The sequence below is a fragment of the Zootermopsis nevadensis genome, unplaced genomic scaffold, assembly GCF_977971745.1.
Source record: "Zootermopsis nevadensis isolate Lab colony 2312 unplaced genomic scaffold, Znev_1.0 Znev_ptg000021l, whole genome shotgun sequence".
Lineage (NCBI taxonomy): Eukaryota > Metazoa > Arthropoda > Insecta > Blattodea > Termopsidae > Zootermopsis > Zootermopsis nevadensis.
In genome coordinates, this window is record NW_028259153.1 from 6,420,993 (window position 1) to 6,539,193 (window position 118,201).

Genomic DNA, 118,201 nt, shown 5'->3' on the forward strand with positions numbered 1-118,201 from the left:
TCCTGCTTTCCCTTACTGAAAATAACTTGTGTGTAGCTTATTTTGAAATAGCTTAGGGAGAGTACCGATTACACAAATAGTTACAATTTGCAGCTTTGTATCTAAGGATATTGGATATACTAATTAACGCATTTTCTATAATTGGCCCGTATATAACAGGAGGTCATCCCGTCCAAAGAATATGGTTGGTTGGTTCTCTGAGGTTTGAACCCAGAGGGGGTGGGACGCTTCGTCAAACACTCAGTCTGCAAATATGGACCGACAATGGTCAGCTTTTATGTGAACACCTGCGTGGATAACAAAGCAAGAAAAATTGTCAGTGGAACCACGGTTCCGGAGAATTAGACGTAAATACGTCATAACTGCTTTACAATTGAGTAAAGTTTGATTAAGACATTGCTTATTTAACTTGAATTAGTTACGCTTAAGATGGGTCTGTGGTAGATGAATGTAATGTAATGTAATGTTTTATAGGTAACAACAATGCCGAGTAAACAGATGACGTTTCCTAGGTAACCATTGTTATCAGATGTTACACATTTTCCTGTCACTTTTTCGTTACACTTTTTTGCGGAATGACCCTTCCGTATAGACGTATTTACGTCAAAATCAGTGGAATTTCTAACCCACGCCTGCAACAATCTTGGCTGAGCATGCCATAAAGCTCTTTTCTCGTTTCCTATGCATGCAGTATAATTGAATGAATGAACCGTATTGCACTCCATTCCTTTACCCAAGAAACTAATTGTTAAGTCATCTGTTTACTCGGCATTGTTGTGTTTCATTATCGCCGTCAACAATCCATTCGTTATTGCGGAAAGAGTTGAGCTGTGAATCGCTTGTAGAAGAAGTGCGTCGTAGAGTAGATAATTTTGTGCTGTTAAAATCCTCTTAGAATATCACAATTACTTATCTTATATAAGAATTATTAAGAAGTCTGTGAAACTCCATTTTAGTTTTGATTAAATCGATCATTGACGGTGGACGTCGTGGTCTCGTACAACTGAACAAAGTTTGAGGTAATGGATTCCTATTTATTATTATTGTTCTTCACATTTAATGTTTTTATGTGCATTATTTATCTCGTGTAAGGGAATTAGGCTTGTCTTCTTTTTAACATAATTTAAAGTAATGTTGCATTGACTTCTGTTTGTTCACGGCATCATTGATAATAAAAGAATATTCCAGTAGGCAATTAACTTCTTAAAGGGATAAAACGTGTTTAGTAGCCCAGAATCTTAATAAAAATATGTCGATACTAAGAAGTGGGGTTTATATTCTGAACAATAATTCTAACACTTTACAATTCCTGATACATCGACATTATTAAAGCGTTTTAGGGAACTCGGAAGAATTTTTATTTCGGTTTTACAAGCCTAATTATCGACGAATCTCCCTCTCATTATCTCCCTGCAACAGCAGATTAAATCCGGGGAATGTTTGCTATTATTGAGTGCAAAGAATTTATGGGTGCAAAACGTGGTCTTTCACTTTGAGGGAGGAACATAGACTGAGGGCCTCTGAGAACTTGGTGTTGAGGAAGATGTCTGGACCCAAAACGAGAGTGGGACAGATAATTGAGAAAAGTGAATGACGAGCTCCTCACCCAATGTTGTTAGGGGGAGTTGAGTGTTTACAAGGCCTGAAGGGAGGAGACCTCTGAGAAGACCTCGGCGTCAGTGGCAGGATAACATTAAGATGGATCTTAGGGAGATGGGACTCGATGTAGCGAATTGGCTTTCCGAACACGATAATGAATCTTCTGGTTCAGCAAAGGAAGTGGGCTGTTCTTTGACGAGATGAGTACCAATAGACTTTTCACAGAATATCTTGCTCATTGCAGTGTTTGAGTGGCGTGATCTACGCATGCGTTAGAACAACTTAGAGCCTTTTTTACTGTTCCCAACTGTAATTCTCGCGTTAATTGATAAATTTAAATTACATCTTGTGCTTGTAGTGTATATAAATTTGTAATTTAGGCAGAAAGGTCCTTAATTATGTAAACTGTTAAGCACTTTTAGTTCTACAGAGAGAGAAGAACTCGAAAATTTTATGCTTATGAAAAGGCGTAAACTTCTTTTTCCAAAATTTATTTAACTGCCTGGTTCTGCATCAAAGGTCACGCAATTTCTATGGCATATTTTTGTCGTAATTTTTTAAAATTGGTTCACCAGAATAGAAGCATCTAAGACTTTATGGATTACATTGATGTTTTTATACGTAATCTCTACGTAGTTTACATATAAGGAGATTTAAATTATGCGAGTAATGACAAACACGCGGCATGACTTAATATTGCCTGAATCAGTCACATCTTCGGAGTGATTTAGCCAAGAAGAGTGAGATTGGCGGGGCATGTTTTAATGCATGGATGGGGCAAGAGGTGTGCACCTGGTATTGGTCGGGAAGCCTGAGGGTAAGAGAACGCTGGCGAGACCTAGACGTAGATGGGAGGATAATCTCAGGCGGGATTAATGGGAGATAGAAGTCGAAGGAGACTGGATTTTGTTGGCCCAGGGCAGTGTCCGGTGGAGGTCTTTGGTTAATTCGGTGATGAACCTTCGGGTTCGGTAAGCCGTCTATGAAGTTACTTAGATCAGTCACATTTAGAGCTTTGTCGTTTTGTATTGAATCTCAACAGGCATTTCTATAACAAAGAAACAAACTGAGTCCATGGAGCGGAAGCCCTGCTTGAGAATCTAACAGTAGCCCAGGTAATCAAATGTCTCGCATTTTATGAAACAAGAAGTTTCATGTTCGTGTTTACAAGACTTCGCCTCTAAGCCACATCCACTAGCCACACTTTCATACCACATGTCTCTAAGATCGATTTTAATATTATCCCAGCAACGTATAGGACTTTAAAGTGACCTTTTCCTTTCAGGTCTACCGATTAAAAAGTTGCATTTCTTGTCTCTGCCATGTGTTCTACAAGCCCAGCCCATCTAATCACCCTCGATCAGACAGCCTACAATTTATTAATTAGTGAAGAGACCTATAAAGCTCCATATTATGCAATTTTCGCCATTCTGCTCTCCGGACCAGATATTCTTCTCAGTATCTTGTTCCCTCTCAGTCACTCCCAGTTGATGTGCACACGCATCAGTGTGAAGAAAAACTTGTAACAGCGATCGACTGTCTTTTCAGGAGATGGAGGTTAAGCGAGAAAGCGGCTGTCCTGAGCAAGATGGCGGCAGGTGCACGTGCACCAAAGCATTGGTCCGTCTGAACGAGCTGAGAGAGAGGAACTTCTTGTGTGACGCGGTGTTGAGGTCGGAGGACGGCGGCGTCTTTCGAGTCCACAGAGTGATTCTGTCGATGCACAGCGAATATTTCAGGTTTGTTCATTTACTGACGTGGTTTATTAACACGTGAATTAAGGACACAAGAGACGTCGATTCGTATGTGAAATGTTTTATCCCTTTGATGCAGAAACCTGTATTTTTATATGGCTGAATGTCTTTTGTTATTTGAACATTGTCATGAAATCTCACGGCGCCGTAGAAACTGAGTGGCACATCAGACGTACTTACTGCCTTCTTTCCTTGATGATGGAGGCAGTAAGCGCCTCTGAAACGTCCGATAATTTCTACGAGACAACACGAAGCAACATCGCAGAAGACGTACGTGGTCTTTTGTACTAACTTTTAAGTGCGGTTGTACCAAGGTGACAGTCAATCGATCTGGAGGGAGAAATAGAAACAATCCATTTCCAAATCGTCTTGGATTTAATTCATAAAGACGACCGACAAAGTCCAGAAGAAAGTTGGTAATGCCCGGAACATTGAAAGTTGCTGTGTGTTGCTCTGACTGAAATATAACAAACTGTAACAAAGATCTTCGCGAGAAATGTTTCATTGGTAGGAGAATCTCGATCGAGAATTTGTGCAAACGTTATTTTGCTTGTGTTTTAAATAAAGACGTTTCTCACGTCTTGTTACGAGCTGTGCCCCTTTTCCAGTTTTCCAACACCGAAATCTTTCCGTTTGTCTTGCACTGAAAATCCCTTAATTTGTAATAGGAAATTGTTTGTTTCTTAAAGGCCTCGTAGAAACATCGGCTTTTCTTTTCAGTTGTTTATTGTCGGGAAAATGTTTTTACAGAACAAATAGATTTCATATTACGAACTGATCAATCAGTGGAATGTACAGCCCGCGATGTATGTTGAAATATTATTTGGCTTTAAAATTTCTGTAGTTGTTATAACCTAAGACATCTCTTAAAGGAGTCAAGGTTATGTAAGAAACGAGGGTGGCCATTCTATAGTTCAAATGTTCGCTGCTTGCTTTCCGATTTGTAAATTATATTCTGTTAGGCCTACGCAGGCCCTTCACCCAATCGCAGTTAATCCGGTCCCATTCGTACTTATTCTTAGTGTTTTTTAATTATTCAGGTAACAAAAATTCATCCACCACATTGACGAAAGGATACTTTTATTTGGCTACGTGAGTCATAAAAACTTAAACTTTGTGAGCATGACTTGTAATTTTCTGCTCGCCGTTTCTCCAAATCGACGTTTCAGGACCCTCTTCACGACATCACTGCACACCAGTGAGGAGATTGATGTTTTCCTCCTCGGAGTCAGCTCAGACGTGATGACCCAGATACTGGATTATGTTTATTCTCGCGAAGTGGACATCCGCTCCGACAACGCGCGTCAGCTGCTCGAGACGGCTGACTACTTGTGGGTACCAGGCGTTACTGAACTCTGCTGCGACTTCCTCACGGACGCGATGGACGCCGACAACTGTATCGGCATCTTAAGTGTCGCAAGGTAATTGATGTTAATTTGTCATTTGCTGTGACGCCAGCCTTCGTCACTGGAGCGAATGACCTTTACTCAAGACAGCAGCCGGGTTGGAGATTAAATTCTCTGACTGAGGACTGAGCAAATAATTATGTTTGACGGGTTATTATTAACGTCCCTGTAATTTAAGTTTTCTGATTAACTGCATATGTTTTGATAGTCATTATGATCAGCAGATGAATAATTTCACCATATGGAACGTTAATCGCGATCTATTGCAGGGTCATAATTAAATATGTCTTCCTCTCGAAATCCTTATCTTCGTTCTTCTCTCTATGCAGCATTCCTTGCTTCTTGCACAATCCTCTCAACACCAAAATCAACATTCAGCCCGAAATACTTCTGCATACAGCAAAACCTCTGTAAACCGAGATTCGATTATCCGATTCCCGCATTAAGCGACCGAATTTCAACCAGATCGGTTGTGATTGGATTCCACCGGCGAAAGTGCATAAAGCGATGTCCACGCGGTACAGTTCATTGGTCTAACCTCACCCCAGATTTGCTGATTATTATGAACACTTCAAGATATTTAGAGAATTGGTTATTGTCGAGCAAAGACAAAGACCAACCCACTGGGTCCCGTAGAAGCTGAACTCTTACTCCTTCTTGTTCAGGACAACATAGCAAGCAAATCAACTGATATCGGCAGAATCACACCAGAATCTCCAGTTCATGCGATGGACAGAGTGACTGATAAATTCACTCTTTTAGTACAGGGACTCCCTCGAACAGCGCTCACGAGTGACTTTTGCCGTCGGCTTGTGCGTGCGACACGTCCGCATCATTCGCTGGCGACTAAAATCTGTATTGAGTCTCTACTTATTTGTTCAATTCCATGACCACGTTCCCCTTTCCCTCGTACATTTGACCCGCGGTTCCCCTCATATAGTCCGATTACACAAGGTTTCACAACACACGCAGTTACCAAAACGTCGTTTCGCTACGGTTAAAGACAGAATTCAAAATTCTACACCGTGCCCTTATTTCAACTTATAACCTTATCTCGAGGACGAGCGGGCATTGCCTGGGAACCTTCAGAGCCGAAAACTTTCTGTTTTGTCACGGTTAAACGGAGCGTATCTCAGCGTTGCCTCTCCACGTGTCTGCGCTCAGCTTCGCTCATTCGGGCTCCAAAAGGCTAAGGTAAAAACTTCAGGCGAAATACTGTGGTCTGCAAGTGAATGAGAATCCAGTTCTTCCTGCGGTGGTTCAATGTGTCAGAGTTCGAAGAAGAACGATTCTGAGTCGGTTCTTACCCTCGCTGTCGCAGGTCTCACTTCTGCGCCGACCTCGAGACTCCCGCTCGTCGCTTCGTTCTGCGCCAATTCGTGGAATTGTCTCAGAAGAACGAAGAACTGCTGGAACTGCCTGTAGAGGAGCTGCAGGCGATAATCGAGGCCGATGAACTGAACGTGAAGGACGAGACATTTGTGTGGGAGTGCATTCTCCGGTGGATCAACCACGACCCGGACAACAGGAAAGGTCACATCGCGGACCTTTTGAAGGGCGTCAGACTGGGACGACTTGACGCAAAATTTTTCAAGAAGAAGGTCAGTATGCCCCTGAAATCGTGGATGTTTATGGAAACTGAAACCCGCATTTTTAATTCCATATTCGCACTTGTTCGTAACTAATTAATGCAAATTGTGAGCCTTTTTCTTCGTCACGTGTAAACCCGTCTGTCTGTCTGTCCGCAGTTCCAGCTCGTTCATTAGATTTAATACTGATACGTTTTAACAGAATCTGTTGACACATTCCAATTCTGTTTACAATCTTACGACAACATCGTGAAATTTACACAATGATTTGAATGCCTTTTTCCGATCAAAATTTGCTGCGTAAGAAATTCCCAAATTGCTTTAGATTCCATTGCCACAATAACTACCTGTCGTATGCCGCTGGTAACACGCTCGCATACGCGTGTGTATGTGCAAAACAAATATTCGATTCGTCCTTTTATGCAGAAATGTGGTTGGAGATAATGATCGTCCTTTATTCATCGTCTTTAAGTTTGACAGTCCGTCGGCGTTACAATCTTTTATTGTAGTCTCAGCGTTTATTGAGATCCATTACGCGTTTCAGTTCAACTACGGCATTCCACCGTTAACTGCATTCAAACGTCCCCTTAGCTCGAACAGGAAAATACTCGAACTGATAAATCACTTTTTTGGTTCAGCGTTCAACTAAACTGAAGATCCTACGCCATAAGAAGCGGGTCTTAGCTGCTATAAAAATTTCACGCATCTCCGACGGTATATATATATAGTCAACCAGAGATCACATCAGCGTGATAATCTTCAGCTGATTGACCACATAGGGACAACAGATATCGGAAAAGTTCAGCAAGGTAGATTCGTTCTACATCCAGAAGTAAATTACCCCAGGGGCTTCAAACTCATAGACAGATTTAACATTCAAATATGGTAACCGTCATCTTACGAAGCAGCCATATTCCTTCTTCCATTCCGCCATACGCTTTAACCCGAGAGAAAAAAATGTTTCTACCCTAAGTCAAATGCCCTGTAATTTCAGCCACTCACATTTTACGAATACGTGCGATACAATCGCACGGATTCATGAAAATGTTGTCTTTAAAATTTATCATTCGTATCTACTAATTTCCAACACGTAAAGAGAACCACCTGATGATGACCAATTAAGGTCGAAACACGCAATGCCTCATAATAGACATCGAGCACAATCACACGGTTTTGTGTTGACGGGCATTCCACCCAACCATCAACATGCAGAAGGTTGCCTCCCTTGAAACTCGAAGCAACTAATTGTCATAATTTTCTTTTGATGCTACGTAATTTTGACAATTAATTAAAGTTATCGAATCAAAAAGAATGTGCATCTCGCACGGGAGAGACGAGAAATAAATTACATTTTTTAATGTAACTCAAAATGCAACACTTACTGAAGTATTTAACTTTCGGTTGAAACACATTTCAATAGTTTTCTCTAAGATCGATTTAATTTGTTTTCGCTTCTCTCCTCAAACTGTGCATTTTTTAAGAGCGTCGTTGCATAAACCAAAAAACACATTTTCCTGTATATATACCACAGTGTATTTCGGTGATTTCCCAACCAAATTATGTGTGAATTTCTTGTCTCCTCTGCAATGGAACATGGAATCCCTTCCTAAAAGTTCATAAGTTCCACAATGAACTGTTCAACAGGTAATAAAACACCGGTACGTGAGGAAGAATAAGGCGTGCAGACCCGTGATCTCGGAGACGCTCAAATTCCTGGACGACTCGAAAAGGTTGTCGAAGGACGACAAAGACTTCATGACACCAAGGATTGCCCGCCCGCGAATTCCACAGGACATTCTATTTGCTGTTGGTGGGTATCGTGACGGAGTGCCTTCAGATGTGATTGAAGCCTATGACGCACGAGCAGACCGGTGGACTGTGGTGAGTTGCACGTATTTCTACTGTTACCGCGCCTTGTTAAATGACGCCTATGAGAGAAACTACTTTTCCTTAGTGTTACTAAGTAATTGTTTATTTAAGCTTAATCACAAGGACCTCTTAGCCTCTTTATTTCGTGTTCGTTTATTTCCATTGCACTGAACCCTTTTTTAAGAGAAGCTCCAAACACATGAATTAAAAAGAATAAATAAATAAATAAATTACTCAAATGCTGAGTCTCTTGTACAAAGTAAGTTCTAATGGGAATCGACGACGGATCTGAAGTTTGCCTTAAATATCGTTTACAATAAGCGTCCTACTTCAACTGTCATGGCAACCTGTCTGCTGATTTTAAACATCGTTGATCGTCAGTGGATTTCAACGTAATAAATGAAGCACTGATCAGCGTCGATGTCGGCCATCTGCGTGGTAACGCCTCGTGAATTAGAAGGCTTTGGGGTGGGGTGGGGGACGTACTGCCTCCATCTCTGCGTCGATAAAACCCAAAACACTAACATCTGTCCTTTCCAAAGTACGAACCTGAAATGTCAGCTGTTGATCAGAAATTAATTCTACGTTTGTCTGTCGAACTTGACGAGAGCTTCTCCTCGGGTCTTCCTGTTTCCACCTTCGCTCCAAGTTAATTTCTCGCGGTCTTTGTCGAGTGCCTCCCTCCACGGTGTAGCAATTTCGGTCCACTGTTGGGGGGTTGCACCTCTGCTCTGGTGGTTGGTCGCTTGGACTCTATTGTAAGGACTTCACTTCAATAGACCGAATGACCCAAAGAAACATAAAGCCATAACCTGTCGTTCCTGCAGGTGGAAGGGGTCGACTCGATCGGTCGTCGAATGGACCATGGCACGGCAGTGGTCGGTTTCGACATTTACGTCATCGGTGGTTACCGCGGCATAGAATACTTATGCTCATGCTGCTGCTTCAACGCTGTTACGAAGACATGCCGCGAGGTGGCGCCTATGCATGAACGCAGGTAAGATGCAGCTTGGTAACTAAGGAACTCCTTGGAGCAGAGTCCTTCTTCAAAAGCTGATAGTCGCTCTCTTAGTCAAGATACAAATCTGGGCAGGGGATGTAAAATTGTACCACTCACACACAGGAGCATCGTGCAAAGTGCGAATAGGTCGGAGGACTTTTGCGACAATTTTGTTTTTAAGAATGCGATTTGCTTGTTAATTCATTTGAATTATGATTCAACAATGACGAGCGAACAATTGCGTTCTACGAGAGGAAATGCATCTCCATCAGAAATAAATGAGCATAGCAGAGCTTGTACTTTTATCGTTTCAGATGGGGTTTTAGTGTGGCAGTTCTGCGAGGTTCAGTGTACGCCATGGGCGGTTGTGTTTATGACAGAACGGCGGAAAGATATGACCCCAAGACGAACGAGTGGTCTTTGATCGCTCCCATGAACACAGAGCGAAGCTATGCAAGTGCGGCTGTACTGAATGGTACGTAAATCCTGTGAAACAGAAATTTGTGAGTTAGTGCTGAACGCGAGGCGTCTGTCTGTCTGTCCGCGTGTAAGAACGCAAGAACGGTTGAAGGAATCGCAGGATTTGAGGTTCTCACGGCGGCGAGTACGAAGATGGCTGTCGTTTGGCTTCTGCCGACGTTTCAGACGAACATTATGCCTTCATCTTCAAGGCATTCCTCCTCGCTCTTGAACTTAGTTTCCCTCCCTCCATTATCCAATATTCTTTCATTAACTCTTCTTTTATCCGTGCTACGGACTTCGTTATTTCACAGACTGCAACGGCTTGAAGTTCTGAGTGCGTGATGGTTTCTCCTGCTCTCGTCAGCTGTCCCTTGCGTCGCCTTCTGCCTTTTTAGTGTGCACTAGGAGTGAATGCAAATAACCATCAAACTATCAAACTGGCTCTCAAATAATACGGATTTAATATGTTTTTGAGACAGTTAATGATCTCACGTAAACAGCACTTTGTATTATAAATGTATTGCACCGCTTGGCAGCTCGTTCCGTACATATCTGATACCAAATTTAATAAAATTCCTTTCACAGGAGATGTATTAATAAATTACCATCATTTCCATTATGCATTAATTTAAGCACTTTATGCTGTTTATATTAAATTTTATCAGTTAAATTCGTTTCCTTTGACACGCCGATGGTGTGCATTCGAAACAAAGAAACAGATGAACAGAGACAGCCGTGTCTGTGCAGTTTCTGTGACTCGAAGGGGGACTTAATAGATTTACAAATTTAAGTACGAATTGTCCCATGTCTGTGCTCTGCACGGACCAGTTTTAACGCCTCTCCCTACACCAAATGTGTGTACAGTTCGTGTCATATGGCTAATTTCTTTTTACAGACAAAATATACGTCGCTGGTGGATATGACGGAAACAATCGTCTAAACTCGGTGGAAGTTTATGACCCGGACACCGACGAATGGACGTTCGTTGCACCAATGCATTCTGAACGTTGGTTTCTTTCTTGCGTCGCGTTCCATGGCTTCCTGTACGCCCTGGGTGAGAACTCCGGACATTCTGAGTGATGCTCCTCTAACCTTCTTACAGAAATCGCTATTGTGAAATGTTTTCTTGGTTTCTTTGAGTGACTGAGATTTTATGAACAGAATTTTTCTCCCGTCATTACAGAGTTAGTTTGTCACTAATGTTAACCCCGATTCGTGGTTTCGATTACATTCTCCACAAAGAACACTTAACTAACTAACTAACAATCTCTTGTGGTATCTCAAGTAAATTATGCCCCATTTTTCACACAGTCGCAGTTTTAAAGGTCAATATTTTGTTCTTGTAGCAAGGAAATTCCAGTTTGCCGCGCTGTTATCTCCAAAACTCCGATGGTATAAAGCAGTCCCTTCGCTATCTTTGCTTTTCGTCACTTGTTTTCTAACGCCGTTTGGAACAGTGCATCTTGTGTTGATATTTATGTCTACTTTCGCACGCATTTTCATGAAGAAGACAACAGATGTCAGGCGCAATTTCCTGATGCTACAAGTACGAAAATGAAATTGTAGCTGTTCCTGGTACTAAAGCTGACAATGCAAGAGGGAATGAATTTTCTTTGTTGTATTTCATTCATTCGTTCCTTATACGGAATTACCAATTTTAAGAGCGTAAATCCGTTTGTAAGAAACATTGAAGTTTCGGGAAATACAAACATCTAGAAATTTGTAATTGGTAATCTTGAAGATAAGATACCACTTGTAATACATTGGCGTAAAAGGAAGGATAATATTAAAATGTTTTTAAGGAACTAGATTGTGTGAGATGAGGCCAACTACCGACTTTTGTGAATAAGGTAATGAATCTTGTGGCTCCATAAAGGCCAAACATTTCGTGGCCATTTGACAGAGTAATGAATATCAAGAAGGGTCTCGCTGAATGGGGTTAGGATAAGTTCCCTTTGGCAGCTTTTCTTTATATGCTGTGACCTGTTACTGAATCTGTGTGCGTGTGTGCAGGAGGACAGAACGAGATATCATCCGAGCTCAGTACCGAAAAGTACGACCCTGCAGAAGAGACGTGGACCGAGATCCCTGCCATGAACTTCAATGATTATGAATTAAACGCAGAAGTGATGGACGATATGATCTTCGTCATCTGTAATTATTATAACGGGAGCGACTTCTTCAAACGTGTTGCATATTTCAATGACAAGGAAAATCGATGGTTTGTTTCTTTGTTTGTCTGTTTCTTTGTATGATTTTTCAGGGCTGTATAATCACAAAATCTTACTTTCGAAAAGCACTAGGAAGTGAATCATTTCCAGTCAAGATATCCACGATCTTGCAGATGCTGCGCCGTGTAGTGACGTAGAAACTGACCGACGTTTCGGAGGTTCGTACTGATTACTCAGAGCCTCGAATAAGAGTGCGAAAAATGGATGGAATGAAAAGCGGCAGGGCGACGTTGCGGTCAAGCTGATTGGTTAAAGCAGACGGCGAATGACTAGGAAATGCTAATCAGACGTAAGCCGTGACTGCATTAATAAGAAGTTCTTTGACTAAGTTTCTTTGATCAGTGGCACTCTCTTGGGCAGGAATCTTCTGGCGTTCAGCACATCAGCATCGCCATAAACTTCGGCTTTCATCAAAGTGTTAGGCCAGTTTCAGGTTTAACGACGCCTACCGTCTCATGTTCTCATTTCTGATGGAAATTTATTTTAAAATGGCTGTCTCTTGGCGTGTTTGACCACGCAGTCTCCTGCCATCTGTTGACGGAGTGAGTAAGGAGCTCCAAAAACATCCCAGAAGACAAATTTCTTCATACTTGTTTGTGCAAAAGCCAGAATTCCCACAGACTATTTTGCTAAGAGAAGGAAATATTGTCATGGGCGCGTGTCTCAAACAAGACGTGCTTATCTCTCCAAAGAAAGCGTGTGATTAAATTTATTATTCAGACCGAAGGTAATGGTTTAATGAAGTTTACCAAACGCAGTTAGCTCAGAACACAAGTCATTTGACAGCGTTTTAAAATAGTGGTAACCTCTTCCTCCATTTTGATGTAATAAAATGTGTTACGTTATAATAGCAAGCTGGCCCATGTTCTATGTGCATCTGAGTAAAAGAGAAATCACGTGGGAACTGTTCTGAAATATGGTGTGGGAATGAATTCCGATTGGAGGAACTTTTGTTAAGGTTGTCAGGAAACAAAATACAAGCAACGACATTTCGGTGGAAGCTTTGCCCTTAGCTTCAAGCAGTTTCCCATTCAACCCAAAGACAGAGCCAGCCCATCAGACAAGGATATTTTTAGGTCAACACATTTTACGACTCGCAAAGATAATTCTTTTTACTACACCGAAATCTCTGATATTTTAGAACCCCAAAAGTAAAAGTATATATATATACATATTTTCTGTAACTGTGTCCGCGAAATGTGATAAAAATTGTCTTGAGTGTAGATTATACTAATGGACGATGAAAGAGGGTTTGTTTTCACTTTTAATTATTTCAAATTGCAGGAGCCAGGCGGCAGACATGAATGTTAGTAGAAGAAAGATGTCGACTTGTGTCATCAAGAACCTACCGAATGCAAGCGACTACGCCTACAAACACAGAGACAAATCGATGGAGGCGAAATGCAAAGAAATGTTGGATTCGGAATGTAACCGTCCATCTGCTGATGTAGCCACGGGTTCGAACCCAGTAGAGAAATGCAAAGAAATGTTGGATTCGGAATGTAACCGTCCATCTGCTGATGTAGCCACGGGTTCGAACCCAGTAGAGAAATGCAAAGAAATGTTGGATTCGGAATGTAACCGTCCATCTGCTGATGTAGCCACGGGTTCGAACCCAGTAGAGAAATGCAAAGAAATGTTGGATTCGGAATGTAACCGTCCATCTGCTGATGTAGCCACGGGTTCGAACCCAGTAGAGAAATGCAAAGAAATGTTGGATTCGGAATGTAACCGTCCATCTGCTGATGTAGCCACGGGTTCGAACCCAATAGCTAGGCCGGCGCTGGTGCGGTTAAAACGTTTGTTACTTCGGTGCGCGGAGAGGGTTAAAGGTTTTCTCAGGATACCTTGACATAAGGTCAGTCGGTGGGCGAGGATCTCGGACTCTCAGGGAAAATACGAAGAGGCCTTAATTGGAGCGACGCTCGCGGGAGGGCAGCGAAGTCGCTGAGCTGGTGCAATTCTTCACGACACAGTTGTTGTTGTTGTTGTTGTTGAAATCACTCAATTTATTCACGAATTGAGACACGCTGATGCAAAGACACAATTATGTTGATATTCAGAGAGTGCAATGAATCGGCTGTTTATTTACTGAAACTTTGCGAACAGAACACGTCTGCACGACTTGAAGATCAAAACTTGAGAGCCCCGTCACAACACAATCACGATATAAATACCCCCGCAACTCGTAACCGTTCTTAAATTTTGAATTGAATGCGGCGATCCGATTCGTCCCCCAAAATCACAGGATAACGTCGCAAACGCTCCGAAATGCACATTCGAATTTCATTGGTCCCAGTCGCAGTGAGGCGTCTGTTCTAGGGCAACCGTCATTCTATATCTGGAAAGGCTTAAGTTTTCGCCTCGTAAACAAATTTACGAGGCGAAAGCTTTGTGAGTGTCACGGAAGGTCTCGAGGAAAGACGTTGAAGCGACTGACTGTCGCCACTCTCTTCAAATTTAATACATTAATCAATGCCAAAATTCATAAAATCGTTCACATTTGGATGACGTAAGGCATTCAAAATATAATCTCATCCTTCGTTTGTATAAACCGGATTAATACGCCAAAGCCTGGTTTACCCTTTTCATCTCAAGTTTCAGCCCGTTCGGGACTCGAACTACGAAACTGGACTGGCACAGAAAAATAAGTATTTTCCAGTTGATTACAACCACGATGAACACATTAGTTTTAATTACTTTCCTTACGGAAATAAAGTAGAAAACTAGGAATTGATGTAGTAGCTACAAAAAATAAAGAGAAATATTGATTGCAGCAAAGAAGGAAAAAATATTTCTTCTCCTTATTCTCTGCACAAGAAATCTTATTGAAATGAATTATTTTACAGACGTTTAATTTTATCTAAAATATTACCATTCATCAACACACAGCAGTTTCACCTTTCGTCTTGTATTAAATGAATCCACTTGTGGCGACATGTTTCGAATTATGAAACCGTCATTATGAAGGCAACAGACTGTGAATTTTTTATCGATTTCTGAACTACGTCTGATATTTAAAAAAATTGCAAAATTACATTTGGCTGATTTGCTCCAATATACCGGATAATTGTGCCATGTGCCTGAGGAAGAACCAACTGTAATCGTCTAGCCATGAGGTCGAGCTCGAACTATGACCACCCATCAAGGATGAAGCAATGTTTCCGTTTTCAATACATTCACTCCCGCACATGTCGCGAAGGGTCAGCGGAACATTTGTCATTGTCCTTTCGAAAAATCCACATCCAAGGAGTTCGAAACTTCTTGTAACTGGCCATTGTAGTATTTCACCCCTGGGAGGTCGGACCCCTATTAATTGGGTTTATGCAAAAGTAGGCATAAGTGACCTAGCGTCACCACGCGATGTAAACTGTCAGAGTTGACCTCGGGAATCGAACCGACCAATCAGAGACTTGAATTTAAAATATTGCACCAATCACAAAACTAAGGGAAGTCGAACCAATGATGTTACAAAATTTGAGATTTCTGAATGAGTGGGAGAAATTAATATATTTGAGACGCAGACTTCTTTTGAGAGGAGTCGGCAGTTATCAGCTATCAGTTGTTGCAAGTTGAAACGGAATCACGGACTCGTCGGTGTATTACATTAACTTTGACCAATATTGCGCGGAGAATTTAAATCAGCAATCACCTGAAAATAAATAACTAAAGCCTCAGCTGAGGCGATCTTTAATTAAACCCCGTAAACCCAGCAAAAGATTCTCATGAATCCGTTCATCGAACCCAATCCCACCTTGGCAACAAAGCAAAGAAGAAGGGAACGGTTTCACAACCTCTTCAAATGCCGTGAAGAAACAGACGATGGTTTCAGTTAACAGATGTATTTCTTTATTCGCGGTATTTTGTAAGGTACTTTTAAGTACTTTAATGAATAAGTACGAATATTACCACAAAACACACAAAACCAAGAACTTGAATTTCGTTAAGGCACATACGGAGTAATAGAAAAATGTGACAGCTCTAATCAAATGGGGAACTCAATTCATGTTTCCGAGATAAAATCAAATACAGAATCAGCTTAACAGATCATAAGCGAGGCCTCAAAGAAGACTTCACGCACCAATCCTGCTTCTTAAATGCTTTGGTTATGAAATGACAAAGTCACAAGAGAGATGTGAAACTTCTATAGGACAGACAGTCCTAATTGTAATGTAAGAATGTTGCCACCTGATGTCGAGACCTTTTTATTTTCAAAAGGTTAAGTCTTTGGGTAAGAAATGCCAAAGCATTTCACAAGAGAGATGTGAAACTTTCCTATGCCAGACATTGCTAATTGTAATGTAAATATGTTGTCACCTGATATCGAGGCTTTTTATTTTCACAGATTGACGTGCTTTGGTTACGAAATGGCAAAGCATTTCAGAAGAGAGATGTGAAACCTCTCTAGGCCAGACTTTGCTGATTGTAATGGAAGAATGTTGCCACCAGATCTCGAGGCCTTTTTATTTTCACAGGTTTAAGTTCTTTGGGTACGAAATGGCAAATATTTCACAAGAGAGATATGAAACTTCTCAAGGCTACGGTACCTGGAGGACTTTTTATTTTCATTTCTTTGAATCATTTGCTTTGCAGACCGATGTAGAACATCAAAAGCATTCACTCCAAACAATACATTCGCTCCAATATGTGAAAATAATATGGATATGAACATCACAAAAAGCTACACAACAGAAATTATAGTTGAGTTTTAAGTTATTGATATAATTTTACACCTGAAGATGGTTCGATGAAACCGAAACATGTTGTAAAAATGTTCCAAATGTAAATCGATTATTCGATGTGGAACATAAAATGATAATTTAATTATCTTATTTGTAAATTTTAAATTTTAAATAAATTTTAAATATATTGTGATTAGACGGACAAAACCGAATAATTAATTTAATATTTGATTCACAATATGACGCAATTATACTATTTTAAAAATAAATAAAGCATAAGATCAAGATTTTGAACATCACAGATTTATGTTCAACAGAATATAATGCTGCGCAAAAGATGCAGAAACTCCCCGAAGGATAAATATTTTGCAGATGTGATGTGTCATGACCTTTCTTCTACATGTGATACTGCATTGGCCACTGACACTAATGCCATGTTAGCAGTGAAAAAGGAAAAAGTGGTATTATACTTCTTTGCAATATTCATGTGTGACTCACTGCTGGATGCAGAAAAGCTTAAACAATAGCACAAAGTGTGACAGAAAAATCGTAAGAACAGTCTTTGGTGTTCAAGTTCCCCCGCTGAAACAGTGTGACTACACAGAATCTTACTAAACAAGAGCTGACATTAGGACAACAAAATGTCAGTATCAAGTATTAACAGAAGAAAAGAATGGCATTACCATTCACCTTGCAAAGCTCAAATGGGTTTTGCACAATAAAACAGGTGTATCAAAAGGGACCATGAAAACTGCTACAAGATCACTGAAACTATTTAGGGTTTGAGGTTTTCATGGCAGTGGGTCTGAAGATGACTGTCTTCTGTGTTATGTAGTCTGGTAGAAGTTTGCCAAAATTTCAGAGGTCCTTGCTGCTTCCATCATCGTCGCCCGGATGACGTAAGACATCCATCTTCATCGCTGAAACCATCCGTGTCTAATACAGAATGAAGTATTACACTGCACCATACTCGAGTACTGCAAGGGAGCGAGCAACTCCTTCCTCATTTGACTCAAAGTATTTTGTGACGAGACACAGCTATCACTTACAGTGGAAAGATAATGCAATGGCACTTAAAAAATATCCATACAGCAGAAATACTTATGATCATAAACCACCAAAAACCAATTGTTACAATACAATGGAATGTACTAACCAGTTGCTTAAAATTATTTTCCAGATTTAGTTCCAAAAGAAGCATATTTCAGGGAATTCCATTTAAAACGAAGCCCCAGCTTCTATACATGAAACCCTTTTACAAACAAAATTATGAAACAAATGGCGATATTAAAGCTGCATTCTGCTACTACAAATGATGAACTATTTTAAATTCGTACAGCCATAATTTGAGGCATATTGTCACTCGATTAATAATTGTCACAGACAAACACTTTCGCTGTCCCAAAACTTTGTTAGCTTTCTGTGTATTGTCTTATTTTGCACTTCCTTCGGAGGATATGCATTGCTAAATGCCTAACAAACAGCTGAAAATTATTCTGGTGCAAAGAAATGCTTGAGAATAAACATCTTCTGCTCATGATATACCTTGTTTGCACACGCACAGCCCAACAGCTGTGAGCAAGGGCAATGGAATGTCATGGGGAAGGTTGAGAGAGTTCATTACGCTGGGAGGAACATGCTTCTGATTCCATTTTTGTACCATGGTACATGATACTAGGTTGCATATTCAATGGTATACCCTACATATAATAAATTTTACAAGAAAACTTTCTGCGTTATCTTAAGTTATCTCACGAGCTACCTCACAACTTATAGCATGTTGTGTTGCTTACCACCATTTCAAAGGTACATACTGCCTCCATCTTCACATTCCTAGAAAACAATGGCAATGTGACTGCATAGTGTCATAATCCAGAAGACCACAATCTGTACATATAAATCTGTCTCCCAACGTTATCACATTTTCTCAAATACCCCATGCATTTCCTTCCAAGAGAGGGAAAATGAAACCAAACTTTGGATATAAGGTTTATTTGTAAGAAATTTGGCAACAGAATTCATTAATGTACCCAGAAACCAAGCCAAGCACAACTTCAGTGTACACGGGTACTTTTTGCATATGACGGAAGAATCAGAAATATAAATCAAGTTGTCATCCCTGGAGAAATGGACATGCATGCTGCATCTATACATAAGCCATTTGAAGCTGCAATGAAAGACAAAACAAGTGATGGTTGAATTTTTGAAAGCATTCATTCACACCAACAACGAAAATCAAGTGGCTCGACACTTAACAGTTTTGCACGTTGATAAAAAGTGAATTGGCATTCATGCTGCCTGTGTTAACTTGAAAAAGAGTTTTAAGAAGTTGATGGCACAGAGGATGACCACTCATGTGACAGCAATCCTGACCATGTCAAATCAGCTGATGATGGCAGCAGTGGAGAACAGTAATTATAAGTATACTTCTTAAGGACTGTTTGAGTAGCAAAACATTAACATACACCACTTTCTTCTTTCAGGATAAATGCAGGTACGTGAAATGGATTGGGATATTGTCCTCAGTGGTCTGCCTAGTAGTTGTGCCACCAGTCTACTAAAACTGGAGGAATATGAGATGTTTTCTCTTCTCCATTCCGCACAAGCTTTACTGTTTGCTTGGATGTGGCTTTATGAAGTATGCAACTTAACTGCTACATCATTTGATCACGTTTTCATGCACTAGAGGATCAGAGTTTCCAGGCTTCGCATTCATTTGTGCCTCACAATCAAGGAAACTTAGAGAATTTGCCCTTTAAACATGGGTAGACTGTGTGGTCCCCACCAAAAAATATCTCAGTTGAGCTGTGTACTGTGCAAGTACTTTTCCTTTCTTGTAATGACAGTAAATTAGTCCCTTTGTTTTAAGAATATTATTTTTGGCATCCTAAAACCCTTTGTTACTAAACAGTCAGTTTTTGGAAACTAGATAGAAATGCTATTCCATGTTTTTTAGAAAAACTATTGTCAAGAAGAACATTCTTGGAGAAACTAAAAACATTAAAATATGGGAGACACTGCCAACCTACATACAACCCTAAGAGTGAATATAAGGAAAACAAAATGTACACTGGGAACCTTTGTTTTGCAATATTATTTTTACCAATGGTTAACAGCTTGCAACAATCTGAGAAAAACTGATTTGCTGGCAAATGCTTGATGTTTCAAAAAAGTTGAAATGTTTTGAATTTCAGGGGCCTTTAACAACCATATGACTTACGTGCTTCACGAAAAGAAAAGAAAAACATGAATCTTCGGCAAAAACATTTACAGTACATGCTGGTCATTCTTTATTTAAGCCACCAAAGAAATTATGAGCTTCTGGAGATCCAACTTACATTTAGTAGTTCAGAATATAATAAAAGAGTTTGTAGAAACTGAGAAATATTGAAATGGGTGACACGACTTGCCAGATCAAGAACTGCCATTGAGAGGTCAAGAATAATCTGAGTTGCCCCTTGACAGAAGTAATTGTACAGAATCTTTCCAACTGCTAGATCATTATGATCCTCTGCTGAATGAGCAGTTTCCAAAGGCCATTCAAACGGATTTGTTAAAAGCCCTCCATGAAGTGAGCTAGGTGACATCTCAAGACAAATTCAAGAACCACCTACGATTGGCTGAAACTTCTGACCTTCATTTTGTCATGAGGTACATTCATGATAGTAACAGGTCTTATTGCTAGAATCCTTTATTTCTGTGTTCACAAATTCTTACATTTTGGTTCATACATTACAGACAGAAGGTCTGGGTATAGATTTTATTCACAAAATAAGAGAAATTCAAAGTCACATGCAAAATGAACATGACACACTGTTCTTAATTTTCTGACAAAAACCAGGGAAATGAAGAAGGCAAATCCTGACATAAGAAATTCTGGAGAAGAAAAGTACAGAAAACTTTTCTACAAAATTATTGATAACCAAATCAGTAATCTATCAGCTTATTTCTGAAGTACAGAAACATGAATTTTGCTGTTACTACATAAGTGACAAATTCTACATACACAAGTTTATGGCTGCCTTTCCTGAACAGCATACACAAAAACTGCCCGTGTATTTTTTGATTTTGCATTGCTGAAAAACAAACTGTCCTTTATGTCTCTGGTTACTTATCTCATTGTGCAAAACAGAGTAGTTTCTTCGCAACAGTATGGCCATATTTTTTGAACAACATTACAAACTAGTTGATTCAGTATCCACCATTCCAACTGCAACACCATAGATCCAATGAAGTTTTTCAGCTCATAAAAGAGGTAAGGTGACAAGACATTGGTCATCTCGCTCTGTAATCAATATAAAAGCCTTATTTGTAGACCTGATGAAGAATCCTGTTTCTATGATTACGTCATTTGAAAAAATCATGGCAGTGCAAACCGCAGCAGAGTTGCATTCTGACTCTTGACATGTATTTTCCTTAGGCCGTAGGCATACGTTTCAAATCCTGGAGTGTGACTGGCAGCCTGTAGCATGGAATTTAAATCCTACATTCTTGTGCAGTAGAGGTTCATGCCTGAAATATATAGGAGTGTCCAGAAAACATTCTACGATTATTAAAGCTTACAAAAACAGCAGATTCTTATCAATGTTTTTCAAACATAACCTCTCTTTTATTCAACTCCCCACACAATTTAAAGACATTCCTTCTGAATTGAAACCTTGTCACTTACAAATCATCACTGATAAATTTGGGCTGTTAATACCACAAATGTTACACTATATTCACATTCACATTTGCAAGTAAATCTATATTCTGTGTTATGCATTAAAATCACTTTTTTCTCACAAATATGGCATTATTAGAATTAAGAGCACCACAAAATACAACAAGGTTACAAATGCCACTGTATTCATTTACAGTACCACATATAATATTGGTCAGACTTAAGTCTCTCATAAGACAAGCACATCAAATACATCCTAATGTTCATGTACTTACACAACACATGCCAAGTTCAGACAGAGATGAATCCCTTGCGGACAAGGGTTCCTCCATGCTCCCAGCAGGTTTCCTGTTCTGATATCAAGTCAGTCTGCCAACTGTTGCTACTGTTTCTATGGCAAGCTGTATGAAGGTCAGGTTACATACAGCATTCCGCTCAGAAGGATCATTCTATTTCATGTAATCTGCTACTCCTAGAAAAAAAATACATTCACATTCAAAAAATAAAGATTCCACCATACATGTATCACACTCCTCTAAGAACACACAGTTAACACTTCTACCTTAGCCAATGAGCACGCACCTTCCATTTTCAAAAGACAGATTTTGTCATGTTCACTACCAACCCATTCACAAGTTAACACTTCTAATATACGTCACGACTGTGAAACAAAAAGTAACCTCCCTATCTCACAGATTCATACTGGAACCTTTCTTTCCCCCCCCCCCCCCCAACTGCAAAAAACAAACATTAGACATGTGGGCTGACATTATTCCACACCACATCATAAAATTTTTACTAAAAACTCTGCCACTCCTTCCCACACACACACACACACACACACATCAGTCCTATGCAACTTCAGTTGCCACTGATTTTAGTTTCACTGTGCTTTAAAGCCTTTCTTCTTTCCACAAATATGGTAATATTTAAAATCTGATCACCAGGAAATACAACAACCAAGTTACAAATGGCACTGTAATGATAAACAGTGCCACATATTCTTGGCAGACTTAACTCTATCACATGACAAGCACATCTAATACATCATATTGCTCGTGTACTTACACAATGCACATCAAGAAGAGACAGATAAATCTGTAGCAGACATGAGTGCCCTTCGTGATCACAGTCAATTTCCTGTTGTGATATTAAGTGAGCCTGCCAAGTGTACTGAACATACTCCACTGATTTCCTGGCAAGCAGTAGGCTGGTCAGATGACAGACAGCTTTCCCCTCAGTAGAATCCCAAGGATTAATTAAGATTCTTCTCTCAGCTATTCTCAGAAGACAAAATGCATTCATTTTTAACTATCACGTTTTCCCACCCAAACAGCATTCATATGACGCAGTTGATTGAATATGTTCTTTTGTTCTGGGGGCACACCACACATGCAGCATTGCTAAACAAGCATAATTCACGTTCCAAGGCAAACATATTGAAATTTTTCAAGTAACTGTACAAGGCACCAAACCCGCAAATAATAAACAATTCTGAGTATATAAATGTCACTTATCAATGCCTCGTGGCGTCTATTTAATCATCGTCACATAACCTCAACCGACTAACGAGAACACCCCATAATTTCCAGTCTCTTATTCCCTAACCTAATAACAGCCACGAAGATCACTGTTCGCACACAGAAACTTCATACGCCAGTCATACCACACCTCCAAGACTCCAAAGACTAGATCACGCAACAAATCTTACCAACTTCTGACTTCCTTTCACTCTCTGTGAACTTGGCCACAACGAAATCTAGTAGCGAACCAATAAACTACGTATCGCATCGACATAACTGATCGAACCAGAATCAAAATATACCACACGCCTCGTAGCTGAAGAGTTAACGTACGAGAGACTGCGGAGGACGACGACGACGGATGGTTACAGTAGTATTGAGTTGTAGAAATAAAAGATTGGCATAAACGGGTTTGGTATTCTATGCTTTACCTAACTGATTTCTGCCTTCTAAAATAAATTACAGAGGGTTTAACTGGTAGGGGATATGGGAGCCCAAGATGAGAGGAAGGAGGGTTTATGCAAAAATATATTTATGAGGGAGCAGCCAAAGTGGTCCAAACAGACATCATTTCATTTCCAGGACAACAATCTTTAACCAAAACCACGTGTTCAAAGCACTTTAGTCGAAAAAGATAAAACCAAGCCAAGTAAATCAACAAATCTAAACTGTCATCTACTGGGCTTGAGATTTTTGCAAGCAAATCCAAATTCATAACAAACAGCACACCAAAAAACTTACAAGTTTTGTAACCTATCCCCTTGCTCGACACAGCAAACTCCTGTAGTTCTCACGCTCGCCGACAAAAAGGATCTTTGAACGTACACGGGATAATTGGCTGTCAACGCTTCTATTGTCTGCCTCGGACAACGCCGGCGATAGATTCTCTGCTAACAAGGCTTATCTCAAGAAGTGTTCCGACTTGCTTTCTTTGTTCTTGTCAAACTTGTCCTGGTACAGCGAACATCGCTTGTATCTGCTGATTCCACAGCAATTGGGTTATGGCGACCTTGAACGGCTCACAACTCTTCAAATCTTTGTGTATCGCCGTGCACCATTGTTTAGCATAGCCATCCGTTTCTGACTTAAAAGCAATCGGGAGTCGAACCGAACCTGTTTAGAACGGTCGCTGTAAGTTGGAAGGACAAGATCTAACAACTGCGACGGGCCTTGCTTAACCAATCCCTGCGTAGTAGTTGTATTGTCGCTGCTACAATCTACAGGCCCATCCGACATGTACTTATTCTCACTTCGCGTTCTCTCTGCAAACAGGCGTTACTGATTGGGTTGAGGTCCCGGGAACTAAACCATCTGAATTGTCACTAGAGGGCCTGTCTTTCTCACTGGTAGTTGGCTGGTCCGAACGTCTACGAGCACCTGATAATTTCTCCTCCATTTTGCCTAATCTAGACGTTACTTCCTCTCTCTTGGATTGACTATCCTCCGCAGGGTCCACACGATCTCGCAGTCTACGTAATTTAGCCTCGTCCTCAATTGCAGTGACGGGGATAATTTCCATCTCCTTTCTAAAATTTTGCAATTCCTGCCGAAAAGTCTCTAACTCACTGTCTACATCTCGCCTATGCTCGACTATTTCTTTGTTCGTTTGTTCATTAATTCGCCTGGTTTCCGCCATGATCTCTCGCATCTGCTCATTCACTCTGGCAAACTTTCGCTCAACTTTCTCGTTTACAAGTTTAATTTCACGTCGGGTACCTTCTCTAAGACTCGCCATTTCTCTGGATAATCTGTCTGCAGTTGATTCTATACGATTTACAATACCCTCATTCGTATCTCCGTCCTCCTGCCTGATTCTCTCCCTCTCTTTTCTATCTTCTAGCAAAGCGTCCCAAATTGTAGCTCGCAAGTCTGCTTGTGATTTATGCAATTCGTTATCATCGTTCTTTCCACTACGGCGTTCTCTCCCCCGGCCAAAGATGCCATCGGCTCCCGGAGTGGGCCTTCTACGTCAGCCGACACACGTGGTCTCTGCGGTTCCCCTGTTCCATACTGCTTGCAGTGCAACCCATAAATACAGAATGCAGCGTTAAAGCTGATGGTTCATGCACGAAGTGTCGTGTAAACTAAGAAGTCTTCCTTGAGTTCAATGCGTAACAGGAGCCAAAGTCGCTTGTTGCTTTTCGGTTTTAAACGATGATGAACCAACTGACAAGTGTGAAATCTCATACCAACTGCTGGCATCGAAGTGAAGGAACGTAAATTCTGTTTCTCGGAATTAAAATCGTAGATCCTGCTTTGATAAAATCCCCGGAAAAACTTTTTGATAGATCCGAGACATGATTTATTTAGACTAGACACATTTGAAATTTAATTGGGTAATGACTATTTCGATAAAGAGGTTTTACTTGGCGCTAGTAGAAAGTTTGGTATGAGTGAGGTTTCCCGAGCTTTTCCTCAGTTGTAAGGCAAATACAAGGAGGACGGCCCGCCACTCCCAAATCATTAAGAACTTCAGCTGACGTGAGCGACTTATGGGTTCAAATTCCAGACAACTCTCCAACCAAAATCCTTTCCAAGAAGGACGAGTTGCCTCACGCGATAATTCTCATCAGCAGCAGCAACAGACCGTCAAGGCTTCCGCCACGACCAAACCCTCGTTTAAATTATGAGGCTCTGTTTACCATTTCCAGCAAAGCGTTCCTTACGCAGGAATGGTGGTTTCTTAAGAGAGACTCGGGTCTGTGACCTTAGATCCTGTAACTTCCTCTCCGAAACGAAAGATTTTCGCTCTCTTAACGCGGTTGCGTTCCTGTCAACATAAGCCATTCTTCTTATCAGGAGTCGAACCCAGTGTCGAGGCCTCCGTTTCCGTAATCTCCTCTTGGAGGCAAAAATTCTGATCCTTGCGCCATTGTTCTGTCTCGCTTAGTTTCGGAGTTAAAGGAACCGCCCTAGCCGGAAATCGAACTCAGGACACTTTCCCCAGAGTTCTGACCTTCCTGTGTTCTCTCATTTGTCTTATGGAATAATCGGGCCATGTTTCTTCTTCACGGGCCACAAGCGAACGAGTAAAGAAATGTCAACTCTCAAATTCGAGTCTACACATGGCCGGTAGACTCTGCGGTATTTACTAAGGGGAAATACGACAGTTTCTTACAAATTCATCTTCTGGGTCTGAGACAGTTTTCGGGCTTGTGACCTTAGTCAATCGAATCATTTCCCAGGAACAAGAACAGAATTTGCCTTAGCGCCATTCTTCCCTAGTGGTCGCTATCCGTACAAGAGAAAACATCTTCCCCGGGATTCGAAGAGGGGAAACGCTTTCTCTGACCCAGAGCCCGGCCCACTCAAAAATCATCTTTAAAATTAATCAAGTAAAATGAAGCCGGACGTTATTTTTAAATAAGGGCAATGAAATTGCAATTCTTCCTTATGCTTCTTCTCATTATTTTTAAACGTGTTCTCTTCTTATAGGGAAAGAACTTAGAATTATGACTGAATGTAACCAAATTATAAGTTAGAGTAATTCTCTTTGTATTTCTTAACTACCAACAATGATTATGTTACCGAGTAAACTAACCTCAAATCTTACAAACTAATTGTTGCGTCATCTGTTTATTCGACATTGTTGTGTTTCATTATCGCCGTCAACAATCCGCTTTCGTTATTGCGGAAAGAGCTTTGCTGTGAATCGCTTGTAGAAGAAGTGCGTCGTAGAGTAGATAATTTTGTGCTAGTAAAAACGTTTTAGAATATCACAAGTTCTTATCTTATATAAGAATTATTGAGAAATCTGCGATACTGCCCTCCACCCTCTCCGTTATATTTTAGATTAGATCGATCATTGACGGTGGACGTCGTGGTCTCTTACAATTGAACAAACTTTGTGGTAAGGGATTCCTATTTATTATTAATGTTCATCACATTTCATGTTTTCATCTGCATTTGTGAACTCGTGTAAGAGAATTAGGCTTGTCTTCTTTCCAACTCAGTTTCAAGTAACATTAGATTGACTTCTGTTTGTTCACGGTAACATTTATAGTGAAATGATATTCCAGTAGGAAATTAACATTTTACAATTTTAAAAGAATTAAAAGTGTATCGTAGCCCAGAATCTTAACAAAAATATGTGGATCTTAAGAAGTGGGGTTTATATTCTGAATAATAATTCTAACACTTTACAATTCCTGATACATCGACATTATTAAAGCGTTTTAGGGAACTCTGAAGAAATTTTATTCCGGATTTACAAGCCTAATTATCGACGGATCTCCATGCAAGAGCAGATTAAATCCGGGGAATGTTTGCTATTATTGAGTGCAAAGTATTTATGGGTGCAAAACGTGGTCTTTCACTTTGAGGGAGGAACATAGACTGAGGGCCTCTGAGAACAGAGTGTTGAGGAAGATGTTTGGACCCAAAATAAAGGTGGGACGGATAACAGAGAAAAGTGAATGACGAGCTCCTCACCCGATGTTGTTAGGGTGGGGGTTGGCAGGGGAGGGGTGTTTACAAGTTATTGGGGAGACCTAGTCGTAGGCGGGAGGATAACATTAAGATGGACCTTAGGGAGATGGGATTCGATGGAGCGAACTGGATGCAACTGGCTCAGGATAGACGCCGGTGGCGGGATTTTGTGAACATGGTGATGAGCCTTCTGGTTCAGTAAAGAAAGTGGGCTGTTCTTTGACGAGCCGAGTACCAATCAACTTTTCATAGAATATCTTGCTCATTGCAGTGTGTGAGTAGTGATCTACGCATGCGTTAGAACAACTTAGAGCTTTTGTGACTGTTCCCAACTGTAATTCTCGCGTTCATTTCATAAATTTAAGTTACATTTTGTGCTTGTAGTGTGTATAAAAGTGTAACTTAGACAGGAACGTCCTTAGTCATGTAAGCTCTTACGCACTTTTAGTTCTACAGAGAGAAGAACTCGAAAATGTTATGCTTATGAAAAGGCGCAACCTTCTTTTTCCAAAATTTGTTAACTGCCTGGTTCAGCATCAAAAGTCACGCAAATTCTACGGCATATTCTTTTCGTAATTTTTTAAAATCGATTCACCAGAATAGAGGCATCTAAGACTTTATGGATTACATTGATGTTTTATAAGTAATGTCTACGTGGATTACATATAAAAAGATTTAAATTTATGCGAGCAATGACAAACGCGGCATGACTTAATATTGCCTAAATCAGTCACATTTCAGGGAGATTAAGCCAAGAAGTGGCAGATGGGCGGGGCATGTGGAGTGCACGGATGGGACAACAGGTGTGCACCGGGTAATGGTTAGGAAGCCTGAGGGGAAGAGGCGGCTGGGGAGACCTAGACGTAGATGGGAGGATAATCTCAGGTGGGATCTATGGGAGATAGGAGTTGAAGGAGACATGGTTCCGGTGGAGAGCTTTTGTTAGTTCGGTGATGAACCTTCGTGTTCCGTAAGCCGTCTAGGTAGTTAGTTAGATTAGTCACATTTAGAGCTTTGTCATTTTGTATTGAATCTCAACAAGCATTTCTATAAAAAAAGAAACAAACTCAGCTTGAGAATGTAACAGTAGCCTAGGTAATCTAATATCTCGCATTTTATGAAACATGAAGTTTCATGTTCGTGTTTACAAGACCCCGCCTCTAAGCCACATACTCAAGCAGATGAAGACAATCCACACCTTCATTCTCCACCCTCTAAGATCCATTTTAATATTATCCCAACAACGTATAGGACTCTCAAGTGACCTTTTCTTGTCAGGTCTTCCGATTAAAAAGTTGCACTTCTTGTCTCTGCCATGCGTTCTACATGCCCAGCCCATCTCATCACCCTTGATCTGACAGCCTACAATTTATTAATTAGTGAAGAGATCTATAAAGTTCCATATTATATAATTTTCACCATTCCCTTGTCAGTAACTCTCTCGCAGGACCAGATATTCTTCTCTGTATCGTGTTTCCTCTCAGTCACTCCCAGTTGATGTGCACACGAGTCGGTATGAAGAAAAATCTGTAACAGCGATCGACTGATTTTCAGGAGATGGAGTCAAACCAAAGTAAAGTTGGCGGCAGGTGCACGTGTACCAAAGCATTGGTCCGTCTGAATAAACTAAGAGAGAAGAACCTCTTGTGTGACGCGGTGTTGAGGTCGGAGGACGGCGGCGTCTTTCGAGTCCACAGAGTGATTCTGTCGATGCGTAGCGAATATTTCAGGTTTGTTTATTTACTGACGTGGTTAATTAACACGTAAATTAAGGACATAATAGACATCGATTCGTATGTGAAATGTTTTATCCCCTCTGATCCAGAAACCTGTATTTTTATACGGCTGATTGTCTTTTGTTATTGTTCATTGTCATGAAATCTCACGGCGCCGTAGAAACGAGTGGCATTTCAGACGTACTTACTGCCTTCTTTCCTTCAAGATGCAGGCAGTAAGCACCACTGAAACGTCCGATAATTTCTATGAGACAACATCCCGGAAGACGTAGGTGTTTTTTGTACTAATTTTTAAGTGCGGTTGTACCAAGGTGACAGTCAATCGATCTGGAGGGAGAAATAGAATCCATTTCCAAAACTTCTTCGTTTTAATACATAAAGACGACCGACAAAGTCCAGAAGAAAGTTGGTGATGCCCGGAACATTGAAAGCTGCTGTGTGTTGCTCTGTCTGAAATAAACTTTAACAAAGATCTTCGCGAGAAATGTTTCATTGGTAGGAGAAACTCGATCGATAATTTATGTATACGTTAATTTGCTTGTGTTTTAAATAAAGACGCGGTGCGATCTTGAAATGAGAAATGAATTTTAACCACGAGCCATTGTTTCTGTTTTCCAACAGACGTGTCTCTCGTCTTGTTACAAGCTGTGCCCTCTTTCAGTTTCCGACAATCAAATCTTTCGGTTTGTCTTGCACTGCAAAACCCTTAATTTGTAATAGGAAATTGTTTGTTTCTTAAAGGCCTCGTAGAAACATTGGCTTTTCTTTTCAGTTGTTTACTGTCGGGAGAATGTTTTGACAGAACAAATAGATTTCATATTACGAACTGTTCAATCAGTGGAATGTACAGCCTGCGATGTATGTTGAAATATTTGCGTTGGCTTTAAAATATCTGTATTAGTTGTTATAACCTCAGGTATCTCTTGAAGGAGTCAAGGTTATGTAAGAAACGAGGTGGCCATTCTATAGTTCAAATGTTCGCTGCTTGCTTTCCGATTTTTAGGTTAAATTCTTTTAAGCTTTCGCCCGCTTTTGAACCTCTCGCAGTTAATCCGGTCCCATTCGTACTTATTCTGAGAGTTTTTTAATTATTCAGGTAACAAAAATTCGTCCACCACATTGACGAAAGGATACTTTTATTTGGCTACGTGAGTCATTAAAACTTAAGACTTTATGCGCATGACTTGTAATTTTCTGCTCGCCGTTTCTCCAAATCGACGTTTCAGGACACTCTTCACGACATCACTGCACACCAGTGAGGAGACTGATGTTTTCCTCCACGGAGTCAGCTCAGACATGATGACCCAGATACTGGATTATGTTTATTTTCGAGAGGTGGTCATCCGATCCGACAACGCGTGTCGGCTGCTCGAGACGGCTCACTACTTGCGTATTCCGGACGTTCCTAAACTCTGCTGTGACTTCCTCATGGACGCGATAGACGTCGTCAACTGTATCGGCATCTTGCGTGTCGCAAGGTAATTGATGTTCATTTGTCATTTGCTGTGACGCCAGCCTTCGTCGCTGGAGCGAATCAGCTTTACTCAAGACAGCAGCCGAGTGCCGGGTCGGAGATTAAAGCCTCTGACTGAGGACTGGGCGAATTATAAAGCGCTGTATTTCAGGGCTGTTTGGCGGGTTATTAGTAACGTCCCTTCGGAATTCCTTGCTGCTGACATAATCCTCCCAACACCAAAATCAACATTCAGCCCCACATCTTTCTGCATACAGCAAAACCTCTGTCAACCGAGACTCGATTATCCGATTTCCGCATTAAGAGACCGAATTTCAACCAGATCGGTTGTGATCGATTTCAACCGGGGAGAGTGTTTAAAGCGATGTCCACGCGGTACAGTTCATTGATCTAACCTCACCCCAGATTTTGCTGATTATTATGAACACTTCAAGACATTTAGAGAATTGGTTATTATGCGGCAAAGACAAAGTCCAACCCACTGGGTCCCGTAGAAGTTGAACCCTTACTCCTTCTTGTTCAGGACAACATAGGAATCAAATCAACTGACATCGGCAGAATCACACACGAACCTCCACTTCATGCGATGGACAGAATGACTGATAAATTCACTCTTTTAGTACAGGGACTCCCTCGAACGGCGCTCACGAGTGACACTCGCCGTCGGATGGTGCGTGCGACTCGCCTGCATCATTCGCTAGAGACTAAAATCTGTATTGAGTCTCTACTTATTCGTTCAATTCCATGTCCACGTTCCCCTTCGCCCCGCTCATCAGACACGTGGTTCCCTCCATTTAGTCCGGTTACACGAGGTTTCACGGGATTAACACACGCAGTTACCAAAACGTCGTTCCGCCAAGGTTAAGGCCAGAATTCAAAATTATACACTCCTCACCTCATTGCCTTCTTCACTTGCGTACGCCGTGCCCTTGTTTCAACCTATAACCTTATCACGAAGACGAGCGGGCATTGCCTGGGAACCTTCAGAGCCGAAAACTTTCTATTTTGCCCCGGTTAAACGGAGCGTCTCTCACCGTTGCCTCTCCACGTGTCTGCTCTCAGTCTCGCTCATTCGGGCTTCAAGGGTTAAGGCAAAAACTGCAAGCGAAATACTGTGGTCTGCAAATAGTTGATAATCCAGTTCTTGCTTCAGTATTTCAATGTGTGAGAGTCCGAAGAAGATCGATTTTCAGACGGCTCTTAACCACGCTGTCGCAGGTCTCACTCCTGCGCCGACCTCGAGACTCACGCTCGTCGCTTCGTTCAACGCAACTTCGTGGAAGTGTCTCAGCAGAGCAAAGAACTGCTGGAACTGCCTGTAGAGGAGCTGCAAGCGATAATCGAGGCCGAGGAACTGAACGTGAAGGACGAGAGAATTGTGTGGGAGTGCATTCTCCGATGGATCAACCACGACCCGGACAACAGGAAAGGTTACATCGCGGGCCTTTTGAAGGGCGTCAGACTGGGACTCCTTGACGCAAAGATTTTCAAGGAGGAGGTCAGTATGCCCCTGAAATTGTGGATGTTTATTGGTAGTAAAGCCCGCATTTTAAATTCCATATTCACATGTGTTCGTAACTAATTAATGCAAATTGTGAGCCTTTTTCTTCGACACGTGTAAGCCCGTTTGTCTGTCTGTCCGCAGTTCCAGCTCGTTCATTAGATTTAATACTGACACGTTTTAACAGAATCTGTTGACATATTCCAATTCTGGTTAAAATGTTACAATGACATCGTGAAAATTGTACAATGTTTTGAATTCCTTATTCCGCGCAAAATTTGCTGCGTAAGAAATCTACAGATTAACTTAGTTGCCATGGTTACAATAACTTCCTGTCGTATGCCGCTGGTAACACGCTCGCATACGCGTGTGTATGTGCAAAACAAATATTCGATTCGTCCTTTTATGCAGAAATGTGGTTGGAGTTAATAATCGTCTTTTATTCATCATCTGCGCTACAATCTTTGATTAAAGTCTCAGCGTTCATTACGATCCATTGCCTGTTTCAGTTCAACTACAGCATTCCACCGTCAACTACATTCAAACGTCCACTCAGCTCGAACAGGAAAATCCTCCAGCTGATAAATCACGTCTTATGGCGCAGCGTTCTACTTAACCAAAGATCCTACTGCCATAAGAAGCGGGTCTTAGCTTCTATAACAATTTCACGCATCTCAGACGATGAACACTTAGCATGATAATCTGTAGCTGATTGACCACATAGGGACAACAGATATCCGAAAAGTTCAGCAAGAAAACTTCTTTCCACATCCAAGAGTAAATTACCCCAGGGGCTTCAAATTAATAGACAGCTTGAACATTCAAATATCTTAAACGTAATTTCACGAAGCAGCCATATTCCTTCCTCCATTTCATCATGCGCTTTAACCCGAGAGGGAAAAAATTTCTATCCAAGGTCAAATGCCCTGTGATTTCAACCACTCACCTCTCACTTAATACGTGTGAAACAATCGCACGGATTCATGAAAATGTTATCTGCTTCAAATGTCTTTACAACTTTTCATTCGTATCTACTTGTTTCAAACACTTAAAGAGAACCACCTGATGAAGACCAATTAAGGTCGAAACATGCAATGCCTCATAATAGACATCGATCATAATCACACGGTGTTGTGTTGACGGGCCTTCCACCCAACCATCAACATGCAGAAGGTTGCCTCCCTTGACACTCGAAACAACTAATTGTCATAATTTTCTTTGGATGCTACGTAATTTTGACGATTAATTAAAGTTATCGAATCAAAAAGAATGTGGTGATCGCACGGGAGAGACGAGAAATAAATTACATTTTTGAATGTAACTCAAAACGCAACACTTGCTGAAGTATTTAAGTTTCGGCTGAAACACATTTCAATATTTTTCTCTAAGGTTGATTTAACCTTGATTTTGCTTCTCTCCTCAACCTGTGCAGTTGTTAAGAGCGTCGTTACATAAACCAAAAAACATATTATCCCGTATATGTCATTGTCTATTTCGGTGATTTCAGAACCAAATTATGTGTGAATTTCTTGTTTCCTCTGCAATGGAACATGGGATCCCTTCCTAAAATTTATAAGGTCCACATTGAACTGTTCAACAGGTGTCAAAGCACCCTTACGTGACGGAAAATGAGGAGTGCAAACCCGTGATCTCGGAGACGCTCGCGTTTCTGCACGACTCAGAAATGGTGACGAAGGAAGGCAAGGACCTCGTGACACCAAGGATTGCCTACCCGCGAATCCCACAGGACATTCTGTTTGCTATTGATGGGAGTCGCAAGGCAGAGCCTATACATGTGATCGAAGCCTACGACGCACGAGCAGACCGGTGGACTGTGGTGAGTTGCGTAAAATTTCTACTCTTACCATGCCTTGTTAAATGACGCTTCCGAGAAAAAGTACTTTTTCTCCTTTTTTCTTCTTTTCACCAAATAATTGTTTATTTAGGCTTAATCATGGACGTACTGCCTCCATTTTTGCGTCGATAAAACCCAAAACACCAACATCTGTCCTTTCCAAAGTACGAACCTGAAATGTCAGCCGTTGATCAGAAATTAATTCTACGTTTGTCTGTCGAACTTGACGAGAGCTTCTCTTTGGGTCTTCCTGTTTCCACCTTCGCTCTAAGTTAATTTCTCGCGGTCTTTGTCGAGTGCCTCCCACCAAGGTGTAGCAATTTCGGACCACTGTTGGGGGTTGCACCTCTGCTCCGGTGGTTGGTCGCCTGAACTCTAACGTAAGGACTTCACTTCAATAGACCGAATGACCCAAAGAAACATAAGAACATAACCTGTCCTTCCTGCAGGTGGAAGGGGTCGACTGGATCAGTCCGCGAGCTTACCATCGCACGGCAGTTGTCGGTTTCGACATTTACGTCATCGGTGGTTTTAACGGCTGGGATTCATTAAGCTCATGTTTCTGCTTCAACGCTGCTACGAAGACATGCCGCGAGGTGGCACCTATGCTTACTAAATACAGGTAAGATGCAGCTTGGTAGCTGATTAAGTCCTTGGAACAGAGTCCTTCCTCAAAAGCTGGTAGTCGCTCCCTAAGGCAAGATATAAATCTGGGCAGGAGATGCAAAATTGTACCACTCACATACAGGAGGACATTTGCGACAATTTTAGTTTTAAGAATGCGATTTACTTGTTAATTCGTCTGAATTAAGATTTAACACTGACGGGAGAATAATTCCTTTCTGCGAGAGGAAATGCATCTGAATCAGCAGTAAATGAGCACAGCAGAGCGTGAAACTTTTTCGTTTCAGATTGGGTTTAAGTGTGGCAGTTCTGCGAGGTTCAGTGTACGCCTTGGGCGGTGAAGGTGATGGTCAGATTCACAGAACGGCGGAAAGATACGACTCCAAGACGAACAAGTGGTCGTGGATCGCTCCCATGAACACAGGGCGATCCGATGGAAGTGCGGCTGTACTGAATGGTACGTAAATCCTGTCTGTCTGTCCGCGTGTGAGAACGCAAGAACGGTTGAAGGAATCGCGGGATTTGAGGTTCTCACGGTGGCTAGTACGAAGATGGCTGTCGTTTGGCTTCTGCCGACGTTTCAGACGAACATCATCAAGGCATTCCTCTTCGCTCTTGATCTTAGTTTCCGTCATTCCACTGTCCCATATTCTTTCATTATCTCTTTCTTTTATCGGTGCTACGGACTTCGTTATTTCACAGACTGCAACGGCTTGAAGTTCTGAGTGCGTGATGGATTCTTCTGCTCTCGTAAGCTGTCCCTGTGCGTCGTCTTCTGCCTTTTAGTGTGCACTAGGAGTGAATGCAAACAACCATCAAACTATCAAACTCGCTCTCATATAACACATTTCATGTAGTTTCTGTGACTCGAAGGGGGACTTAATAGATTTACAAGTGTAAGTAAGAATTGTCCAATGTCTGTGCTCTGCACGGAGCAGTTTAATGGCTCTCCCTAAAACAAATATGTGTACAGTTCGTGTCATAATTTGTTTTTGCAGACAAAATATACGTCGCTGGTGGAAGAGATGGTAAGAATTATCTAAACTCGGTGGAAGTTTATGACCCAGACACCAACCGATGGACGTTCGTTGCACCAATGTATTCTGAACGTTACGATCTTACTTGCATCGCCTTCCACGGCTGTCTGTACGCCCTAGGTGAGAACTCTGGACATTCTGAGTGATGCTGCTCTGTCCTTACAGAACTTTCTATTGTGAAATGTGTTGTAACTAACTAACTAACATTGTATAATCTCTTGTGGCATTTCAACTAACGAATCCCCTATTTTTCACAGAGTCCCAGGTTTAAAGGTAAATATTTTGTTCTTGTAGCAAGGAAATTCCAGTTTGCCGCGCTGTTATCCTCAAAAAGCCGATGGTTTAAAGCAGTCCCTTCGCAGTCTTTGCATTTCGTCACTTGTTTGTGTAACGTCATCTTGTGTTGATATTTAAGGCTACTTTCTCACGCAGTTTCATGAAGTAGACAACAGATGTCAGGCGCAATTTCCTGCTGCTACAAGTACGAAAATAATATTTTAGCTATTTCATCCTTAATTTCGTTCCTGGTACTAATATTAACACTGCAAAAGGGAATCAGTTTTCTTTGTTGTATTTAATTCATTCGTTCCGTTCACGTATTTACAAATTTTAAGAGCGTAAAGTCCGTTGGGTAAGACGGACGGAGTGTGAAGCATCGAAGTTACGAGAAATACAAACATCTAGAAAGTTATGATTGGTAATGTTGAAGAGAAGATACCACTTGTGATACATAGTCTTAAAAGGAAGGATAATATTAAAATGTTTTATTGAACTAGAGTATGTGGGAACAGACAGACAGGCTCTTGTGAATAAGGTAGTGGCTCCAGAAAGGCCAAACATTTTGTGGTCATTTGACAGAGTAATGAAAATCAAGAAGGGCGAAAAATGGATGGTTAAGGGTGTAGAATGAAAGGAGGCGGGGCGACGTTGCGGTCAAACTAATTGGTTAAAGCAGAGGGCTAATGACTAGGAAATGCTAATCAGACGTGAGCCGTGACTGCATTAATAAGAAGCTCTTTGACTAAGTTTCTTTGATCAGTGGCACTCTCTCGGGCAGGAAGTGTCTGGCGTTCAGAACATCAGCATCGCCACAATCTTCCGCTTTCGTCAAAGTTTTAGGCCAGTTTCAGGTGTAACGAGCCCTACCGCCTCATGTTCCCATTTCTGATGGACGTTTATTTCAAAATGGCTTTCTCTTGGCGTGTTTGACCACGCAGTCTCCTGAAATCTGTTGACGGAGTGAGTAAGGAGATCCAAAAACATCCCAGAAGCCATATTTCTTCATACTTGTTTGTGCAAGAGCCAAAAATCCCAGAAAAATTCATTTAATTTTGATTTTTATCTGTCTTACGTGTAGCAAAACTATTTTTGGTGGAACAAAATATTTTTTGAAAATGTATTGCTAAAAGAGGGAAATATTGTCATGGGCGCGTGTCTCAAACAAGACACGCTTATCTCTCCAAATAAAATTTATGATTAAATTTATTATTCTGACCGAAGTTAATGGCTGAATGAAGTTTATCAAACGTCGCTAGCCAGAACACAAGTCATTTGACAGGGTTTTAAAATAGTCATAACCTCTCCCTCCACTTTGATGTAATAAAATGTTTTACGTTATAATAGCAATATGGCCGGTGTTCTGTGCGAATGAGTGAAAGAAAGATCACGTGGGAACTGTTCTGAAATATGGTGAGGCAATCGTATATCGAATTCCGATTGGGGGAATTTTTGTTAAGGTTTTCTGGAAACAAAATACAAGCAACGACACTTCGGTGGAAGCTGTGCCCTCAGCTTCAAGCAGTTTTCCATTCAACCCAAAGACAGAGCCAACCAACCAGCCATGGACATTTTTAGGACAAAACATTTTACGACTCGCAAAGATAATTCTTTAGAAGTGTGGGCAGGACGTGGGAAATTTTAAAGGAGAGGTGCAACGCCATAGAACGACAGAACGTTTTTGTTAAAATTAGAGAAAAGAGATCTTTGGCGTTGTACGGGGAGATGAAATCAGGGTGGGGTAGACAGGGCTACATTGGTTGCTGTCCGAGGGTGGAGAGGGAGGGATGGGCATGGTTCAGAGCGGGTATTTGGAAGCTGAGAGGGATGAGGGGGGGCATGGATGGGAAAATATGCCCTTTATGTGGGGCGACAGAAAGCGAGATTCACATACTATTAAAGTGTACGGAAACCGGGAGGTGGAGGGGACAGCTCCTGAGGAACAAGTGGTTCACCGTTGGCGAAGAGTTGGACTTCAAGAAAATTTTAAGCACTACGAATGACACGGAGGTCAGGGATGTAGGGAAATTTCTGTATAAAGTAAGATGTAAAAGACAGGTCAAAATTAGGAATTTAGAACTGCCACTGGGATAGAAGGCACGAGAACAATACGAAAGAGTTATGTAAATAGTATTAGGGATTAAGGAATAGTTATGTAGAGTAGCGTTAGTGACTAGTTGTAGTAAGCAGTAGTGCTAATAGTGCTACGTATGTAAGGACTGTGGCCGTGAAAACCTGGTGTTAGGCGGCCACAGATCTCTGTATATAGTTCTAAACCAAATATATTATTATTATTATTATTATTATTATACTTATTCTAGACCCAAATCTCTGATATTTATAACCCCAGAAGTAAAAGTATATATATATTTTTACGAAAATTGATATTTTTTTTACATAATTGCACTGGCATTCAAATTACATTTTTTAAAATTTATATTAATAAATTATTTATTGTAGAAGACGCATTCCTTCATGAGTTACATCATCGCATGTTGAGCTGCATATTTTCTTTAACTCTGTCCGCGAAATGTGGTAAAAATTGTCTTGAGTGTAGATAACACTGATGGATGATGGAAGATTGTTTGTTTTCACTTTCAATATTTCAAATTGCAGGCAAAAGGCGGCAGACATGAATGTTCGTAGACACGGGATGTCGACTTGTGTCGTCAAGGACTTACCGAATGCAGGCGATTACGCCTACAAGCACAAAGACAAACTGATGGAGGAGAATCGTAAAAAAAAGGAGGAGAAACGTAAAAGAAGAAGAAGAAGAAGGAGAAACGCTAAAAAGAAGGAGGCGAAACGTAAAAGAATGTTAGATTGGGAAAATCAGTAATTTGCAGTTGATTACAATCACGACGAACACATTAATTTTATGAGATAGTATAGTCATATTGTGATATTAATTAAAATAATTATTATATTTGTTTACCGCCAAATCACAATAAAAATAGTAAGATAAGATAATTAAAATGATTAAAAATATCGTCTTATGTTCCATATCGAGCATTCGATTTACATCGGAACATTCACAACATGTTTCGGTTTATCAAACCGTCATCAGCTGTAAATTATAAACTTTTAAACTCAAATTACAATTATTTATAGTTTTTACAATTTTATAATTTTATCATCTTTCTCATTATATTTTATGGAAGTTGTGTCTAGATATTATTAATATAACATTATTGTTGAGGTGGTGTTATTGATGTTTATACCGGTCTGTGAAATAAAAGATTCGAAATTATTAATGAAATATGATTGAATATAGAAAACAAAATGAACTAAAATAATAAATAATAGCAAATAAACATACCATATATGAAATAGCAATCGGTTCAGATGTGTTCAGAGGAGAGATCCAGAAGTGTTACCATCTCGGAACGAGGTTCGTTATTGACTTATATACTTATATACATTGTATATCATCTTGAAAATTCAGCGGACGCCGACTTCCTTATGAGCTCGGCGTAAACCGTAGTCAGAAATGTGGGGCGCACGTGATGCCTTTTCTATTTGTGTAACTTTTCTTTTGAATTCGAATCGTACCATTGGAAAAGAGAGACAGAACGACGGCGAACGAATAAAATGTACGGAGAAGAAACATGGAGCTGAAACAAGAGGGAACACAGTAATAATTGTGATCTTACCTCTCGTTCGATGTTTGGCTTTTCCACGGATCTGCGTTCTGGCATTCGACAACCGAAACCTCCCAATCGCAACCCACACCGAGGAGTAGCAATATATCGATACAACCCCCACGCCTCCACCCCAACCCGCGTTATTACAGCCAAGGACTGCAAGGAGGGGAAAAATGGAGACAGAGCCATCTGTTTTTGGCCCTTGGGCATATCATCTCTTTTATTCTACCTCCTGTAGCAGAAATTTCTTTTCAGAAGTATCGCCGTTGTCATGCGAGTAGAACGACGCTGTAAATGTTGGATTTAAAATTTAAATGTTGACGAGTATACTCGTCACTACATTTAAGATTTATTTATTAACGAAGTTGTAACAGTTGATTTTTTGTGTGTTTGTTTGTAACAAGATTTATGAAGCCAAGGGCGATCAGACACTGGGATCACTGGTTCGAATCCCGCTGACGACATTTTCGCCTTGCAGCTGCGGAATTTGCGATGAGCTCATTCCGCATCTACCGTCAGAGGAATAAAAGTCCACGATACCGGAACTGATACTAAACCGAAGCCGATTGGAGCGTTCTTATGCTGATTGCGGGCTGTAAATACACGGTAATGAACCTTCGGGTTTCGTAAAATCCGGCGAATTTCTCGATGAGCTTCTGAAGAACGACTCTGATGCTCAAAGTTAATTCAATGTCGACTGAAACTTAGGTCAGGGACCGCGTGTCCCATTCGTTATGCAGCGTGCAGGCCGCATACGTCCTTTGCAACAAAGTTTATGGCCAGGCGAGTGCCCATAAACTGCGGAAAAGCTGAATCTTGCGTACAAAAGAGAGAGTGGGGGGGGGGGGGCGTGGAGATCACAAGCAAGTGGTATCCAGGCACGGAACATCTTTTCATTGTGTTTTTATGGCTCCGTGTATAAAGGATATTTTTTTATTGTTAATGTCGGTGATTTCGTAATGTAATGTAACGTAATCTTAATATACTGACTTTTACATTACACTGAATTTTGTGATTCAAAGGAACTCTAAAACACTAGCAATACATTAACACGCCTTAACCTGCAGGAGCTACTTCTACAGCCAAAATGTTTTAAATCCGCATCTGACAGTATAAGGACTTTGCAGTGTTTCTCTCTCTACCACACAAGAGTTACTTTCGTCCACTGTAAAAGTTCAATAAATGCATGAAGAAATGAGATGCAGATTCAATTTGAGGAATTCAGTTCTAATTCTTTCAAATTACGTCTAGCAAACAACTAAATATTAAAATTAGAACCTGAGGACAAAGCGTAAATGAGAGGACATAAACTGGAGTATGAGGATGTCGAAAGGAGCCGGGATAGCTCAGTCGGTATAGTGACTAGCTACGGGCTGGACGACCGGGTTTCGATCCCCGGCGGCGGGCAGAGGATTTTTCCTCTAGCCTCTGCGTCCAGACCGGCTCTGGGGCCCACCCAGCCTCCTCTACGATGGGTACCGGGGTCTTTTCCCGGGGGTAAAGCCGGCCGGGGCGTGATTCTGACCACTCACCCCCATCTAGTGCCGAGGTCAAGGAAGAGAGGAGCTATACCTCCACTCCCCCAAAACGCCTACATGGCGTGTAGTGGGACAAACTTTACTTTACTTTACTTATATAAACTTCCTTTCCGTATAGACGTATTTACGTCAAATTCGCCGGAACCGTGGTTCCACTGACAACTTTTTAATTATAAAGAAAAAAATTATGTGTCAGTGTCTTCCGACAGAATTGTTTTTCAGACATGGGACCTGCTTCTATTCGGTACCGGGATCTTCATTTGCATTTTAGCAGAAAGGTGGAGGGAACGAAGTATGCTTAGAAATGTAAAATGTCTTTGCAGGCAACACTTGTTTATCAGTTTCTGGAAAACTGATAATTTGAATTAAAATGTAGTGCTACTTGTATTTTGTTCAGGGGCCAGCAGTAAGCAATCCAAGGCACAGACGATCTCAGTCAACTGGAGATGAAATGTAGTTAGTCCACAGACCAAGGAATTTAGGGGAACTTGGTTCTGAAATGCAGCCACTTATGAAGCGACGCAAATCAAATACTGAACTGACAGACACAATGGATGTCACCAATTAGAAGACATCTAAATATTGCCTCATGACTCAGGAGCAAGATACAAGCGGAGAACTGGAAACAAGCCTCCATGATGTTACATTTGTTTCTCTATTCTTTGTTTGTTTTTCTTTAATATTTACTATAATAGTGAAATTATTATATTATGATCTTAATCTTCTGCTTGTGTTAAAAACCATATTTTAACAGACCGCGTCTTACCTTCCTTCCACACTTCCTTTCAGGTATGAAAATATTGTATATTATTATATCGAACTTTATCATGAAGAGACGTTTTTATATGAACTATAATTCATTCTTGTACTAAACTCCTGTGTCCATTATGGAAGTAACAATTTTGTCAGTGAGATAATTCTTTTTTGTGCACAAAACAACTGCTTTGAGTAAGCCTTTCCAAAACAATAAATATCCTCAATATCAAGAAATATCAGATTCCTAGATGCTTCAAAATATTAAATTTTAGTTACATCAAAATTTTCATTATCACGGATTCCGAGCCTTGTTAACAACATAACCAAATATCAAACTAAGACATTCCAAAAAAACATCCAAAATTTCCATTTCACTACTTATCCACATGAGAATTTCTCAACTCTTGCAATAAGCCACATTCATTTCGTTTTGAAACCCAATACAGAGAAAGCAAAAGCACTTAAACTTTGCGATCCATTCTCTCAAGAAGTGTAAAAATTAGATGGATAGGGTGAAACTGCGGCGAGGTTCTGGACATGTGCACTCAATATTCTCGTGAAGCAGAAACATAAGGTTGTTGTTGTTCGTTCCTTGGGAATTTGGATGTGTACGTAAATAGCCATTAGCATGTTATTTTCATTTTAGTGATATGTGGATTTTCCTTCTATGTAGAAAGTTCACAAGGAAGAGAGAAATGATTAGATGAGATGTCCAACGCTGTGCTAATAGATCTTTGTTTGTTCTACTGTGCCAGGCGACTAGCAGGTTCTCACAATGGATTATTGAGAGTATAAGTAACAATAAGTGCGACGTAGAATTAGGGTTGATTCACAATTATCAGTGACATGTGAGTTCTGACTGTGCAGTTTCTGACATAGAATCATCGTCAGATGTATTTCAAATGGAACCATTCACACGTATCCAGTTTCCATTGGTGTTGGTGCAGTGTTGCCTGGCATCACTGGCAACAGAATTTGACCATACTTCACACAACTGATAAGGTAGTACAGGAAGTATGACTAGGCTTCAGTGTCAACGATTCCAGCGTATTTTCAGCATTCATATGGCGAACTCCATAAAATTCAAGATGAATGACGAGAAACTGATAGAGTTTGTTAAATCACATATTAAACTGTGTTTATTCGCATCCAAAATATATGGCTACTACATAAAGAGGCGGAATAACACGTGACAATTACAGAAATTTGTTAAAAAGAGTTATAAAAGACAGGGTACTACTTACTTAGGCTACTTAGACGTCTCGTTCTTCAGTGCCTTGAGCATCTGCGGGTCCCAACTTTCGTTGATCTATAGATTTTTTGGTAGGACTCCTTGGACACAGAAAAACGCGAACAAACATCCAAGGCTTGAGTGGGATTCGAACCCATGGTCCCTGCGACCAAGAGGCACAAGGACCGCGCGGCCACTGTGACGTAATGTACGATGTGACATTTCAGGTCCTAAGGTTTTTCGTAATTTTGGTGGCATTTTTCCTCTGGACACGGCGATATTTTGCGAATACGACGCTCCGAATAACTTATGTACTTTTCACAAAACACAGACCGCAATGTGGAACTCACGTTGCTACTTATCATCTTCTCGTTACCTTGAACGTGAGGTCGCCGACAGGAAGTTTGGCGTACGGAATTCCAAGAAACGCCACGCACTTTTTCTTGTTTCGGATAGATGCTAAACCGTTTCCCTTCAGCAAACCTTGTTGCACTCTAAGAATTGGTTTTCTTGAGGTCTGCTCCTCCGACGCGAGGCTGCCAACGCGGAGATCCGACGGCCCGCCGTGTCTCCACGTCTGTGCGCTGGACTCCAGAGATCCAGATCCATTTTAAGTTACTGCATCATTTATCAGCAGCATAAAATTCGTCCCTGGTCCAGGGGTCACGGGGTCAACAGCCCCGAGGCCTTGAAAAATTATTTTTAAAATTAATCAAGTAAAATAAAACCCGACGTTATTTTTAAACAAGGGCAATGACATTGCAATTCTTTCTTAAGCAGCTTCTCATTATTTTTAAATTTACTTTTTTCTGATAAAGAACATAATTAATATTATGTATTGACTCCTTACATTTGATTCAATGTAACCAAATTATAATTTAGAGTAATTCTCTTTGTATTTCTTAACTACCAACAATATGTAAATATGGATCGACAACAATGATTATGTTACCGAGTAAACTAACCTCAAGTCTTACAAAATAATTGTTACGTCATCTGTTTACTCGGCATTGTTGTGTTTCATTATTGTCGTCAACAACCGACTTTCGTTATTGCGGAAAGAGCTGAGCTGTGACTCGCTTGTAGAAGAAGTGCGTCGTACAGTAGACAATTTTGTGATGGTAAAAACTTTTTAGAATATCACAATTTCTTATCTTATATAAGAATTATTAAGAAATCTGTGATACTCCATTTTAGTTTTGATTAAACTGATCATTGCGGGTGGACATCGTGGTCTTCCAATTAAACAAAGTCTGAGGTAAAGGATTCCTATTTATTATTAATGTTCATCACATTTAATGTTTTCATCTGCATTTGTGAACTCGTGTAAGAGAATTAGGCTTGTCTTCTTTCTAACTCAGTTTCAAGTGACATTAGATTGACTTCTGTTTGTTCACGGCATCATTTATAATAAAAGAATATTCCAGTAGGAAATTAACATTTTACAATTTTAAAAGAATTAAAAGTGTTTCGTAGCCCAGAATCTTAATAAAAATATGTGGATCTTAAGAAGTGGGGTTTATATTCTGAACAATAATTCTAACGCTTTACATTTCTTGATAAATCGACATTATTAAAGCGTTTTAGGGAACTCTGAAGAATTCTTATTTCGGTTTTACAAGCCTAATTATCGACGATCTCCCTCTCATTATCCCCCTACAACAGCAGATTAAATCCGGGGAATGTTTGCTATTATTGAGTGCAAAGAATTTATGGGTGCAAAACGTGGTCTTTCACTTTGAGGGAGGAACATAGACTGAGGGTCTCTGAGAGGAGAGTGTTGAGGAAGATGTTTGGACCCAAAACGGGAGTGGGACAGATAAGAGAGAAAAGTGAATGACGAGCTCATCACCCGATGTTGTTAGGGTGAGTTGAGTGTTTATAAGGCCTGAAGGGAGGAGACCTCTGGGAAGACCTGGGCGTCAGTCCGAGGATAACATTAAGATGGGTCTTAGGGAGATGGGACTCGATGGAGCGAACTGGCTCAGGATAGACCACGGTGGTGGGTTTTCTGAACATGGTGATGAAACTTCTGGTTCAGTAAAGGGAGTGGGCTATTCTTTGACGAGTACCAATCGACTTTTCACAGAATATCTTGCACATTGCAGGTTGTGAGTGGCGTGATCTAGGCCTGATCTACGCATGCGTTAGAACATCTTAGAGCTTTTGTGACTGTTCCCAACTGTAATTATCGCGTTCATTTCATAAATTTAAATTACATTTTGTGCTCGTGATTTATATAAACGTGTAACTTAGGCAGGAAAGTCCTTAATCATGTAACCTCTTAAGCACTCTTAGTTCTACAGCGAGAAGAACTCGAACATTTTATGCTTATGAAAAGGTGTAACGTATTTACGTCAAAAGGCGTAACCTTCTTTTGATGTAAATACGTCTATAAGGAAGGGTCATTCGGCAAAAATGTGTTACGAAAGTGTTACGAAAAAGGGAAACGAAAAAGGGAAACGAAAAAGTGTAAGTTCATTGTTATGTTACCTAGGAAACGTCAAACTTCATTGTTATGTTACCTAGGAAACGTCATCTGTTTATCAACAAATAAACAACAATGGTTACCTAGGAAACGTCATCTGTTTATCAACAAATAAACAACAATGGTTACCTAGGAAACTTGATCTGTTTATCAACAAATCGACAATAATGGTTGCCTAAGGAACTCGGCATTTTTGTTACATAGAAAACGTTATCTGTTTACTCGGCATTGTTGTTACCTATAAAACATTACATTACATTCATTTACCACAGACTAGCGTAACTAATTGAAGTTGAATAAGCAATGTCTTAATCAAACTTTACTCAATTGTAAAGCATGTATAAAGGAAATATTTAGAATAAAGCCAATATATAAACTTCCTTTCCGTAAAGAAGTATTTACGTCAAATTCTCCGGAACCGCGGTTCCACTGACAACTTTTTTGCAAAATTTATTTCTTAACTGTCTGGTTCTGCATCAAAAGTCACGCAATTTCTATGGCATATTCTTTTCGTAATTTTTTTAAATCGATTCACCAGAGTAAAGGCATCTAAGACCTTATGGATTACATTGATATTTTATAAGCAATGTCTACGTAGTTTACATAAAAGAAGATTTAATTTTATGCGAGTAATGACAAACACGCGGCATGACTTAATATTGCCTATATCAGTCACATCTTCAGGGTGATTAAGTCGAGAAGAGTGAGATTGGCGGGGCATGTGGAGTGCATGGATGGGGCGAGAGGTGTGCACCGGGTATTTTCGGAAAGCCTGAGGAGAAGAGGTCGCTGGGGAGACCTAGACGTAGATGGGAGGATAACCTCAGGCGGGATCTACGTGAGATAGGAGTTGAAGGAGACTGGATTTTGTTGGCCCAGGACAGGGTCCGGTGGAGGGCTTTGGTTAATTCGGTGATGAACCTTCGTGTTCCGTAAGCCATCTAGTTAGTTATTTATATGTCACATTTAGAGCTTTGTCATTTTGTATTGAATCTCAACAGGCATTTGTGTAAAAAAAGAAACAAACTCAGCTTGAGAATCTAACAGAAGCCTAGGTAATCAAATGCCTTGCCTTTTATGAAACATTAAATTTCATGTTCGTGTTTACAAGACCCCGCCTCTAAGCCACATACTCAAGCAGATGAAGTCAATCAACACCTTCATTCTCCACCCTCTAAGATCCATTTTAATGTTATCCCAGCAACTCATAGGACTCTCAAGTGACCTTTTCTTTTCAGATCTTCTGATTAAATAGTTGCACTTCTTGTCTCTGCCATGTGTTCTACAAGCCCAGCCTATCTCATCACCCTTGATCTGACAGCCTACAATTTATTAAATAGTGAAGAGATCTATAAAGCTCCATATTACGCAATTTAAGCCATTCCGTTGTCAGTAACTCTCTCGCAGGACCAGATATTCTTCTCAGTACCGTGTTTCCCCTCAGTCACTCTCAGTGTGAAGAAAAACCTGTAACAGCGATCGACTGTTTTTCAGGAGATGGAGTCAAACCAAAGTCACACCGAAGCATTTGAGCACCTGAATGAGCTGAGAGAGAGCAACTTCTTCTGTGACGCGGTGTTGAGGTTGGAGGACGGCGGCGTCTTTCGAGTCCACAGAGTGATTCTGTCAATGCGTAGCAAATATTTCAGGTTTGTTTATTAACTGATCTAGTCAATTTTTTATACGGCTGAATGTCTTTTGTTATTTGTTCGTTGTCATGAAATCTCACGGCGGAGAGGAAGAAGAAGTAGAAGAATGTCATCTGGACGTTGCGCCGTAGAAACTGAGTGGCATTTCAGACGTACTTACTGCCTTCTTTCCTTGATGATGGAGGCAGTAAGCACCTCTGAAACGTCCGATATCTTCTACGAGACGTCACGACGCAGCATCCCAGAAGACGTACGTGATTTTTGTACTAATTTTGACGTAAATACGTCTGTATTTTAGGGTCAGTGTCATTCGGCAAATATGTAACGAAAAAGTTTAACTTCATTGTTATGTTACCTATGAAACGTCAACCTTCATTGTTATGTTAAATAGGAAACGTCATCTGTTTATCAACAAATAAACAACAATGGTTACCTACATAGTTACCTTACCTTACATTACCTAACAATACATTTATAATAATATTTAGAATAAAACCAATATATAAACTTCCTTTCCGTATAGACGTATTTACGTCAAATTCTCCCGAACCGTGGTTCCACTGACAACTTTTTAAGTGCGGTTGTACCAAGGTGACAGTCAATCGATCTGGAGGGAGAATTAGAATCCATTTCCAAAACTTCTTCGTTTTAATACATAAAGACGACCGACAAAGTCCAGAAGAAAGTTGGTAATGCCCGGAACATTGAAAGCTGCTGTGTGTTGCTCTGTTTGAAATAAACTTTAACAAAGATCTTCGCGAGATACGTTTCATTGATAGGAGAAACTCGATCGATAATTCATGCATACGTTAATTTGCTTGTGTTTTAAATAAAATCGCGGTGCGTTCTTGAAATGAGAAATGAATTTTAACCGTGAACCATTGTTTCCGTTTTCCAAAAGACGTATCTCACGTCTTGTTACGAGCTGTGCCCCTTTTTCAGTTTCCGACAATCAAATATTTCTGTTTGTCTTGCACTGCAAAGCACTTAAATTGTAAAAGGAAATTGATTGCTGGTTGGTGATCACTTTTTAAAGGTCACATAGAAACATCGGCTTTTCTTTTAAGTTGTTTATTGTCGGGAAAATCTTTTGACAGCAAATAGATTTCATATTACGAACTGATCAATCAGTGCAATGTACAGCCTGCGATGTATGTTGAAATATTTGCGTTGGCTTTAAAATTTCTGTAGTTGTTATAACCTAAGATATCTCTTGAAGTATTCAAGGGTATGTAAGAATCGAGGGTGGCCATTCTATAGTACCAATGTTCGTTGCTTGCTTTTCGATTTTTAAGTTAAATTCTGTTAAGCATTCGCCCGCTCTTGAACCACTCGCAGTTAATCCGGTCCCATTCGTACTTATTCTGAGAGTTTTGTTAATTATTAAGGTAAAAAAATTCATCCAACACATTGACAAAAAGATACTTTTATTTGAAGATTTCTGTCTTCTGGGTTATTGCGCTGTGTAGTCTGGTCGATGTTAACCAACGTTTCAGAGGTCATACTACCTCCGTCATCGCCCTGATGACGGAGGCAGTATGACCTCTGAAACGTTGGTTAACATCGACCAGACTACACAGCGCAATAACCCAGAAGACAGAAATCTTCATACTCACCGCTGTGAGAACCTCAAGTCTTACATACTTTTATTTGGCTACGTAAGTCATAAAAACTTAAACTTTGTGAGCATGACTTGTAATTATCTGCTCGCCGTTTCTCCAAATCGACGTTTCAGGACCCTCTTCACGACAAAACTGCACACCAGTGAGGAGACTGATGTTCTCCTCCACGGAGTCAGCTCAGACATGATGACCCAGATACTGGATTATGTTTATTTTCGCGAGGTGGACATCCGCTCCGACAACGCGCGTCAACTGCTCGTGACGGCTGAGTACTTGTGTATTCCGGACGTTACTAAGCTCTGCTGCGACTTCCTCATGGACGCGATGGAAGCGATGGACGCCGACAAGTGTATCGGCATCTTGCGTGTCGCAAGGTAATTGATGTTCATTTGTCACTTGCTGTGACACCAGCCTTCGTCGCTGGAGCGAATCACCTTTACTCAAGACAACAGCCGAGTGCCGTGCAATTTATAAAGCGTTGGCATTTTGTTATTAATAACCCTGTAATTTAAATGTTCTGATTTAACTGCGTATGTTTTGATCGTCATTATGACCAGCAGATTAATAATTTCACCACGTAGAACATTAATCTTGACCTATTGCAGGGTCATAAATAAATCTGTCTTCCTCTCGCATTCCTTTTCTTCTTTCTTTCTTTCTCTGCGGAATTCCTTGCTTCTCACATAAACCTCCCAACACCAAAATCAACATTCAGCCCCACATATTTCTGCATACAGCAAAACCTCTGTTAACCGAGCCTCGATTATCCGATTCCCGCACTAAGCGACCGAATCGGTTGCGATTTGATTCCACCGGCGAAAGTTTTTAAAGCGATGTCCACGCGGTACAGTTCATTGATCTAACCTCACCAAAGATTTTGCTGATTATTATGAACACTTCAAGATATTTAGAGAATTGGTTATTATGCGGCAAAGACAAAGACCGACCCGCTGGTTCCCGTAGAAGATGAACTCTTGTTCAGGACAACATAGGAATCAAATCAACTGACATCGGCAGTTGAGTTCATGCGATGGACAGTATGACTGTTAAATTCACTCTTTTAGTACAGGGACTCCCTCGAACGGCGCTCACGAGTGACTTTTGCCGTCGGCTTGTGCGTGCGAAACGCCCGCATCATCCGCGGACGAGGAAAATCTGTATTGAGTCTTTACTTATTTGTTCAATTCCATGTCCACGTTCCCCTTTTCCTCGCTCGTCAGACCCGTGGTTCCCCCCCCCCCCAATTTAGTCCGGTTACACGAGGTTTCACGGAATTAACACACGCAGTTACCAAAACATCGTTTCGCCAAGGTTAATGCTAGAATTCAAAATTCTACACTCCTCATCTCACTGCCTTCTTCACTTGCGTACGCCATGCCCTTGTTTCAACGTGTAACTTTATCACGAGGACGAGCGGGCATTGCCTGGGAATCTTCAGAGCCGAAGACTTTCTATTTTGCCACGGTTAAACGGAGTGTCTCTCATCGTTGCCTCTCCATGTGTCGGCTCTCAGTCTCGCTCATTCCATATTCGCACGAGTTCGTAACTAATTAATGCAAATCGTGAGCCTTTTTCATCGTCACGTGTAAGCCCGTCTGTCTGTCTGTCTGTCCGCAGTTCCAGCTCGAGAACGTCTGAACGGATGTTCATTAGATTTAATATTTATGAGCTTTAACGGAATCTGCTGACACATTCCAATTCTGTTTAAAATCTTGCAATAACAACGTGTAAAACTCCACAATGATTTTAATGCCTTCTTCCGTGCAAAATTTCCTGCGTAAGAAATCTCCAGATTAACTTAGTTGCCATGGTTACAATAACTACCTGTGGAATGCCGCTGGTAATACGCTCGCTTGTGTGTGTGTGTGTGTGTGTGTGTGTGTGTGCAAAACAAATATTCGATTGGACCTTTTATGCAGATATGTGGTTGGAGATAATGATCGTCTTTTATTCATTGTCCGTAAGTTTTTACAGTCCGTCTGTGCTACAAACTTTTATTACAGTCTCAGTGTTTATTAAGATCGATTACGCGTTTAAGTTCAACTACAGAATTCCACCGTCAACTGCATTCAAACGTCCACTCAGCTTAGTCGCAGCGTACAACTTAACCAAAGATCCTACGCCATAAGAAGCGTATCGTAGCTGCTATAACAATTTCATGCATCTCCGACGATATATATAGTCAACCCGAGATCACTTCAGCGTGATAATCTTCAGCTGATTGACCACATAGGGGCACCAGATATCCGAAATTGCAGCAAGAAAACTTCGTTCTACAACCAAGAGTAAATTACCTGAGGGGCTTCAAACTCATAGACAGCTTTAACATTCAAATATGGTAACCGTCATCTTACGAAGCAGCCATACAATTTATGATATTCCTTCTTCCATTTCACCATACGCTTTAACCCGAGAGGAAAAGGTTTCTATTCAAGGTCAAATGCCCTGTGAATTCAGCCACTCACCTCTTACGACTATTCATGAAACCATCGCACGGATTCATGAAAACGTTATCTGCGTCAAATGTCTTTACAATTTATCATTCGTATCTACTACTTTCCAACAATTATGGAGAACCACCTGACGATGACCAATTAAGGTCGAAACATGCAATGGCTAGTAGACATCGAACCCATAATCACACGCTGTTGTGTTGACGGGCCTTCCACCCAACCACCAACATGCAGAAGGTTGCCTCCCTTGAAACTCGAAGCAACTAATTGTCATAATTTTCTTTCGATGCTACGTAATTTTGACGACTAATTAAAGTTATCGAGTCAAAAAGAATGTGGTGATCGCAGCGTGCATCTCGCACGGGACAGACGAGAAATAAATTACATTTTTGAATGTAACTCAAAATGCAACACTTACTGAAGTATTTAACTTTCGGTTGAAACACATTTCAATATTTTCCTCTAAGATCGATTTAACTTTGATTTCGCTTCTCTCCACAACCTGCTCATTTGTTATGAGCGTCGTTACATAAACCAAAAAACACATTTTCCTGTATATGTCACAGCTTTTTTCGGTGAGTTCCCAACCAAATTATGTCTGAATTTCTTGTCTCCTCTGCAATGGAACATTCCATTTCTTCCAAGAAAGGTCTTAAGGTCCACATTGAACTGTTCAACAGGTGTCAAAGCACCCTTACGTGACGGAAAATGAGGAGTGCAAACCCGTGATCTCGGAGACGCTCAAATTTCTGGACGACGTGAAAAGTTTGTCGAAGGACGACAATGAATACGTGACACCAGCGATTGCCAGCCCGCGAAACCGACGGGACATTCTGTTTGCTATTGGCGGGTATTGCGACGAAGACCCTACAGATGTGATCGAAGACTACGACTCACGAGCAGACCGGTGGACTGTGGTGAGTTGCACGCATTTATACTCCTACCGCGCCTTGTTAAATGACGCCTCCGAGAAAAAATAATTGCTTATTTTACTAAGTAATTGTTTATATAATCTTAAGCACGAGGACCTCATTGCCTCTTTATTTCGTGTTCGTTAAGTTCCATTGCAGTGAACACTTTTTTAAGAGAACCTCCAAAGACATGAATTAAAAAGAATAAATAAATAAATAAATTACTCAAATGCTGAGTCTCATTGACAATGTAAGTTCTAATAGGAATCGACGAAGGATGAGAAGTTTGACTTAAATACCGTTTACAATAAGCGTCCTACTTCAACTGTCATGGCAACCTGTCTGCTGATCTTAGACATCGTTGATCGTCAGTGGATTTCAACGTAACAAATGAAGCATTGATCAGCGTCGATGTCGGCCATCTGCGTGGTCACGCCTCGTGAATTAGAAGGCTTTGGGGTGGGGTGGGGGACGGTGTAGCAATTTCGGTCCACTGTTCGGGGTTGCACCTCTGCTCCGGTGGTTGGTCGCCTGAACTCTAATGTAAGGACTTCACTTCAATAGACCGAATGACCTGTCCTTCCTGCAGGTGGAAGGGGTCGACGCGATCGGTCGGCGAGCCGAACATGCCACGGCAGTAGTCGGTTTCGACATTTACGTCATCGGTGGTTCTGATGACAGGAAATCATTAAGCTCATGTTTCTGCTTCAACGCTGTTACGAAGACATGCCGCGAGGTGGCGCCTATGCATGAATGCAGGTAAGATGCAGCTTGGTAACTGAGGAACTCCTTGGAACAGAGTCGTTCTTCAAAAGCTAATAGTCGCTTTGTTAGTCAAGATATAAATGTGGGCAGGGGATGTAAAATTGAACAACTCACATAAAGGAGCATCGTGCAGAGTGTGAATAGGTCGGAGGACTTTTGCGACAAAGTTGGTTTTAAGAATGCGATTTGCCTTTGAATTCATTTGAGTTAAGATTTAACAATGACGAGCGAACAATTGGTTTCTGCGACAGGAAATGTATCTCCATCAGAAATAAATGAACATAGCAGAGAGTATACTTTTTTTCGTTTCAGATGGGGTTTAAGTGTGGCAGTTCTGCGAGGTGCAGTGTACGCCATGGGCGGTGCGGGGTATCATCGGTATCAGAAAACGGCGGAAAGATATGACCCCAAGACGAACAAGTGGTCGTGGATCGCTCCCATGAACACTAAGCGACGCAATGCAAGTGCGGCTGTACTGAATGGTACGTAAATGCCGTGAAACAGAAATTTGTGAGTTAGTGCAGAAGGCGAGGCGTCTGTCTGTCCGCGTGTAAGGACGCAAGAACGGTTGAAGGAATCGCAGGATTTGAGGTTCTCACGGTCGCGAGTACGAAGATGGCTGTCGTTTGGCTTCTGCCGACGTTTCAGACGAACTTAATTCCTTCATCATCAAGGCATTCCTCTTCGCTCTTGATCTTAGTTTCCCCCACTCCACTGTCCCATATTCTTTTATTATCCCTTTCTTTTATCCGTGGCACGGACTTCGTTATTTCACAGACTGCAACCGCTTGAAGTTCTGAGTCGTGATGGATTCTTCTGCTCTCGTAAGCTGTCCCTGTGCGTCGTCTTCTGCCTTTTAGTGTGCACTCGGAGTGAATTCAAATAACCATCAAACTATCAAACTCGCTATCATAAAATACAGATGTAATATGTTTTCGAGACAGTTAATAATCTCATGTAAACAGCACATTGAATTATAAATGTATTGCACCGCTTGGCAGCTCTTTCCGTACATCTCTGGTACCAAATTTAATAAAATTCGTTTCACAGAAGACGTAACTTACCATCATTTACATTATGCGTTAATTTAAGCACTTTACGCTGTTTTATATAAAATTTTATCAGTTAAACTAATTTCCTTTGACACGCTGATTGTCTGCATTCGAAACAAAGAAACAGATGTACAGAGACGGCCGTGTCTGTGCAGTTTCTGTGACTCGAAGGGGGACTTAATAGATTTACAAGTTTAAGTACGAATTGTCCCATGTCTGTGCTCTGCAGGGACCAGATTTAACGCCTCTCTCCCTACACCAAATATGTGTACAGTTCGTGTCATTTAGCTAATTTGTTTTTACAGACAAAATATACGTTGGTGGTGGATTTGATGGTAAGAATTATCTAAACTCGGTGGAAGTTTATGACCCGGACACCGACCGATGGACGTTCGTTGCTCCAATGCGTTCTGGACGTGACTATTTTTCTTGCGTCGAGTTCCACGGCTGTCTGTACGCCCTAGGTGAGAACTTTGGACATTCTGAGTGATGCTCCTCTGTCCTTCTTACAGAACTTGCTATCGTGAAATGTTTTTCCTGGTATTTTTGAGTGACTGAGATTTTATGAACAGAATTTTTCTCCTGACATCACAGAGTTAGTTTGTCTGTAATTTTAACCCCGATTCGTGGTTTCGATTACATTCTCCACAAAGAACACTTAACTAACTAACTAATTAACTAACAACAGATAATCTCTTGTGGGTTCTTAAGTAACGTATGCCCCATTTGTCACACAGTCCCAGTTTTAAAGGTAAATATTTTGTTCTTTTAGCAAGGAAATTTCAGTTTTGTCGCGCTGTTATCCCCCAAAAGCCGATGGTTTAAAGCAGTCCCTTCGCAGTCTTTGCTTCAAGTACGAAAATGAAATTGTAGCTGTTCCTGGAACTAATACTGACAATGCAAGAGGGAATGAATTTTCTTTGTTGTATTTTATTCATTCGTTCCGTTTACGGAATAACAAATTTTAAGAGCGTAAAGACGGACGGAGTGTGAAGCATCGAGGTTACGGGAAATACAAACATCTAGAAATTTGTATTTGGTAATCTTGAAGAAAAGATACCTCTTGTGATACATTGGCGTAAAAGGAAGGATAATATTAAAATGTTTGAAGTAACTAGAGTATTTGGAAGGGGTTCAACTACCGACTTTTGTGAATAAGGTGATGAATCTTGTAGCTCCATAAAGTTCAAATATTTCGTGGCCATTTGACAGAGTAATGAATATCAAGAAGGGCCCCGCTGAATGGGGTTAGAATAAGTTCCCTTTGGCAGCTTTTTTATATCCTGTGACCTGTTACTGAATGTGTGTCTGCGCAGGAGGACGCGGCAAGACATCAGTCATTCTCAGTACCGAAAAGTACGACCCTGCAGAAGACACGTGGACCAAAATCCCTGGCATGGACTGCTATTCAGGTTGCACAGAAGTGATGGACGATATGATCTTCGTTATCTATAATTATTATAAAGAGGTCGACTTCTTCCCCCACGCCAAATTTTTCAATGACAAGGAAAATCGATGGTTTGTTCCTTTGTATGATTGTTCAGGGCTGTAAAATCACAAACTGTTACCTTTGAAAATCTCTAGGAAGTGAATCATTTGCGGTCAAGGTATCCGCGATCTTGTGGATGCTACGCCTTGAAGTGTCGAAGAAAGTGGCCGACGTTTCGGAGGTTCTTTCTGCTTACTCAGGGCCTCGAATAAACGCGCGAAAAATGAGTGAGTGGAGAGGGTAGAATGAAAGGAGGCAGGGCGACTTTGCGGTCAAGCTGAATCGTTAAAGCAGAGGGCGAATGACTAGGAAATGTTAATCAGACGAGAGCCGTGACTGCATTAATAAGAAGCTCTTTGACTAAGATTCCTTGATCAGTGGCACTCTCTTGGGCAGGAAGTTTCTGGCGTTCAGCACATCAGCATCGCCATAATCTTCGCCTTTCATCAAAGTCTTAGGCAGTTTCAGGTTTAACGACGCCTACCGCCTCATGTTCCCATTTCTGATGGAAGTTTATTTCAAAACGGCCGTCTCTTGGCGTGTTTGACCACGCAGTCTCCTGAAATCTGTTGACGGAGTGAGTAAGGAGCTCCAAAAACTTCCCAGAAGACAAATTTCTTCATACTTGTTTGTGCAAGAGCCAAAAATCCCACGAAAATTAATTTAATTTCGGTTTGTGTCTGTCTTACGTGTAACAGACCCTCTCCAGAACTACTTTTAAAGAGACAATTTTTTTTTTAAACATATTCCTGAAAGAGGGAAATATTGTCATGTGCGCATGTCTCAAACAAAACACGCTTATCTCTCCAAAAAAAGCGTGTGATTAAATTTATTATTCCGACCGAAGGTAATGGCTTAATGAAGTGTACGAAACGTCGCCAGCCGGAACACAAGTCATTTGACAGCGTTTTAATATGGTCATGAACTCTCCCTCCACTCTGATTGTAATAAAATATATTTCGTTATAATAGGAATATGGCCGGGGTTCTATGTGCATGAGTGAAAGAAAGATCACGTGGGAACTGTTCTGAACTATGGTGAGGCAATCGTGCATTGAATTCCGATTGGGGGAATTTTTGTTAAGGTTGTTTGGACACAAAATACAAGCAACGACATTTCGGTGCAAGCTGTGCCCTTAGCTTCAAGCAGTTTCCCATCCTACATAAAGGCAGAGCCAACCCATCAGACATGGATATTTTTAGGGCAAAACATTTTACGACTCCCAAAGATAATTCTATTAAACTTATTCTACACCGAAATCTCTGATATTTTAGAACCCCGAAAGTAAAAGCATATATATACATATTTTCTGTAACTGTGTCCGCGAAATGTGATAAAAATTGTCTTGAGTGTAGATTATACTAATGGACTATAAAATTGTTTTCACAATTAATATTTCAAATTTCAGGCACGAGGCGGCAGACATGAATGTTCGTAGATCCGGGATGTCGATTTGTGTCATCAGGAACTTACCGAATGCAAGCGATTACTAGTACAAACACAGAGACAAATCGATGGAGGCGAAATGCAAAGAAATGTTGGATTCGGAATGTAACCGTCCATCTGCTGATGTAGCCACGGGTTCGAACCCAATAGCTAGGCCGGCGCTGGTGCGGTTAAAACGTTTGTTACTTCGGTGCGCGGAGAGGGTTAAAGGTTTTCTCAGGATACCTTGACATAGGGTCAGTCGGTGGGCGAGGATCTCCGACTCTCAGGGAAAATACGGAGAGGCCTTAATTGGAGCGGCGCTCGCGGGAGGGCAGCGAAGTCGCTGAGCTGGTGCAATTCTTGACGACACAGTAGTTGTTGTTGTTGTTGGTGAAATCACTGTTTATTCAAGAATTGAGACACACTGATGCAAAGACACAATTATGTTCATATTCAGGCAGTGCAATGAATCGGCTGTTTATGTACTGAAACTTTGCGAACAGAACGCGTCTGCACGACTTGAAGACCGACACTTTTAAAGACCCCGCAACAACACAAACGCGCTATAAATACCCCCGCAACTTAAATTTAGTATTTAATATGGCGATCCGATTCGTCCCCCAAAATCACAGGATAACGTCGGAAACGCTCCGAAAATCCACATTCGAATTTCATTGGTCCCAGTCGCAGTGAGGCGACTGTTCTAGGGAAAACCTCATTCCATATCTGGAAAGGCTTAAGTTTTCGCCTCGTAAACAAATTTACGAGGCGAAAGCTTTGTGAGTGTCACGGAAGGTCTCGAGGAAAGACGTTCAAGCGAGTGATTGTCGCTACTCTCTTCAAATTTAATACATTAATCAATGCCAAAATTTATAAAATCGTTCACATTTGCATGAAGTAAGGCGTTCAAAATATAATCTCATCCTTCGTTTGTATAAACAGGATTAATACGCCAAAACCTGGTTTACCCTTTTCATCTCAAGGTTCAGCCCGTTAGGGAATCGACCTACGAACCTGGACTGGCACAGGAAAATCAGTAGTTTGCAGTTGATTACATCCACGACGAACACATTAATGTTAATTACTTATCTTACGAAAATAATGTAGAAAACTAAGAATTGATGTAGGAGCTACAAAAAATCAAATAAAGAGAAATGTTGTTTGCAGCAAAGAAGGAAAAATTATTTCGCCTCGTTGTTTTCTGCTCAAGAAGTCTTATTGAAATTATTTATTTTAAAGACGTTTAATTTTATCCAAAAATATTACCATTCATCAACACACAGCAGTTTCACCTTTCGTCTTGTATTAAGAATCCACTTGTGGCGACATGTTTCGAGTTACGAAGCCGTCTTCATGGTATTAGGGGAAGATTCATGAACATCGTTTACAAAAACGTCATTATTAAGGCAACAGACTGTGAATTTTGTATCGATTTCTGATCTACGTGTGATATTTTAAAAAGAATTTTGAAAATTCATTTGGCTGATATGCCCCAATATACCGGATAATTGTGCCATGTGCCTGAGGAAGAACCAACTGTAATCGTCTAGCCATGAGGTCGAGCTCAGACTATGACCACCCATCAAGGATGAAGCAATGTTTCCGTTTTCAATGCATTGACTCCCGCACATGTCGCGAAGGGTCAGCGGAACATTTGTCATTGTCCTTTCGAAAAATCCACATCCAAGGAGTTCGAAACTTCTTTTAACTGACCATTGTAGGATTTCACCCCTGGGAGGTCCGATCCCTATTAATTGGGTTTATGCAAAAGTAGGCATAAGTGACCTAGCGTCACCACGCGATGTAAACTGTCAGAGTTGACCTCGGGTATCGAACCGACCAATCAGAGACTTGAATTTAAAATATCCCACCAATCACAAAACTAAGCGGGAAGTCCAACCAATGATGTTACAAAATCTCAGATTTCGGAATGAGTGGGAAAAATTAATATATTTGAGACGCAGACTTCTTTTGAGAGGAGTCGTCAGTTATCAGCTATCAGTTGTTGCAAGTTGAAACGGTATCACGGACTCATCGGTGTATTACATTAACTTTGACCAATATCGCGCGGAGAATTTAAATAAGTAATCACCTGAAAATAAATACCTAAAGCCTCAGCTGAGGCGATCTTTAATTAAACCCCGTAAACCCAGCAAAAGATTCTCATAAATCCCTTCATCGAACCCGATCCCACCTTGGCAACAATCTACAAAGAAGAAAGCGAACGGTTATACAACCTTTTCAAATGCCATGAAGAAACAGACGATGGTTTCAGTTAACAGGTGTATTTCTTTATTCACGGTATTTTGTAAGGTACTTTTAAGTACTTTAATGAATAAACACAAAATATTACTACAAAATACACAAAACTAGGAACTTGATTTAAGTTAAGGCACATACGGAGTAATGGAAAAAAGAGACACCTCTAATCAAACGGGGAATTCGAAGTATCTTTAGGAGATAAAATCGAATACAGAATCAGCTTAACAGATCATAAGCCGGGCCTGAAAGAAGACTTTGCGCCGTCTAATTACCTGGTACCTGGACAATACCTCACCAGAATGCGCCACTAACCAGGACGTGGTTAACATAACATCATTTATTCCCGCCCGAGTCCATTGTGTTACAAGACAGAACAGTTTCATTTCTTCGAGGACACCAGCAGAATCTAAAGTTCTCACGGCGGTAACAACGAAATTTCTTTCGTTCTGGATTGACCACTGATCGGCGCTACAACCAAGGACACAGTCATCATCCTCCATCTTTCCTTCCTCAAGCACAGAAAAATCAATAACGTCCCGAAGTTCCTCGTCCGACAGATGGCAGGAGAGTGTTGATGTAGACCACGCACGCAGCTAGTTTCAGCTCGCAGACACAGATAGCGCGCGTGTCAACACTTCCACTTCCTGTTCGTACAGCGGATGTAATGATGACGTATTTTGATTTGGCATATAATTATCAAATGGTCATTTTTGGTCCAACAACACAAAGTTTATTCGCGGGAAATCTGTTGTCTCGTCTCAGTAAATAAAGAAATAAATTAATGCCAGACTGCATGACAAAATATCCAAAAGACAGTCACCTTCGTTTTCCTTTGAATTTTAAGTTAATATTCTTTAACTATGCCGTTTTATAATGACTGTAAACTTATCGGTTCATAATTAATATATGATATAATGATTACCAGTCAATGGCCCATGAATATTGGTCATTTGGAGAGAAATTTTGACTGTAAAAGAGGCTTAGAGCCTGCCACTTCAAAACCATCGTCAGTATGGGCTTCTACTGCACATTTTTCAGATAACTGGAAATCATCTAGAACTATCTAAACAAAAGACGGAGTCTAACGAAGGTTTATTGCGATGACATACGAAATTCTTTCGCACTAAAAGGACTATAAGCTGTGTCTATTTCTTGTTCCTACTTTTTAATTTCTGTTTTGCATGGATCAGAGTCCTTCATCGGAAACCGATAGCAACTTACTCACTCATGGAATCCACCGCCTTTCATTGAATCCAAAGGTTCATCACAGTGTTCACAAGATTATCCTTATTCAAATTCTAGCCACTCTCTAACATTTAACTTCATTACAATCCATTTTAATATTATCCTACAACTTACTCTTATGTTTCAGGGTAAATTTAAAGTGTCATAGAAGATGCTGTTTAATTTACTTTTTCTTACAATCTCTGATTGATTAATTAGGTTAATGGACCTATAATAACTTTACCTAGATTCTAGGTTGTCCCCAGACATTGTGGCAAAGGCAAAGAAATGCCCGTCCTGCCAAGAATTGAAGCCCGAACGCCCAGTTCGTAGCTAGTAGCCTGAAAGAAACGTCGTGCCATTTCAGATTCCCCAATCCGGATTGACGGAGGAGTTACTTATATACTTTGTATATCATCTTGGAAATTCAGCGGACGCCGACTTCCTTATGAGCTCGGCGTAAACCGTAGTCAGAAATGTGGGGCGCACGCGATGCCTTTTCTAATAAAGTAACTTTTCTATTTGTGTAACTTTTTTTGAATTCGAATCGTATCATTGGAAAACAGAGACAGAACAACGGCGAAGGAATAAAATGTACGGAGAAGAAACAGGGAAAAAGAATAGAAAAAAATGAAGATGTCATATTTGTTTTTATATGATATGTTCACTCCCTTTATCACTTTTTCCACCCCTGTTTCGAAACCGTAGACTCCAGATTCAGAATTTTCAGCTGTCTTGTTGTAGTGTCCGATTGGACATAGAAATATTTGGTAATTACGTGTTGACAGGAGAAGACTCCAGCGACGTGCCAGCACGTACAAGCAGCGTTGAGGTCCTACGCAGAGGCACTCAAGAATTCAGTGTTGTCATCCCTGAATGTTAGCAATGAAATAAAAAGAATGTAGAATTTACTCAGTTCCAGCAACGGAGTCAGGAAATAAATTTGTATGTGCCATCATAAGATGCATTTTGTAGCAGTTAATAAGTCATTTAATCAGTTTGTGTCTGCGCTGATACAACTTCAGTAATCCTGATGCTGTAGAGTAGTGACAGCTCTTCGTCATAATTTAGAGGTCAACTTTTCTAACTGGAGTTAGTTTTTAGGTTTTCTCAGTCCCTCGAGGCCAATGTCTTGAAGTAGGCATATTCTTCCCAGTCTATCACGATCATCCTGGCACCTGATATTCTGTGCATCCGATGAAACGTAGGGACAAAGAATCTTTCTCTCCAGTGAACTGACATTTCACTCAGACATCTTTATCTGGGTAAAATGCGCTTAGAAACGGACAGGAGATATTATGCATGAAGCTAAAATTGTGTTACATTCCATCAAATTTGAAGGTTCTGTCCCGGTGTGGGAATGCGAACTGTGTAGACAAATCCTGGCCACGTGAATGTTAAAACTAAATTTCCTCCTATAAAAATTAGTAGCAATGGGTATTGGATCACTCATGCTGGGCAAAACCCAGTTGGTCAACAACATTTTTACAGGGAGTGTGGCCACAGGCCCATTGGTGCAAAGAGTACCAAAAGAAATGTAAGGCAAGCCCCAAGCATCCACTGGGTTACCTCCATTTTAGCGTCTTCATGTCCAAACTGAAGGATAGAATTGAGAAGGCAAGTTCATGTATTCATTTTTGAGCAGAGATGTTTTATAGTTGCAAGCGTTGTTTGATTGATAAATAGAGATTTTAAAATCCCAGAGCGACTGGGATAAGGTAAGTACTGAGAGCGTGTTACTTGTACATAGTGCATTTGAGAGCTCATGCGACATGCATTAGAAAATTAAAGCAGTGAGTTCATTCATCTTTTGGCAAAATTTTGAGCTTGGTGTACAGAATGAATTTTCTTAAAAAAATGCTTTGCAGTTAGGAACTCTGGAATTGTTTCTGTGCATTCTTTGCTCTACCAGCCACCTTGCTAGCATCTGATGGATTTCTGTGTGTTCTTTGTGGTATTTAAGTTTTTAGCAAATAAATTAATTTACAAGGAAAATGAATGGGATTTTTTTAAATATGGGTTGGGTCAGGTCCGGTGATAGGCTTTGTGCGTTTCCATCTAGAGTATTTATTTTCTGACTGTCATCATTCCAGCAGCTTTGTTCTTAGTCTCCCTGTGGGCCATCTTGAATTTATTTTCACATTTGAAGCTGCCCCTTGGCAGTCTCAATGCTCAGTATCTTATTCAGCTGAAAGCGTATTTATTTCTAGGGACAAGTGAAGGAAGCCACAAACAAAGAAGACCCTACAATTTTTGCTTGCATCTCCGCTTTTGCTGAAATTAAGTGAACATTTCTCAACCTTGACAAGTTTCCTGTAGCTTTGCCCTCCACTCCCACAACTCCTACATCCGAGTGATGAAGATGGCACTGGAACTCGTGAAGTTGAAGTTGAGGTTCTAAGAGAGGAGGCTACAGGCCTCACTGTTGCTGGTGATGTTACAATATCACGTGTAAATCTGTGAGCTTAATTCTCTTCAGTCTTGTGTCATGTTTGATGAAATATTTGTTAAAGATCGAAGTTCAGGATATTTTCTTTGTGTGTGCATGTGAATACACGCACATATTCCTTCAGAACAAGTATGAAAGGGGATAGAAAAGTTGTTATAAGAATTGAAACTAAAGGTTTATAAATTATTGATGAATCAATGTTTTTCGTGTGTTAACCTCATGCCACTGAAAGTAGATATGTGCCTAGCAGGTAATGCATAAGGACCAGCGTATTATATCACCTTTCAGTTAAGCATTTAAAGGATCCTCATAGCGGTGCTGTATGTCAGTAAGAACACTGTTCCAAAAATTAGCATTAGATAACATTATACTCTTTTCATGGTGCTCAGTTTGCACTGTGTTTATTGATAACAGTAATGCCTCATCGTTATCATTTTGCATCTGTATCGTTGTGTTGTGTCGTACAGGAACCGTAGTTGGAACTCTTGACAATGCAATTTGAGTAGTTGAGTAACCTCCTGAAGTAAATGGCATATTGACAGGAAGTTGGGATGCAACTGCAAAATTGTGGGATCCTAGGAGTCCACGGTGTGTGGGGACAGTAAAAACTGTGTGATTTATACAACTCATTAAAATGAAATATTAAATGATTGCCACATTAAGAAAGATTACATTTTTTACTCTTCTGTATTTCCTGTCCAGATATTAATTTAATTAAATTAAATTAATTTATTTGGTTCCTAGTTGCAGTCACTTTAACAAAATTTAGTTTCAAAAATATTTGCAATTCAGGATCATTCTGTCACCTCAGCCATTGCATTTCATTGCATGAAACACTTCAATGTCTGACGCATCGGTGTTTCACTCTATAAAAAGTTAGTTCTGTGCACTCAGCTAGTCAAGAAATTCCTGTATTTTATGGAACTCGAAGGTTTAATACTGAATTCACAAGTCAGACAGTGGTCCCTGTCCTGAACCAATTGAATGTGGTTTAAACCCCGAACCATTACCCTAAGATCCATTGAAATAAAATTGTCCCATCCATGTATAAGTCTTCAAGTGGTCTCTTCCTTTGAGTTCTTTCAACCAACATTTTACATGAATTTCTTGTCATCCCCATTAATGTTACATCCTCCTTGATTTGACTATCCTGATAATATTTTATGAAGTATAAATCCTAGTATGCAGTTTCATCCAGCCTTCTACCATTCCTTTACACTTAGGTCCAAATATTATCCTAAGCAACCTTCGGTGTGCATCTGCTGTGTATATTATTTTTCACAGTCTGCCTTTGTGAGGGAGTGGGAACTCTTTTTTTGGTGAAACAGGTTACATAAACATAAAAGTAGAGATATTTTGAAGAGCTCATTTCTTTCAAGAATTATGGGTGGGGGTTAGCGAATGTTTACTTAATTCACTAATCAAAATGCAATTTGTTAGATGCCTGAACATTTCACTAGAAAACACAAGAATATACATTTCAATGTCCCGCGCCATAGCCGCGCGGTCTGAGGCATCGTGCTTCGGAGACGGAATGCGCGCTGGTTCGAGTCTCTGGGGAGAAGAAATTTTCTCACGAGCTTTCAACCTGTGTATGGGAAAGGTGCCAACCCAGCATCGTGAGGAAATTGGGGAGCTACAATGAGTAGCGTAATCCGGTCAGGAAAGCTAGCGATGGCTGGGAGTTCGTCGTGCTGACATTACTGTGCAAAGGTATGCTGTTCCATCATTCAAACCATACACAATTTAACAAAACAATATGAAAATTACGCCATTCTTCATGCCCGATATTGGATTCACATATAGTTTTGTATATGTTGTAAATTTACTTTCATATTTATTCTATATTAAATTTTATCCCACCTCCTCTTTTATCTCAATGTTATTAATATTATCCTATTTAATGATTTCTACTTTGAATGGTATTCGGATACAAAATAAACAAATAAAACTGGAAAATGAATCTGGGAGTACAGGGAACATCCAGTCATTTTTAAGGAATTACTATCACAAACACAGTACAGCATCCACACCGAGGAACAGAGGGTAACAAGACATTAGAATAGCTAAATCCAATCTTTCCTAACAGTTTCCATAATACACATAATTTTCTGTATCTCTAAAGATGTTTGAGAATATTATCTATGGCAGGCACTGCCTAATAACTGATCAAATAATTTAATCCCTGAAGTCATATTCTCTATGAAATAGTAATGTATCTCCTCACTCTAACAAGAATATGTCAGTGTGGTTTGGTGTTGTAACTTGTTCCTAGGTGCACGCACAGCCAACTTATGCTCTGAGGGGAAAGACCTCCGAGCACCACTTGCATAAAAATTAATCTAATCCACACGATGATGAGGTAAGGCATCCATAGCCTGTCATAATTCAGAGCTCAAATAGCTCTCTCTACTCATTCTCTGGACCACACCACAATATATGACAGCTTCCGAGGATTAAAATTGTATGACTGCACTGTAAGTCTTACCTCCAGGACCTTCTTTGTGTGGTGGCCAGGAAGTTTTAACTTTCTTACCATTAGCATGTTTTATGTTCTTATGAACATCATCTGACTCCCTGTGTTTCAAAGGAATCTCTGTTTGAATGATTTAGATCAATGTACTATACGTCTTCTGACATTATGGTACTAGAACAAAGAAACAATTTATTTCAAGTGCTTTGATTAACCAACAAAATTATCAAAACTGTGAATCTATGAGAGTCCTTAAAGAGCCTCAAAAGCTTGAAATGTTGAATGAAAAATATGGGAAACCTAATATACCTTAAGAGCTTTGACAGTAAGGATCAGAGAAAGTGTACAAGCCCATACATAGGAACTGGTTTATTGTACAAAACAAACTTCTACAATCACTTACAATTTATGGCTACTGATGGTTTCCTTCTGTACACTGAATGTGCTGATAGACTCCCATTAATGTTTTCCCGAAATTCACACAAAACAGATCTATCATGTATTTTACAGCTTTAAATATATGCCTCCTCTTTGGAGGACTAGCAAGGATGAGCAACATCTTAATTGTCAGCCAACCAACAGGAAGAACCTCACCAGGCATAAGACAAACTGAAATGGGGTTCTTCAGCACAAATTTTGGTGTAAGGATTTCTGCTGCAAGTGCAGGTCCCACATCACCTCTCACACGGTCTCTTCAGACAAAGGAAGGAACTGAGTAAAAGCCATGCAAAGACAACAGCTTGGTCAGGATGTGAGAATGCTGAGCCCAGGACATCATGTAAGCGCTGCCTGGTGTGTGGCTTCTACAGCCTGTTCTGAAATAAATGTGACTCCTTGGGGCAAAGTAAATACTCATACCAACATAAAAAAACAAATGCCCAGCATGTGACTAACAGGAATGTGTCTTCCCCCAAATTCCTAATTTTTCAACCAAATGAAACTTTACAATAGCATTTACCATACAAAGTCATGATACATCTTATTACTACAAAATCAGTCTGATTTTTGTATCACACATCCAAGATACAACACTGTGTTGTAAGTCGTTACATTACAATCTCTTCAATTTATCTCTTGTTGGCTTACGGGTTTTCACACCACGCCAGAGGCCATTCAATATCTTCTTGGCTTACGGGGTTTTATACCGCGCCAGAGGCCATGCACACTCATTCAGAATCATTCTCTTGGGTTTCAGTAGGGAAATAGTAAACCAAATAGAATAATTTCAGATTTAGATAAAGTCACAATGTTAATACATCTCCAAAACCCTAATCATGGCCAAAATTCGGCTTGCACTGACTGATAGCTCCTGGTCAACATTCTCACTTATGTGAACACACTTTTCCTTTGTCATAAACAACTTCCTTTAAATGGCATTGATTTAACTGGAAGGCTAAGTGACAAATAAAATTAGTATATACAGAGTGATCAAAAAGTCAAGCAACGTGTTCCTGATGCATGGTATAAAAATAAAAAACATTGAAATCAGAAAACAAAAACAGTTATATTATGTGTCTGAAATAGCCAGTTAAGTGCAACTTTGTTATAGAAACGGTTCATCATACAATATTCTCGATTTCTCTGGCACAGGTGAATCAGAAAATGAATCATTCTGGAAAGTTAAGTTCGAGCGGGATGCCATATGGTGTTTGATGACAAACTCGTTACACTTGAGATGTGACCTCAGTGAACATAGAATTACACATAAATTACTCTACATCATAAGGGGAGTTCACATGGAGTCGTGGACCGGGCGAGAACACGACCAAGAGCACCAGAGGTCGTGCTCACTACCGAGTGGGAACTAGTGGTCGTTGCACAGTTGGTAGTATACGACCTTGAAGACAGCGGTCGTAACCACTCCGGCATGTTGGAGTGATCACGACCAAGTCAGTCGTGTGCCATTTTCAAACACCGTGACTCTGAAGGCAAGAAAAGCATTTGCAAAGGCAAGTGGGGACTGGAGACGCGCGTTATTAAGCAGGTCGTGTGACTCACTCAAATAGAGCAGTGTTCTCGCCTGGTCCACGACTCTGTGTGAACCTCCCTTTACTCTCAACAGCTGCTCAAACCTAAAGTATAAACACACCAGGTAATAGTTTTGACACCAAAGAAACATTCAATCTTAGTGTCACTTAAGAATCTCCTTTGTTCCACACAGTTTTGTTCCGGAAGGCGGAGGCAAGAAATATGAATGGCCCACAAAAGGCTGGTTCTGTTCCATCTTGGCTTATGGAATGGAGCTTACAGCGGTTGATGCTTCTTCATCTCAGGTGAGTGCTTGGCTGATCCAAGTTGACGTCTGCCGATGCCTTTACCCCTCCATCTAGTCTGTACACTTATACACTCCTATATAACACAGATTGGTAACTGGTACAGTACACATTAAAACGATGGAAACTTTCATCCAGAACTTGATGGTTTAAGGCTTTCAGTTTCATTTGTAAATCCTGAACAGACATCTTTAAACTGAAATTCACTAAAATCCACAAAGCTTTCACCAAATTAATTAGTCATATTAAACTGCTGAGTGTATGAAATTCCTCTTTTGAAATAAGCACTAATCATATCAGGCTGATACTGACTGTAGGTGAAGTTTGTGATAATTTTTCCCTCACTAGATGGCAAAGTACTCGTTGTGATAACGGTTGTGCACTGAGTTTGTCAAGGCAAACACATTAATTTCTACAGTCAATATTCTGCCAGTGTACTAGTAGACTATGTGGGATTTGAGGTTTTCATGGTGGTGAGTCTGAAGATCACTGTCTTCTGGGTTGTTGTGCTGTGTTGTCTGGTAGATGTCCAACAACATTTCAGAGGTCCACGCTGCCTCCATCATCACGGCGATGAATAAGATATGCGAGCGGAAAGCGCTAGATTTATAGGAACAGGACATTAAAAGGAATAGCCTAATCCTAACCAGTGGGGACTGGTGTCAGAATGAGGCAGGGCGTGGGACCAACAGGAGAGAAGGAAAAAAGGTCTAGGAGACAGCCCTTTTGAGGGCTTCAGGGAGTCCATCTGGTGGGACAAACTGGAGTTGGGTCAAGATGCAGGGGGGAAGGGAACACTGGGCAGGGCCAGATTTGTCTGGAAAATGGCAGAGTAGTGGTGGGTGGGATAAGCAATGCTCTCCGGGATGCTTCCATGACCGGCTCAGGCGAAGTTCATCCTCCTACTGTTGATGTGGTTGGGATGCAATTCAATTTTGATGGCTTCCCTAATCATCCAATCCACGTAACCATATTTTGTAGACAAGATAGAGGTGTCTTGGAGTTGGATGCGGTGGCATGGTTTGTCTTTGTTTCTGTGTCAGTTGAAGGTGTTTTGAACACGTCAAACTGATATGCAAGTAGGTTCGATAGCTTTCACTGCAAAAGCCTTAGATATAGAAGAAGTTTTCTTAGCTTCCACAAGATTATGATCCTTTGTTTTTTGGACTATGGCATATAATAGCCCATACACTGCTCAAAGTATGAAGGAAGCAGTATGACTGATGAAAAGGCAGATGGACTAACCATCAATCAAGTCAGATGGGCAGCCTACAATGTTATTGAAGCTGAAGGGATAAACTATCCATTTATTTATGAAAGTCAATGGCTGATTGGTATTGGTGGTTGAAGAGTTAATAAAACCCCAAAGTCAACACTGAAGATGTGCTGCCTGAGTAAAACACAGAGTGATGCCTGGAAACAATCCACCTGCAGAAATATTTCCTCGAACTGGGCCTACACCAGCAACCTCCATCACCCATGTGGTGGATTGTATTTGGACAACAATAATAAGAAGAATGCTGTCAAATTGATTGAGTGATAGTGATGGATCAATTTCACTTCATGTGTGATGGGTGCGAGGACTCAGAAGACAGTGAATAATTAATTACAGCACGTACACAAAAGTGGTGGCAATGTCAATTTTGAAATTGCGCTAAACTACACAACACGGGGTTACAGGCCAATCTGTTTTTTTAACTAGACCACATTTCAACACAAGTTTTGCATTCACTACCAAGACTCCCCAAGAATGCAATTAAAACTTGTACAGAAGAATTTACCTAATGACAGAATTGTTTATGTGTCACAGACTTAGATAAACATCACTAAGTTTCCTAATTTTAAATTTTAAAACTTGTTTTAAATTTATTAATTAAAACAACTAAATTCTACTAACAGTACAAATAAGTTGATGTAAAATTATCACTCTTTATCTGACTCTAAAGCCAAAAGTGTATTAATAAATTTGAGGAATTGTCAAAAAGTATTAGCATAAAAAGTAACCTAAACTTAGATGTAAGGTTCTCCCAGCAGTGAGTCCAATGACGGCTGTCTTTTGGGTTGCAGCACCGTGTAGTTTGGTAGACATTTTCTAATGTTTCAGAGGTCCTTGCTGCCTCCATCACCACGGCGACGAGTTACATGGTGCTAAACTCAGAAGACAGCCATCTTATAACTTCAAATTACCCCATGTTTCCCCAGCCCTTGGTAACAGGCCATAGTGTAGTGAATAAGAATTTCAACTGCAACTAACTTTTCAGAATGCCTGTACCTGAAACTGTGGTCACAGTAGTCCATACTCTCAAGACACTTCCTCAGTAACTCTTAGCAAGTTTCCTTATTCCTCAGAAACAGAAAACATCCAGAAATGTTGGCTGGTGCCCGCTGCGTCCCCAGACCTCGACGATCGCAAAGTTCCATGGCTACGCCACTTCTTCTCAGAAACAGCGCTGCTGGGAGGCTGAAACAAGAACAAAACCTGCGGGACACGAGGCTTATGCCTCACCGCTGCATTTGCTTATGTTAGTGTGATCTAAGAAAATTTAATGTCTGTCTGTGGTAACTACAAAATTAGGAAACAGTGCGATTAACAATATCGACAAAGTAGGAATCAGTCCTATGGTCCTGGTGAGTTGCAACTCTCGTAATTGGTACAACTCATGGTATCCATCGGCCAACTTCAGAGGCACGTCTGCGAATACACAAATCTACTTTTGGTTCCTAATGCATTGACATCCACTGAAAAAAGTTGTGAGCACGTGGAGACCATATTTGCAATCAATGGAGAATGTGTAGTGCCTAATCCATTTGTGTACAAGATTGGAAAGTGTACACGACTACATGCTAATGGTGAAGACTAGAATTCAGTTACAAAACATACTGCTTAGACCACTCTTTCCCACAAATAAATGACGTGGAAAACATGAAGCCTATGTGAATTCTGTTTCCTGTAAAGGCGATTATTTCCACAGGAAGACTTCCAGGGAGGGACAGTGCATCCATAAGGGTTAATCACACCACGAATTGCTAAATCATATTTTTAAACAAGTCCAACTGAGGTGTAATTTGGATTTCTACATAATGGATGGCTGGCATAAAGATCCATTGTTGAAATTGGCATAAACATTTATTATTGCAAACTCAACAATATAAGTAAGTAAAAGTAAAGTTTGTCCCACTATACGCCATGTAGGCGCTTGGGGGGAGTGGAGGTATAGCTCCTCTCTTCCTTGACCTCGGCACAAGATGGGGGTGAGTGGTCAGCATCACGCCCCGGCCGGCTTTACCCCCGGTACCCATTGTAGAGGAGGCTGGGTGGGCCCCAGAGGCTAGAGGAAAAATCCTCTGCCCCCGTCGGGGATCGAACCCCGGTTGCCCAGCCCGTAGCTAGTCCAAGAAATGAATATTTGTACCACTGGGAAACGTGATACGTACATATTCGTGACTTGGAGTCTCTTCTCTGTTGCTTTTGGCAATAATTAACTAAACTGGCTACCACAAAAGAGAGCTGGACCATGAAAGGTCGTGAAGTATACCGAGAATAATCATGAAACTTGTATTTGCTAATCCCTCGGACCCCGTTATGGGTGTCGACCTTAGATTACTATTTCTATTTTCTGTCTGTGACATTTATATTCGTAATGCCATAAAGCGTGTGCCGCCATCGAAAACTGCTGGACATTATGGTGTTCCAAGTTTTATTATTAATGGTTGTTCAGTAGCAATTTGCGTATGTCTATTAATGTGCCACGCACTCATGTAATAGTCGTCTACGCATCCTTCTACCGGAGGCCACTGTTCATCTTGTACCCCACCACGCAACATCCCCTGACGACGAGCGTCATGTTCATCTGGACTAGGATCCCAAATCAACCCTGAAACCCATGCACCGAAGGCTACAACAACTCGAAAGGAGATGTAAGTATGGAGGAGAGGAGTGAATTGATAAACAAACATGAGCCGGGGCAGAATGCGAAGACCCATTAAGAATCCTTGACTGATTACATGAAATTAAAGAACATTCCCACTCATTTGCAATACTTTAACGCGGTTAAATGTTTGGAAGGGACTTCTGGAATGTCAAGGATTATAAGGAACTTCAAAGACGAATTTCTGCTACCATATTGGAACGTGTCATGCCAATATAACGTCCGTGTTTATATTTATCAAGACCGGTGCCTCGAGGATAGTCGAGTTAGCTACGCCATTTGATGATCATCCTATGACCGGCAATGAAATCTTAGAAGCAATTCGACGCCACTTTCCGATTCAGATGCAAAGACCATGGATCGTTGCACAACCGAGAAACACCCCGGACGCTGTGACATTTCTCAACAAAGTGGAGACGTTGGATCACAGCCAATCGTCGTCCAAGTATGCTTCAGCAGCATCGAACCCCGGACCTACTTTCGACAACAGACACTACCATTCCTAACAAGGTCAGGATAACAGGCCCTGGTATTTAGGATGTGGACATCAAGAGAGAGGACACGCTCAGCAACCAAAGAGGCACCACAGCCTAGGTCGACTGGTTACTCCCAAGGATAAATAAATGAAAAGAGAGACAATGAATGCAATTTTAATGGTCCTTAAATTTGGTGGGCTCACTTCTTCATAGGTCCATAGGCCTACTGTGATGAAAGAATAATAATAAATAAATAAACTCATCGCTAAGCAAACATCTGCCTTTGATGTGGACTAGGTCATGCTCGCTCGTCATGATCTTGAATTTCGTAATTTGCTTTTGTGTTAGCTTCGGGTTGTAATGTCGATTGAGAACATTATTCGTTATGCGTCATAAGTGGACCTAATGGCACCGTCACGTGATTTTTGCCAGAGAAATTACTTTACTTCATTTCGAAAAACTACGTTAGAGGTGGGAGAGTCGAATTTATGCAGAGAAGGTTTTAGATAATTCTTATTTTACTAGAAGCTAAGAAATGCCGTGGAAGCGTAAATAAAGGAAACCTTCGATTTTTCGTCCTTGAAAGACTCCACATTCACGTAAAGAACTCTGACGGCGTCCGGCATTTCCTTCGCGAGAGAGAATGAGGCACGCAGGCATTCGACTGCGTATTTGCCCTTAAAACACACGCACGGAGAGAAAAATTAGCAAATCAAAATGACTCGGGTCTGAATGTCGACAGAAACTCGTCTAGAAAACTGGGTTTTCCTCAGTTCTTCCAGGCTAATTTCCCGATGTAAGCCGAGAGAGCGTTTTTATGAAATGGACAATTTAAGAACTTTTATTATCAAAGACAAATATTAATCCGAGGTAAATAACCCTAAGTGACGCATAAATCATGAATCAGGATACGCAATTGCAGATCTTGATCGCTAGGATTAAAATATTTGCACTTTCTCATCCATGCCTGAAGTGGTTTCAGAGGTTGCTCGCGCTGGGGGCCATAATCGTCCCTTTAGCGAGCCAGGTGGTGTTCCTGATCGCCGACAAGATGGCACACGACATCTGCTGGTTTGTGTTGGCCATCGTCTTATTCACCATCGTATTGCAGGTACGTGACACGTAGTCTTACAGGCCCTTTCTGTTCCTGCCTAAGCCTTCAACGATCTACGAAATTCTTTGATTTGATATGCGCTGTAAGCAATGACATCAGTGAACATGACAAATGAAACAAACTTTCGCATTAGAGACCCCTCTGGACGCGAACGGCTACGCCATGAAGCAGACAAATGAATATGTCAATCGGGGGCTTGACCAATGTCACGGCAATGTAATCAATGATCTGGTACCACCTAAAGTCGCGGACTGCCACAAGCAGAATGTGGTAACAATTTTGGTCAGACCACTCAGACCTCCGTTGGCCTTGAAGGCACTTACAGATGGTTACGCTAAACAATGGTTCATCGCTAGATACAAGCCGTAACAGCTACTACGGAGTCCTCAGACACAGTTCCGGACGAGATGCGCTTTGTATCAGGATCGATACGACGAAGGGAAGGAACAGAGGAAGTACGTCGGCCCACTTTTCGGATACTCACTGTAGGAGACACATTTGTCACCGCGCTTATATTAGTTACATCTTAAAGACGCCAACTCAGGCCACCCCCCTAATGTAAGCACCATTAAGGAAGCCTTCATCTTCCTCAACAAGTTGGAAATCAAGGAAGACGAAGAACGGAACCGGGGGTCAAACCCCGGACCACAGAACAGCAAAGGCAATTATCATAATCGGTACAAGACACCACACACGACGTCACAGGGGGAGCAGACTCTGGGAGGTTTGAACCCTCAAGCCAACCCGTAAGACTCCAGACACCAGACCAATCATGGCGAGAACCGCGCATCAGCGGCAAACTATGGAGGAATGACACAGGGGACATGAACCCATGCCAACCCAAGGGATGGTGCAGAAGTGCCTGAAGAGAACCGAGATCCAAACATTCGTTATGGAGGCTCGAATGAGGAAGGCACTCACATCAGTATTCACGACAAATGATACAAACTTAAAGGGATGTTTAGTTTCGCATTACTGAGATGTTCTTCGTGGAAGAACATCTCAAAGAGGTCGGCAGGATTTTGCAGACGCAACTTCTTTGTGGACAAGTTCAAGGTCTGTAGTACAGAACCGTCAGTTCAGGTAAGTTCTCTACGACGACTCCGTTTGCAGTGAGGCTTGCTGGGAGAACCCAGAACCAAGAAAGGTTCAAGGACGGAATTATCGAGCTGTCTCAGTCAAGCTTCCTCAATCCCTTGACAATTGTAATTATGGAGGGAAAGTCAAGTCTCCGAGAATTTGCCTGTTCGCTCTGTTCAAGAACTTATTTTTCCGAGGTAAATAACAAGTGCACGGTACTACAGTGACCTTAAGAGACGCATAAATCATGAATCAGGATACGCAATTGCAGATCTTGATCACAGGGATTAAAATATTTACACTTTCTCATTACAGTGGAAAAAGAAACTGGGCATCGCAATGGCGGAGGTGGCCCAGTTTTTGAACATCTGGGGCCAAGGAAAGGCCATAAACAGGTTGAGGGAGAAGGAAGACCATACCCCGTCAGTAATTACCCTGACATTCTTGGTGGCCATCGCCGTCATTCTCTTGGTAAGTGACACGAAGGCTTAGGTTTCTGTGTTCATTGGTCACACGACCATTCTCTTCCTGTAGTAGTAAGCAACATACATTCCACATTCGGAAGAAACATTTCTATTTAACCTTGGATGGGGTAACAACACGAGGATACTCCTCCCTCAACCTTGACGAGATCGACAATTAACCCAAAGATTCCCTCGCTGGAACGAGACTCCTAGAGACTACATACGCGGTACACTTCAGTCGCGAGTCACGTCCTACAGCGATATACAAGGACATGCTGCTCTATGCTGCAGCGATGGGCTCATTCACAATAAAAAGAGAGTATCCCAAGGTTGGGAACCATAGTATCAGAATCACTGCCTTCTGAAAAATCTTTCTGCATTAGGGCCCCTACCAACGGGTACGAGTAATCTTTTTAGGGGTAAAGCACAGGTGGGGTCCATATCTCATCTGCCCCATTTGCTCGATGGCGTGTATTCGAACAGCTGTCTTTACCTTTCTTAATGGTGATCTGAGTGATTTCAAGTCACATTCTTCCCCATCGTAATCTTTATGGCATTCTTGTCAGAATATTTGCAATGATGAATTATTAAATTATACCTTCAGGGTTAACATTGAAGAAAGGAACAAATCATAGTTTGGATCTGAAATTAAAACTAAAACACAAGAATTTTTGGGCAATGATTATAAAATTAAACTGTCGTGCTTCACCAATATAAATTATTTTTGTGGTGCATCATGATTTCTCCCCCCCCCCCCAAGCCCTTACAGGCTGTAGTTCTTCAGCAGTCCGTGATCAATGCAAATAGGATCGCAGTGACACTATTTTGCTGCTTTGGAATAGTGGCTACGTGTGTGTACATACGCAATAACAGGCGATAGCAGCAAATTGCTTAGTTGTTATCAGTTATTTATGTGTTTATATTTTCGAAGTCTATTTTTATTATTATTGACTAGATAGTGGGCGTACTAGAAATTTGGAACAGGTTTTCACAATTCCCATGATTAAGACTGAAGTAGAGTAAAAATGTTTATATTTTAGGCGTTGTAATATAAATAAAATATTCTGTAGAAGGTTTGGAACAAATTGTTGATTGAAAATTTTAAGTTTTTAAAAATACAAGAATATTTAATCCAAAGATAGAACGGTTCTACTAATAAATAGACAATGATATTAAATTCATGATGAAGATGATACTATGTATTACACATATTTCTTGTATAACATTGGATGTTGAATTGTGATTTTTTTATTTCGTATTCTAAGTTCTCTGGTATTTAATTGTTTTAATGTTGAAAAATAATGTGTAAATTTTAATAAAATATGTGTTACACCATACAGACTTTTTGTAATCATAAGCAACTACAGTTTTGTGGTGGTAGCCTTCTAATAGCTTAGTTATTGTAGTTTAAATGCCTGGGTGTTCTTTTAAAATTTTAACATTTTTCTATGGACTGTACGAAGGCTGCTAGAGAACGAACATCATGTCAGTATTTACACCCAGCAAGTTACTGGGTTCCAGCTGGAATCTGATCATTGAATACAGCGTTTACCATAATATTCTTCGTCCTTGAAAGACTCCACATTCACGTAAAGAACTCTGACGGCGTCCGGCATTTCCTTCACGAGAGAGAATGAGGCACGCAGGCATTCGACTGCGTATTTGCCCTTAAAACACGCACGCGGAGAGAAAAATTAGCAAATCAAAATGACTCGGGTCTGAATGTCGACAGAAACTCGTCTAGAAAACCGGATTTTCCTCGGTTCTTCCAGGCTAATTCCCCGATGTAAGCCGAGAGAGCGATTTTATGAACTCGCTAATTTAAGAACTTTTATTATCAAAGACAAATATTAATCCGAGGTAAATAACCCTAAGTGACGCATAAATCATCGATCAAGATACGTAATTGCAGATCTTGATCGCAGGGATTAAAATATTTGCACTTTCTCATTACATCACCTATGCCTGAAGTGGTTTCAGAGTTTACGGTACCTGGGGGCCATAATCGTCCCTTTAGCGAGCCAGGTGGTGTTCCTGATCGCCAACAAGATGGCACACGACGTCCGCTGGTTTGTGTTGACCCTCGTGGTCATCACCATCGTTTTCCAGGTACGTGACACGTAGTCTCACAGGCCCATTCTGTTCCTGCCTGAGCCTTCAACGATCTACGAAATTCTTTGATTTGATATGCGCTGTAAGCAATGACATCAGTGAACATGACAAATGAAACAAACTTTCGCATTAGAGACCGCTCTGGACGCGAACGGCTACGCCATGAAGCAGACAAATGAATATGTCAATCGGGGGCTTGACCAATGTCACGGCAATGTAATCAATGATCTGGTACCACCTAAAGTCGCGGACTGCCACAAGCAGAATGTGGTAACAATTTTGGTCAGACCACTCAGACCTACGTTAGCCTTGAAGGCACTTACAGATGGTTACGCTAAACAATGGTTCATCGCTAGATACAAGCCGTAACAGCTACTACGGAGTCCTCAGACACAGTTCCGGACGAGATGCGCTTTGTATCAGGATCGATACGACGAAGGGAAGGAACAGAGGAAGTACGTCGGCCCACTTTTCGGATACTCACTGTAGGAGACACATTTGTCACCGCGCTTATATTAGTTACATCTTAAAGACGCCAACTCAGGCCACCCCCCTAATGTAAGCACCATTAAGGAAGCCTTCATCTTCCTCAACAAGTTGGAAATCAAGGAAGACGAAGAACGGAACCGGGGGTCAAACCCCGGACCACAGAACAGCAAAGGCAATTATCATAATCGGTACAAGACACCACACACGACGTCACAGGGGGAGCAGACTCTGGGAGGTTTGAACCCTCAAGCCAACCCGTAAGACTCCAGACACCAGACCAATCATGGCGAGAACCGCGCATCAGCGGCAAACTATGGAGGAATGACACAGGGGACATGAACCCATGCCAACCCAAGGGATGGTGCAGAAGTGCCTGAAGAGAACCGAGATCCAAACATTCGTTATGGAGGCTCGAATGAGGAAGGCACTCACATCAGTATTCACGACAAATGATACAAACTTAAAGGGATGTTTAGTTTCGCATTACTGAGATGTTCTTCGTGGAAGAACATCTCAAAGAGGTCGGCAGGATTTTGCAGACGCAACTTCTGTGTGAACAAGTTCAAGGTCTGTAGTACAGAACCGTCAGTTCAGGTAAGTTCTCTACGACGACTCCGTTTGCAGTGAGGCTTGCTGGGAGAACCCAGATTCAAGAAAGGTTCAAGGACGGAATTACCTCAATCCCTTGACAATTGTAATTATGGAGGGAAAGTCAAGTCTCCGAGAATTTGCCTGTTCGCGCTGTTCAAGAACTTATTTTTCCGAGGTAAATAACAAGTGCACGGTACTACAGTGACCTTAAGAGACGCATAAATCATCGATCAAGATACGCAATTGCAGATCTTAATCACAGGGATTAAAATATTTGCACTTTCTCATTACAGTGGAAAAAGAAAGTGGGCATCGCCATGGCGGAGGTGGCCCAGTTTTTGAACATCTGGGGCCAAGGAAAGGCCATAAACAGGATGAGGGGGATGAAAGACCATACCCCGTCAGTAATTACCCTGGGATTCTTGGTGGCCATCGCCGTCATTCTCTTGGTAAGTGACACGAAGGCTTAGGTTTCTGTGTTCATTGCTCACACGCCCATTCTGTTCATCAATCAAGATACGTAATTGATCACAGGGATTAAAATATTTACACTTTCTCATTACAGCTAACATGGGTGAAGTGGGTACTCACTTTCACATACATAATCATCGGCCTCTTAAGCCAGGTGGTGTTCCTTTCCATGAAGGGGACCTCACACCCCGCCTTCGGGTGGGTGTTGGCCTTCGTGATCTCAGCCCCCTGTTTCCAAGTAAGTGACACGTAGTCTTAGGTTTCTGTGTTCGTTGCTCGCACGCTCATTCTGGTCCTGCTTAAGCCTTGAACGATCTACGAGATTCTTTGCCGCGAAGATCCTGTGACCTTTGACATGGTCTCATTACATAGAAGTGTAAATTATTTAAAACAAGGCGAAAGAGGAGCGGAGAAAGTGGAGCCAGAAGGAAACCAAAATAAATCACTGATAATAAGAAAAATATCGGAGAGTGCAGGATCTAACAAGTACGGAAATTTGCTATGAAAGAGAAAATACTAGGATCGGCATTAAGTGAAGGAAATTGGAGCTAATTATAATTTCGCTTAACTGATCAGACAATTTAATTAGTCTGCGTGTCATAAAACCTCGCTGACAGGCCCGAACATTCCGCGTTCTTTATAAACTAAATGAAGTCAGTCTTCGAATGTGGCTAGATCCCGGAGATCGAAGGAAGTCTCCGAATCACACGTTCTTTCCTATAATAGGGAATCCCCCGTGAATTTTTGAAACTGCTTGTAATAAGCAGACTCCACTTTAAAATATGAGGACAGGACCAAGGGATCTTTATCTGTTTTACTTAAGCCTGCCATTTTAAGTCGCTAATCTTCTGCTCATTAATCGATGCTCGATTGATCTGTTTAGAAATTCCTTTGGTCACAATTGATTTGTAAGTACAGTAGCAACAATACAAGAGCGTAACCTAAATCAACATTTAATTTCAGATGTAAGTTAAGAAATGTCTTATTCTGTTTTGTTCCGTGCCTCAGATTTTACGCGTCTATATTTGCATATGTGACCACGTCCACTGCTACGGCCGCTACTGGCGTTTGAAGGATCGTTGGAGGGAGGTGTTCCGCCTTTGGGTGGCAATTGTGATGGCGGTCCTAACAATGATTGCCAGTATAATTGCCATAACTCTACACGTCACTAAGGCCACCTCTCAGGAGAGCTCGACCAATAAAACTGATTTCTGGAATTGTACACTTTATTTTCGTAAATCGTGATTTTCCGGGGGGTGGCCCAGACAAGAGTAACCCCAAAACGCACGTTTTAACGGAGCCTCGTATTCGAAATCGCACTTAAAGAGCCCGGTCGCTTCCGGGTCCAATCTTCTGCGACTTTAAGACAGTTCCACAGGTTTTTTATATTCCAATACATTTTACGCTAAACAATGGTTCATCGCTAGATACAAGCCGTAACAGCTACTATGGAGTCCTCAGACACAGTTCCGGAAGAGATGCGCTTTGTATCAGGATCCATACGACGAAGGCAAGGAACAGAGGAAGTACGTCGGCCCACTTTTCGGATACTCACTGTAGGAGACACATTTGTCACCGCGCTTATATTAGTTACATCTTACAGACGCCGACTCAGGCCACCCCCCTAATGTAAGCACCATTAAGGAAGCCTTCTTAACAAGTCAGTGTTTTAACTGTATATTTATGAGCATATAATTGTTTTTTTATATATATAATCATTCTTAATTATTAAGGAGTAGTATGTGATCCTGTGGGTGCACTCCCTGCTGGTGGAAGTGCACTAATAAAACACAGGAAATGCCATTTATTCCTACTAAGTCCGATGCATGCATATCCACGTCATGGCTCCTGGGCAACGGGTACACTCTGTGTACACGGCTAAGTCATGTAAGGGCTAAAAAGCGAGTTCCCGACGCTTTAAAATGGGGACCTACCAGCTAAGGGAGACAACCCCGACAGAAAACATCGGTCCTCCGGGATGGCTGGGGGTTGGCGTAGGGCTAACAACCCGACCTGTAAACTTTCTTGTTACGGAAACAGCAAAAAAAGACAGCCGGATAGATTCAGTGTTGACGACTTTTGGAATGAAAAGGACCACGAAAATAGGTTTTTGGAACGTGAGAACTTTGAGAGAAACTAGCAGATTAAAGCAGGTTACAAAGAAGATGCTGAAATACAGATTGGATATCCTTGGGGTTAGTGAAGTGAGATGGCCAGACTTTGGAGAAATGCAAACACAAGATGAGCTGACATTCTTGTACTCAGGACCTACTGCAGAAGATGCAGAACATAGGAACGGAGTTGGTCTCTTGTTGACAAAAGGAGCAAAAAGAAGCCTTATGGAATGGCAACCCTTATCAGACAGGTTAATGACGGCACGCTTTAAGACAAACATCCGAAATGTCACAATCATCCAGTGCTATGCTCCTACAGAAACTTCAGACGTTGAACTAAAAGAAGAGTTCTATCAATCCCTAAATGACACTGTCAGGAAAACCTGCAAAAAGGATGTTTTGATTGTTATGGGAGATCTGAATGCAAAAGTTGGGGACAGAAATGAAGGCATGGAGCAGGTAATGGGAGTTCATGGCATTGGGGAAATGAATCAAAATGGAGACATGTTTGCAAACTTTTGTGCCAGCCATGATTTGGTGATTGGAGGTACAATATTCCCTCATAAGAATTGCCATAAGATCACTTGGGTATCTCCGGATCACAAAACAGAAAACCAAATTGATCAAATAGCACTGAGTAAAAAATTTAGAAGATCATTGATGGATGTGAGGAATAAACGCGGAGCTGATATCAGCAGTGACCACCATCTTGTTGTCGCAGACTTCCGATTAAAAATCATGGCTACAGGTAGAAGGTTTGAACAACGGAACCAACGATATGATGTGAAACAACTTAGGACATCAGCAAAAAAAGAAGAATTTCACTTAGAGCTAAAGAACCGCTATGAAGCATTACAAGAAGCAGAGGAAACCGATATTGAAAGTACAAGGACTCAGGTTAAGGATATCTACTGCAGCGTGAGTGAACATGTCTTGGGCTTCAAAAATTATTTGAAGGAAGATTGGATGTCTGAAAATACATGGAAGTTAATAGGTGATAGAAAGGAGCTCAAAGCACAACTAAATATGAGCAAAACGCGGCAACAAAAAGCCCGGATCCAAACTGAATACACAATTACTGACCGCCTAGTAAAGAGAAGTGTGAGAACTGATAAGAGAATGTGGGTGGATGAACAGGCCCAGAGAGCTGAGACGGCTGCAGCAAGGGGAGATGCCAAAGAACTCTGTAGTATAACCAAGATGTTAGCTAGGAAAGGCTTCAGCAAGAATAGACCTGTGAGAAGTAAGGATGGTCAACTATTGACAACAGAAGAAGATCATCTCAAGAGATGGAAGGAATATTTCTCTGAAGTCCTAAACAGAGATCGACAGGACGGAGGGGTGACGCGAGAAAATGTGGTAGAAACTGATTGTAGAATCGGTATAAATGTACCAACAAAGGCTGAAATCAAAGTAGCCTCAAACAGATAAATAATGGAAAGGCTCCAGGAATGGATAATATTACACCTGAGGTGCTTAAAGTAGACATCGACACCACTGTGAATCTACTTCACCCACTGCTTGAGAAGATATGGGCAGAAGAGAAACTACCAGAGGACTGGATGTCTGCAGGCCTGATTGTCAAGTTACCAAAGAAAGGGGATATTACCAATTGTAATAATTGGCGGGGCATAACTCTCATGTCAGTACCGAGTAAAGTGCTCTCAAGAATAATCCTAAACCGAATTAAAGAATCCGTGGAAGAAAAATTAAGGAAAGAGCAAGCAGGGTTCAGAAAACATCGAAGTTGTGTCGATCTTATCAACACACTCCGCATAATACTAGAGCAGAGTGCAGAATGGAGGAGTACTCTCTACCTTACGTTTATCGATTTTGAGAAAGCGTTTGATTCGGTCAATAGGAGAGTGATGTGGAATACTGTGGAAGAATATGGAATACCATCAAAGATTACCAATATCATGAAAGAGATGTATGAAGCATATGAATGCAGAGTCTTGCACAATGGAAAACTCACTGAACCTATCCAAACAAATGCTGGGGTGAGGCAGGGATGTATCTTGTCACCTACCTTATTCTTGCTGGTTTTGGATAGAGTAATGAAGAAAGTTGTTGAAGGTGGCAGAAGAGGTATTCAATGGGGAATACATGATAGGCTCGAAGACCTCGATTATGCAGATGATATCTGTCTGCTCTCGCAAAGTTTTCAGGATATCGACACAAAGCTAGCAAGATTGCAAAAGGAAGCAGAGATTGCAGGGTTAAAGATCAACATCCAAAAGACAAAGGAGATGAGAATTCGATCTGAAAATGAGACAAAACTAACAGTGCTTGGAGAGGAAGTGGAACAAGTGGACTCCTTTGTATATCTAGGCAGTATGGTCGGGAAAGATGGAGGGACAGAAGAGGATGTAAAGAAGGCAAATGGAGCCTTCGTTCAACTTTATCCGGTCTGGCGAAACAAGAACATCTCGAGACGAACCAAGCTTAGACTGTTCAATAGCAATGTGAAGTCAGTTCTCCTCTATAGCTGTGAAACATGGAAGGTTACAAAAGCTATTGTTAATCGGTTACAAGTATTCACCAACCGGTGTTTGCGACAAATTATAAATGTGAGGTGGCCGGATATAATATAAAATGATGTCCTGTGGGAGATAACAAATCAACCACCGATTGACGAGCAAATTAAGGAAAGAAAGTGGAGGTGGATTGGCCACACATTGCGCAAGCAACCTGGACCAGTTGAAAAGACAGCACTGGACTGGAATCCGCAGGGAACACGGAGACCGGGCCGTCCGAGGTAGACATGGAAGAGAACGGTGGAAGAAGAGGCTATGGAAGCTGGTAAAACTTGGAGTGAAATGAAACGCTTGGCTGTCAACAGAACTAGATGGAAGGTCTTTACTGCTGCCCTATGCTCCACTAGGAGTAACAGGAAATAACTAACTAACTAACTAACTAACTAATGACATCTGAGTGCATCGTAACCCTATTTGACTGAAATGTACTCATCAAATTATACGAAACCGAACTGACATAATATTATCACAATAATTATTTAAGTATCTCCTCAAGTGCATTTAAAATTATTTTCATGAAACTACGACAATAACTTTACAATGGGACCACTGAATTTTTAGACTAGATCATAAGAATGACAATCAACAGTTAATTTGATTCCCAAACGTTTGCCAGAATTTTGAAGACAAACTTCTAGAAACTTTGCAAAACTCATTCATTATTAATATGTAATATGATTCAGATCAGCTTGAATATTCATGTCGGCGAAAAAATACAACTCTCGGAAAAATCAAAATGTCTACCACTTTCGCAACTAATTATTTATTCATATTAATGAGTACTCGGTACAGTTCCTATAGGCCATGCGGGTTACAAAGCCACTGGTCAGCAGTAATTTTGTGTACGTGCTCAAAAGTCGGCAAACAAATTTAATATTTTGGAAACGTTCTTCATTTCTGAATGACTTGAATATTTAATATTTCTGCATCGCAAAAGACGCCATAATGGCTACAAACTTCGCACGTAATTCTCCATGTTGGAATGAATATCGTGAATAATGATTTTGCAATTCTTGACCGAGCAACGTGAAATCAAAGTCGAAGTTATTTCAAATCACGAAACTGTTACGACGTTTTTAGCGAACACTTATTCATTGTTTCACACGACCTAATTTGTATACACCACGAGCTACTTTTTATCCAACTATACAAACTAAAGTGAAGTAGCTTTTGGACGAGTCCGAGAACATTTAATTTGTCTCTATTAATACGAAATCACAATTAATTTCACGTAAACTATTTAATACAACTTATGAACACTAGTTGCTTATTCTACAATACCAGATTCGTACGATGTAGGCCAAGATAGACTGCAGGCAGGCTCACGTCTCACCCTTACGAAGGCTAATGGCTCTCTGATATTGCTACGCGATTAAAAAAATGAAGAGCGATTTCGCCCGTAAGATGTCACCCCACCTGACATCCTGTGACGGTTCAAGCTAAATCTAGCAAACGAACGGCATTTGATGATCAAATCAACGCAGTACGTACAGACGTCACTAAATATATTTAGTACGCCTATTATTTGGGTTTTAAAGTTCGACACACAAAATTATATAAATTTTAACCTGGGGTAAGTGACGTCACAACCAGACAAGCAAATGACGCGCCACGGTCCCCACGCTATGTCACTATGTATCCCTCCGCTGTTACTAACCGAGTACCCAATGTTTCAAGCTTTTCAGCACAAAAGCATTCGTCCAAAACGCAAAATGTAGGCGTTTGTGACACTGCATAAATGCCATTGACCAAATTTCGGGTCGTAAATAATCCAAACACAAGAGAATTATTGAACATACATTAACTTGGAAACATCCAAGTTTCCCAGTTAAAATCTGAGGGCCCACAAAATTGAGCCATCGTAGGTTTAGCTTCATGAAATTCTGTAGCCATTATTCAGTCTTTGTATAAATGTATTCAAATACATTAGGACTGTTTTCGTCACGTTTTCAGCTCTAGATTTGTCTGCGAAAGAAACTACAGAACAGAATGCTTCTTGACAATGTAATAGTCGCTGGGCTGTTCAAGAAATCTGACTTCTGGAAAAGTATTCTAGACTTCCGTGGTTTGCCCCAGTAGATCATAGCTCATGGAGCATTATATTTGTTATTGAAGCTGAGAACCAAGCAACGGACACACTAGGACAGTGAAGGCTCTGTCTTGCTGCTCTGGGTAAGGTCAGGCAGCGACGCGCAACTTGGGGCTGGGCGCTGTGGAATGGGTTTCGTACTCGGCCGGTTACCGGTTTGAATCCAAGTCTGTATGCTCTGCTGTTGTACAGTAAAACCCCTCTAGTTGGACACCCTATATCCTGGACACCCCTCTATATTGGACACTTTTAATTGGAACCGGCGAATATCCTATAATTTTACATGTCCACAACACTCTATATCTTGGACACCCCTCTATCCTGGAACTTGAACACCCCTTTTGTTGCAAGTTGGACAGGTTCATGCACTTAGCTTCAATGCTTTTATGGGAAACATTTACAGTTAGTATTTTGTTATTTTGAATTTCTGACTGATGAATGCCTTCTACCTGAGGATTAGCTTATAATTGAGGGTGTGAGACTTTGAACCCATCATTGGAATGCAGTGAAAGTGTATATTTATTTTTTTGTTGAACCCTTCACTGGACTACAGTAGTATTGCTGGTACAGTTCTAACTTTGTCAGTACTGTGCTTGCAGCTGAGTTAGCTTGCAACAGTGTTAACAGAAATTGGATTTTTCTTTTTGCGATGGGAAAACGAAAATTGGTGGAATTAACTCTGGAAAAGAAGAAAGAAGTTTTGGATCTTCTGAAGATAGGAGAAAGTTGCAGGAAGCTGGCAGAGAAATACGGCATCTCAAAATCTACTGTTTCCAACATCAACAGCAACAGAGCCGCAATTACCGATGCGTGGGAAAAGAATTGTAATGCAGACAGAAAAAGACTACGAAAAACACCTCATGATGAACTAAATGACAAAGTGTTAGAGTTTTTCCGGTGTTGTCGTGCAAAGAACATTCCCATTAGTGGCACACTTTTACAGGAGAAGGCTAGAGAAATTGCAACTAGACTCCACACCGAAGATTTCTCGGCGAGCAATGGCTGGTTGGATCGTTTCCGTAAACGAAATAACATAAGTCTGCACGTCCTTTCTGGCGAATCAGCTTCTGCTGATCTTCAAGCTGCTGAAGATTGGAAACGCAAACTTTCAAGCCTTTTGTTGGGATACGCAGAAGAGGACATTTTCAACGCGGATGAAACTGGATTATTCTACCGTCAACTTCCAACGCGATCCTTAATAGAAATGAGAGAGACATGTAAAGGAGGGAAGAAATCTAAGGAACGGATTACTGTTTTGCTATGTTGCAATTCGCGAGGAGCGAAATTAAAGCCATTAGTTATTGGAAATGCTGCACGTCCTAGAGCTTTCAAAACGAACAATGTGAAATTGGACGACCTTCCCGTAATTTGGTGTCACAACAAGAAGGCTTGGATGACATCTACAATTTTTTCTGAGTGGTTGAACGAGGTCAACCTTAAAATGAAGCGGGCTAATCGGAAGATATTATTGTTTGTCGACAACACTACAAGCCACGTCAGTTCAAATCTCTCAAACGTCAGTATACAATTTCTGCCGCCAAATCTGACCAGCGAAGTGCAGCCACTAGATAAGGGCATTATTCAATCTGTGAAACTGCTCTACAGGAAGCAACTAATGCATTCACTAATCAATGCTGCAGATAAGTGCAAAGACGTGACCGAATTTTCAAGAAGCGTTACAGTCTTAGATGCCATTCGGTGGATTCATGGTGCCTGGGCAGAAGTTTCTCCTCAAACCATTGCAAAGTGTTTCCGACATGCAGGATTTATGGCAGATTCCATTGAGGATGAAGCGGAAGCGATGGAAGAAGACAGTTTTCATGAAGAAATAAACTGTCTTCCTGAGGAGTATCGCAACCAAATTCCTGATGTCCAAGCTCTTTCAACGTTCGACAACATTCTAGAGGTTCACGACGATGTTGCTGGAACAATCGATAATGTGCTAGACAAAGTGATGACTTCAAGTGACGATGTGTGTAAAGAATCTTCAGAGGAAGAAGAGTTATCTATGTACGAAGAACCACCTACACATCAGAGTGCTTTGCAATGCATGGAAGAATTAGAACGGTATGCTTTCGCTCATAATCAACCAGCAATGGTTGAAAATTTATTCGGATTGCGGCGAAAATTAGAAAGAGGATGGGCAAATTCAAAGACAAAAGCAAAAAAGCAGTGTCTTGTGACGGACTTTTTTACAAGAATTAAGTGATATCATATGTTGAGCTAATGCTGTAAGTACAATTAAAAAAATACATTTTGAACATTTAAAATTTCATTGAGGCTGGGGTGTAATGTGCAACCATGAGAGTGGGGTTCAAAAGATTATTAATACTATTGTCATTAATTCTTAATTCAAGCAAGCCTACAGTAGTTAGATTATGTAAAATAGAATACATTGTCGGTAAACGTAAGGTATTGGTGCCCTTCTTTGAGCTTATCCATGTAAGTTTAATTTAGTGAAAACAAAAGTTATGAAAATTTAATTTACCCCTTTGATTTTTCTTATCAATAATTTCCTTTTTGGGAAGGGCTCCATAATACTTCACAATTACCACATTGTCATTACACCACAATATGAAAGGATATTTTCCCCTTTCCCTCTATCCTGGACACCTCTGTAAGTTGGACACATTATCGTGGAACCGCAAGTGTCCAAGTTAGAGAGGTTTTACTGTATTTGAAGTTTGTAACCATTTCAAAGGACTTATTAGCCACCCTAATATGATTCTGCAGGCTTGTCTGCTGACAGGATACTAACATGTACTTAGTTTTCTGAATTTACTTCTAGCCCCACCTGTCTACTACCCTTTAGTAAAACTTCTGCATTCCTCTTTATTGTATTCATATCGTTCCCCAATAAATTAAGATCATCAGCATATGCCAATAGCTGATGTGTCCCATTCAATTTCAAACCCTCCTTACGTATCTTGGACTTTCCTGATGGCGTATATTCTAGCGCAAAGTTAAACAGCAAGGGAGACAAAGCATCTCCTTGTTTCAGACCGTTCTTGATGTGGAATGTCTCAGATAAATATTTAAGTACTCGAATTTTGCTACAGGTTTCATTTAAGCACATTTTTATTAGACTCACTAGATTCTTTGGTTTACCAAATTCAATGAGAATATTGTGTAACACTTTTCTTTTAACAGAGTGGTAGGCTTTTTAGAAACTTTTAATTAATTGATGTACTGTCTCATCTTTTCTCTAACAGCTGACAAATGCAAAAGATCTGATCAATCGTTGATCTGTTACATCTGAACCCACACTGATGACTCACAAATTCATCAATAATTGACAGGAATTTGTGTACGTAAATTATTATTTTAATGGCCTTTTATATCAGTTATATATAACTCATATACTTCATTATGACCAATTGTATTTTTATTTCATTGAATTTGGTGAAATAGTTCCTAAGATATTATATAATTGTAAAAGTTTGCATATAAAAACTCACCATTCTGCATACTCAAAGCAGCTTCCTCCCATACAGGCAAGCACACAGGATAACTGCTACACCAAACTGGAAAGGAAAACAGATATAGCAAGATAATTATTTTAACATGAAGGAGTTACATTATTTTAATGGCCCCGTATATCAGTTATATATAACACTGTGTTTTACTTCATTATGTCGTAAATGACCTCTCTATTCTGTTGAACTTGGTGAAATACTACCCGAAATATTAATTTTATTGCAAAAACCTACAAATAAAAACTTACCTTTCTGAATACTCAAAGCTGCTTCCTCCCTCATAGGACAACAGCTCCACCGCACTGGAAACCAGATACAGCAAGATAATTAATTATTGTAACAAGACGCTTTTATGCATAAAAGGAATATTAAGTTACAAGTGTGCGCCTCAGCTTTTCCAGCACTTTCGGCGTTCTCTACATATTCACATTCCATAATTCATCAATACTTGACAATAACAAATGTACACAAATTTTTATTATTTCAATGGTCTCTTACATCAGTTAAATGTAACACTGTTGTTCCTTGAGTGGGCGTATGTCCCACTACAGTGAACTATTTCTTTATTAAAACACACTTCAAACTCGTATAAAACTTCCACCAACCTTGCCTCGACGAAGAACAACGCGGAACAGGACAAGACGCTAAGGTTACAGTCGTACCAACATTAAACATCGTACAATAGCTACGGTTACAGAGCTGCCAACATGAACACCGAACATTCCGCCTACATTGACGGATGTCAACATTTACTACAAATTACATAACTTGTAAATCCAAATTGTTCAATTGTAAACAAAACAAAAAATGATGTGTAAGTTGAACGATATTCGTATTCATCGGTCACTAAAACATATACTTATTCACACTTAATTTGTTTAAAGCCCATTTCACTAGTCATGTGCAAGTGGACACAGTTTATTTATGTCACCCTTGCAACTTTAACTGTCGCCAATCTTGTGTTGCCGTCTCTTCCTAGATGCACTGCTTTGACCTTGGGTGGCAGCCCGTCCTCTCGCAATAGCCCCACCTTGATGTTACGATTTTCAAATTTCCATTTTACTCGTTGTGAAGTTCATTGTGATACTCCTTGGAACAACGTTGCCAGAAATGTTGCAACATTTGCTGCAAATCATGCCATCTGCTGGGTTACCGCACACGTTTAGAGAGAGAGAGTGAGAGTGACTCGCTAGCAAGAGACGATGTCTTGCGCTTGCGCAGGACTCCGCCCTTACGTCGGTCTACCATATAGTCTGTGAGATAATGGAGCAGTTGTGTGGTCATGCTTTGCTTCGCTTTGTGCGTCTTGGACCCAGGTATTAAATCAGAATATTCATTGCAGTAAGGAAACTGAGGTGAACGTTATGGTTTCGCTTTTATCATTCGGTTATCCTTTAAGACGCTGCAACGTAAGTTGATGTTTTTTTTTTGCTGTTTGAGGTTGGGATGAGTTTGCGAAATGTTGTGCAAAAGGGTTGGGGGGGGGGGGGTGAATGCGTCTGATTAACTTCTGTTGAGCAGGTTAGGATTCATTTCTGGTGTACCTTCATTCTGAGAATTGTAATATGCGCCATCTGGAAAACGAAATATCAATGTTGATTGGTTCTGCCATTATTACATCACCCATCTGTGGCGTCATGATTACATTTGGTGCCGTATTCAAATGGGTGTGACTTGGACATGGAAAGTCGAACGCATATTACCATTTTCATAAGAGAGGGCTGAGTTAGACATATGCTCTATTTTAATAAAAAGCTCATTGCCCAAGAATCTGCTGATTTGTTTGAGTATGTATGCATTCAGGAAACAGGATATTTTGGATATAATTGTTTTCTATCAATCTAGGAATTCATTACTAGAGGCTTGATCCTGCATAGTCTGCTGAGCAGCAAATTGTGTCTCCTGTGTTTGCCTCAAGATAATGTGCTGAAGGCCCACATGTTGTTGTGTGTTCTTAAGAAACTTCATATCACTTTTTAAGTGCATTAGATCAGCAATAGGACATATTGCATGTGCATTCTGTATGTGAGATTTAAGTTAGTCCGAGATAATGGGCTCAATTAACGCACAGCCACTTCCTAGTTAAATTTTCCGTCGCTCACTTTTCACATCATTGTATTTCTGAAAAGGCACTGTAAACACACATTAACTAAAATGTGTAACCATAATTAGGAGATGAAAGTGGTTACCACACAAGTTGCTTAGGGTGAACGTGATGTCAGGAATCCAGTCCACTAGTCTTCACAGGACTTTGTACATTTTTGTTTTCAGGACTGGAACAATTGCAGCCTGGGCCTTTAATGGTGAGTGCAGAAGTAGTAATAGCAGCTGGAGCCTAACAAGTAAGTGCCAGTATGACCTGGAGCTTTTGTTGCAACTAAAATTCTTCTTAGGTTGCCAGCCATGTCATGTGGTTGAAAGGTGAAACACCAATAATCTTAAGACCTTGCACACCGTGTAGTGTATTGGAATATAAAACTGTTTGCAGTTTGAAGGACACTAATGCCAAACGCGTTTTGATCTCAAAGTGGTCATCATCATTGGCAAAAACAAGTTAATACTTATGACACAGATCTAAAAGATTATAATTTCAAATGTAAATAGGCCTGAAAAATAAAATAATATGTAGGCTAATTTAGGAAGAGGCCATACACAAGTTTACTTTATTGTAAAATTGCCTTTAAACATGACCAACCACTGAAGTTGTAAAAATGCTTTGTCATAATGTCTTTTTGCAAGGAATTCAGAACACCTGAAAGGATTACCATTAAATTTCAAATTACGGATTTTTCAGACTTTTCTGCACATTCAAATTCTTGTTAAAAATTGGCAACTATATGGGATCTATGGAATGTAATAAAATATGGATGTGTTTATGTATGGATTTTTATTATTCTCTGTGACCATAGGTAAATCAAAACAGCTGGTCCTTGCTTAGAATTTGGAGAGCTTTAACAAGAAAACATGGCGGTGAAGGCTACAGCGACTGAAAATCGTAATGATGAAGCAGCTCACCCAAGGGTTGAAGATGAATCCAGCGGGGTAAGACTTCCTTAACCATTACAAACGGTTCCTAGCAACGTTTTGTGTTTTATTTAAGTTAGTGTACAGGTAGCCCTCGATTTGCGCCGATTCAGAATAACGCCAATTTTGAAACCTGCAAGTCAAAAAGTGGAAAAAATTGCTTATAACCTTTTACAATGTTTCTCGTACTAATTCTTATACTAAATCGTAATTCTTACATCGCTGGTTTTGAATAAAAATTATAAAAGCAGTCATCTCTGCAATTACGTATGTTTCGTTAACGCGAATTTGCTCCAATGAGATCGATGAATCGGTAAAAGCCGTTTGTGAAATGCAAAATTTTGCATATGCGAGTTTGCTCTCATGCAATTTCATTCCTGGTGCTTTAAACTTTCAAAGGACTAACTTAATCTCTGCGGAGGTCGCAGGGTTATTTTTGCTACGCAGTTTTCTATAGGTCGGTGTCTTACATCGCATAACAGCAGAGATGACTGTACACATCACTCACAAGAAAGGATCACAGTCAATCGCGGGGACCAACGAATTGTAAGTGCATAAAATATATTTTTTAAATTCCCTTTATTTTATTTACATTATTTCATAGATTTAAATGTATTTCCATTATATTACTCGTCGATGTTCGGGTGCTGGGAACACATGTAATTGATTACCCATTGATTTACATTATTAAAGAGTTTCAATTTACGCTGATTCGTCCAGGAACGCATCTCCGGCGTAATCGAGGGCTACATGTACAGTCCCTCAAATCAAAAAGCTGATCAGGTTATGATGAAATAACAAGTAAAATTTAGAAAACTTGTCCAGCCTTAACCTCTCAAAGTTGAACTGTGGCCTCTTCAATCTTTGCCTCCATTCATTTCTTATTTTTCCTTATTCCTAGAAATTTATTGGCATTCTCCCTCACAGAATCTCCCCACCTCTTTCTGGGTTTACCTATTCTTCGCTTTCCATATGCATGTATTGTCTCTTGAGTCACCTTTTTGGGTACGCGATTATCCTCCATCCTAACCACATGGCCAGCCCACCGCAATCTCTTGAGCTTAATAAACAGGGAAAATTTGTAGGTCCTTGTACAGTTCACAAATTTCATAATTATACCCAATTCTCCATCTACCAGCTTTGGACCATAAATTTGTCTTAGTATTTTCCTTTCAAGGACATCCAACATGTCTTCTGAATTCCTTACCATGGTCCAAGGTCACATCAATAGGATACAATCGGTCGTATGATAATTTTGTGTAATCTCACTTTGTTATTTTGCTGGACTGGAAAAAGGTAACAGGGTCTATCTATTTTTATTATTCCCTGGATGTCATTCACGGGCCATTCGATGGCGCCACCGTTCTCCAAAGAGCGTAATTATCGGATTCAAGCAGGAATTTTGGATTAACAATTTATCGAAGGTTCAAAAAGTAAATCAAAATATTCTCGGGCAATCAGCCGCGTTAGCTGGTTACCGTAGTAAAGCGACGTTTCGGGAGCAAATTCAATAAAATCTCGGGCAGTCAGCCGCGTTACAGTAAACGACGTTTCGGGAACAAATTCAATAAATCTTCTCGGACAAACAGCCGCGTTAACCGGTTATGGTAGTAATCCGACGTTTCGGGAACAAACTCTGTCCCAATCTTCAGGGTTCTGACGTGACTGGATCCTCGGAAGTTGCCTGTGTAACTGGCTGCTCGGGACCAATGCACGCAGTTACACAGGCGACTTCCGAGGATCCAGTCAGATCAGAACCCTGAAGATGGGGACAGAGCTTCCTCCCTAGAATCGCGAAGGTCCCGGCTAGCCTCCGAATAAAAGTGAAATGTAAAGTTTTCTTCCTATGTTGCATTTACAGAGACAAAACTTGGAATCAATTGATGAGAGGGATGGGTAGAAATTACGCAGACTGTTCTATCTGATAGCAAAGGAATAATTCCACAGATTTGTTGTCTCATTAGGTTAGAACTGTTATCTCCATTTTAAATTTTAGAAAACTCCGATCGAGTGTAATTCTAAATTCTCAATAATTCCATAATTAATCGTAGAATGTCAGACACTTCAACGCGTGATAGATAAGGGCATTGATAGCGATTCTGTTTTTTTGTTTACAATCTTTTTATGTCTCATGTTTACTTCTCTTCACAAACAACGATGCGCAGTTGCGACAGTCACTGAGTTGAGTGACTGAGGAAAATCTGAGGCGATGTAGTAGTTGGCGTGGCGGGCGGCCGACGCAGTAGGAGGAAACATAACATAACACAACGTGCAACAAATCTTAAAAATGATTTCTGACGAAAGGAAGTTGATTTGTTACTCTCAACGTTACTCATAAGTGGACCTAATGGTACAGTCACGTGATTTTTGCCAGAGATACTTAATTTCATTTTGAAAAACTACGCTAGAGGTGGGAGAGTCGAATTTATGCAGAGAAGGTTTTAGATAATTCTTATTTTACTAGAAGCTAAGAAATGCCGTGGAAGCATAAATAAAGGAAACCTTCGATTCTTCGTCCTTGAAAGACTCCACATTCACGTAAAGAACTCTGACGGCGTCCGGCATTTCCTTTGAGAATGAGGCACGCAGGCATTCGACTGCGTATTTGCCCTTAAAACACACGCATGGAGAGAAAAATTAGCAAATCAAAATGACTCGGGTCTGAATGTCGGCAGAAACTCGTCTAGAAAACTGGGTTTTCCTCGGTTCTTCCAGGCAAATTCCCCGATGTAAGCCGAGAGACCGTTTTTATGAACTCGCTAATTTAAGAACTTATTATTATCAAAGATAAATATTAATCCGAGGTAAATAACCCTAAGTGACACATAAATCATCGATCAGGATACGCAATTGCAGATCTTGATCGCAGGGATTAAAATATTTACACTTTCTCATTACAGTGGAAAAAGAAACTGGGCATCGCCATTGCGGAGGTGGCCCAGTTTTTGAACATCTGGGGCCAAGGAAAGGCCATCAACAGGATGAGGGAGAAGGAAGACCATACCCCGTCAGTAATTACCCTGACATTCTTGGTGGCCATCACCGTCATTCTCTTGGTAAGTGACACGTAGTCTTAGGTTCCTGTGTTCGTTGCTCACACGCTCATTCTGTTCCTGCCTAAGCCTTGAACGATCTACGAGGTTCTTTGCCGCGATGATCCTGTGACCTTTGACATAGTCTTATTACGCAGAAGTGTAAATTATTTAAAAGAAGGCGAAGGAGGAGTGGAGAAAATGGGGCCAGAAGGAAACCAAAATAGTTTCGCATTACTGAGATGTTCTTCCACGAAGAACATCTCAGTAATGCGCAGGATTTTGCAGACGCAACTTCTTTGTGGACAAGTTCAAGGTCTGTAGTACAGAACCGTCAGTTCAGGTAAGTTCTCTACGACGACTCCGTTTGCAGTGAGGCTTGCTGGGAGAACCCAGATTCAAGAAAGGTTCAAGGACGGAATTACCGAGCTGTCTCAGTCAAGCTTCCTCAATCCCTTGACAATTGTAATTATGGAGGGAAAGTCAAGTCTCCGAGAATTTGCCTGTTCGCGCTGTTCAAGAACTTATTTTTCCGAGGTATTTAACAAGTGCACGGTACTACAGTGACCTTAAGAGACGCATAAATCATGAATGAGGATACGCAATTGCAGATCTTGATCACAGGGATTAAAATATTTACACTTTCTCATTACAGCACCCAAGGCTGAAGTGTGTGAAGAAGACGCTAGCAATGGCGGCAATGCTATTCACCTTATCCGTGAAATTGGCTTTGGTGATAGATGGGGACAAAGATTCCCACGGTTACACACCGATAGTGGTGTCGACCGGCTTCGCTGTCGATTTCGTGGTAAGTGACACGTTGTCTCACACGCCCTTTCTGGTCCTGCCTAAGCCTTGAACGATCTACGAGATTCTTTGCCGCGAAGATCCTGTGACCTTTGACATGGTCTCATTACGTAGAAGTGTAAATTATTTAAAAGGCGAAAGAGGAGCGGAGAAAGTGGAGCCAGAAGGAAACCAAAATAAATCACTGATGATAAGAAAAATATCGGAGAGTGCAGGATCTAACAAGTAGGGAAATTTGCTATGAAAGAGAAAATACTAGGATCGGCATTAAGTGAACGAAATTGGAGCTAATTATAATTTCGCTTAACTGATCAGACAATTTAATTAGTCTGCGTGTCATAAAACCTCGCTGACAGGCCCGAACATTCCGCATTCTTTATAAACTAAATGAACGTGTGTGCATTAAGTCAGTCTTCGAATCCCGGAGATCGAAGGAAGTCTCCGAATCACTTGGTCTTTCCTTTAATAGGGAAACCCCCATGACTTTTTAAAACTGCTTGTAATAAGTAGACTCCAGTTTAAAATATGAGGACTTTGGCCTGCCATTTTAAGCCGCTAATCGATGCTCGTAAATACCCATTTTCTGTTGATCTGTTTAGAAATTCCTTTGGTCACAATTAATTTGTAAGTACAGTAGCAATAATACAAGAGCATAATTTCGATTCACTCGCGTGACTTAAATCAACATTTCATTTCAGATGTGACGGGTATCGCTTTGTTGTGAGTTACGAAATGTTTTTATTATTGTTTTCTAATTTTTTCTGTTTTGTTCCATGCCTCAGCTTGCTCGGGTCTACGTATATGTGGCCCGATATAAGCCGGAGTGGCGGCGATGCCAGGAAGCCTCTGGGCTGGAGGATTTCCACCTGTGGGTGTTGCTTTGCACAGGACTTGTGAGCACTGGATGCGCAATTATTGGAATACAAGAACATTAAATTAATGTCCATGTATTCCAATAATTATTGCAGGAAAAAAAATGTACATAAACAATTTTATAAATTTTATATGATGAGTTTTATTCATAGACACAAAGAATGAACTTTTCACTTTTTGAAAAATTATACAGCTCTAACCCGGTTTCCTACGTGAGCGATTAAATGCGAGTTGCGTGGGTGAAGCGGAAATAGCAAACTGGCTGTTTGTGTGGCGCTGTCCTAGGTTACAGCGAAGCGATCAGGAGAGTAAAGCTGCCGGATTCCGAGATCAGATATTTCGATATGTTCGCGTGAGTCGCTGCGCTGGCCGTGTAGTACACGGAAGGTGCGTGTGCAGGAATGTTTCTCTCACGTAGGACACAACGAGCGATTGCCCGCTTCATATGACACCCCGAGCTCGCTTGCCTTACGGACGGGTCGTCACTGACTACGATACTGTCAGGCAACAGCACATGAAATTAATTTAACTTGATTGTGCATTAATCTGCTATGTGGACCAACAAATAACCAAAGAACACAAATCAGTAAGTAAATATATTTGCATGACCAAGAATAAAAAGAAGAAAGAAAATGTACACCGGAGCGAACGTCCCCACCCTCACATGGCCAACACCCTAGAGCCAAAAGAGATTTTTATGGAAAAGGCCGAACTGTGGGCGAAGGTCTTCCAAGTTACAGGGCAACGCAGTCCCAAGGAGCGGAGGGGAAATGGCAACTGCGCATGACCATCAGGTAGTATTCAGAAAGATCGTAGTTTGATTGTCGCTTCATTAGCCGTAACCTTTTGGTTACCGCTGTCATGTCACATGACAATTATTATTTGCTCTCTGTTTATTACAGTTACTAAACTTTTAGTTGTGCTTATATGAACAGAACAATTTCTCTTTAATGCAGCATTTGGTTAAAATATAGATTTCACTACAAACAAAACTTTATCTCCAGCCACCAAAAAATATCTAGTCTTTAAAATGTCAATCGACGATAACTTTTCAGTATTCTGCGCACTAAATAACGACTTGGGGTTCAGTTATGGCTTTATAATTGTTCAATAAATATTAATAATAATAATAATAATGCTTTGGCGAAAGGCAATTCATATATCAGTTGTTTACTCTGAAATACAATATCAACATCACGATCCACCTTCCGACATTTACTGATACATATTTTAGACACAATAACATCATTTAAAAATATATTTTCTCTTTATTAGTTAGTTTATATATTTTGATCCACGCAAGTAGAATGTATTTATTGCAATTAGGACGATAAATAAAAATTGAGACTCCAAGAGGCTGGCGGCCAGTTCAAACGTTCGCCGACTGACGCGCCCTTCTAAGAGGGTGGGAGAAGGTGTAAGCTGTACAGCAACTTTCTTTCCATGAACAACAAATCAGGGTTTTTTTTCAAACAATATAACAACAAATAATGACATTCGTAATACCTTACAAAAACAGAAGATAAACGACGGATATCAACAGAGAAATCACGCAATACCCAGTTCCGACGGTCCTCACGAATATAAAAAACTATCAGGTGAGTACGCGGAGCGCATCGCTGGGTCGGAACTGACAGTTACAGTCTTGATCCATACACGGCTTACGGGTTTGTACCCTCAGTTCCTCAAATATCTTCGCAAGAACAGAAAAATTATGCCTTGGGCCATCTATTATATAAATCTATTTTATTCTGAGATTATAGATGCTGTATTTGAGTAGAAGACAATGCTTGTTGTGCTACGTCCGAGACGAATAAGGGGAAGGGGTGAGCATGACGTCACAGCGTTACAGATTTCCCACCCGCACTGACTGGTCTTCGGCTTGTGAATTTCTAGCCGTCAACGAAGCTCGCAGATATCTTGAGACAAGTTTTCCGATGGGAGAATTTCTAAGCCAGCTGAGCCACCACCAGCTTCTCAAAGAGGATTCTCGTACGTCAATTCAGTAATACGTTTCTAGGTGCCCACTTTCCAGAAAAGCATTTATTTCTGAAACATAATAGCCTTCATATTTGCGTAGAAATAACACACTCCATTCAGTGGCCTTGCCTCCCTCCAGCTCTGTGTAAAGAAAGTCCTAATTAAAATGTATTGGAATATAAAAAGCCTCTGAAACTCTCTTAAAGTCGCAGAAGATTGGACCCGGAAGCGACTTGGTTCTTTAAGTGCAATTTCGAAGGGAAAAATGCCGAGTCGAGAGGTCGTGGTTAGTGGACAAGTCCGTGTGTTACTCTCGAGAGAACGCCTTTCACACGTCGTCTGTCTGCCCTGACAAATGTCTGACATCGCTGTTCAACAGGTAAAGGGACACATCAGCATCGCATTACTCACGTGTTACGAGCAGAACACGAGACGGCATCGCAGTTTTGCTGAGCTCACTCTGAGACTCGATCGAAGGGCGACCTTGAAGAGTTGCTAGTTCAGAGGCAACCATTTATGGTAATTGTTGGTAATGTGATGAACTCACGACTAAGTCACCTGTTTAAAGAACGGGATTTTGATGCAAGGCAAATATTTCATTAAAGCTTAAATCTTTCTGGAATACCTTAATGTAAATGCATTAAACCTGATCGCCTTGTTAACATCTGTGACATTTTAATTATCTCAAACTCAGTTGTTCATCTGTGGGATTCGGATGATGATGATTTATTGACGATTTTTTAAACTTGCTGATTTCCAACCGACGGCGTCCCGAGACGAAACAAACCACGAGGAAGACGTCAGAGGTTTAATTACACTCTTAAATTTTGGTCCGTGTATACGCCATCATCTGCGTTACAATGAATAGCTAAGTTTATAGTTTTATAGGTTATAAATCATTATCCAAATTAATTTCCTAACGAAGGACGTGCTTTGACGTACGTGCAGCAGACGACAGTTAATTAGTGACACACTAATCCTCCTTTGTCAATATCGACCCACTGATCGATCATATTCTCTGTGAGTTCCTGTTCCTCTAACTGCCCGTATGTCACAATGCACTGCTCTGATCTGACTCGGTTTCGGGGAAGCCGTTCTTTTGTGTTGGAGCTGTTTTTTTAAAACGTCCCTAATGAAAATATATAGAAGTTTAGATTTCAGAGAAAACAAAATAACCCCCGTCACACGCCCAATTTGATTAAAAGCTTCTTCTGTTCACACCAGTTTCGTATTTTCAAAAGTCACTTAATAACAGACAACAGTCATTTACGCTAACAAGCCCAATTAGCCGCCATGTTTTTTTCCCCAGTTAATTCGCATTTGGTTTAAATAAGAATGAGAGGAAAATTTTTTGGTGAGTACAATCGCGGGTTTTATGCGATGTCGTGATTACTCTGTATGAGTTGGCCAAAGTAAGTGTCGGGGGGACACACATAAGAAGAGAAATTATATCAGAACGTTCCTTACGAAAAGTTGCAAACGTGCCTAACAGCTTTGTGATGTCTGTCTGTCCCTCTCCATCGGTCCTGAGATTTGGCGAGTTTCATTAAAACGTGTCCCCACTTTTCAGTTGTGGTTAAGATCGGATGGATTTAGTCAACGTCCTCACACATTCATTGATGCTCTTTAATATTATCCTACCATCTACCCCTTGGTCTTCCGAGTGGTCTCTTTCCACGTTGCTTGTCTTAAACAGACGAAGAAGCTCACAATGAAAGAATGTTCGGATGGGCCCATGTGCCGCGGGTGCCAACTTAGAATGGACAGAGTGTAACCTCGTGATCGTTGAATCGCCTCGCGTTCTCTTATGTATTCGGCGCATTTCGGCTGACGAGGTGGAAGTTTATCGGTCGTTTCTGTGAGAAGGTCCGAAGGCCGGATCGAACCTGGGCCTTGTGCCACGCCCCCCAATTAACACGCGTGACGATTCATTTCACGTCTTGAGGCGATTGGCTGGCGGTATCATAGACGCCTTGAGAAGCAGTTCCCTGGTACGGCTAGACGCAGATCGCTGTATAATATTAAAATGGAGCGTGAATAAGTACAGTCTTCCGTGGAATCATCTGGCGCAGAATAGCAAAGAACATGGCGAGCCTTCGGTTCGGTAACAGGCGGGAAATTGTTTTGGCGAGACAGTCGACCTGATTACCTGCTGCAATACCGATGGAGAATTCGAGGCGCCCCACTGCACTTACTTGAAACGAAAGATAGATGCCGCCTGGTTCCAACGTACGAAGATTTGGTCTTGTTGATGGAGTGGATGAAAAATCATTTCATACCAAGAATTCGAGAGGAATTTTGCTTCTAGTAGATGGTCACAGGTCACATTGTTCTCATTCTTGACTTCACTGTAGAGGAGGAGGTCACACGACACTTTTATCAGAGCACTTGAAACTATTCTGGCAGCGGTCCGTGGACAACTGAACGCACAGCAAAGCTCAGCTGCTACAAATGACCTTGAGCCTGTCTGCGATCAGAGCTGTTTATTTTACTATCAGATGGTCAGATGCAGAGTTTCGCCGAAGTCTGTGGTCAGAATGACGACGATCGATATATTTGGTGTCATATCAATGATTTTACTCGTGAGAGTAGAGAGTCAAATTAGTTAAAAATAAACCAAATTTAATATTATGACGCACTAATTACCCTTGTGTCGTAAACTTTTTTTATCGACAGAGATCTCCATCCAAAATAAATTTGGTCAGAAAAGTTCGATTACAAAATCTTACGTCTGGCGAAAAGGTGGCGCTGATAATTTCTCGGATGGCATAATATGTAACGAAAGTGAAGTGTAAGATTTGGGGTTTTCACAGCGGTTAGTATGAAGATTTCCGTCTGGCCGATGTAGATTTTTTCGCACTCACAGGGAACGCTGTATACGCCAGGCGTCTTCAGTCCTAGGTCGTCCTTGACCGGCCGGTATTCTCTGATGTAAGACCTTACATGAATCTAAAGCAAGTGTAATATATTCTGTATATTTAAAGTTAAAGAAGCTTAAAATATATGTAAATAAATGTAATAAGTTGATTTCAGATTGCTATAGTACACGCATCATAGTCCCCAACCTTCTATTCCTTCTTTCCAAGCGATTTCTATCAGATGTCGCTTTGATTGTCGGTGATGGAGTCCTGAAATCCTAGATGCGATAAGGCGCGAGGAAAATCGATTAGACTTTGTGGGACGCGATGGATAATCATGAAGCAGAACGCTTGATTCACGTTGAGTCTCTAATTCTTCACGAACCAGTGACACTTCTTAAGTCGTGAAGTCTTTGAACAGACCGGATAACAGCATGACAATCTTAAAGACTTGTGCTGAGTGTTTGTACGAACAATTTTAATTTGGATACATCCCAAAAGTTTCAGTTTCTATAATTACAAATGTTTTAACGCGTGGAATTAGCTTGTTATGGTTTCTGTATCGCATCATCGGAAAAATATATAAAAATAAGTATGGTTGGTAATGCGTGCTGTTGGAATAAAATGCGTGCGCCATCTCTGAGACACACAAATAACCTTGACAGTGCCACTGCAGAAACACTTTCGAAAACGGATATCACAACATTATGAACCAAATAATCTCAAGTACGAATGAAACAGAACATTATTAATTTATCAAAAAATATCATATTTTTAAATTACCAAATTAAGACGTTATATTCTTTCATTAATGTGAAAGGAAGCTCGCCTCATTTGGCACTTTAAGGTCTCATACTACGTTTATGGTTTCCATTATGAGCTTTGTACCTGATAAAACGGAGAGATGGTTGTCTTATGGGTTGTGCCGTGTAGTCAGGTAGAAGTCTACAGACGTTTCAGAGGTGCTTGCTATCTCCGTCATGAACTTAATGATAATGTAATAAACTTGGCCCCACAAACGACTAGGACTTCTTTCAAAAATGATTTTCTCTATATTAGTTCCATAATTACACATGTTCATAATGTTTAAATTGTAAACGCATGTGTAAAATGTGTCTTTATTAGAATGGAAGACCAAATACAAAATTTCTCAGACACCTTCAATCTGTGTTCCTCCCTCAGAGTAAGAGACCACGTTTTGCACCCATACAAAATTATTGTTTTGTATATTTTAATCTTTAGTTTCTTAGAAATCAGACGGGAAGACAAAATATTTAGAACTGAAAAGTGTCAATCGTTTCCAGAACACAGTCACCTCCTGATTTCCTCATGAGTATCATTTTGATTAATTATTGTTGTTCCCAAATATTTAAAATCTGTCACGCTCTTAATGGAATGCAATCAAAGAGGAGAATAAAACAACTTCTTACATCTGTTTTATTTACACTGACTGTGAAAATGCTCCTGTACTGTCTATAACATAATCTAGTGTCATTTTGTCTCTCATTTATCTTTCTGGCATCAAAAGAAAACAATAAAATAGGCAGGTCTGTTATTTCTTCTACCACAATTAGGGATTCCCTTGTTGTTCCGCTCTGTTCGTTTCTTTGAGCAACAGAAATGCCTGAAGGATTTCTAAATTTACTTCCACTGATGGAACAATCTGAATGACAATAACAAAACAATTTCATATATACACGTCATGTAACAGATATTAATAACCATTAAAACTATTTTACATCTCACCTCTGCACTGGATATTTGTCTACTAGAACTTCTAAGACTGTAAGTTAATTTCAAGTCATGATGCTTTTCCATGTTCTTTGAGGTCTGGTCACTGAGAAACACTAAAAATAACACTTTCATAATTTACTACACATAACCAATACAGAATAGGTTTTACAGGGAAGGCAGTCCAGATAAGTATTAGTACTGCAATGGCAGCATGAATCACAGAACTTTCAGCACAAGGACAACTGGAATGAGCGCAGTTCTATATTATCACTCAGGTACCCATGCCAAAATCAAATGATGGAAGAAATTAACCCATTATGTCCTATAGTGAACCTGACTTGTAAGCACATCGAAGTGAGGCAGCACTGACTTGGCCTCTTTCAAAAGTCTATGGCGATCACCAAAATTTGGTAGCCAGGAATTGCAAACATTTGGTTAATGGTGTTATGATGGTGTATTTAGCATCAGACCTTCTGTGCTGAAAATTAATGACTGAGAATCTTCTTTAAAAGACTTGGCACTAAATTTTCTACAGTGATGAAAACTCACGCTTTTTTGTCATATACAAAATTTAATAAAATTAATTTCTGAAATAGTTTTTATTAATTCAGCATCTTCCTTGACAGTAGCATTTACAAGGATGGATTGGCTTTATAACATATCTACATTTAGACTCACTTTTAGAAAAAATACCTCTATAAACAAATAACACAAAAGAGCAGACAATATAAATGAAAAAATTTACAACATTTCAGTATTCTTCTCATTTTGACTCTATTTAAACAAATTTCATATCCCAACAACAAAATAAAGAGCCAAAACACCACAATCACAATTGCAATAAATGGACAAATATAAAGGACAACAAATAATTACACTTCACTCCACACTGATCAAATTTAACAAATCAATAAAATAAAATAATTCAGTTTTTTCAAAATTGGTGCCACTGCCGAATGATATTTGCCCATAAAGAATGTAAAGATCGTTTTTCATAACTTTTTCCAACAAAATATCTTCAAAGTTAATGAACTTCATTTTCAAGGAAGACTGTTTTATGGACTTCTGTCATTGCATTTTTCAAGCCACCTTCCTTGATTCCAGTAAATTTAACCTTTTGAAAACCTCAAACAAAAACCATTGTATTAAAAATGCTGAAAAGCAGTGCTACAAAATACACACGATGTACACACTTCTATAACATGCTGACCAGTTTTCAAGGAATCAAATGACTGTAAAATGATGGCTCTACAGTAGACTGTAGCAAAATAAAACATTTCTTGCTGCTGCATGTAACATGCTAAAACATAATGCCAAAAAGGGCATTTTATTAATGCCAGGAAATAGTGGAGTTATATGGAACAGCAAGGGTTAATGTTTCAGAATTAGGCTTCATAAGATATTTCAACTTGCCTTAATAAAATGATGAACTGCATCCCAAAAAACCAGTTCTTTTGTGCCAGAAGACAACATCGTCATCCACTGATATCTGCATGTGGATGTGTGATTATACTTCTACACTATCTGACAGTGAAGTGAAATCATATTTTTCTCCTGCTTCCCACATTTCAATATTTTGCAATGTATCAATAACAAAGACATATTGTGATTAAAATGAGTACACCGCAGGGAATACCGTAGCAGTATGAATGCCACTGTTACAAACTAAGTTGGCAGCCCTTCAAAGGAAATGGCATAATCATGAACTTTTTCTACAGCAGTAAAATGAACTTCACATCAATAAAAATACTGCGTGTTATTTTAGTCCGCTGAACTCCACTGTTTTGTAAAATAAAGAGATGGTGAATTCCCTGCAGTCTGCACGATTCGTAGGGACCCCAAATTCTTAACTGGCATTCTAAGCGTTAGTAAAATAGAAGCCAACAGGGAAATCCGAAAGATAATAATCTGTCACAGTTGCAAAGCTTTACTATAATGAAAACGACCGACTCCATTAAAATCTGTATTCTATTACAACATAAATCACTCTCAACAACTCACTTCCACACACGAACGCCATTCACATAAAACCATATAATATACTAACTTACCACTGCCACCAACTGCAAAAGCTTACTATAGCTAAGTGCTCTAGATTTCCAGCGCTGCCAACCCTTGCGAATTCAAGTTTCCTGTCATTATGACAGTGCTGCCACCATGCTGATTCTAGCCCGGTAAAATGAATCCTCAGTGTCTGTAGCCAGACCAATCTCTGTTGGGATATCAGCTAAGGTAAGGACTGATCACAAATCCTGCAGAATGTTTAAGCTGACTTCTGTAACATGTATAATACATGAGTCTGGTGTCAAAGAACATGTCAGTACTCCACATCCTCCACTTTTCAAGTGTGATACCGCCCCTGGCCTTGGTTTCATGATCACCAGGTAAAGCTAAATTCTTAATCATCTCCCTCTTTCCATACACACATGGCTAAATCAGATCCAGGATGTTACAGTGTATGCAATAAAAGAAGTTGACAAATCAAATATCCATTTTAATAAATATTTTAGATGCACCTAGTGCCCTTCTATTCTCTTTACATGGAAACAAACAATATATTGCTAAAATTTCAGGAGAAATTTCGCTCAAGTAAAAACTATAACAGCACTAATTTTTTTACATGAAAATGCTGTATATAGTAAGGAATGAAGAATTTGATCCTGATTAATCCATCACCCCTAATTGAGATTAGTTATTAATGCATGTCTGTCACTACACATATGCAACACACAGATAAATATGCTTTTGTCCTCTCTCATATATTACTAGACAGAGGACCCCCCCCCCCCCCCCCAGGATAATTCCACACAATTAATTTAAAAAAAACAATCACTATACTATATGAACAACATGAATGTAACAGGTGTTGAACACTTTGCCGACAGTTTTCCATCACCAGTAAAATAACAAACAAAATACTGGGCCATTATTGCAGTGTGCCAACTGAATAATGCCAAAACTGTTTGTGACTTTAAATGGAGCAGCAGATTTATCGCAAAACTTTACAGAATGAAAGTTGTAATTTAGCAAACAGAAAGAAAGTTTCCTTAGGACACATCTGCGACAATTTTACTAAATAAATAAATAAAGCATTCACTATGTTTAATAAGATCAAGATTTTGAACATCACAGTATAATGCTGAGCAAAAGATGCAGAAGAACCCAAAAACAGGAAATATTTTGCAGCTGTGATGTACCATGACCTTTCTTCTGCATGTGATACTGCATTGGCCGCTGACAGTAACTCCAAATAAGCAGTCATAAAAAGAGAGAGTTTTATTATACTCCTTTGCAATATTCTTGCGTGACTCACTACTGGATACAGATAAGCTCAAAGAATAAAAACAATTTGTCACAGAAAAATCATAAAAACAGTCCTCGGTGTTCAAGTTCCCCACAGAAACAGTTCTTAATCAAGAACTGACATTAGAACAACAAAATGTCATTATCAGGTATTAACTGAAGAAAAGAATGGCATTACCATTAACCTTGCAAAGCTCAAATGGGTGTTGCAGAATAAAACAGGTGTATCAAAAGGGACCATGAAAACTGCAACAAGACCACTGAAACTATTTAGGGTTTGAGGTTTTCACGGCAGTGAGTCTGAAGATGGCAGTCTTCTGGGTTGCTGCACCATGTAGAAGTCTGCCAACATTTCAGAGGTCCTTGGTGCCTCCATCATCATCGTCCTGATGACAGAAGACATCCATCTTCATCGCTGAAACCATCCTTGTCTAATACAGAATGAAGTATTACACTGCACCATACACGAGTACTGCAAGGGAGCGAGTATCACTTTCTCTTCTGACTCAAAATATCTCGTGATGAGATACAGTTATCATTTACAGTGGAAAGATGGCAGTTATCAAATATCAATACAGCAGAAATACTTATGATCATAAACCGCCCAAAACCAATTGTTACAATACAATGAACCATAAAAACAATATGGCTCTCAAAAGAACAGGTCAATGATTGATTCAATTTTGGCGGTGAAGTAGATATTACAGAAGAGTTGGGAATTCGGTAAATATACATTTGGCTTTAACTGATTTTAAAAAGCGTGTGATGATGTGAATACACAAGAAGCTGGGAAGGCACAGAACTAATATGAGAATAAGGAACACTTGTGAAAAATGTGGAAAGAGCGAGGTCAGAGACTGCAAACCTTCTGTTCCGCAACATGATAATGTATGAGATGATAACAACGGTATCAAAAGGGCAAGAAAGTGGAGTACCTAAACTTATGGTGTAGCAAGGCATTTACTGTTGTGCTGACAGTGGGATTCTCTGGAGACATGTCCTGCAGAGGGCAGATCAAAGGGACAGTGACAAAGGCACCAAACTGTGTGTAATTCTCGTTCGTCTGTTAGAAGTCTAGCTATTGACAAGGTAAGGAATTACGTCAAAGTTTCAGCCATAATCAAGAATAGTAGTACCAAAACAAATACAATATTTACTTGACTTCTAGACAGCCCCCTTTTTCTGGTAGATTTTGAAGAAAACTTCTCTTCCAATGATATACTTTGATACATTTATACTTTACAGACATTATTTCAACTTTATTATGTAATTCCCAGATAATAATTCATTAAATTATTGCTTCTATTAATATGGTAAATACAGTATTTGATTCCAGTGACAAAGAACTTTCAATTAATGACATTTAGTATGCAGATAGTTCATAAACAAATTTTTAATCTTGTGTGAAACTTCTTGTTGCCTGTTTCATAATATAAATATGCAAGTATTACATTTATTACCAACAGGTTGCTTCTGACAAGTTGGAGACAGTGAAGTGGTAGAAATTGTGCACTTTTCTGCCCCTCCGTTGATTGTCAATACTTTCCGTAACATCACCTGTGGCAGAGAGTTGAGGTTCCACCAGACTCTGTATATCCGTGGTCCCACTTTGTAGCTGAAAAATAAACAATAAAATAAAATACAATAAATAACATAAAACTAAAAAAAAAACATTGTCTGTCTGTCTGTTACATGAAGAATCTTCTAATCTTTATACACCTCTGGGGACTTTTGATGAAGACGTACAAGGACATGTGAGACCGGGAACCTGGAGACACGATACTGAAGATAACACGGGTCTTTTACCTTTGGTAAATAGACCACGAAGAGGCAATAGGATGGTACAACAAATTCGTGATGAAATTGTTGAATACTGTACTCAGGAGGGGTCACTGATCTGGCAAGAATTGTATGCTTAAAGATGAACTTACCGTGTCTTGTGTGGTCCGTGGTTCATTCCGATCCAACATAAATTGCAGCGTTTCAAATGCAAACCACGTACTAGTGTAACTTCATCAGCACCTAGAACAGTGGGAATACTCTTTAAAAATAGATTAACGAATTGTACGTAGGTACAGAAAATGTAAGCTACCCTATGTTAATGTTGTTAAGGAAAATATGAACACCTCTAATACAGAAATATTATTACCTATTCTTTTCTTTTATTTTACTAATTACCCGATTACAGCAAAGCCAAAAGGAAGGGAAGTTTTGGCACTCTAAGTCGGTTAGTTAAAGGAAAGAATTTGAACTAAAACTTGATAAAATATACTATAATTACGTAGGACTAACGTTTTCCCATTCTGGTAGGTTTCTTCATTTTGTTTTCTCTCTTCTCAGAGAAGCAAGTAAGCTGGTCAGTTTCCTTTTGCATTCTTCTGTATCGATCTCCAACTCAAATGATCATCATTTTCACCACTGTGAGAATTCAAATCACACTTATCGGGTGAAGTATTACTTTGTACATCACAAAAAGTACTGAATACTGAAAATTCATTACTAGTTTAAGCATTCCACTTAACCGTTTAAAGCATTCCAAAACTTACTTCAAGACATTTTGTTGGTGTTGGTACTGTATCAACACAAATCTGATACAATGTTTTGTAGTTATGAAAGATGCTTGACACGTCACTCTGCAATGCAAGCAATTCCGAAATAATCTACTGCTTATTTACAGCGTCTGCAAAATAAAACAATAGTAATCTTTAAAGATTTCAAGAATTACCATACATACTCTTACGTTGTGGCGACAAGTATAACTCTATTTCGTAAGGATATATTTAAATCAAATTTGAGCGACGACAGGAGCATAAAACTTTTCTCATTTTTCCAAACGTCCATACACGTTTCAAAGTAGGGCCACCTTGTGTCACAAACATACCCAACCTACAAAAACGCCTTAAACCACAGGGTGAAATATGAAAGTTAAACTCTGTTAAGCGCATATAAACCCAAATATATGCCAATCAGCAACTCCAAGTAGTTCCAATGGTTACTACGAGATGGAACTAGATACATCAAACGGCCGATCTTAGTTCCCATTAATGCCACCAGGTTGCATTCGAGAAATATTTATCACAATCGAGATGATATGGAACGAGTTGAACCAAACAAACCACCTCATTAAAATAAAAGCAAATATTAGCACGGCGTGAAATTTGGATTTTGAAGACGGCACAAGCCATGAACAAGCAATATTATCAGAGCAAATGCCAGATGGGATTTATATGCAAAGAAGAGTATGAACTCCTGCAACTAGCTAACCAAGAACTTCAATACTTTTTGTATCAAAAATACTATTCTGATTCTAGTAATTTTGGCATCTGTAGAATTCATTTTATCAAGAAACAAATGATGCTTACAAAATATTTACATTGAATAAGGGGGTGCAAACACAGGCTGCCTTCTATAACTTTTGTAGCTATTTGGAACATTCTTATTTTCTTTTTATTAGCATTCGTGTTCCTTGATGTATAGTAACTAGCATCTTCAATTCACATAAAACTAATGAAGTCCAATGGTAACTGCATGATCCGTGTGCTTCAACAGTCAGTAACTCATTTTATATTTGAGTTTCATACAATTCTTACTTTAAACTTTCTTAAACTGCGTTAACAAGCTAATCTTTGTGCTAGTGAAGACTTGTTTTTTCTCCACAGTTTTGAATTCTGAAATTCTATTTAGACAATTTTCATCTTCAAAGGGTTAATGTTCTAAAATTTGTCCCTTTATTTTGATGCTGGCAAATGTTTTGGTACAATTGTACCAACCTCAGGCCAACTGTTACATGTTATTCAAAACAGAAGTCAAAAGAGAATTAATTAAAAGGTACCTAAGGTTAGTACTGAAATAGATGTTACACAGTGGTATAATTAAAAATAATGCAAGTTTAAAATAAATTCAAATGGGACCAGTTACATGGAATGCCTACAATCACAAGAAATATGTTTAGGTTACATAGCGCAGGTTGAGATCATTTATATACATGCCTCACATAAAATGCCCTAGTTAATTATTATACAGTACAGATACGAATATACTGAAAGTAAATTTTTAGCCAATTTGTTTTCCTTCAAATAATTTGGTATGAACAGAAGAGACCCAATTTTCTGAGTACTATGAAAATCTGAAACATTAAATGTCATTGCACTCTAACCTATATCTTATAGCTTAGTGTATGTTACATACTTATTACCAAATTAAAAATAAGAGTTAATGCTATTGCATACTTCCACTAATTATGATGAAAACTTTGAAAGGGACGAGGCAATAACTGCATAAGTTATAAAACTTTCAAGTCACTTTTCTTAAAACTTATGAACTGTCAGTCAGAACCTTGTCAATCCAAGCTCACAACTGCCGGGACACAGTGCAACATTCCAGAAGGCAGCCATCACGACATTCACAGAACCCAGAACTCAAAATAGGACCACCTTTGCACAGGTGGATATAGGGGTTTTATCTTCCACAAGTTACATTTGAGCTACACACATCATTAGCCAACCATATTCAATGAACAGACAAAACATCTTTCAATAACCCCCATTTCTGTTAACAGTAATACAGGTGAAGTTGTTGTGTCTGAAAGTGTCTTCACATGTTCTTAACCTTGGCACAAGATGGAGTTGAGTACCTTCAAGCCCTGCAGTTTTATACTAGAGGAATAAACCCCAGTATCCACTGAATAGTTTGGTGGGACCCAGTTTTAATGTTACAGGGAAGAGAGACATCCTGCCCCACTGGCTAAATTGCAGTCTGCATCAGTACCCTAGTCACTGAACTAGCTGAACTGTCCTGGCTCATGTAAATCACCTTCAAAACCAGAATAAAATTTATTCTTGCACCATACGATGAAACTGAAACTTGTCTGTGAAGTTTCTGCCTGTTAGGACAATTCTAAATTAATATTTGGCGGGAGCACAAAATAAATTAAATAAAGAAACTGAAACTTCAGTTTTCTAAAACCAGCAAGACAACGTGAAGGCAGTTTTCCTAAATGGAATTCAATACTTTTTACACATCTGTAGCTGTTGGGGTGAGATGCTCTCCACAAACAAGTGAGCAAGAACTCTTAGAAGTTCACTCAAGAAGAACTTTAAGTTGTTACTGTAGAATTTTGATCATGATGAGGTTTGCAGGAGGAAGAACTCCAGGCTGAGTTAATTATTGCCCCAGATCCAAAATCAAAACCTATCTAACGATTCACCTGAACACCTCACACTGCACAAATCCTTTCCATGTACTGCCTCCATTTGGTTTGATATTCTTGCTGCTCCTTACATAAACTCTGAATCAATTTCCTGTGACAAATTATGAAATTCAAAACTTCTGCTGTATATCCACCCAGAAACTACAACCACCACAGTTCTTAAGTTACTTTTCCTCTGTCAAGAATCTGCATCATTACAGGAGTCCACCACTCTACATAACCCTTGTCTGACCAAAGATTCCTTCTACGCATCAATTTCCTCACATATATATACCTCTTGAAGTCCATTCCGTTTCTTGTTCCCCTTTCTTCTTTGTCATGGCACTTTTCAATCGGAGTGCTCCTGCTTCAGTATCTTCAGCTCCCATTGTGTCCTCACTGTTCAGAATATACTGCAGAGATCTTGTTCAGTAAATCTACTCCGACAGGGAACACATCTGAATCTCTTAATCCGCTTCATCAGCCTATAGGAATTTCACATGGACAATCTTTCGTAAGCCGTGTCCAACATTAGCACACCTACAGGAAAATACGAAGAAAACTTTCTCGCACCTCAAAATTCCATCTTTCCCCCATTTCTTCTAATCACACTGTTTCCTTCCTAATACTTCTAACTCTTATCAATCAGATCATCTAAAATTTTATTCCAATCAATTTTGCAACATGAACAGACGATGTTACCTTTCACGTTAGGCGTATATATGGTTTCCATCACACACTTCACATTGCACATTAATCACACCATACATGATTTCTCAAAGTCCCATCAGTTTCTCACAAACATCCACCAATCGATCTATCCTTATCCAATTACTTCCCAAATACTTTATATTACTTAGTAGGTTTCTCAACTCTACACAAACTGTTCTTCATTCATTTGACTCTACACCGGAAAGAATTTGTCAGCGCAGCTTTCAAGTTCCTCTTCATACTTTCTATCCACACCTCTCCCCCCTTCCTTCAGACGCTACAACACAAAAGGCAGCCATCTTCCTATCTCAAATGTTTCACTTCTTTTCTTGAATTTCAATCATGACTTCTGAGACTTTTCTTAATCTTGATTTTCATCAATTCACTGCTTCCTTCACTGAACCGCTTTCTTACAACTTCAAACATTAAGCTTTCACACAATTTATGACTTGAACCAGCTTGCGGCCACTGTTCCTTTGTTAGACAGGCAACAGCCTTCCTCAAGGCACTCACAATTTCAGACACTCAGGTATGAACACATCACAGACCACTTTACACTAAAACAAACTGTACTTGCACTAAATAAATTTAAAACCAGTTTGTTCCTCACTTCTTTACCTGAAGCATCATGACCACATGACGACAAAGAGAGCTGCAAGGTATTTTGCAGATGATTAATAATACAAATCATATTTTGTTATTGCGGAACAACACATCTGTATTTCTTGTCCACCCACAATTTTTAAGGAAAATGTGCACGATGTCCATCAGCTACTACAGTTACTATATTACCATAACATGAAAGATATGTTCTTCTGAAAAGTTTGCATTATTTAGACCTACTGCTATACTGAGCAGATCCTTCTGTATCTTATAATGTGGCAACCATCAGTGACCCTTCCCAAAACTCAACCAAAATCCAGCCTGTGGCAGCTTCCCCCGCCTCTTTCTCCAAGGGCAAATGCACTACAGCCTAAACCCAACCACTCACCTCCACCTAATGCCCATGTTAAGAACATGCAAAGTTTTACCTTTTGCTCCCCAAATTCAGTTCTGGAATTGGATCAGCATGAGGCAGTAAACTGTGTAAGAACACCACAGACCAAATGTTACAATGTAACCTTAACATTATCTCCATCCTTCATGTGTGTTGGTATCGCTCCTTCAGAGAGCTTCCATCCCACCTTTCCATGTTTCAGCAGATTCAGTTCCAGTTGTAGAAAGTACTAATTTGTTACTATCAAAACCAGTTACTAATTCTTGAATTGTCAGGATTCAAGATCAAACTGTTAATAAAGCAACAAATTTTATGATACTAGAGACCTTGCACCTTATACTGCTAAATAAAACAAAAAATTTGAATCTAAGCATCAAAACGACAGACTTTAGCATTTTGGTTATTCACCTGGGAAGACCTGTTCTGGAGAGGAAAATTACAATTCAAGGAAGCATGAGGAAGAGCACGACACATTTCTAACAACAGAACGCAAGACTGCAGTAGCAACTACTTTCCATTTCTAATTATTTTTCTTAATTATGCTTAAGGTTGCTTTTGTAACTTCTATACAATTTCTGCCTTGGTGCAACATCTTGACAGATGTTTATCTTTCAAGTCTAATGGTAATTTTAATTAATGTAAAATATGTGAGTATTGAACTAGTTTAAACACATTAAACAGTAAAACTTCAATTTTACAATCACTCACTTGTCTCCATCATATGGCAAAATTTCCACAATGAAGTTCAATTTGTAGTCATTTCCTGAATTCTCAGCCATACATTGAAGATTTTCATACTAAGTGATCGACTTTTTGGTTAAAAACTCTCACTGCCACTACGTATGTTCAGTGAGTACAGAACGGTGGTGGAACTCTTGGCTCAAACAAATAACAGCAAGTCCATCAAGCAGTAGCTTCACATGCCATGCACAAAAATAAAACTGTTTCAGTAGCAGAATCCTCAAACTTCTTTCTTTTTCCAACAAGCATTCATCACCTAAACAATTATGAGAAATGAAAACCATCGAGCTGGTTTTCAGCTGTAGTTGTATTAGAACCGGTTACTCAAAGTGTTTCATGTAACAGTATGTCACAGCCAGTAAGACAGCCCATAGCGAAGAGATACATTTGGCCACAACACTATATCACGCTACCAAAACAACACTGTCCCTCATTGCATAAAGGACGCAGAACACACTATACTCTTGAAAAAGGAACCCATTCCAGCACCAACCGTTGTTAATATAAGGTATGAGCAAATATTTGCCTGAATGTTCAGCCATAATGTAACCGTAAGCAGGGAATGTGGGAGGCAGTGACAATATAATTGACAGCGACTTCACAAATATCCCTGATGACAGACTGCGAGATTGCCTCCACAATATTGGAATTTTGTTTAAAATAAAATGGCCCATATGTTATCATAAATAACAAAATAAATTTTGGAACCATATATTTGATCCCAATAGAAAACATAAATATCCAGTCTAGTCCAAGATACAAGGTCTCATTTACACATTCCAAATATTTATGCCAAAATTTGCTGCTTTGTTTGAAACTTGAGTTCAAAGTGACAGATATTTGCTATGTTAAATTATACGCAATGTCTTTTGAATGTCAGTGTGTCATGGGGGCCGGTACACAGCAGAACACTAACAATGCTGCAAGCTGTGACATTGCGTATCTTACCTTGAACTAAATATTTAAGAATTTACCAAGTACAAAATGCGCAAAATTTGTATGTTCTCATGATCAGTGTATGATGTAGTATCCAAAAGTTCTGAGAATGCTCCCATAACAATTTCTGGTTTCTGCAAGGAAAAACAGCCTTCCAGACCAATAATTGCCGTCTGCCGAAGTGTCCCATAACTCGTTAGGAACATCATAGCAGGAATCAACTTGCAGTAACAATCTTTAATTTCTCTGTCTTCAACAGCTGAGGAAATGTTTATGTTTCTCCAATGAAGCAGACACACATTTTATAAATGCTTTAACAGTATACACACCTCCGAGGTCTATACCACATACTGCAGACAAATTCACTGTTACAAAGAAAAGTGCATTAAAGGAAAAATTCACCAGAAACACTTCATAAAGATTGTAGTTCAGATTAATTTCTGAATGTTATATCATGCCCCAAATTCCATACATTAAACAGTTTCAAAAAACTATAGGTACTTACAAATTATGTTATGTTTTACATTAGATTGATATCAACCGCAACTAACACCCCCAAAAACATTCAATACAAAACCCCAGTACTGAATTTCACTAAAATCCAAGTTATTTCAGAAACAAAACATAATCCTGGACAAACGTAGCTTCACCATAATGAAAGTATTTTGTTCACTTTCTGTGAAGAACATAAAAAAATAGACATTAAACACTGCATTCAAATTCAGCACAGCAACTGCATACCTGAAAAAGCGTGATCATCATATTTTGTAGCCACGTTGTCATATTCACACCCACATGTACTGCTGCAGCCTTTGTGCCGAACACCCCTTCAGGCCAAGATATGTTCTGCTGCGATTTAACAAATTACAGTATTCGAACTAACTAACTAACTAACTAACTAGATGGCTTACCGAACCCGAAGGTTCATCACCGAATTAACCAAAGCCCTCCACCGGACCCTGTCCTGGGCCAACAAAATCCAGTTTCCTTCAACTCCTATCTCCCATAGATCCCGCCTGAGATTATCCTCCCATCTACGTCTAGGTCTCCCCAGCGGTCTCTTCCCTTCAGGTTTCCCAACCAGTACCCGGTGCACACCTCTTGTCCCATCCATGCGCGCTACATGTCCCGCCCATCTCACTCTTCTCGACTTAATCACCCTGACAATACTCGGGGAGCAGTACAGATTTTTAAGCTCGTCATTGTGCAGTTTTCTCCACGCCCCATCGTCTTCCCTCTTAGGCCCAAATATCCTCCTCAACACCCGATTCTCAAACACCTGCAATCTGTGTTCCTCCCTCTGAGTGAGAGACCATGTTTCGCACCCATACAAAACAACAGGCAAGATTATTGTTCTGTATACTTTAATTTTCAGGTTCTTAGAAATCAGACGGGAAGACAAAATATTTTGGACTGAGAAGTAGCAAGCATTTCCGGAATTTAGTCTCCTCCTAACTTCCTCACAAGTATCATTTTGATTTGTTATTGTTGTTCCCAAATATTTGATCTTTGTAACCCTTTCAAAGGATTTATTAGCCACCCTAAGATAATTTTGCCCGCCTGTCTTCTGATGACGAGATACTAACACGTACTTAGTTTTTTCTGAATTTACTTCCAGCCCCACTTGCCTCTAGTAAAACTTCTGCGTTCCTCTTTATTGTATTTATATCGTCCCCCAATAAATTAACATCATCAGCATATGCCAATAGCTGATGTGTCCCATTCAATTGCAAACCCTCCTGCCTACCTTGGACCTTCCTGATGGCGTATTCTAGGGCAAAGTTAAAGAGCAAGGGAGACAAAGCATCTCCTTGTTTTAGACCGTTCTTGATGAGGAATGTCTCAGATACATATTTACCTACTCGAATTTTGCTACAGGTTTCATTTAAGCACATTTTTATTAGACTCACTAGCTTCTTTGGTATACCAAATTCAATAAGAATATTATATAACACTTCTCTCTTCACAGAGTTATAGGCTTTTTTGAAATCTATAAATAACTGATGTACGGTCCCACCGAACTCCCATTTTTTCTCTAGTATCTGACGAATGCAAAAGATCTGATCAATCGTTGATCTGTTTCGTCTGAACCCACACTGATGATCCCCAATAATTTCATTCGCATATGGGGTTAATCTTGCCAAAAGAATGTTGGATAGAATTTTGTATGAGGTTGATAGCAGCGATATTCCTCGGTAATTACCACACTCAGTCTTGTCCCCCTTCTTATGAATAGGAATAATTATGGATTCCTTCCATTGTTGTGGCATCTCTTCCTTATCCCAAATTAACTGAATAAGCTTATGGATCCTCATATGCAACCCTTTGCCACCTGCTTTAATTAATTCGGCCGGAATCTGATCAATTCCTGGAGATTTATAACTTTTCAACTTCCCAATGGCTAGTTCCACTTCATCTAAGCTAGGTTCTGGCACCAACAGTTCAGCTGTATGCATTTTAATCTGTCTAATATCACCAGTCTCATGAACATTTAAGAGCTCGCTAAAGAAATTTTTCCACCTATTCACAATTTTTATTGGATCTGCAAGCAAACTGCCATGATCATCCTTTACCAAATTGGTCTGGGGTTGATATCCTTTCTTAAGTTATTAATGCCTCTGTACAGGTCTCTGATGTTTTTTTCCTTATTATTTGTCTCAAGTTCAGCAATTTTGCCCTTCAGGTATTCCCTTTTCGTATTCCTAAAGGTTCTACTAGCCTCACGTCTCACGTTACATAGATTATCCGCATTTGTTTGTTTGCTTCCTTCGATGTATTAATTTTGAACATTCTTCATCAAACCACGGTTTATTTTGCTTTCTCCTGTAGTATCCTAGTTTCTCTTTTGCTGAAATTTTGATGCAGTTTCTGACATTTTCCCACTCCCTGTTGATGTCCACACTTTCATTATCTTCATTTGTCTCTAAAATTTGAAACCTATTTGAAATTTCAACTTGATATGAATAATATACAACATAACTAACTAACTAACTAGATGGCTTACCGAACCTGAAGGTTCATCACCGAATTAACCAAAGCCCTCCACCGGACCCTGTCCTGGGCCAACAAAATCCAGTTTCCTTCAACTCCTACCTCTCATAGATTATCCTCCCATCTACATCTAGGTCTCCCCAGCGGTCTCTTCCCTTCAGGTTTCCCAACATACAACATAGATAACAATAATCAAACCTCTAATCTTCTTGCCTCCTAACAATTTTTTTATTTCTCAAACTCAAGAACTGTTTAAAAGGATACCATATACACTAAATTCAAGACATTAAACAGCAGCACTCAAAATGATCTTCAAAAACTCTTTACTGTTTGGTTAGCACCAATGGTAGAACTGTATGGATTTAATAGGAGAATATTCTGAGGGGATAAACCAGTAGAATATTCTTATTCTACCTGCACTTCTACTTTTTATTATGTTACTTTTAGAACTTGTGGAATGGTTCACAGAAGAAACAAAGGAAACAAGACGTTAAAAAAATTATCAGTCTACTTAGATTTTGGCATAATTATAAGTAAAGGTTATGTAAAAGTGAATATGGCCTAGACAAAACTTTTGTTTGAGAACCACTTTTCTAAACATATAATATACAGAAATAAAACACTTTGGGAAAAATGTGATACCAGTTTTCACTTTCCACAGAAATAAT

The 118,201-nt window shown here is 40.2% G+C and overlaps 8 protein-coding genes and 3 long non-coding RNA genes across 21 annotated transcripts in view; 6 read left to right on the forward strand and 5 right to left on the reverse strand.

Annotated features, from left to right (window-relative positions):
• Positions 1 to 809: 809 nt before the first annotated feature.
• LOC147873132 (kelch-like protein 10) lies at positions 810 to 10,759 on the forward strand. Its single transcript, XM_087352599.1, has 8 exons — positions 810 to 1,019; positions 3,148 to 3,338; positions 4,523 to 4,774; positions 6,081 to 6,360; positions 7,993 to 8,229; positions 9,045 to 9,214; positions 9,532 to 9,692; positions 10,575 to 10,759. The coding sequence occupies exons 2-8, from the start codon at positions 3,151 to 3,153 to the stop codon at positions 10,757 to 10,759; spliced, it is 1,473 nt and encodes a 490-aa protein (XP_087208725.1). The 5' UTR covers positions 810 to 1,019; positions 3,148 to 3,150.
• Positions 10,760 to 10,883: 124 nt separating this feature from the next.
• LOC147873133 (uncharacterized) lies at positions 10,884 to 16,717 on the forward strand. 3 transcript variants are annotated; one of them, XR_015536100.1, is made up of 3 exons: positions 11,228 to 11,900; positions 12,024 to 12,199; positions 13,195 to 16,717. XR_015536100.1 is itself a non-coding variant. In XM_087352443.1 (2 exons), exons 1-2 carry the CDS (start codon positions 11,773 to 11,775, stop codon positions 13,760 to 13,762), a joined length of 696 nt encoding a protein of 231 aa, XP_087208569.1. In that variant the 5' UTR covers positions 11,251 to 11,772; the 3' UTR covers positions 13,763 to 16,717. The 3 variants fall into 3 exon arrangements, 1 of the variants encoding a protein (XP_087208569.1); XR_015536099.1 differs by having other exon boundaries at positions 10,884 to 12,199; XM_087352443.1 differs by lacking the exon at positions 12,024 to 12,199 and having other exon boundaries at positions 11,251 to 11,900.
• A 3,550-nt stretch (positions 16,718 to 20,267) lies between these two features.
• LOC147873134 (uncharacterized) lies at positions 20,268 to 22,956 on the reverse strand. Its single transcript, XR_015536101.1, has 3 exons — positions 22,324 to 22,956; positions 21,531 to 21,727; positions 20,268 to 21,104 (listed from the first exon to the last, which is right to left on the reverse strand). It is a non-coding gene; the product is annotated as an uncharacterized LOC147873134 (long non-coding RNA).
• Positions 22,957 to 26,417: 3,461 nt separating this feature from the next.
• On the forward strand, positions 26,418 to 42,645 carry LOC147873135 (kelch-like protein 10). Its single transcript, XM_087352601.1, has 9 exons — positions 26,418 to 26,628; positions 28,761 to 28,936; positions 30,169 to 30,420; positions 31,635 to 31,914; positions 33,518 to 33,754; positions 34,222 to 34,394; positions 34,684 to 34,853; positions 35,395 to 35,553; positions 42,515 to 42,645. Exons 2-9 carry the CDS (start codon positions 28,764 to 28,766, stop codon positions 42,643 to 42,645), a joined length of 1,575 nt encoding a protein of 524 aa, XP_087208727.1. The 5' UTR covers positions 26,418 to 26,628; positions 28,761 to 28,763.
• Positions 42,646 to 43,929: 1,284 nt separating this feature from the next.
• LOC147873136 (uncharacterized) lies at positions 43,930 to 57,903 on the forward strand. 3 transcript variants are annotated; one of them, XM_087352538.1, is made up of 9 exons: positions 43,930 to 44,136; positions 46,861 to 47,015; positions 48,751 to 49,011; positions 51,771 to 52,007; positions 52,591 to 52,760; positions 53,079 to 53,248; positions 54,124 to 54,282; positions 55,135 to 55,336; positions 56,716 to 57,903. In XM_087352538.1, exons 5-9 carry the CDS (start codon positions 52,747 to 52,749, stop codon positions 56,798 to 56,800), a joined length of 630 nt encoding a protein of 209 aa, XP_087208664.1. In that variant the 5' UTR covers positions 43,930 to 44,136; positions 46,861 to 47,015; positions 48,751 to 49,011; positions 51,771 to 52,007; positions 52,591 to 52,746; the 3' UTR covers positions 56,801 to 57,903. The 3 variants fall into 3 exon arrangements, with proteins under 3 accessions (XP_087208664.1, XP_087208666.1, XP_087208665.1); XM_087352540.1 differs by lacking the exon at positions 55,135 to 55,336; XM_087352539.1 differs by lacking the exon at positions 52,591 to 52,760.
• Positions 57,904 to 80,370: 22,467 nt separating this feature from the next.
• On the forward strand, positions 80,371 to 81,687 carry LOC147873137 (uncharacterized). Its single transcript, XM_087352602.1, has one exon. It carries the CDS (start codon positions 80,371 to 80,373, stop codon positions 81,685 to 81,687), a length of 1,317 nt encoding a protein of 438 aa, XP_087208728.1.
• A 5,990-nt stretch (positions 81,688 to 87,677) lies between these two features.
• Positions 87,678 to 89,479, reverse strand: LOC110840801 (uncharacterized). The gene is made up of 3 exons (XR_002547005.2): positions 88,857 to 89,479; positions 88,607 to 88,660; positions 87,678 to 88,406 (listed from the first exon to the last, which is right to left on the reverse strand). It is a non-coding gene; the product is annotated as an uncharacterized LOC110840801 (long non-coding RNA).
• Positions 89,480 to 89,533: 54 nt separating this feature from the next.
• LOC110840800 (uncharacterized) lies at positions 89,534 to 96,225 on the forward strand. 2 transcript variants are annotated; one of them, XM_087353158.1, is made up of 6 exons: positions 89,534 to 89,674; positions 90,630 to 90,700; positions 91,268 to 91,400; positions 94,283 to 94,438; positions 95,070 to 95,222; positions 96,004 to 96,225. In XM_087353158.1, the coding sequence occupies exons 3-6, from the start codon at positions 91,323 to 91,325 to the stop codon at positions 96,154 to 96,156; spliced, it is 540 nt and encodes a 179-aa protein (XP_087209284.1). In that variant the 5' UTR covers positions 89,534 to 89,674; positions 90,630 to 90,700; positions 91,268 to 91,322; the 3' UTR covers positions 96,157 to 96,225. The 2 variants fall into 2 exon arrangements, with proteins under 2 accessions (XP_087209284.1, XP_087209285.1); XM_087353159.1 differs by having other exon boundaries at positions 90,630 to 90,661.
• Positions 96,226 to 102,346: 6,121 nt separating this feature from the next.
• Positions 102,347 to 104,711, reverse strand: LOC147873138 (uncharacterized). The gene is made up of 2 exons (XR_015536259.1): positions 102,679 to 104,711; positions 102,347 to 102,595 (listed from the first exon to the last, which is right to left on the reverse strand). It is a non-coding gene; the product is annotated as an uncharacterized LOC147873138 (long non-coding RNA).
• Positions 104,712 to 107,102: 2,391 nt separating this feature from the next.
• On the reverse strand, positions 107,103 to 112,798 carry LOC147873139 (uncharacterized). 4 transcript variants are annotated; one of them, XM_087353164.1, is made up of 5 exons: positions 111,453 to 112,798; positions 108,516 to 108,602; positions 108,262 to 108,387; positions 107,901 to 107,991; positions 107,103 to 107,584 (listed from the first exon to the last, which is right to left on the reverse strand). In XM_087353164.1, exons 3-5 carry the CDS (start codon positions 108,341 to 108,343, stop codon positions 107,395 to 107,397), a joined length of 363 nt encoding a protein of 120 aa, XP_087209290.1. In that variant the 5' UTR covers positions 108,344 to 108,387; positions 108,516 to 108,602; positions 111,453 to 112,798; the 3' UTR covers positions 107,103 to 107,394. The 4 variants fall into 4 exon arrangements, with proteins under 4 accessions (XP_087209290.1, XP_087209289.1, XP_087209288.1 ...); XM_087353163.1 differs by having other exon boundaries at positions 108,516 to 108,649; XM_087353162.1 differs by lacking the exon at positions 111,453 to 112,798 and adding an exon at positions 108,851 to 109,328 and having other exon boundaries at positions 108,516 to 108,649.
• Positions 112,799 to 114,764: 1,966 nt separating this feature from the next.
• LOC147873140 (uncharacterized) overlaps positions 114,765 to 118,201 on the reverse strand; it is a 14,080-nt gene continuing 10,643 nt past the window's right edge. For all 3 annotated transcript variants that reach the window (XR_015536059.1, XM_087352315.1, XM_087352316.1), the window contains one exon: positions 114,765 to 118,201. This exon is cut by the window's right edge and continues 1,992 nt beyond it. The gene's annotated coding sequence lies outside the window, so the exon portion shown is untranslated.

Excerpts from the sequence above, each read along its gene's own strand:
- LOC147873132 (XM_087352599.1), top strand. The coding sequence starts at position 3,151 with ATGGAGGTTAAGCGAGAAAGCGGCTGTCCTGAGCAAGATGGCGGCAGG. Across the intron at positions 4,775-6,080 it reads GGCATCTTAAGTGTCGCAAG|GTCTCACTTCTGCGCCGACC; the intron begins GTAATTGATGTT and ends TCGCTGTCGCAG. Across the intron at positions 8,230-9,044 it reads GAGCAGACCGGTGGACTGTG|GTGGAAGGGGTCGACTCGAT; the intron begins GTGAGTTGCACG and ends TCGTTCCTGCAG.
- LOC147873133 (XM_087352443.1), top strand. The coding sequence starts at position 11,773 with ATGAACTTCAATGATTATGAATTAAACGCAGAAGTGATGGACGATATG. Across the intron at positions 11,901-13,194 it reads AATGACAAGGAAAATCGATG|GAGCCAGGCGGCAGACATGA; the intron begins GTTTGTTTCTTT and ends TTCAAATTGCAG.
- LOC147873135 (XM_087352601.1), top strand. The coding sequence starts at position 28,764 with ATGGAGTCAAACCAAAGTAAAGTTGGCGGCAGGTGCACGTGTACCAAA. Across the intron at positions 28,937-30,168 it reads ATGCGTAGCGAATATTTCAG|GACACTCTTCACGACATCAC; the intron begins GTTTGTTTATTT and ends TCGACGTTTCAG. Across the intron at positions 34,395-34,683 it reads CCTATGCTTACTAAATACAG|ATTGGGTTTAAGTGTGGCAG; the intron begins GTAAGATGCAGC and ends TTTTCGTTTCAG.
- LOC147873136 (XM_087352538.1), top strand. Across the intron at positions 53,249-54,123 it reads AAGTGCGGCTGTACTGAATG|ACAAAATATACGTTGGTGGT; the intron begins GTACGTAAATGC and ends TTGTTTTTACAG. Across the intron at positions 55,337-56,715 it reads AATGACAAGGAAAATCGATG|GCACGAGGCGGCAGACATGA; the intron begins GTTTGTTCCTTT and ends TTCAAATTTCAG.
- LOC147873137 (XM_087352602.1), top strand. The coding sequence starts at position 80,371 with ATGCAAACACAAGATGAGCTGACATTCTTGTACTCAGGACCTACTGCA.
- LOC110840800 (XM_087353158.1), top strand. The coding sequence starts at position 91,323 with ATGGCGGTGAAGGCTACAGCGACTGAAAATCGTAATGATGAAGCAGCT. Across the intron at positions 94,439-95,069 it reads CCATCACCGTCATTCTCTTG|CACCCAAGGCTGAAGTGTGT; the intron begins GTAAGTGACACG and ends TTCTCATTACAG. Across the intron at positions 95,223-96,003 it reads GCTTCGCTGTCGATTTCGTG|CTTGCTCGGGTCTACGTATA; the intron begins GTAAGTGACACG and ends TCCATGCCTCAG.
- LOC147873139 (XM_087353164.1), bottom strand. The coding sequence starts at position 108,343 with ATGCAAAAGGAAACTGACCAGCTTACTTGCTTCTCTGAGAAGAGAGAA. Across the intron at positions 107,992-108,261 it reads ACCTACCAGAATGGGAAAAC|GTGCTGATGAAGTTACACTA; the intron begins GTTAGTCCTACG and ends CCACTGTTCTAG. Across the intron at positions 107,585-107,900 it reads CACGGACCACACAAGACACG|CTACAAAGTGGGACCACGGA; the intron begins GTAAGTTCATCT and ends TTTATTTTTCAG.